We start from the raw sequence: 127649 nt of genomic DNA, 5'->3' as shown, positions 1-127649 counted from the left end.
TATTCCCCCCTTCCCGGTTTTGTGGTTTTTGCCTTTATAAACCCTAACCTTTGGTTATTTGGGGCTGCTCTGTTCAGGTATGATCAGACAGCCCCAGCATGCTGGATAATCAATAAATCTTTAACCCTCTGCTGGTTGCATGAGAGAAAAGTCTCTTGGAGTCGTTCCTCGGGCGGTGGGCTTTTTCTGACTCTAACAGGCTCCAGTTTGAGTCTTGGTTACTCTACTTCCCACTCAGCTCCCTGCCAACGTGCCTTGGAAAGCAGTGGAAGATGACTCAAGTGCTTGGGTCCCTGCACCCACGTAGGAAACCAGGAAGAAGCTACTGGTTCCAGATTTCAGATTGGCCCAACCCTAGCTGTTGCGGCCATCTGGGGAGTGAACCAGTGGATGGGAGATCTATGCCTCTCAGTCTCTGTCTCTCTCTCTCCCCCTCTGTGACTGTGCCTTTCAAATAAATAAAGACAAATTTCTTAAAAAAAAAAAAAAAAAAGCAGGACCAGTGCTGTGGTGTAGCGGGTTAAGCCGCTGTCTATAGCGCCAGCATTCCATATGGGTGCCAGTTTGAACCCCAGCTTCTGATTTGGTTCCCTGTTAGGGCATATGTGAAGCCAGTGGAAGGATGGCTCAACTCCTTGGGCCCCTGCACCCATGTGGGAGATCCTGATGAACCTCCTGGCCCCTGGCTTCAGCCTGTCCCAGCCCTGGTTGTTGCAGCTATTTGGAGAGTGAACCAGCAGATGGAATATCTCTCTCTCCTCTCCCTCCTTCTCCCCCCACCCTGGCTATAGCTCTGAGTTTCAAATAAATATATATTAAAAACAGAAAACAAAACATAAGTGATGGGTGGTATTTGGCCAAGCAGTCAAGATGCTGGTTAGATGCTTATCCCCCATATCCAAGTGCCTCAGTTTGATACCCAATTCTGGCTCCTGATTCCAGCTTCTGGCTGGTTGCAGACAGTGGGAAAGCTCAAGTAACTAGGTTCCTGCCATTCATATGAGTGGCCTGAATTAAGTTTCTAGCTCCTGGCTTCAGCCTCAGACAGCCCCAGCAGTCTCTGGAGAATGAATGGGAAATATTTATCTTTCTGTCTCTCTCGCTCCCCTGATTCCTCCTCTCTCCTTGTCAAATAAATACATAAAAAATTAAAGGTTTACTTATGTATTTGAAAGGCAGAGTTACAGAGATAGAGATAGAGATAGAGGGGCTGGCGCCGTGGCTCAATAGGCTAATCCTCTGCCTTGTGGCGCCGGCACACCAGGTTCTAGTCCCGGTCGGGGCGCTGGCTTCTGTCCCGGTTGCCCCTCTTCCAGGCCAGCTCTCTGCTGTGGCCAGGGAGTGCAGTGGAGGATGGCCCAAGTGCTTGGGCCCTGCACCCCATGGGAGACCAGGAGAAGTACCTGGCTCCTGCCATCGGATCAGCGCGGTGCGTGGCGGCCACTGGAGGGTGAACCAACGGCAAAGGAAGACCTTTTTCTCTGTCTCTCTCTCTCACTGTCCACTCTGCCTGTCAAAAAAACAAACAACAACAACAACAACAACAAAAAAAAAACAAAAAAAAAACAACTGCATAGAGGCCAGTGTTGTGGCCCAGCTCGTTAAGCTGCCGCCTATGATACTGGCATCGATATGAGCACCAATTTGAGTCCCAGATGCTCCACTTCTTATCCAGCTCCCTCTAATGCACCTGGGAAAACAGCAGAAGATGGTCCAAGTTCTTGGGGCCATGCCACCCATGTGGGAGACCTGCAAGGAGTTTCAGGCTCCTGGCTTTAGCCTGGCCCAATCCCAGTTGTTGCAGAAGCACCTGGCTCCTGGATACAGCCTGGCCTAGCCCCAGCCATTGTGGGAATTTGGGGAGTGAAGCAGCAGATGGAAGATCTCTGTCTCTCCATCTCTCCCTAACTCTGCCTTTAAAATAAGTAAATCTTCACAAAAATAAAACCTGCATGTATCTCAAAATTCTTTTGAAACAATAGCAATATCTTTTAATTAAATTTTTCGTGAACATTTTGGGCTACTCTTTTATATAAACTACAAACAATTATATAAAAATAACAACAATGATGACAACATTCAGGAGGTGGTTGGCTCTGGCTTAGAAGGCAGGGGAGTGAGATGGCTAACAATAAAAAAAAAAAGCTAGATGTAAATTACTGTCAAGATCCTGGTTATGAGGCCAGTGCCATGGCGCAGTAGGTTAATCCTCCGCCTGCAGTGCCAGCATCCCGTATGGGCACCGGTTCTAGTTCCAGGTGCTCCTCTTCCAATCCAGCTCTCTGCTGTGGCCTGGAAAAGCAGTAAAGGATGGCCCAGGTCCTTGGGCCCCTGTACCTGCATGGGAGACTGGGAGGAGGCACCAGGTTCCTGGCTTCGGATCGGCGCAGCTCCGGCTGTTGCAGTCATTTGGGGAGGCTCCATTGGAAGGGAGACCTTTCTCTCTGTCTCTCTCTCTCAGTCTGTAATTACCTCTCAAATAAATAAATAAAAAATTTTTCAAAAAAAAGATCCTGGAGCCGGCGCCGTGCTCACTAGGCTGATCCTCCACCTTGCGGCGCCGGCACACCGGGTTCTAGTCCCGGTTGGGGCACCGGATTCTGTCCCGGTTGCCCCTCTTCCAGGCCAGCTCTCTGCTGTGGCCAGGGAGTGCAGTGGAGGATGGCCCAGGTGCTTGGGTCCCTGCACCCCATGGGAGACCAGGAGAAGCACCTGGCTCCTGCCATTGGATCAGCGCGGTGCGCCGGCTGCAGCGGCGGCCATTGGAGGGTGAACCAACGGCAAAGGAAGACCTTTCTCTCTGTCTCTCTCTCTCACTGTCCACTCTGCCTGTCAAAAAAAAAAAAAAAAAAGATCCTGGTTATATTATTGAATGCACATTACATTATTAGGAAGAAACAAACTTGTTTGAAGACAGCCATGTATGGATGAGACATATAAATAAGAAAATATATAATTCTTTATGCATTCCACAAAGGAAATAAATATTACTAAATAAGTAGGTAAAAGTTCAAGTTAAATAAAATGCATAATCTCATAACATGAATTTTTAAAATATTTTAGTGAACAGAATTGTATTTAATACTTCACATTAATCTAAGAAATCTTAAATTCCCAAATCATAATTTTTTAAAGATTGATTTATTTGAAAGGCAGAGTCACACAGCAGCAGAGGCAGAGAGAGAGAGAGAGAGATCTTTCATCAGCGGGTTCACTTCCCAAATGGCCACAATGGCAAGAGCTAGGCTGATCTGAAGCCAGGAACCAGGAGCTTCTTCCAGGTCCCCCATGAGGGGGCAGGACTTGGACCATCTTCTGCTACCTTCCCAGGCACACAAGCAGGGAGCTGGATTGGAAGTGGAGCAGCCAGGACTTGAACCAGTACCCATATGGGATGCTGGCACTGCAAGAGGTGGCCTTATCTGCTATGCCACAGAGCCAGCCCCCTCAAATCATAAATTTTTAAAAATAATAATTTTAAGAATTTAAGCTTTGTAGATATAAAGGAATACAGTTTATCACTGTTGATTCCATATACACTGAACCATGCCATCATAACCCAAACTATATGGACATCTTTTTCCAAGGGAAATTTTATTTTATGTTTTAAGAGATTTTATTTATTTGAAAAGCAGAATTACAGAGAGAGAGTAAGAGACACATAAACAAACATGCAGAGAGAGGGAGGGTGGGAGAGATAAACAGAGAGAGAGAAAGAGAATCTTCTAACCACTGGTTCACTCCCCAAATGGCTGCAATGGCTGGGGCTGGGCCAAACTAAAACCAAGAGCCAGGGCTTCATAGAGGTAGCCCATGTGGGTGCAGGGGCCCAAGAATTTGGACTATCTTCCACTGATTTCCCAGGTGCATTAGCAATAAGCTGAATGTGAAGTGGAGTAGCCAGACATGAACCAGGCTCATATAGATGCCAGTGTTGCAGATGGTGGCTTAACCTGCTTGGGCCACATCACTGGCTCCCCAAGGAAAATTTTAACTGCATATAATGTGGAAAAATAAAATTAAATTGATTATTTATTATGGATTTTTTATAATTTCCACTTACCAAAGCATTACGTTAAATGTTATAAAGTTTGGAATCACCATTGTGGTAGAGCAGGTTGAGCCACAGCTGCGACACCAGCATTCCAAATGAATAGCTGCTTGGAGTCCTGGCTGCTCCACTTCTGATCCAGCTCCCTGCTAATGTACCTGGGAGAGCATCAGAAGATGACCTGAGTATGTTGACTCCTGCCAACCTCATGGGAAGCCTTGATGGAGTTCCAGGCTCCAGGCTTTGACCTGGCCCAGCCCTGGCCACAGTGGCCATTTGAGGAGTGAACCAACAGAGGAAGGATGGAAGCTCTCTTGTCTCCCTCTCTATAGCACTTTCAAATAAATAAATAAACCTTTAAAAATAAAACAATGTGTAAATATTGAGATCAATATCTTTTAGATTTTATAACTATAAAGCCCAAAAGAATTTATCACCTTATAATCAGTACCCTAATAAAATATATTATACTTTCAGACACTATTAGCATATTTTAAGTATCATGAAGTATTATGTTAGAGAGCACTGCTATATCAGTAGGTATGAGAAGGCAAGAAAGATAAGAATCATCAAAGAAATTTCAAGACATATATGTATTAATGGATATCTACTCAATGTCAACTGTACATTCATTTGGGATATTCTGAATTTAAAACAAATAAAAATATAGTCCCATAAGTGGTTAAAATAATTTGAAAAATTTTATGAAGAATCATGTCTTTATTTCCAAATATTAACTATATATTCAAAATATACATATCTTTACTTCCAAGTACAAAGTTATTGAAAAGTGTAAGCCAACATTGCTGGAACATGAGGACAGAAATAGATGTGGTGATACAACTGATAGTATTTTATTTTACTACTTTTTAAGATTTATTTATTTATTTATTTGAAAGGCAGAGTTAGAGAGAGAAGAGACAGAGATCTTCTTTCTGCTGGTTCACTCCCCAGGCCAAAGCCAGGAGCCAGGAGCTTCTTCCATGTCTCCTAACTGCATGCAGGGGCTCAAGCACTTGGGCCATCTGCTGCTGCTTTCCCAGGCACAAAAGCAGGAAGATGGAGTGGAAGTGGAGCAGCTGGGTTTTGAACCAGCAACCATATGGGATGCTGGTGCTGCAAATGGCAGATTTACCCGCTGTGCCACAGCACCAGCCCCGAGCATAAATACTGAGTTAAAGGAAAAGTCCATCCCAAAACATTAACCTAAACCACATTACACTGAAGGGGTTATACACTTTTATTAAGTTTCTACACTACAATGGCAGGTTTGGGTACTCATAACAGAAATAGTATGTCTCACAAAGACTAAAGTATTCACTATCCAACCCTTTGCAGGAAAAATTTGCACAGTGTTGTTCTAGAAGGTTTGGCATTTTTTTCTTGGTCACTCTTAAAATTTCAGTTGTGTAAATATATAGCTAAAGAATAGGAAACACAATATAAAAATATATCTGATTGAGGGCCAGCGCTGTGGCGCAGCAGGTTAATGCCCTAGCCTGAAGGGCTGGCATCCCATATGGGTGCCAGTTCTAGTCCTGGCTGCTCCACTTCTGATCCAGCTCTCTGCTATGGCCTGGGAAAGCAGCAGAAGATGGCCCAAGTCCTCGGGCCCCTGCACCCGCATGGGAGACCAGAAAGAAGCTCCTGGCTCCTGTCTTTGGATCGGCACAGCTCTGGCCGTTGCAGCAAATTGGGGAGTGAGCCATCGGATGGAAGACCTCTCTTTCTGCCTCTCCTCTCCGTGTAACTCTTTCAAATAAATAAATAAATCTTTAAAAATAAATTATACATATATATATCCGATTCTTGGGGTTCGCACTGTGGCACAGTGGGTTAAGCCACTGTCTGTGGCACCGGCATCCCGTATGGGCACCAGTTCAAGTCCTGGTTGCTCTACTTCCAATCCAGTTCCCTACTAATGAGCCTGGGAAAACAGTGGAGGACGGCACAAGTGCTTGGGCCCCTGCACACACTAGAGATCCCAAAGAAAATAAGTTTTTTGTTTTTGTTTATTTTCATCTACTTGAAAGCTGGAAAGAGAAACCTTCCTTCCTCTGATTCACTTCCCAGGTGCTCTGAAGAGCTGGCGCTGGGCCAGGCCAAAATCAGGAGCCCAGAACTTAATTCAGGGATTCAAGTGCTTGAACCATCTCCTGCTGCCTCCAGAATGTGTTAGCAGGAAGCTGGGTTAGAAGAGAGCAACTGGGAGTTGAAATAGCACCACGTAGTGGATGTGAGCACCCAGCTTTACAGGTTGGTTTGTTGTTTATGCTGTTGTTTTTTAAGATTTATTTATTTACTTGAAAGTCAGAGTTAGAGAGAGAGAGAGAAAGTCTTCCATCCGCTGGTTCACTCCCCAACTGGCCACAACAGCTGGAGCTGTGCCAATTCAAAGCCAGGAGCTTCTTCCGGGTCTGCCATGTGGGTGCAGGGGCCCATGGACTTGGGTCATCTTCTACTGCTTTCCCAGGCCATAGCAGAGAGCTGGATCGGAAGTGGAGCTGCGGAGACTGAACCCAAATGGGATGCCAGCACTGAAGGTGGCAGCTTTACCAGCTAAGTCACAGTGCTGGCCCATGGTTTGTTTTTTAATCTTTACACTTAAAAGATTAGACAACTTGGCTGGTGCCGCGGCTCAATAGGTTAATCCTCCGCCTGTGGCGACGGCAGCCCGGCTTCTAGTCCTGGTCGGGACGCCGGATTCTGTCCCGGTTGCTCCTCTTCCAGTCCAGCTCTCTGCTGTGGCCCGGGAAGGCAGTGGAGGATGGCCCAAGTGCTTGGGCCCTGGACCCGCATGGGAGACCAGGAGAAGCACCTGGCTCCTGCCTTCGGATCAACGCAGTGCAGCACACCGGCCGTAGCGGCCACTGGGGGGGAACCAACAGAAAAAGGAAGCCCTTTCTCTCTCTCTCTCTCTCTCTCACTGTCCACTCTACCCGTAAAAAAAAAAAAAAAAAAAAAAAGGTTAGACAACTTGTCTCTGGAGAAATTTGATTGGAAATTGTCTTGTGCTATTTTCCCCCATACTCACTCCCCCAGTCTCCTTGGGTGTCAAGGACTTTGCTCTTTTGAAAGCTTCTCCTGTGAACTTTGTGCACACCCACTGCTCCAGTGTCTACAAAAGTAACCCAACAGGCCATTGGCTATGTGCACAGCTGATTGATCTTTGGCTTCCACAGGGTTTATCTTTTTTTTTTTTTAAACCAAAAAAAAAAAAAAAAATCAGAACAGCCATTTAAAATCAGGAAGTATCTATAACACATTTAAAATGTAAGATGAGCACTTGGCCTCACAGTTAGGGTGAAGTTTTAGATCCCACCTCCCATACTGGAGTGCCTGGGTTCAATTCCCAAATCCAGCTCCAAATTCCAGCTTCCTGCCAACGCAGGCCCTGAGAAGCAGCAGGTGATGGCTCAGTGGTTGGGTCCCTGCCACCCACGTGGGAGACCCAGATTGAGTTCCTGGCTCCTGGCTTTGGCCCAGCCCAGTCCTGGCTATTATGGACATTTGTGAAATGAACCAGCATATAGAAGCTCTCTTGCTGTCTCTCTCAAAAAGGTTTTTATCAAAATACACATTTCTGGATATTCTCAGAGTCAGCAGAATGCAAAATGGAACCTGTATTTCCACATAACATCACAACTAGCTAGAACTGGGCACTGAGCATTCTCTTCAGGTATTGTCCCAATCAGGGTCATTTTCATTATTCTCTTAATAGAAACAGTATGTTAATTTTTAGGGTGCATCCATTAATCTTCATAGCCGACAACTAAGAATAGTTTTCTTGTGTCATACCAATGCATTTCTGACAATATATTGGAATGGTACTAGGTGTCATTTCTACATAATTGAAACAATTCAGGGCTGGTGATGTGGAGTGGTGGGTAAAGCTGCCTCCTGCTGCGCTGGCAACCCATAACAGTGCTGGTACACGTCTTGGCTGTTCCACTTCCAATTCAGCTTTCTGCTATGGCCTGGGAAAACAGCGGAAGATGGCCCAGGTTGTTGGGCCCCCACATCCTTGTGAGAAACCCAGAAAAAGTTCCCGGCTCCGGGCTTCAGATCAGCCCAGCTATGGCCATTGTGGCTACTTGGGGAGTGAACCAGCAGATGGAAAACCTCTCTCTCTCTCTCTCTCCTCTCCCCCACCCCCCGCCTCTGCTTCTCTGTAACTCTGCTTCCAAACAAATAAAGCAATCTTTAAAAGAAAAAATTCCTCACAAGCTTCGTAAAGTTTTCCTTAAAAAGGAATTAAGTTCAGTGCTTTGTCAGTAATAGACAATTGATCCCACAGTTTTTTCCTGTATGGTGTTTTTTTTTTTTTTTTTTAATCAGTACTGGTAACACGGTATTTTCCTAAAAATCCCTCTGTTTTAGGTTTTCAAATGCATCAGGAATTGTATTCAGTAGAACATTTTAAAACTCTAACTATAAGGTATCTTTCTATCCATTTTTCAAACATAATGCTGTTTGCCTTTCCACGATTTCTATTCAGGATAACCAATGTTTTGTCTATATTCTGGATTATTTTTACCGTAGGTATTACAGGATGTTGCAAAAAGGACGCCAATCTGAATGAAATTCTTCCTACATATTATCCTCACTACTTTCCCACCAACATCCAGGATTGTATTTATTTATTTATTTTTTTGACAGGCAGAGTGGACAGTGAGAGAGAGAGACAGAGAGAAAGGGCTTCCTTTGCCGTTGGTTCACCCTCCAATGGTCGCCGCGGCCAGCGCGCTGCGGCCAGTGCACCACGCTGATCCGATGGCAGGAGCCAGGTACTTATCCTGGTCTCCCATGGGGTGCAGGGCCCAAGTACTTGGGCCATCCTCCACTGCACTTCCTAGGATTGTTATTATTATTTTAAAAGAGCATTTATTTTGAAAGTCATTTAGAGAGAGAGAGAGAGAAAGAATCATGTACCCACTGGGTCACTCCCCAGATGGCCACAATGGCCAGGCCAAAACCAGGAGCCCGGAGCTTCATCTGGGTCTCCCACAGGGTTAGCAGGGGCTTGATCACTTGGGCCATCCTGTGGTACTTTTCTTAGGCTGCTAGCAGAGAGCTGGATCGGAAGTGGAGCAGTCAGGACACGAACTGGTGCCCATATGGGATGCCGGTGTCATAGGCAATGCCTTTACCTGCTACATCACAATGCTGGCCCCCTAACATCCAGGATTATTAATTTCATGTTCAATAGGAAATAAGTATTGATAGAAACTTTTCCTAATCCATTACTCTCAAAGAGTTTTTCTTTAAATAAATACTTTGTCTAATAGTGAGTAATCTGCAGAAAGTCATAAAACCTTTCAACAAATAATACTGATGACAATGATGACTGTCACAATGACTAATATTCAGTAATTATGTATTTATTATACGGCAGACACAATTCTAAGCACTGGTCTGTTAACTCATTTAGTCCTGACAAAACATTATGAGGTAGGTATTATAATTATCTCCACTTTATAATAATCATCAAGACATTTATCCATAAAACAAAGAAAAATGATCAGAAAGGCTAAGTAAAAAAATTGATGACTATCGTTTGGAAAGGGAAATAGGTATAAGAATGGCAATCTAAAAGAATGTCTGTCTCTTATAATCTTTACATTTTTAATAAGGAAAATGTATTCACTTTTTTTTTTTTTTTTTTGACAGGCAGAGTGGACAGTGAGAGAGAGAGACAGAGAGAAAGGTCTTCCTTTTCCATTGGTTCACTCTCCAATGGCCGCCGCGGCTGGCGCGCTGCGGCCGGCACACTGCCCTGATCCCAAGGCAGGAGCCAGGTGCTTCTCCTGGTCTCCCATGGGGTGCAGGGCCCAAGCACCTGGGCCATCCTCCACTGCACTCCCTGGCCACAGCAGAGAGCTGGCCTGGAAGAGGGGCAACCAGGACAGAATCCGGTGCCCCGACCGGGACTAGAACCCGGTGTGCCGGCACCGCAAGGTGGAAGATTAGCCTATTGAGCCACAGCGCCGGCCTCATTTATTATTTTTGTAATTCAAGCAGAAGACATGATTCGAAGATGTGCCTAGGGAGAACAACTATCAAGGACATGTAATTACTACTTGACATGTATTATTAAACTGATGAGAACAGATACCCAACTTGATCTTAGCCAACAGGCCGAGAAGCTATTGGCATGTATTACGGCAAAATACTGGAGGAAACTTCAGTGTTCATCAATAGGGATTCGATAAAACTATATCATGGTGGTACAATGAAACAGCTTGAAGATATTAAAAGATCTGTTTACTGAGTGCACAGTTGTTCATATACATATATGAAAACTTTAAATTTATAAAGAGCAAATCTTTAAAAATAAAAAAGGGCATACTTCTTGCAGATATTAAACAAACCATTATGTAAGCAGATGATTTCTATAGTCACATAAACTTTTAGATTAAAATATTAAGCATATAACAATTACAGACAACATATGGAGAAAAAGAAAATTAAAATCACATGATTGGAGCTGGCGCTGGGGGGTAACGGATAAAGCCACCGTCTGCAATGCCTGCATCCCATGTGAGCGCCAGTTCAAGTACCAGCTGCTCCACTTCCAACCCAGCTCTCTGCTATGGCCTGGGAAGGCAGTGGAAGATGGCCCAAGTCCTTGGGCCCTGCACCCATGTGGGAGACCTGGAAGAAACTCCTTACTCCTGGCTCCTGATCGGGGCAGCTCCGGCTGTTATGGCCAATTGGGGAGTGAACCAGCAAATGGGAAGACCTCTCTCCCTCTTTCTGCCTCTCTTCTCTCTATGTAACTTTGATTTTCAAATAAATAAATAAATCTTTAAAAAAAAAACACATATTACATTTCCAGATGAATTCTCTGATGTTTAAGGTTATAAAGATGTTTGAAGTGCTGTCTTTACTAGACTGAAGAACCTGATGTCAAGAGAAACAGGAGTTTTTGGGCTTCAGAAATTTCTTTTATTCATAGGGTGTTTTTCTACATGGTTCTTCTTGGGCTTCATAAGCTGTAGTTAACACATCAAATGTTCCTATTTTTAACAAGATAAATTCTCTGTGAACAGTTTTGAGCCATATTAAAAGCTTTCCACGTTTCATATATTCTGGCTTATCACCAGTACAAATTTTGGTGCTGAATAAGTTGTGAGCCATAGTTAAAGTTCTTTCCACATTCCCTATATTCATAGGATTTCTCACCAGTATGAATTCTATGATGACTAATAAGCTGCGAACTCTGAGAATAGGCTTTCCCACATATCTTACATTCATAGGGCTTCTCACCAGTGTGAATTCTCTGGTGTCTAGTAAGGTCTGAACCAGAACGAAAAGCCTTTTCACATTCCTTACATTCATACGGTTTCTCACCTGTGTGGATTCTTTGATGCTTAATAAGTTGTGAGCTCTGACTAAAGGCATTCCCACACTCCTTGCATTCATAGGGTTTCTCGCCAGTATGAATTCTTTGATGTTGAGTAAAGTTTGAACCACTACTAAAGGCCTTCCCACATTCTTTACATTCGTAAGGCTTCTCACCAGTATGAATTCTCTGATGCCGGGTAAAGTTTGAACCACTACTAAAGGCTTTTCCACATTCCTTACATTCATAGGGTTTCTCACCAGTGTGAATTCTGTGATGTCGTGTAAGGTCAGAGCCACAAATAAAGGTTTTCCCACAATCCTTACATTCAAAGGGTTTCTTGCCAGTATGAATTTTCTGATGATGAGTGAGTCTCGAGGGATGTCTGAAGGCCTTTCCACAGTCCTTACATTCATAGGGCTTCTCAATGCTATGAATTATCTGATGAGCAGTAAGCTGTGAGCCAGGTCTAACGGTTTTCCTGTATTCTTTAGTTTCACAGTATTTCTCTTTACTATTAATGATTTGTTGCAATGTAAAAGATGGATGCTTACTGAAGGCGGACAGGTCTTCCTGAGTGATCAGCAGCTGACTGAAACGTCTCTTCTGAGAGCCATGTAGTTTCCCAAACTGGTCATCACATTCCCAATCGCCTCTGAGCCCAGAACACGGAAGGTCTCGCCTGGTGAGTCTCTGCATTATCTCCCACTGGGCTGACTCGATTTCACACATCTCCTTCTTCAGGAAGAATTTCTTAGTCTCACAGCTTGATTCTAGGACGGGAAGGAAACAGAAAAGCAATCGCACATTTTTTTTCTTAAGAGAAGTGAAGTTTCAATTAAAGTGGGAGAATTAAACTGAATTTTTCAAAAATGGGTGAGAAAAGAGGGAGACAGAGGTGAAGTTACGTGGTATGATGAGGACAGTGATGAGGAAAACAAAGCCACAGTTACTAAACTTTCCTATACATCCCGATTACTCAGGGAAGGCTGCAAAATATACACATGCCTTAGTCTTACCTCCAGTGGTACAGCGTGACTGGAACCTCAGATACACACACACACACAGCCCAGCACCCCACAGCATGAACTTTAAAATACGGGACATGATTTTTACTACTGATCAGGGCTGTTGACAGAAAGATATGTACATGCCTAACAGAAAACTTCTCAGAGGCTGGCATATTATGGACTATGGTCATGTGGTTGCTTTCATAAATTACGTTTTTGTCGCTCCCCCTCTTCATGGAGGAACGACACTAAACCCTGCCTAGGCTTCATATCCGAGTCACGGCACCATTATGTCGCTCCCTGTCTTCGTGGAGGAGCGACACTGAACCCTGCGCTGTTCTTTCGTTTGCTCGGCCCTTCCCGGGTTTGCTGCTGGTTCTTCCCGGGTTGGCTACTATCCCTTCCACCTCCGTGGAAGGGCAGTTCCCCCTGCCACTTTCCTCACTTCCGCAGGGGAGCGGCACACCACTGGCCGGCTCTCTTGGGGGCTGCACAGGTGTTCCTTCAGATAGATGTTCCTGGTGCATGTTGTCTCTCTCCTCCTTTATAGTCCTCTTCCACCAATCCCAACTCTGCTACCCACATGCCGAGTACGCTGCTCTCCTCCAATCAGGAGCAGGATCAGCTCCTGCAGGTCATCACTCAAGCTGGCGAGAGGCAGCTGTGTAGAAGTTGTTACTCCCTTCTCAGCGCCATATTGTGGGAAAGCAGATGCATAGAATAAGTCTTAATTCCAGTAACTTAGTCTAGTCCGAGTTCCCCACAGTTTTAGTGGAACACAGCCACATTTATTATGTAGTGTGTATAGCAGTTTTAAGGTACAATGGCAGAAGTAGGTAGTTATGACAGACTGCATGGACTACAGGCCTAAAATACTATCTGGCCTTGTACAAGAAGCTTGCCAGTCTCTGGTTAGATCTGCATTATCCAATACAGTTACCATTAGCTACATGTGGCTATTTAAATTTAAAATAATTAAAAGTTCAAATTCATTTCCTCAAACTATTCACATTTGCAGTGTTTGACAGCCAAAGCAGAAATCACAAACATAACATACTTCCATCATCAGTTGAAATGTTGTATTTCATAGCACTAGTCTAGATTCCATAAATGGAGGGCCAGGGGCTCTTTAACAAATGATAAAGAAACAGAGGGTGGCAACCCAGGTATGAAATTATCTTAAGAAAAAGTATTGAGCCTGGTGCTGTGGCACAGTAAACTAAACCTCCACCTGTGGTGCCAGCATCCCATATGGGCACCATTTAGTGTCCTAGCTGCTCCTCTTCCGATCCAGCTCTCTGCTATGGCTTGGGAAAGTAACAGATGATGGTCCAGGTCCTTGGATCCCTACACCCTTGTGGGAAACACAGAAAAACTCCTGGCTCCTGTGGCCATTTGTGGAATGAACTGGCAGATAGAAAATCTCTGTCTCCCCCTCTATGTAATTCTTTTTTTTTTTTTTTTAAAGATTTATTTATTTGAAAGTCAGAGTCACAGAGAGAGAAGGAGAGGCAGAGAGAGAGAGAGGAGAGAGGTCTTCCATCCACTGGTTCCACTCCCCAGTTGGTTGCAATAGCTGGAGTTGTGCCAATCCGAAGCCAGGAGCAAGGAGCTTCCTCCGGGTCTTCCCACACAGGTGCAGGGGCCCAAGGACTTCGGCCATCTGCTACTGCTTTCCCAGGCCACAGCAGAGAGCTGGATCGGAAGTGGAGCAGCTGAGACCCGAACTGGCATCCATATGGGATGCTGGCACTGCAGGCGGGGGCTTTACCCACTATGCCACAGCGCCAGCCCCTATAGGACAAGTTTTAACTGCATGGAAAACAAAGAATCATATAAGAAATAAAATGTGACTACAGAGCTCACTAGTAGAAACTATTTACAGGGGCCAGTGTTGTGGTACAGTGTGTTAAGCAGCTACCTACAATGCCAGCAACCCACATGAGTGCTGATTCTAGTCCCAGCTGCTCCAATTCTAATCCAGCTATCTACGAACTCATCTGGGAAAGCACTGGAAAATGGCCCAAGTGCTTGGGCCACTTTATTTATTTGAAAGAGTTGCAGAGAAAGGTAGAGACAGAGAGAGAGGTGTTCCATCCGATGGGTCACTCCCCACATGGCTGCAACGGCCAGAGCTGTGCTAATCCTCCACCTGTGGCGCCGGCACCCCGGGGTTCTAGTCCCAGTTGCGGCGCCGGTTCTGTCCTGGTTGCTCCTCTTCCAGTCACAGCTCTGCTGTGGCCCGTGAAGGCAGTGGAGGATGGCCCAAGTGCTTGGGCCCTGCGCTCACATGGGAGACCAGGAGGAGGTACCTGGCTCCTGGCTTTGGATCGGCGCAGCACAACAGCCGTAGCGGCTATTTGGGGGGTGAACCAACAGAAGGAAGACCTTTCTCTCTGTTTCTCACTAACTCTGCCTGTTAAAAAAAAAAAACAAAAAAACAAAAAAACAAAAAAAACTATCCTAAGCAAAAATGAATACATCAAATCTATATGCATAAAGTTGTCTACCAGAATGATGTTTTTGCAAACAAGCATTGGAAAGAAGTCTAAATATAAAAGTACAAATACTTGAACTGTGCTAAAAGAAAAAAAATTCTAAGGGAAAACACATGTAACTATAATTACATACTCTATCTCATCTTTATGAGTTCCTTCTCTATTTCGCTGTCTGCTGCACACACATTTCCTTGCACACCTTCGTCATTCTGTAGGCCTGTGGACTCTGGGCGCTCAGGGCGCCGTCTTTATCTCATCTGTACTCACTACCAGGAAGCTCCTCAATCAACGCCTACCTAAACTCAGTGCTCTTCACTGTTTGGCTCCCTCTGCTGGAAACCATATACAATGACTTACCATTTATACTTCAGATTTCTACCCAAATGCTACCCTGTCAACCAAAGTTTCTCTTAGAATCTCACAAAAAACAGCCCCCTCTATGCCATTTCTCTATTTTTTTGTTAACACTTACTATTACCTGAAACATTACATAGTTGTTATTTTTTTCTTTTTCCAAGCTCTGGAGGGTAAGTTCTGGGAACAGAGGTTTGGCACATTTTATTCACTATTATAACCTCAGTTTTGAGAGAAGTGCTAAACATATATAATAGGTACTCAATAAGCATACATTGGATGAATGTGCTGTACTGGTTTTCCTCCTTAATACTAAATTTCTCTTTGTCAGCTTTAACATCTCCATGGAGACACAGCCCTCTATTTTTGACACTGTCTAAAGTGGATGACCTACACCCAAACCTCTCCCTGTGACTTCCACATGGATCAACTCCTCCTCTACATCATTGGCATTTATTTTCTGCTAAGTTCTCTATTTTAACTTATGATGCTTCTACTTTGTAGAAGTTAATATTTATAGACATGTTATAGTACTCCTAAGCTATAAATTCTGAAGTTGGATATTCCTTTTTTATTCTCTGCAGCAAATAGCTCATATATGTTAGAAAATCAGGGGCTGGCGCCAGAGCACAGTAGGTTAATCCTCCGCCCGTGGTACCCTTAGGACTAGCATAGTTCCGGCCATTGCAGCCATTTGTGGGGTGAACCAATGGAAGGATGACCTTTCTGTCTCTCCCTCTCACTGTCTGTAACTCTACCTTTGACTTTCAAATAAATAAATAAATAAATCTTTTTTTAAAAAAAGTCTTATGCTTGCACAATAAGCTCGAAGATGAAGTCTCTCCATTGACCAATTAGGTCAGTACCTACCACACCTCACTTACCTGGCCACTGACTTCTTGTTAGCTCTCTGCTAACCAACCAGGGCTCCTTCCCTTGCTCCAAGCAGGAGATCACATTTGGTTTGGAAATGGAATATCCTACTTACAAAAAAAAGTAATGAGATAAATTTAGAATGAGATTCCAGAATTCAAATCTACTCCCTTCATTTATTAAGACAGTCATGTTATTACAGAAGAGTCAAAGAAAAGTACAACTGTCTCATGAAATGTAACAGAAGATCTGAAATTTCTCCCAGAATTCAATGTAGTTTCTCTTTTTATCTCTACTATATTTAGGACATTTCTGTGGAGACAGAATTATAGAAACTCAACTGTTTTTTCAAAGATGGGAGAACACTTCACTTTGGGGTTAGCAGATCTTCCTGAGTAATTCTGGACAGATGTCCTTACCCATCGAAACCAGGTTGCTGTAATTCTCCAGCATCACATTTCTGTATAGAGTTCTCTGATCATCACTCAGGTATTCCCACTCCTCTTGAGAGAATTCTACCGATACATCACTGAACACCACCGACTCCTGGAACAACAAGCAAGCGTGTGACTTGATTAATAAAAAGTGTTTTCATGAAGGTAAGAGAGAAAGAAGATTAAGGTAGAGGAAGTGAAATACAGTGAGCATATGAATGCCTGGGATGGAAGCGGAGGACTGCAAACAGAAAACCACAGCTGGGTCACTGTGCCTCCACGGCATTCTGCTTCTCCAGACAAAACTGCCTATGTAGAGCGAGGTGCTTCCATTAATCAAAGAAGGCTGGGAAAGTACACAATCTAGGCCAGAGGAGTTTCCCAGGTAAATGAAGTTGTACATATGAGGCCCAGCGCAGTACCCTTCTTGCAGTAAATCATCTGTGTATGCGCTTCTCCTCCTCCTTTTCCCAACAGCTAAGAGTAAGATCTCAGGATAAGGCACAAAGACAAGACACTGAAAGCTTCTAAAGAGCAGGTCAGATACAAGGCATCAGGAATCAGAGGCAATGGATTTTGAAAAATGTCTACAAAAGTAGGAAATTGCAAGAAAAATCCTCAGAGAAAAAAATTTGACCTAGAATTCTACAACCAAACTATCAATCTGTTTTGTTTTGTTTCTGAGATTTATTTGTTTATTTGGTTTTATTTATTTGACAGAGTTTGACAGTGAGAAAGAGAGACAGAAAGGTCTTCCTTCCGTTAGTTCACCCCCCAAATGGCCGCTACAGCCAGAGCTACGTCGATTCGAAGCCAGGAGCCAGTTGCTTCTTCCTGGTCTCCCAAGCAGGTGCAGGGGCCCAAGCACTTGGGCCATCCTCCACTGCCTTCCCGGGTCACAGAAGAGTTGGACTGGAAGAGGAGCAACTGGAACTAGAACCCAGTGCCAATAAGGGATGCCGGCACCTCAGGTGGAGGATTAACCAAGTGAACCACAGTGCAGGCCAAGATTTATTTATTAATTTGAAAGTCAGAGTTAAACAGAGAGAGAGCAGAGGCAAAGAGCAAGCGAGAGAAGTCTTCCATCCGCTGGTTCACTCCCCAATTGGCTGCAATGGCCAGAGCTGTGCCAATCCAAAGCCAGGAGCCTGGAGATTCTTCCGGGTCTCCCATGTGGGTGCAGGGGCCCAAGGACTTGGGCCATTTTCCGCTGCTTACCAGGCCATAGCAGAGAGCTGGATCAAAAGTGGAGCAGCTGGGACTCAAATCAGCACCCATATGGTGCTGCAGCCAGTGGCTTTACCCACTACACCACAGCGTAGGCCCCTCAATCTGTTTTAAATGTTGAAAAAAGACATTCCTAGACATACAAAGATTGAACCCACTAGAAGATGAAAACTAGAAGATTGAAAACTAGAAGATGTGCTCTATCAAAATGAGGGAGTAAACCAGAAAAGGGGATGTCAGGAGAACAGGTAATGTATAGAAAGCAATGAAAGAAAAACCAGGGAAAACAATAGGAAAACTCAGAAAAACTGTGCAGCAGGTCTAGAAAGTAAACAGACAAGATATGGGCAAAGAGACAAAGGGAATGAGGAAGGAAGTCTGTATGTTCAAAAGGAACCAATGTGCTCAACTAGATGGATAACTTAGCTATGGGATGTGGCAGTAATATTGGAGATTTTGGATATAAATACACAGGAGACTAAGCAAATGGAGAAAAATGGTGATTAACTTCAGGAAAATAAAAGGCTGCATTAATACATGGCAAATAAAAGACTATATTAGAATAACACCATGAACTGGCTTAGCAGAGCACAATATCCAAAGCTATAATAATGTGAACATTAATAGAGAATGAAATTCACTCGGCAGTACATCAAGAGATAATGAGTAGGGGCTAGCACTGTGGCATAGTAGGGTAAGCCTCTGCCTGTGGTGCTGGCATCCCATATGGGCACCAGTTGAAGGCCCAGCTGCTCCACTTCTGATCCAGCTCCCTGCTGAAGGCCTAAGAAGGCAATGGAAGATGGCCCACATCCTTGGGCTCCTGCATCCACACGGGAAACCAGGAGGAGGCTCCTGGCTCCTGGCTTTGGATTGGCCCAGTTCTGGCCATTGCAGCCAATTGGGAGTGAGCCAGTAGATGGAGGACTTCTCTTTCTGTCTTTCCCTCTCTCTGTCTGTAACTCTGCCTCTCAAACAGATAAATAAATCTTTAAAAGAGCGAGATAATGCGTAAAATGAGTACCAACAATAGTAATTAAATCATATTCAAGATTTGATGACTAGCCTCCTGGGAGTGGGACTGATGATGAGATGACACCAGAATAGTACTGTTTCCCTTGTAAACATGTGTAAAAGGACTTGAAAAAATATTTTAGCTCAGGTAATTGAATTTTCATATAATTGAAGACTGATCCAATCTCAAGTCACACTATTACAACACACTTATTACAACAAATGTTTTTATTTACGTATTTTTTTCATTGAAGACTATCCTATACTACAGATACAAATAACAACTTTTCTTTTTGCATTTAGATATTTAGGTAGGAAGTGATTTTTAAAGACCTCCTCAACATTGGTCCATTCTTATTTATATCCAGCCACTGACAAATTGTAAAGTCCCCTTGTTCCTGAACTACAGGAAGTTGATGGAGAACGATCAGATTGACACAATGGCATTACTGATGTCAATTCTTCATGATGCTTAGGGGGCCATCACAGCTTTGTACCAACCACCAGTCACATCCCAAAATTCAAAAGCTTTTAAATTAGGAAATCCTGCAATATCTTAAGACTCAAATCAAACAAAACCATCACATATATCATCTTAGTAGAAAACCCAGGTCTGTAGAGATAATTGGGTTTTTCCAAATGAAGTACCCTTAATCACTCATTCCTATCCCATGAAATCACTGTCTAAGCAAATTAGATTCACCAACTAAACAAGTGAAATATATTATATATTTCTGTTGTATCAGGATTTCTGGCGAGGTCTCAGATAGCAGGAACGACTTAGTACAATAGTATATGAGCGCTGTTTAAAAGAAAGGGGAACTGCAGAAGGCACTGGGTTGTTTAGGAAAAAATAGGAGTCAAGTTATTAAGCACTCTGGTAGGTAACCAGAGTAAATAATCAATCTATGTCGGATCATTTTATTTATTTATTTATTTTGACATGCAGAGTTAGAGAGAGAGAGAGAGAGAGAGAAAGGTCTTCCTTTTTCCATTGGTTCACCCTCCAAATGGCCGCTACGGCCGGCGTGCTGCGCCAATCCGAAGCCAGGAGCCAGGTGCTTCCTCCTGGTCTCCCACACAGGTGCAGGGCCCAAGCACTTGGGCCATCTTCCACTGCACTCCCGGGCCACAGCAGAGGGCTGGACTGGAAGAGGAGCAACTGGGACAGAATCTGGCGCCCCAACTGGGACTAGAACCCGGAGTGCCAGTGACGCAGACTGAGGATTAGCCTACTGAGCTGCAGCGCCGGCCGTCAGACCATTTTTATACCAAGTAATGCACAATCTCTTTATGGGAAGAAATAAGCGTTCTTAATGGAAACTGCTAAGCAATATATATATTTTGACAGGCAGAGTGGACAGTGAGAGAGACAGAGACAGAGAGAAAGGTCTTCCTTTTGTCGTTGGTTCACCCTCCAATGGCCGCCACAGCTGGCGCGCTGCGGCCAGCGCACCGCGCTGATCTGAAGGCAGGAGCCAGGTGCTTCTCCTGGTCTCCCATGGGGTGCAGGGCCCAAGCACCTGGGCCATCCTCCACTGCACTCCCTGGCCACAGCAGAGAGCTGGCCTGGAAGAGGGGCAACTGGGACAGCATCCGGCGCCCCGACCGGGACTAGAACCCGGTGTGCCGGCGCCGCTAGGTGGAGGATTAGTCTATTGAGCCGCGGCGCCGGCCAATTTTCTTATAAATTTTAATAGGATAAAAGTTTTTCACAGAAACCTGTAATCCAATCACTTGGTTGACTAAGAGTTAACCACAAATTAAGCATATAAAAATGCCAACAAAGACTAACCACTTCTTGTTTCTATAAATATCTCTACCCAGAGAAAAACGTCTAAAGTGTCCTCTTAGCTGCTACCCTTTCCTTTACAATAAGGGGAGAGAACTTTGGCACTGCTTATTAACTGAACTGAAAGGTATTTTATGTTTTTAACACCAAAAAGTAACGTGCTGAGGAAAGAAAATGCTTACATGTCTAAGAGTAAAAATGACTATGTGAGCAAAAGGAAACGGCATCTCACCTGAGCCATGGCTTTGATATTCGTAGAAAAGGACCTCCGCTGGGCTCCTCTTGTGGAAAATGACAGAGCCGGGAGAGACAAAAGACAGATGAGATTCCACTGTCACAGCTCCCAGAATGACTGCTCCCCCTCTGTTCATCTCACATGAACATCTGAGTGGGATCAGTGAGAAGAATGACCAAATCTCTCATCATCTTCAATTGCACAGACACCCAGACTGTGATTACTGCAGGATGGATGTGGGCAATCCGATACGACCTGGAGAATATACACATTTGTACACAAAGAAAAATAACCAAAAATTTTTATTCAAATTATAGTACATTATACATAGTTATACACTGAACATATATTTCCTTAATATATCCTGCAATAAATCCCAGCTAATAAATATTGTGCTATATAATTACCTTGATAGCTACATTGTACCTCATTAAATGGATATATCTATTTATTTTCCTAATCTGAAATCAATGATTCTTTAGATTGTTTTCGCTCTTTACTGCAAAAAATAATTCTATAATAAATATCCGTGTGCATGTATCGTTGTATTCGTATGTGAGTTCTGAATGATTAGTTCCTAAAAATACAGTTGCTCAAAGATTTTATGCATTTTGAGTTTGGATAGACATACAGTTTTCAACTGTACACTCAAGTCCCAAGGGCAGACCAAAAAAAACTATCTTGCCTAGTTTCCTAAGTTTTTAGGATCTTAGCTTAAGATAACTGAAACATCTCTCTGTCTCCCTCTGCATTACTCTGCATTTCAAATAAATAAAATACATCTTATAAAAAATGGGGCCACTCTTGTGGCACAGTGGGGTTAAGCCTCTGTGTAACACTGGCATCCCAAATCAGAGTGTCAGTTCAAGTCCAGGCCGCTCTACTTCCCTCTAGTTCCCTGTTAATGTGCCTGCAAAAGCAGTGGATGGATGTTTGCCACATGGGAGACCTGAAAGGAGTTCTAGTCTCCTGGCTTTGGGCTGGCCCAGCCCTGAATGCTGTGGTCATTTGGAGAATAAAACAACAAATGGAAAATCTTTCCTGTGTCTCCCTCTCTGTCACACTTTCAAATAAATACAATAAATCTTAAAAAAAAAAAAAAGATAATCGAGACACAGAAAAGCTAGCATAATATTATTGAACCCTTAGAAAGATATTAAAATCAGCATAGCATTACCAATAGGAAGGAATTTTAAAAGTACAGATGGGGTCGGCGCTGTGGCACAGTGGGTTAACACCCTGGCCTAAAGCACCGGCATCTCATATGGGCACCGGTTCAAGACCCAGCTGCTCCACTTCCAATCCAGCTCTCTTTTATGGCCTGGGAAAGCAGTAGAAGACGGCCCAAGTCCTTGGACCCCTGCACCCAGAAGAAGCTCCTGGCTCCTGATCGGCGCAGCTCCAGCCATTGCTGCCACACAATGGAATACCTCTCTCTCTGCCTCTCCTCTCTCTGTGTAACTCTTTCAAATAAAAAATAAATCTTTAAAAAAAAAAGTGCTGAAACAATGTGAACATGGACTAAATTCACATCACTGATGCTTCTGACTGTAATAGTAGTAATGAACTTGTAATAATTAAGCATATTCTTTACATCTTCAATTTAAGATTTTTTAAAAAGATTTTTTTTATTTGAAAGGCAGAGTTACAGAGAGAGAGAGACAGACAGAGAGAGAGAGAGAGAGAGAGGTAGAGACAGAAAGAGAGGTCTTCCATCTGTTGGTTCACTCCCCAAATGACTGCAATGGCCAGAACTGGGCCATTCAGAAGTGAGGAGCCAGGACCCTCTTTGGGGTCTCCTATGTGGGTGCAGGGGCCCAAGCACCTGGGCCATCTTCCGCGGCTTTCCCAGACACATTAGCAGGGAGCTGGATTGGAAGTGCAGTAGCCAGGACTTGAACCAGCACACATAAGGAGTGGCACCATCGCAGGCAGTAGCTTTACCTGCTACGCCACAGTGCTGGCCCACAATTTTATATGAAAGGCAGTTAGAGAGAGAGAGAAAGACACACAAAGAGAGAGAGGTCTTCTATTCGCTGGTTCACTCCCCAAATGGCTGCAACAGCCAAAACTGGGCCAGGTGGAAGCCAGGAGCCAGGAGCCAAGAACTTCTTCCAGGTCTCCCATGTGTGTGCAGGAGCCCATGAACTTGGGCCATCTGCTGCTTCTATCCCAGGCATGTTAGCAAGGGAGCTGGCTCAGAAGTGAAGCAGCCAGAAACTGAACTGGTGCCCATGTGGGATGCCAGCGTTGCAGCCAACAGCTTTAACTGCTCCACAACAGGGCTGGGCTCCCATTTCAATAACTTCATTCTATGCTGGTCACATTCTAACCTCTCTGAGGCTGAATTCTTACTTACAGGAGATGACTCATCGCTTTATTAAATTCAGCTTTCTTTAATATAAAAATGCCTTAGCAAAGAGAACTTCCTCAACAATCTAAAAATCCATACACACAAGAATGGCTAAATCAAGAATGATAAATCCATAGATTGCAGTAATATGTAGCTATTTAAAAATACTTTTTGTGTTTTTTTTTTACATAAAATATTTTTAATATGTAAATAGTGTCTATGAAACACCTACTGTTGGGAGACAGCCCACCAGAGGCCTCCCACTCTTACTCATCTTGCTGGACGTGCCATTAATGCGAGGCACAGACTACTATGACTGCTCTTTACTTGGGGCCACTTCCAGGGTTGCTTACGCAGTGGATAACTTTGCAGGATAAGAGAGCATTTCTTCTGAATAAATGGCAGGTTGCTTACTGCTTGCTATAAAAGCAACGGTTTCTCCATGCTCACTATTTGTCAGTGGCTATGCAAGCTTACTGCATGAACAGCGTCCATGTGGGTTCCTTATGTTGTCCCCATGGGAATTAAGAGAAAGAGGAACTGACAAAAACTGATATCGTGCTGCTTACTGTGCAGTGACTAATAAGCCTTTGCTTCTGATCCAGGAATCTTATGGCCTTTTGTTAGCTTTCATAAAACTAACAGGCTAATTTATTAGCTTTTTTTTTAAATTTAATTTAAATTTTTTTAAAATTTTTTGACAGGCAGAGTTAATGAGAGAGAGAGAGAGAGAGAGAGAGAAAGGTCTTTCTTCCGTTGGTTCACCCCCAAAATGGCCACTGTGCCGATCCGAAAGCAGGAGCCAGGTGCTTCCTCCTGGTCTCCCATGGGGTACAGGGCCCAAGCACTTGGGCCATCCTCCACTGCCTTCCTGGGCCACAGCAGAGAGCTAGACTAGAAAAGGCAACTGAGACAAAATCCAGTGCCCCAACCGGGACTAGAATCCGGGGTGCCGGCACCACAGGCGGAGGACTAATCAAGTGAGCCGCAGCATCGGCCAATTTATTAGCTTTTTAAGTAGGGAAAAATCAAATCCTATAGCTAACATGCTTAATGTTGAAATACTGAATGCTTTCTCCTGGAACTCAAGAAAAAATTATATATATTATAATTTCTTTTTAATAATGTACTGGATGATCTAGCTAGCACAACAAAGAAATAAAAGATGTGAAAATTGGAAAGGAAGACATAAAGCTGTCACAATTCACAGATGATAAGACCGTAGACATAGAAAATCCTAAATAATCTACAAATTATTCTACTTAGGAAGTGGATTAAATAACATGGTCTGATACAAGGACAATAGAAAAATATTAATCATGCTTCTAGTAATAAGCAACTGGAAAATAAAAACATAACTTATTTATTTAAGAGTTTCTACAATTGGCCAGCGCCGTGGCTCACTAGGCTAGTCCTCCATCTGTGGCGCCAGTACCCCGGGTTCTACTCCTGGTTGGGGCGCCAGATTCTGTCCCAGTTGCTTCTCTTCCAGTCCAGCTCTCTGCTGTGGCCCAGCAAGGCAGTGGAGGATGGCCCAAGTGCTTGGGCCCTGCACCCCATGGGAGACCAGGAGAAGCACCTGGCTCCTGGCTTCGGATCAGCGCGGTGTGCCAGCCACAGCGGCCATTGGAGGGTGAACCAACAGTAAAGGAAGACCTTTCTCCCTGTCTCTCTCTCTCACTGTCCACTCTGCCTGTCAAAAAGAAAAAAGTTTCCACAATAAATATCACTCAGATGTAACAAAAATGTGCTTTAATAACTTCAACCAGTTGCTGAAATTAAAGAGCTTAACAAATACAAAAATATACCATATTTAACTATTTGAAAGATCCAATATTGATGAAATGTCAATTCTCAAATACAGATTTGCAAATAAAATTCCAGCAAGGATTTTTAGGGAGTAAAAGTTATCAAGTTTATATAGAAGCTGAAAGACCTTACAATAGCCAACAGTCTTTTTTTTTTTTTCCCATAAAATTTATTTATTTATTTGAGGCAGAGTTACAGAGAAAGAGGAGAAACAGAGAGATCTTCCATCTGCTGGTTCACTCCCCAAATGGCCAAACAACCAGGGCTGGGCCAGGTGGAAGCCAGGAACCAGGAACTTCTTCTGGGTCTCCCACGTGGGTGCAGGGGCCCAAGGACTTGGGCCATCCTCCGCTGTTTTCCTAGGCTCATTGGTAAAGAACTGGGTCAGAAGTGGGGCACCTGGGGCTTGAACCGGCGCTCATATGGGATGCTAGTGCTGCAGGTTGCAGCTTCAACCCCCTAAGCCACAATGCCGGCCCCAGCCAACAAGCTGGAAAAAGAAGAAGCTGGAGGACTAATACTTGAAGACAGTGGAATGATGAAAAGACAAATAAAGAAAACAAAAAGGGATATAGAACACAGCCACACATCACATACACATCACTTGACTGATGACAAAATGTCCCTGAAACTCTGATGGCAAGAACCGCCTTTTCAGTAAACAGCACTAGAACAACTTGAGTACGCAACTGGGGAAAAAGCTAACATCTATCCCTACTTCTCACTGCATGCAAAAATTAATTCAAGATGAATCACAGACTTGACGTGAATGCTAGAATTATAAAGCATCTAAAAGAAAACAAGGAAACTATCTTCAAGATTTTAGGGGATACAAAAAAGCACTAATCATAAAAGACAAAGGACTAAAAGCTGAGAGAAAAACAGAAAAAGACATAAAGAAGCCATCTTTTATAAGGTTTGAAAACATTCAAGTACACTCATAATTGGAAAAATAAAAAAACAACATCAACATGCTATTTCCTCACTATTATACTGGTGAAAATTAAAAAGCATGACAACACATGTTGTCCAGGCTCTGGGGAGAAACAGGCACTCATAAATCACAAGGGGGAATGAAATTGGTATAACAATTCTAGGGGAAAATTTGGTAATAACAAAACTATACAGCACTTATCATTAGATCCAATAATCCCGGTTCTATTTTTATTTTAAAAAATATTTATATATTTATTTATTTATCTGAAAGTCAGTTATACAGAGAGAAGGAGAAGCAGAGAGAGAGAGAAGTCTTCCATCCGCTGGTTCACTCCCCAATTGGCTGCAATGGTTGGAGCTGTGCCGATCCGAAGCCAGGAGCCAGGAGCTTCTTCCAGGTCTCCCATGTGGGTGCAGGGGCCCAAAGACTTGGGCCATCCTCCACTGCTTTCCCAGGCCATAGCAGAGAGCTGGATTGGAAGTGGAGCAGCTGGGACTCGAACTGGTGCCCATATGGGATGCCAACACTGCAGGCAACGGTGGCCTTACCTGCCACGCCACAGAGCCAGCCCCCAACAATCCCAGTTCTAGGGATGACCCTCAGATATCCTTCCCAGCAGTATGAAAATATACAAATAAATAAAGTTAACTCAGTGCAACATTGTGTATAGTGCAAAACTATGACCAACCCTAATGCCCACACACAGGAGAATAGTTAAATAAACCATGATAATTCTATGGACTTAAGTATTACACAGCTATTTTTTAAAAAGATGGGGGGCAGCACTGTGGTATAGTAGGCTAAGCCTCTGTCTATGGTGCCAGCATCACATATGGGCGCTGGTTCAAACCTGGGCTCCTCCTCTTTCAATCCAGCTCTCTGTTATGGCCTGAGAAAGCAGTAGAAGATCGCCCAAATGCTTGGGCCATTGTACCCGCGTGGGAGACCTGGAATAAGCTCCTGGCTCCTGGCTTCAGATAGGTCCAGCTCTGGCTGCTGCAGCCATTTGGGGAGTGGACCAGCAGATGAAAGACCTTTCTGTCTCTCCCTTTCTGTGTGTGCAGCTCTACCTCTCAAACAAATAAAGAAAACCTAAAAAAACAAACAAACAAACAAACAAAAAAAACTATGAACATCTCTTAGAACTGTTGTGAAGTGATGTTCAGGATATAAAATTTAAAAATAATACAAAAGAGGGGTCAGCAATGTGGTGTGGCAGATGAAGAGGCCACCTGCAGTGCCAGCATCCCATGTGGGCACCAGTTCGGGACCCAGCAGCTCCACTCCTAATCCAGCTCTCTTCTAATGTGCCTGGGAAAGCACTGATGATGGTCCAAGGAATTGGACCTCTGCACTCACATGGGAGAACTGGAAGAAGCTCATGGCTCCTGGCTTAGGACTGGCCCAGCTCAAGCCCTTGTGGGCACTTGCGGAGTGAACCAGTAGATGGAAACCCTCTCTCTCTCTGCCTCTGTCTCTCCCTCTCTGTAACTCCCCCTTTCAAGTAAATAAATACATTTAAAAAATACAAAAGAAGCAATGTATAAAAGAGCACCAATGCCATCTTTAATATAAAAAGAGGAGGTCATTCAGAGAGTACACACAACTGTTCATTTGTGCAAAGTAAATATGGGAAGGATAATGAGCTTGATTATGTACAAATGTGGGAAGGAACTAGATTAATGTCTTATACTCAAAATACCATGGATGCTACAATCAACCAGGATGCAGGGCAGGAGGGTCCCAAAATGCATCACATGAATGAAAAGGCCTGAAAAACCAGTATTCAAACAACACTGAAGAGAGTGGCCAAGAAAGGAGCTAAATTAAGTCATTCCAGAAAATGTCTTCTGACGTAAGTGTGAGGAAAATGAGTTGCACACTAACACCCTTCTGTAGTTAGTAAATCTGTTTTTTTACACAGGTGTGGGTTAGCAATTCTGAAACTATTTCACATGTATTCTAGGACAGCACAAATTATTGGCACTGAGAAGCAGGTTTCCCACTGCTGAAGAAAGGAGTAAGAAGGAAACATTCCAACCTGCGGGAAGATGATTCTACAGGGTCTGGCATGTTTCAGCATAACTTGCAGGTAGAGGTAACTGCTTCTGATACGCACTGTTCTTCCAAGATCTTATATGGTGAGCAGCCTTGGAAGACAGAGAGTCTCCCTCTGGAGAAATGGCAGGCATGCTCATAGGCAAGTTGCCTATGATCAGGAAGACACAAACAGCATCTTGCAAGTTTAAGTGAACCAGTGCCAAGAAATCCTCTGTACTCGGACTACTGCTAGGAGCAACAAACTGTCCTTTATCTCTGACCCAGAAGTTTAATGTCTTTTGCCAGCATCTACAACAGTATATTAAATCAACTTAACCTGTCTGCTTATACGCAGGATAAAATCTCAGATCTTCACAGAAATGTGGACATTTGGACTGGCATTAAAGTGAAAGCCAATAATTTCACAGAGGACAAATCTGACAAACATCTTAACCAATGATCAAAGTTAATACTAGTAGTAAGACTTACTGATATCATATAACTCCTCATATGTCACATTAAACACAGTATCACTTCTGTAATCTAGCCAAAAATGCATGGTCTAAATTTAACCACCAGGAAGCATCATACAAACCCAACTGAAAGACACTCTACCAAATCACTAACACTCTTCAAGTGTCAAGGTTATAAAAGATAAAAAGGAGCAAAAAACTATCTCAGATGACTGTATCTATTTATCTCATTAGAAAGACTAATGATACAAACAAATAAATCAATGTAGGATCTTTGACCAGATCACAGAATAGAAAAGAACATTAACAAAATCTTTCAGTCAGTTAAAAGTCTATTCATGTCTTGGTTTTCATTAACTGTACTGTGGGAAAATGGATAAAGAGTAAATGAGAATTATTTACTTACTTACTTGAGAGGCAGAAAGAGAGACAGATAGACAAAAAAGATTCCTATCTCCAGTTCACTCCCCAGATAACCAAGTCTGGACTGGCCCAGAGCCAGGAGCTGGGGGTCAGCCCCGGTCTTCCAAGCACGGCAGAAAGCCAACCACTTGTCTAAGCCATCACCTGCTCCCTCCTAAGGTCTGAAAGATGAGCCAAGCTAGAATCAGAAGCTGGAATTGGGAATCAAACCCTGGCACCACGATACAAGACACTGGCATTTTAACCAGTGGCTTAACCTCTAGGACAAACACTTTCACTCTGGGAACTCTTTATACTATGCTCACAATATGAAAATAAAATTTTTTAAATGAAAACAAAGTAATAAAAATAAAATAAAACCGGGAAATTCAGCAACAGGGACCTTAAGAGACACTTCAACAAAAGAGGATAACTGGGGCAGGCACTGCGGCACAGCAAGTTAAGCTGCCACCTGCCTGCAATGTCAGCATCCTGTATGAGCACCAGTTCAAGTCCCGGCTACTCCACTTCCAGTGCAGCTCCCAGCTAACGCACCTGGGAAAGCAGCACCCACGTGTGAGACCAGGATGGAGTTCCAGGTTTCTGGCTTCAGGCTAGCCCAGCCCCGGCTGTTGTGACCATTTGGGGAGTGAACCAACAGATGGATGATTCTCTCTCTCTCTCTCCCCCTCCCTGTAAAATAAATAAATCTTTAATGGCCAACAGACACATGAAAATGTGAACATCACCACACATCAAAGAAATAGAAATTAAAATTACTATCAAAATCCACTACACTGTCACCAGATAATGGAGGGATTGTGGAACAACTGGGATTCTCACATTGCTTGTTGGAGTATAAACAGGAACATCCGTGTAAAAAGTTGGTAGTATCTGTAAAACAATGCCCACCTTATGATCTAACAATTCCATTCTTAGGTATTTGCTCAAGAGAAATGCATTCATGTATTCATCAAAAATATAGCACACAGTTGATAACAGCCACATAATTTGTGTGAGCCACAAATAGGAAACTATCCACATATTCATCAATAGTGTAGTCATGTTTTAAAAAAATATTTATTTATTTTAGTTGAAAGGTGAGTTACATAGAGAGGAAGAGAGAGAGAGAGAGAGAGAGAGAGAGAGAGATTGATTGATTCCATCCTCTGGTTCATTCCCTAAATGGCCAGGGCTGGGCCAGGCCAAAGCTAGGAGTCAGTCTTCTTCCAGGTCTCCCACGTGGGTGCAGGGGCCCTAGCACTTGGGCCATCTTCTGCTGCCTTTCCAAGGTGCATCAGCAGGAAGCTGGATTGGAAGTGGAGCAGCCAGGACTTGAACCAGAGCCCTTATGGGATGCCAGCACCAGAGGCAGCAGTTTAACCCGCTGTGCCACAGTACTGGCCCCAATAGTGTATCATTATATTGCAATATTCCCAAATGTAATGAGAAGTATAATTACACTGAAAAACAAGGATGAACTTCACAAACATAATAAGGAACAAATGAAGCCAGACAGAAAAGAGAACACGTCCTATAATTTCATGTATACATGAACTTCAAAAATAGGTAAAATTAATTATTGATGATAGAATTCTGAATAGTTATGGGAGAGAAATGACTAAGAAAAGGCATTAAGGAACCATTTGGAGTTGTGGCAAAGTTCTTTATACTAATGTAAGGTATTGTGACACAGCTTTGTACTTAAAATTTCCACACTTTCCTATATACGCTGAATCTAAAATTTATTAAAAAAAATTATTGGAGGCATGTTTTGGTAGGAATACGGAGCAACAGGTGCTTCAAAAATTGCTGTGCACATATAAATTGCACACCTACTTTGTCATTTGCTTTGGCACTATTCTGTAAAGTAAAAGCAATCGTGTGAACCAGACACTCCACTGGCGGATGAACTTATGTAAAACAATGTTCATGGCAACACTGTTTATAAAACAAAACACTAGAAATATTGTTAACTCAAATGTCCACTGTTACTGGAAGGGACTAATAAGTGTGGTACACTTCAAAGTGCAGCATTCAACACAGCAAAAGAAATTCAATGAACCGCTATGATATTTAATATGGAGGATTCTCATATTCATAGTTGTAAGAATAAACATAATAAATGGCAAAAAACAGCCTTCACATAAAGTTCTGAAAGTGGACGGGGGAACTACAGCATAATATTTAAAGAGGTATACACAAGTGATTAAAAATGAGACCCCCTTAATCAAACACCCACAGGGGAACATTCAGCGACAGGAAACATACACCCAAAGCAGCCAGGGACTCCAGAGGTCACCTAAGCACAACCACACATTTATCCAGGCAACAGTCACAGTCACACCGCACTGTCACAGAAGAAAAAAAGACCCCACCAACACGACCACACACAGAGAGTACAACCTGACAGTAGTCACCGATATTCCCACCTGTGCTGTGCGGCACACGGTCACACTGTCACACGACCCCACGTCGCTACGGCGACAAACTTCCCACACCAGCACACACAACGCCGCCCGGGGTCCTAAACGCTCACACACGGTTGGGGGGGTAGTTATCGTGAGAAACTCACACCCATCCCAACAACAACCGGTTGGAATCGCACGGTCATTCACCAAATACTACCACACGATCACAACCACACAAGTTCCTTCTCACCTGCGCCGCCGCCGCACAAAGCCGAAGCTCGAGTTCCGGTCCCGCCCTCTCGCCCAGGTCTCACTTCAGGCCTTCCAAGCTCCAGAAGCAGCTAAACCCTCCTCAGCACCAAGAGTTGTTGCTAGCGAAGCCCTAAGGCTCCCGCCAGCGCGCGACTTTGAGACTGAACTCCCGCGAGAGGCACGACCACGCCGAAGAGGCCTCTGGGAGATGTAGTCAAGGACCTGCCAGTGGCCGACAAGATGGCTCTCGAGCGTCGGAAGTCGTAACGGTGTTTAACTGCGGCTCAGCCAAAATGATGGCGCCCCTCAGAGAACGGCGCCCGAGAGGCCTGTGGAGCCTCGGCTCAGACACCAGTCGGGGACATTTCAACGTGTTTTAGACGCGGGTGCTTCGCGAGCCCGCTCTACTATCTCCAGTAACTGGCGACCCCATGAAGAGGGCACGTTTACAAGTGCAGAGACTACGCACCCCTGGGCCTTCTGGGAAATGTAGTTCGGAGTAGAGAACAGCGCTACTGATGAACCAAAGTCTGAATTCTTCTGAGATAAACCAGAGACTTCTAGGCGTGCTAGTGCGCCCAGGGAGTACTCAGGCGCCGACTTCTTGGATCACCGTTTCGGCCTTTGTTCAGGGATGAGTTTGGCTTAGGGCTAAAGATTAGGAGACCCAAAGCTGGTGGGGGGAGGCCGAACGGCTGGAGACCAGGAGCCTGAGGCCTGAGTGGGAAGGATCATTAAACATGCGATGGGGCGAGGAAGGCGCAAAGAGAGGGGCTGGTGTTCTTCTGAGCTGCTGACTTCCATGTGTGTGCTGGGGTTTGCAGGAATCAGGTGAGGAGGGTTCCCCCTGTGTTAGTGGCTTAGGGTGTGTTAGGGGTCAGAGAAAGCACTCAGGACTTTGTGTGTATGTTAGAAATACATAAAACCTGTAGAGGAAAGAAAATTTTTTTAAGATTTTCTTTATTTATTTGAAAGGCAGAGTTACAGAGGGAGACGCAAGAGAGATCTTCCATCCGATGATTCACTTCCCTAACGGCCACAACGACCCGAGCTGGCCCACTGCAAAGCCAGGAGCCAGGAACTTCTGGGTCTCCCACCGGTGCAGGAGCCCACTCCACTGTTTTCCCAGGCACATTAGCAGGGAGCTGGATCAGAAATGGAGCAGCCGGGACTTGAACCCGTGTCCATATGGGATGCTGGTGCTGTAGGCAGATGCTTAACCCTCTATACCACCCCCAGAGGAAACATTTTTAAACACTACTCAAGGACACAAAGACTTAAAAAATGAAAGTAATAACATATTCTAGGCTAGAAAAACACCATAAATATGCCATTTTACATTAATTCTGAATTTAACAGAATCTAGGTGAACATAAGACATTTTTCTAAATTGAAATTATTCTAAATTTCAGATGAAGAACAAAAGCAAGGATGGTAAATCTGAGGGGGGAAGTAATGCAGGGCAGTTGGGGCTAGTTTTACCAGGTAATAAAACATACTGTAAATTTTCCAAAATTAACATAATATGCAACTGTTACCTAACGGCAGTGGAACAGAACAGAGAACCCAGAAATGAAAGCAAATGAAGAATTTTGCTATATAGTGATTGGGACATCTCAAATAAGTTGGGAAAAGGAGGGCTTTTCAATAATGGTAATAGGGATAATTTGTTAACCTGTCTAGGAAAAAGAGAATGGATTATACCTTGTACTGAACACAGGGGCAACTCCAAATGGGTCAAAATTTAAAACTAAAGTATTAAATTATAACTGGGTTAATGACTTCATAACCATGTGATGTTGTAGACCTAAGTTCAAAATCCAGAAACAAACATAAAAGGTTGAGCATTCCTACTAAATGAGGGGGTAGGGATAAGGAATATGGCAAACTATACAAAATATTTTGTTGTTACAAGCAAATGACCAATCTCCCTAATATATAAAAAGCACACAAAAAGGAATGGGCGTTGTGGCATAGCAGGTTAAGCCACTTCTTGGAAGACCTGCATTCCATATCAGAATGGGGGGTTCACATTCCTGGCTATGTTTTTATTTTTGTTTGTTTTTGCTACTCTTGATCTAGTTCTCTGGTAATGTACCTGGGAAGCAGTGGATAATGGCTCAAGTACTTGGGTTCCTACTACCAATGTGGGAGACATAGATGGAGTTCCTGGCTCCTGGCTTCAGCTTGGACCAGCCCTGACTGTTGCCTATGTTTGAGTACATACTTTCTGCACCAAACTAACCATGTTACATTTCTAAGTATAAAGTTCAATAGGGCTGAATATAATCACATTATTGTGCAACTAATCTCCAGAACTTTTACTTGCAAAATTCAGACTCTACACTCATTGAATAACTCATTTCCCTAACTCCTGGCAACCACCATTCGCCTTTCCACTTCAATTAATTGGACTAGACATTTAGTGGAACCATATAGTATTTGTCTTTTTGACTGGTTTAGCTCACTTAGCATAATGTTGCTAAGTTTCATCCATGTTGTAGAATTTGTCATAATTTCCTTCCTTTGTAACACTGAATTATATTGCATACCACATTCGGTTCTATCCATTCAGCTGTCAGTGAACACTTGAGTTGCTTCCCGTGTTGGATATTGTGAATACCACTGCTAAGAAAATGAGCACAAGTGTCTCTTTTTCCTGCTATCCCTCTTCCACTAGGCCTTTTGTTGGGGGAGTTTTGTCCAGGTTTTTGTCTGGGGGCCGAACAAGTTTGGAGACCAGAATGCAGCGTGAAGAGGATGAAAACTTCATTAGGCTGACAAAGGGGAGCTCCCAACAGCGGGAGGGGCTGGAGAAGGGGACCAGCCAGAGGGGGCTTGCAGCCTAGTGGTATTTATGGACTGCTTTCTACAGTTAGCTGGGGCAGCAGCCGAAAGGATTTTTGCTGTCATGGCTGTTATTGCTAGTCAGGGATATATGATTAGATTTGTCAAAAAAAACTTTTTTATCTTGTTTGGCAGGATTTTGTGGTTAGGCTACTTAAAATGGCACATCTGGGCCTCTCCAGATTGTGCCCAATATCCTGTTTTAACATTCTGAACATGCAGGCAAGGGACCTTGAAATGAAGGATTTCTGATCAGGCACAAAGTTTTTAAGATGGAGTCTATTTGGTCTTTCATTTCCAGGGCCTGAGGGCCCCACTCACTTTTGCCAAAATTGCTAGCCTGGAAGGCAGTGTCACACCTTTACAATGTCTTCTTACTTTATCTCCTTGTATTGTTATTATTTTATAAATAAGACACATAGTAGGTAGTAGGCATTGTGGCATATTGGGTTAGATCTGTGATGCTGGTATCCCATATGGGCGCGGGTCTGTGTTCCAGCTGCTCTATTTCCAATCCAGCTCCCTGCTAATGGCCTGGGGAAAGCAGCAGAAGATGGCCCACATGTTTGGACCCCTGCCACCCACATGGGAAACATGGAAGAAGCTTTGGCTTCTGGGGAGTGAACCGGTAGATGGAAGATCTCCCTTTCTGTAACTCTTTGAAATAAATAAACTTTAAAAAAAAGTATATATTCCATCCCCTGGAAAGGGGAGGGGGCTATTTTTTAAAAAAGATACATGGGGCCGGCGCCCCAGCTCACTAGGATAATCCTCTGCCTTCGGCGACGGCACCCTGGGTTCTAGTCCCAGTCAGGGCACTGGATTCTGTCCCGGTTGCCCCTCTTCCAGGCCAGCTCTCTGCTGTGGCCAGGGAGTGCAGTGGAGGATGGCCCAAGTGCTTGGGCCCTGCACCCCATGGGAGACCAGGAGAAGTACCTGGCTCCTGGCTTCGGATCAGCATGGTGTGCCAGCCGCAGCGCACTGGCCGAGCGGCCATTGGAGGGTGAACCAATGGCAAAAGAAAAGACCTTTCTCTGTCTCTCTCACTGTCCACTCTGCCTGTCAAAAAACAAAAACAAAAACAAAAACAAAAAACAAAAAAAACAAAAACAAAAAAGACACATGGTAGGAGAAAAAAAGAACCTAAAGGATATATAATGAACCTGAAGTCTCTTCTGGATCTCCCATGAGAGTGGCAGGGACCCACGTATTTGCACCATCTTCTGGAAGAGTTCTTTCTCAGTAACTGCCTTTCAATTAAATGAATCAAAAAAAAAAAAAAACGATAGAGGGAGATGGGCAAACACACACACACTCTTGCATCCACTGATTCACTGTTCAAATACCTGCAAAAGTTGGGGCGGGGCCCAGCTGAAGCCAGGAGCCAGGTCCCGTGTGGTTAGCACAGGCCCAAGTACTGGTACCATCATCCGCTGCCTCCCAGGTGCAATAGCAGGAAGCTGGGTGGGAAGCAGAGGAGCTGAGACTCCAATCAGGATCTCCAGTATGGAATGTGACCATCCCAAGTGGTGGCTTAACACGCTGCCCCATAACACCTGTCCCTTATACTCATTTTTAAAGAAAGATTAACTTAGATTTTAAAAAGTTTTTTAAAAAAGGGAAATTTGGTGTATTATGAAATGTCAAAATAAGACTAATAATACATGGTTATTAGTATAGTATAGGAACAGGGAAACAGTTAAAATACTGTAAACATTTTAGTACAAATGAAAATGTAATGCATGGCTGTTTCAGCTGAATGACAATCATATGGGTAAACAATTACATGGCAGAGTTGCAGTTAAATAGGAAAGGGATGGTGTCAATAAAGGATTAAGAGTAGGATCTTCAATGGGCATTAAAACACAGGAGGGTGAATGTAAAATATCCTGCATAAAGAACTGGAAGAAGGGGCCAGTGCTGTGGTACAGCGGGTTAAAGCCGCTGCCTGAAGTGATGGCATCCCATATGGGTACCAGTTCGAGTCCCTGCTGCTCCACTTCCGATCCAGCTCTCTGCTACAGCCTGGGAAAGCAGTAGAAGATGACCCAAGTCCTTGGGCCCCTGCACCCGTGGGGGAGACCGAGAAGAAACTCCTGGATTCTGATCGGCGCAGCTCTGCCTGTTGCAGCCACCTGGGGAGTGAGTGAACCAGTGAATGGAAGATCCTCTGACTCTGCCTGTCAACTAAATCTTAAAAAGGGGGGGGGGGAGGGGTTGGTAGGGTTCCACAAAGAAAAGGAGGCAGGCTGATTGCCTGGTAAGTCAGCTGAAGCTATTCATTTGTTTAAAAGCTGCATTATGTCCCTTAAAATTGTGCAAGTATTACATATCTAAACCTTTAAAATAAAAAAAAATTAAATGCAGTCCTTCCCCATTGACCTATTTCAGAAAAGTATTGCCTCTCTACCACACTTTCTTTGAAATTTACCACTGTAAACTTGCCCTTCATCTGTAGCTTGCACCTCGATGGGGAGGAGCTGTAGACCTGCAGGTAGGTACTGATAGCTGAAGCGATTAAGGCATTTTTTCTTGGGGAATGTTAAGTCAGTAGCTCGTTTGTGTGCTTATGTTGTTATCAGTCACTTCTCTTAAACTGTGTGCTATGTGATGGTGGCCTAGAAGACAGAGAAGACTGTTGTAAGATGTTCCAGATGACAATGTTAGTATTTCCCAGTGCTGAGCTGAACCACACTCTCCCCCACGTGGTGCTAGGGACCTGGAGGCTATGCCTCCTTGAGCATTGGCAGGACTGATGAAAAGGCCATGAAGGTGTTTTCTTGCCCTGGTAAAGTTAATAAACCTGGTGCTGGGGTACAGTCTTCTCTATTCTGTTTGTTTGCTTGCCATCCAAACCTGTGATTGTTGTTGGTGGGCATGCAGCCTTGTGTCAGAGCTGTAACAGGCCGCTCAACAACTGATGGGTTATTTTAATAATGCTTAAAACTGGAAACCCAGTTGGAAGAAATTAAAAATGAAGCTTCATTTTTTTTTTTGACAGGCAGAGACAGTGAGAGAGAAAGAGAGAGAGAGAGAGAGAGAGAGAGAGAAAGGTCTTCCTTTCCATTGGTTCACCCCCAAAATGGCCGCCACGGGCGGTGCCCTGCACTGATCCAAAGCCAGGAGCCAGGTGCTTCCTCCTGGTCTCCCATGCAGGTGCAGGGCCCAAGCAGTTGGGCCATCCTCCACTGCCTTCCCGGGCCACAGCAGAGAGCTGGACTGGAAGAAGAGCAACCGGGACAGAATCCGGTGCCCCAACCGGGATTAGAACCTGGGGTGCTGGCGCCACAGGCGGAGGATTAGCCTAGTGAGCCGTGGCACTGGCCAAAAATGAAGCTTCATTTATATGATGTTAAATGTTAGATGGTTTAAATATTTATACACTGAAAAAGCAAATAGTAAACAATTTGCAAGATGAAATCACAAGTGCAATCTAGAGCAAAAATATTTTAAACCAATCCAGAAGCAGAGAAACTTAATACATATTTGTTTGCATAGAATTTAAACTTTTCAATGGAAAATTCATTATGACAAAAACTAGACCAATTCCTAATGTCTAATATATGAAGAGGTCATCAAAATTGGCAAAAAGATAAACAGTTCTAAAGGAATATGGACAAACAATGTAAAAACTCAAAAAGCAAATCCAGAGGCAAGTGGTTTATACTCATTAATGCATAAATTTAAGTATAATTGGATAATACTATCTACTGCAAGGCTAGAGTTAGTACTCTCTTGGAAATGACAACATCCACTAAAAATTTGAAAAAGCAAGTGTCTTTTGACACAGTAATCTCTTCCTTATAATCTATTCCACAGGAACAAAAACAACTGTAACTTTAAGGGCCAATTACATAGATATTTATTGTAGCTTTATTTATGGTAGCAAATGAGCAACAATGAATCAAAAGGTGGTGGCTAAATAAATTTACAATATACAGTATCACAGAACATTATATAGCAATTTCTTATTTTATTCCACTTGACTATCACAACCATTCTTGTTTCTGGGTCCAGGACCCTGGCCAACATAAGGCACCAAAAGATTTTCATTCTAATTTGGTCTCTAGTAGAGCTCCTAATTGGTCTGGTGATTGCTTCATGGGCAGAACAATTAAGAAATATGAAGAAATGCCTAATGAAATCAACATGAGGAAGGTAAGAAAACAGGATAGTTTAGCCTCATATGTTGTTACTTGAGTATATTACCTCACAAAATTATCCCTTGCCTTTTTCACTCTTATCTGAAGAGCAACTTTCAAACATGCTAGTAACAAGCAGTGCAGTGCTATTCATACATTAACATTTCACTACTGAGTTTAAAACAAATTAATACATTTGCAATCAATCTTAAGGCTAAATGCTGTATATTCATCTTTAATCACTATTCAAAAACAGTACTAATAGCTTTCTATATATATTTTTTTAAAGGAATCAAGTAGGCAAAACTTCTCATGAAGAGAACAAAGTTTAGGTCTGAGATCTACCTTTTCAGCACCATTTCCCACAATGAAACAAACAAGGGGGGGGGTAGCAATTGATATCTGGCAGAGTAGAGGAAAATGGTCTGCAGGTTAAAATTGAAGCTAAAATCCAAGAGTTGGCATTTTATTCAGTAGCTTATAGAAAACCTTCTGGGTGACAGTTTCCTCATTTTAAAAATGTCAATTTCTTAATGCCAACACTGGTTATAAAATCAATTATGAATTCTCCAATTCAGCACCAGCAGTATGATCCTTACTTCTGTGATCCACCCAACCTGTTGCAAAATCATGTATTCTGAAGTGACATAATGGTAATAAACAGAAATAACTGCATTTGTCTCTCCAACTTAAAAATATTGTTTCATTTCATATTTTATTGGTAAAGATATGATTTTAGCAATACAGTCATCCCTTGATACCATAGGGAACTGGTTCCACACACTCCATTCTACAATCCATGGATGCTCAAGTCATTTATATAAAATGGCATACTATTTGCCTGTAACCGATGCCATATTCTCTCATATACTTTATCTCTGGAATGCTTGTCAGTACCTAATACATTTGAATGCTATGTAAATAGTTGCTTACTGTTGAGGGAATAAGAACAAGAGAAAAAAGGTCAGTACATGTTCATTTCAGATGCAATTTTTGGCTATTTTTAGCCATGATTGGTTGAATCCAGAGATGCAAAACCTATGGATAAAGGGCTGTTTTCTGTAAAATATTAACATCTGACTGAGACTATGAGTCCATTATGCAGTAGTCCCACATGCCCTGTACCTGTCCATAGCTTTCACACTGATAGGTTTTATGTATGGTCCACCTGGCTCAAAAATATTAAATGGAAAATTACAGAATTCCTTACACTTTTTAAACTGTGTCATTTTGTGTAGCATGATGAAATCACACAGAATCCTGCTTCATCCCCCAGCACAGGGATCATCCCCTTGACCAGCATATCCATGCTGTACTGTACATGCTGCCTGCCCATGTCACTTACCAGTACCATACAACATCAATTCCATAACCTTTATTTTACTTAATAACAGCCCTGAAGCACAACAGTGGTTCCGCTAGCAATTTGGATATGCCAAAGAGCAGATGTAAAGTGCTTCCTTCAAGTGAAAAAATAAAAGCTCTCAACTTAAGAAAAGGAAAAAGCAATCATGCTGAGGTTGCCCCTATCTATGGTAAGTTACTGCTGTTCATCTCTTTCTGTCCTTAGCTTTAATTTGTAAGTAGGTATACAGGAAAACACATAGCATACTTGTTTATATATATAAGGTTCAGTACTACCTGCAGGTTCAGATTACCTACTGGGGGTCTTAAAACCAATCTCCAGTAAATAAGAGGCACTACTGTAATATCTACTTCAGGTACAGCTTCCTCCTACAGCTAGCTACCTTTTAAATTTTCATGTTTACAAAAGAAATAGCAGAAATGATAGAGTGAATGCATACTTTAACCACAACCCAGAAACTAATATTTTGTTACATTAACTTGGAACCTTTCTTCTTAATGAGACATGTATTTAGGGACAAAACAAGTATACTGAAGTATCCTTTAACTGCCATGCTTGGTCCCATTTCCCTTCCATCCCTTCTTTCTGCAGGCAATCACTTTTGGGAACTGAGGGTGTATCCTTCAATTCATTCTTTATAGCTTTACATAAAAGTGCTTATCCATAATCAATGCTTGGTACTAGGCTTGTTTAGTGTTGATTTTACTCAAATTCACATAAGTGTTACTACAACATATTAACCATTTCATGATTCTTCTAATTCTACATTATTTTCCCTATCTTTTGTTGTTAATACAAATATTTGTTGTACCTAAATGATGGAGCATTTGACTGCATGACTCTATTTCACAAAGGACAGACCTTTGTTTCCAAATGTGGGCTACCATATTTCATGCTGCAATAAACAGACTGCAACTTGACTCCCTGTGTACATATGGCAGTTTCTTGGGTAAATATATAGACTTGAATGAAACTGCTAGGTATTCTGGAATCAATTTTACTGCTTCAAGGTTTACAAAACATTCTCTAAAATTCTAATAGGTTCTGCTTCTTTGCATTCTAGCCTTCAATACTTATGGAATTCATTACAAATCAATATCTTACTATAAGATCAAAGAGATCTATTTTTCCATATGAAGTCAATTATCACCCTGAGACTATTTTAATAATTATCCATGATTTCCCCACCACTGGGATACAAATCTATCACTTGAAAATTACCCATAAATCCATGCGTGTTTCTGGATTCAACATTCTGTCTCAATCTCAATTTTCCATGACTACCTCAACATAATTTTGATATTTCTACAAGTTATACATGTAACAAAGCATATAACAAAAATGATAATTTCAAATTCTTCTATTTCTTTGTCTTAATGCATTGGTGGCCTTCCAGAACAGGTTGGAAGGCCTTCCATCCATGACTGAAAACTAACTTCACTGAGAATGCGCCTCCAAGTATAGCATTCATAATGTTTGTTGTGGGAGTTCTGAGTACACAGATTTTCATTATACTGTGATACTTATTAAACATGCTGTTTTTAAGGTTTTGAGTTGCTGCTGAACAATTTCCTATAGTCATTCTTCCTAAATCCACGGCACTCATAGAGCCTTACTGAGTATGAATTCTCTGGTGTCGAATGTGGTGTGACTTCTGGCTGAAAGCTTTCCCACACTCACTACACTGATAAGGCTTTTCACCAGTGTGGATTCTCATATGTAGAGCAAGGGTTGAGAACTGAGAAAAGGCTTTCCCACATTCATTACAACCATAGGGCTTCTCACCCGTATGGCTTCTCATATGTACAGTAAGAGATGAGCTTTGACAGAAGGCTTTCCCACAGATTTTACATTCGTAAGGTTTATCACCTGTGTGAATTCTCACATGTACAATAAGTGATGTGATTCGAGAGAAGGCTTTTCCACATTTATTGCATTCATAGGGTTTCTCTCCTGTATGAATATTGTGATGTTTAATGAGATACTGCTTCTGCCTAAAGATTGTTCCACATTCATTACACTTATAGGGTTTCTCTCCAATATGAATTTTTTCATGCTCAGTGAGATTTGATTTGCCACTGAAGGCTTTCCCACATTCTTTACATGTATAGGGTTTCTCTCCAGTATGACTTCTCTGGTGTCTAATGAGGCTTGATTTCTGAATGAAAGCTTTCCCACACCCTTTACATTCATAAGGTTTCTCTCCAGTATGGATTCTCTGGTGGATAATGAGGTTTTCCTTCTGGCTAAAGGCTTTTCCACACTCATTACATTTGAAGGGTTTCTTTCCACTATGAATGTTCTGATGTTTAATGAGGTATTGCTTCTGGCTGAAGGCTCTTCCACATTGACTACATTCAAATGGTTTCTCTCCAGTATGAATTTTCTCATGCTCAGTGAGATATGATTTGCCATTAAAGGTTTTCCCACATTCCTTACATGCATGAGGTTTGTTTCCTGCATAATTTCTCTGATGCCTAACGAGGTTCGGCACCTGAATAGAAGCCTTCCCATATTCACAAGGTTTCTCTCCGGTATGATGTTTCTGATGAGAAAGTAAGTTTCCCTTCTGGCTGAAGGCTTTTCCACATTTATTACATTTATAGGATTTCTTCCCTGTATGACTTTTCAAATGCACAGTAAGAGATGAAACCCGAGAGAACACTTTACCACATTCAGTACATTCATGCGCTTTCTCTCCAGTATGCATCTTCATATGCTCTGTGAGGTTTTGCTTCAGGCTAAAGGTTTTTCTGCATTCATCACATTCATAAGGTTTTTCTCCAGTATGAATCTGATCATGTTGAAGGAGATCTGATTCAGGCTGAAGGTTTTCCAACATTCCGATCATGTGTAGGGATTTTCTCCGAGGAGAATTCCCTACTATAATGTTAAGATGTGACAAGGATGATACCTTTTCCACATTCACTTAAAGTTTCTAATGTTAACTCTCAGGTATCTAATAATCTTGAATTTATGATATAAGACATTTTTCAGACTGATATCCCAGAGATGAGATCATTATGAAAATGGATGAAATATCACATTCTCTTTATATTCTTAGTGGCTTTCTCAAAGCTTCTCTTAGATTTGAAGATAAATTATGTATAAATGATGTTCCCAACTCTCTTGAACTGAGTCCTATATGCAGAAGGCTTGAAGAATCAATATCTGTGCTCGGAGGAAATGCATTCCTGTTTCCTATGTTTTTACAGTTTTCCTCAGTCTATATTTCACTGAGAAAGATCGGACTTAATTCACAAGTTTTTTATGTTGCATCTTTATCTGTTTACAAACTTCCCAGGCTTCTTCTAAAAGGAAACACAAAAGAATCATCATTGAAAATGAGTAAATATGTAGCTCCTGACATGTAGCAAGCATCCAGTGAAATAATTTATCATTACAATCAACATCACTATAACATCTGGGAATTTTCCCACTATTAATAATAAAACTTCAGAAATGTACTAATATAAAATAGACTCTTTAAATCTAGTCTCTTTGTATAAAAGAAAGCTCAAATACAAATAACACTGATAGGTATATGTAGTTTTAACTACTTTTAAATACAACCATTTAAAAATTTCATAAACCAGTAAAATAAGAAAAAAAAGTAAGAGGCAACAAACTGGATGAAGGAAACATACATAAGATTAAGTGAGCCTATGATGATAAGTAATATGAAATAAAATGGCTAGAGCAATCTAAACAAGGTCCTGAAGCTCCACTAAAATGACAGTAAAAGTGTGAAAGGAGGTATATACTACTAAAAACTGGGCAGAATCGGGAAATCAAGGAAGGCTAGCAAATAAAGGACTACAAGTTAATAATAAAACTGAGTGGCTTAAATAAAAAACCAGCAGAAGAGGGTATCATCCAGAAACAAGGTAATTTGTGACACAGATGTTAACAGAAAAGTTCTATAACCAGAAAGACTGGGCAAGAGTAGAAGGTGTGGCTTATAAAAATGGCTGTGAAAGGATACCTCCAACTTTCCTGACTGGAAGGAAATGGGAAGTTGACCATCAAGACAAAGTACAAATGAGAAGCTCCAAATTAGTGATGACAGACGAAGTAGATGAGAGTGCCACAATGAAAGGAAGGCGATGTGTAGTTTATAGTAGTTTATATTTATATAGCATAAGGACCCAACCCCTTTCTACTGCTGAACTCCAAGAACACTGGTGGTTTCTCAGTGCGAGACAATAGGTTTCTTTACAGAAAAGATGACAAGCCCATGAGAATACCTACAACAATTAACATTAAGTCATATAAAAGAAATAGATTCCAGACTGCTACAGTGAAACCCAGTTTTACAAACCTCCACGATGCACACAGATTCTAACATTTTTTCTAGTACCTGAATGTTAGCCCATTATGCCCCATTATCCTACATATAACACAACTATAAAAGCTTAAATTGAGCAATAAATATATCACTTATGGAAACTTTAAAATAAATATTTGTAAGAGGTTTTTTTTTTTTTTTTAATTTATTTGACAGGTAGAGTTATAGACAAAGAGAGAAACAGAGAAAGGTCTTCCTTCTGTTGGTTCACTCCCCAAATGGCCGCCATGGCCGGCACTGTGCCAATCTGAAGCCAGGAGCCAGGTGCTTCCTCCTGGTCTCCCATGCGGGTGCAGGGGCCCAAGCACATGGGCCATCCTCCACTGCCCTCCGGGGCCACAGCAGAGAACTGGAATAGAAGTGGAGCAACCGGGACTAGAACCCGGCGCCCTTATGGGATGCTGGCGCCGCAGGCAAAGTGAGCCATGGCACTGACCCTAAGAGTTCTTTTGAGAATAGTAACACGTGAACAATTAAAGCATCTGAAAATATTTTTAAATAGTGAAAAAAAAAAAACAAAAAACAAAAAACAAAAAACAAAGTTTAGTGCAAAAGTTACCTCTAGGGGCCAGTGTTGTGGTGTAGTGGGTTATACCACCACCTGTGACACAGGCATTTCATATGGGTGCCAGTTCACTTCCCAGCTGTTCTACTTCTAATCCAACTCCTTGCTAATGTGCTTGGGAAAGCAGTGGAAGATGGCCCATGTGTTTACACCCATACCACCCACATGGGAGACTAGATGAAGCTCCTGGCTGCAGCCTGGCCCAGCCCTGGCCATTGCAGCCATTTGGGGAATGAACCAGTGGATGGAAGATCTCTCTCTCTGTAGCTCTGCCTTTCAAATACAGTAAATCTTTTTTTAAAAAAGTTGCTTTTACTAAATGTTAAACTTAACAAAAGATTATATACATAATTGACATGTAATTTAAGAAATACACACATAAAACTATTTTCTAGACCTAGCTTGTTTATTTTGAGAAATGTACTATATTTAAATGACCAAGACTTGAAAATACCTATATATAAATATGATGCTGGGATAATGTACATTGAATAGTAATGTGCAGTGCAGTATACTATTGCCCGACAAGCTAACATGTTGTTATTTGTAGTAAGGGTGTTTGTTGTTTGTTTTGTTTTAAAGATTTATTTATTTGAAAGACAGAGTGATAGTGGGAAAGACAGAGATCTACCATCCCCTGGTTCACTTCCCAAAAGCCTACAACACCCAGGTCTGGGTCAGGCTGAAGCCAGGAGCCAAGAACTCCATCTGGATCTCTGGTGTGGGTGGCAGGCCCAAGTATTTGGGCCATCTTCTGCTGCCTTGCCAGGTACATTGGCGGGAGCTGGACCAAAAGCTGAGTAGCTAGCACTATGGGGTACTGTCATCATAAACAGCAGCCTAACCTGTGCCACAATGCTGGCCTCAGGAATAAGGTAGTTCTATATGTGCTTGAGGTGAATATAAAAACTATCATTATCATCAGTTTCAGCTTTCACTTATTTGTCTGTCTGCTTTTATTGGGACTGATACACTGGAACCCAACTTCCTCTCTTCTGCAGAGTCCTTTTTTTAGCTCTAACACATTTGTTTTCCATCCATTAGCTGGAAATCTTCAATATTATCCTGATAAAGCCCTCTTAATATTTTTTTTTCTTTGACAGGCAGAGTGGACAGTGAGAGAGAGAGAGACAGAGAGAAAGGTCTTCCTTTGCCGTTGGTTCACCCTCCAATGGCCGCCGCGACCAGCGCGCTGCGGCCGGCGCATCGCGCTGATCCTAAGGCAGGAGCCAGGTGCTTCTCCTGGTCTCCCATGGGGTGCAGGGACCCAAGCACTTGGGCCATCCTCCACTGCCTTCCTGGCCACAGCAGAGAGCTGGCCTGGAAGAGGAGCAACTGGGACAGAATCCGGCGCCCCTACTGGGACGAGAACTTGGTGTGCCGGCGCCGCAAGGCAGAGGATTAGCCTAGTGAGCCGCGGTACCGGCTAAGCCCTCTTAATATTAATAATTTTAACATCCTCATTTTCTTATAAGTCATTGCCAGAAATGACTTTAGTAATATGCTGTTAATTTATAACCTCCATAATTAGAAAAAAATGCCTCAACCCTTCTACATATCATAACCAAACCTCACTCAAAATGACTAGAGTGCTAACACTATTAACATAAAAGAAAAAATGGTAGACTTCATCAAAAGTAAAAACTAATACTCTTCAAAAACAGTTAGGGGGGGCCGGTGCTGTGGCATAGGGGGTAAAGCCACTGCCTCCAGTGCTGGCATCCCATATGGGCACTGGCTCAAGACCCAGCTGCTCCACTTCTGATCTAGCTCTCTGCTATGGCCTGGGAAAGCAGTATAGGATGGCCGAAGTTCATGGCCCCTGCACCCGCATGGGAGACCTGGAAGAAGCTCCTGGCTCCTGGCTTCAGGTCGGCACAGCTCTGGCGTTGTGGCCATCTGGGGAGTGAACCAGCAGATAGAAGACCTCCCTCTCTCTCTCTCTCTCTCTCTCTCTGCCTCTCCCCTCTCTGTGTACATGTGACTTTCAAATAAAAATAAATAAATCTTAAAAAAAAAAAAAAAAAACAAAAAACACAGGCCGGCACTGTGACGTAGTATGCTAAGTCTCCATCTGTGGCACCGGCATTCCACATGGGTACTGTAGGTTTGTGTCCCAGCTGCTCCTCTTCCGATACAGCTGTCTACTTATGGCCTGGGAAAGCAGTGGGAGATGGCAGGAGCTTGGGCTCCTGCACCCACATGGGAGACCTGGAAGAAGCTCCTGGCTCCTGGCTTCTGACCAGCCCAGCTCCAACCATTGCAGCCACTGGTGGAGTGAATCAGCAGATGGAAAACCTTTCTGTCTCTCTCTCTTTCTGTAACTCTATCAAATAAATAAATAAAATCTTTAAAAAAAAATACAGATCACAATGGCAGGTATTTGGCCTCATATTTAAGATGCCATATGAGGCACGCATTTGGCCTAGCAGTTAATACGCTGCTTGGGATGCCCACATCCAATATTAGAGTGCCTAGATTTGAGCCCTGGCTCTGCTCTCAATTTGTTTCCTTTTAATGTGCCCCCTGGAATGCAGCAGGTGATGGCTCAAGTAGTAGTGCCACCAGTGTGGGAAACCCAGACTGGGTCAGTGGTCCAAGCTTGCAGCACTGGCCTGGTCCAGTCCTGGCAGTTGAAGACATATGGGAAGTAAACCATATAGATCACAGATTTCTTTATCTCTTTCTGTGCTCTAAAATTCAAAACAAAACTAAACAAAATCTACGGTCCATATTAATGCTTGCTTAGGTTCAATACCTGCCTCTAGCTCCTGACTCCAGCTTCCTGCTAATGCAGACCCTGGGAGGCGGCAGTGATGGCTCAAGTGAATGGGTTCCTGTCACTCATGTGGGAGACCTAGATTGAGTTCCTGGCTCCTGGTTTCAACCTTAGCCCAGCACCAGCCATCTTAGTCATCTGAAGAGTAAACAAGCTGATAGGGGGAGCTCTCTAATAAAAATAAAAAATAAATTAAAAAAAAAAAAAAAAAAAAAACAGAAAAATTCCACAAGTTAAAACAACAGGCATGGGGCCGGCACTGTGGCACAGGGGGCAAAGCCGCTGCCTGCAGTCCTGGCTGCTCCACTTCCGATCCAGCTCTCTGCTGTGGCCTGGCAAAGCAGAAGATGGCCCAAATCCCTGCACCCATGTGGGAGACCTGGAAGAAACTCCCGGCTCCTGGCTTCGGATCGGCACAGCTCTGGCCGTTGTGGCCAATTGGGAGTGAACCAGCGGATCAAAGACCTCTCTCTCTCTTTGCCTCTCCTTCTTTCTCAAATTCTTTCAAATAAATAAATAAATCTTAAAAAAAAAAAAACAACAGGCATGCACAGATGGAAAAGCTGATAAAAATGCCATATCTACTACAGACATAGAACTCTTAAAATTCAATAATAAAAAAATTAAAAGCCCAATTTTTCTAAAATGGTCAAAAAAATGGATAGGCATTTTTAAAAATAAGATATAAGAATGGCCACTAAGTATATTAAAAGAAATTCACCTAAACAAGTAATTATGAAAATGCATATGGGGCTGGAGCTGTGGTGTAGCGGGTAAAGCCACCGCCTGCAGTGCCAGCATACCATATGGGCACCAGTTCGAGTCTCAGCTGTTCCACTTCCAATCCAGCTCACTGCTATGTCCCAAGCCCTTGGGCCCCTGCACCCATGTGGGAGACCTGGAAGAAACTCCTGGCTCCTGGCTTCGAATTGGAGCAGCTCCAACCATTGTGGCCAGTTGGGAGTGAAGCAGCAGATGGAAGACCTCTCTCTCTCTCTCTCTCTCTCTGCCTCTCCTTCTCTCTTTGTGTAACTCTTTTAGATAAATAAATAAATAAATCTTAAAAATACAATGGTGAAGTTAAAAGGAATGCCCACCCAAGTGTGAAAAAGGTGAGGTAATTACAACTCTCTCATTTCACTGCTGGTGGTAATAACAAATGGTATATATCCACTTCAAAACACAGCTCCATATCTTGACTGGTGTTAGTTGTAATGATTATATACAATCAGCAAAATTAATCAAATAATTTACTTAAAGGAGGTGCTTTTATATTATGCAATTCATACCTCAATAAAGCTGAAAAAAGAAATCCTTCTAAACTATAGCTGTAAAACAATAATGAATTATTTAATGATCCCCTTGTTTCTGCTCAAGACTGTAGACAGAAGGATAAAAAGTCCGTCTTTTCTCTCAGTGAGTTTCAATATATATCTTCAAAATGAAAAATAGAGGTGGTATACACTTAAGATCCGAGTTTCCCCAGTAGCTGTGATATGGAACTAGAGCTCATTGCTTATAGAGACTGACCTATAAGCAACAGAGAGATTTTAATTTTATTTATTTATTTTTAAAAGATTTATTTGTTTATTTGAAAGGCAGAGTTACAGGCAGAGACACAGAGAAAGAGAACAAGAGAGTGAGCGAGAGAGCTTACATCTGCTGGTTTACTCTCCAAATGGCCAGCGTTGGGCCAGGCCTGAGCTGGATGGGAGGTGGAACAGCTGGGACTCGAACCAGCACTCACATGTGATGCCAGCATCGCAGGCATTGGCTTAACCTACTGTGCCATAACACCAGTACATCAAGATATTTTAATAAAAGTGAAGTTTAAGGTTAAATAAGGGAAAGGACCTTGATAGAAGAATAAAAAGCAAAGGTACAATGAATGTCATATATGTGAGAGAAATGGAAGAGGAGTATAATGGATCATTTTTAAAGCTAGAATAATAATCATAATCATTATAGAGAGAAGAGGGATACTAAAAACATATTAAAGTCTCCATTAGCCTTAGTGAGGAGTAAACTGATATTGTCTAACAAATAAGGATAAAACTAGAAAAAGTTATGACTATAAAGGCACCACAGAGAAGCTAAAATAAACCTTCCAAATTTTAAGGAAAGATATATTTAAAACCAAACAACCTAATAACCTAAAAAGATAAAAAAAAAAAAAAAAAAGATGAGGCAAAATTTAAAACAGAATGCATAACATAAATACATTAGAGAACCATTCCCAAACATATCCATGCCAATAAATAAGAACTTAACTATTAGAAAAAAAGGACTATGATAGACTCACACAGAAAATTCTGAACCCCCCCCCAACCTCCTGAATTAAAAGATCCAAGGGTAGTACCCAAGTATCATGTATTTGACATGATTTTGATGCATACCTACATTTATCAACTACTAGTATGGCAAAATCAACTAAACTGTATATATACAAGATATATATCTAAAACTGAGTATCAGATATGCTGAAAATAAACAGAACACACAAGACAAAACAAGAGAATACTCATAAATACATAGAAAAATCCATGAGACAAAAACATGTTAGTAACTGAGAAATCTCTCAAACCAAGAAAGAAAATCCTTAAAGTACAAGAACATATAGGCTGGCACTGTGGCTCACTAGGCTAATCCTCCGCCTGCTATACCATAGTGCTGGCCCCCAGTATGTGATTTAAAGGCTACACACACATACATGCACATACACATATATACACACTAAATAATAAATAGGTGAAAGCTAAAAATAAATAAAAGTTCCACACATTACAGAAATGGGAAACAGAGGGTCCCTTATTTTCTGAATTTAGATTACATAGAGAAATCAGGAGACTGAGTTGACAGAGTTCTGCTACAGGTTCCTTTGAGCAAGTATCTCTTGTGACATCGCTACTGATTGAAGTCAAATTTTTGTACAGCATTTTCCAGTAACAACATTGTTTTCATAAATGTAAAGTTATCGACCTCAAGCAAAATGGAAAAAATATATAGGGTAATATTTTCTGAGAGTATTCATAAATCAGAGCTCTTAAAACTTTTAGAGGCCAGGGCTAGTATTGAGGCGTAATGGGTAAAGCTACCGTCTGCAATACCAGCATCCCATGAGCACCAGTTTGTATCCCAGCCGTTCCACTTCTGAGCCAGCTCCCTGCTAATGGCCTGGAAAAAGCAGCAGAAGAGGGCCCAAATGTTTAGGCTCCTGCCACCTGTGGGGGAGACCTAAACGAAGCTCCTGGCCCCTACATTCAGCCTGGCTAAGTGCTGGCTGTTGCGGCCACCTGGGGAGTGATACAGTGAATGGAAGATGTCTGTCTCTCATTGTCAGTAATTCTGATTTTCAAAATAAAATAAATCTTAGGGAAGAAAAAATCTTTTAGAGGCTTAATACTCTAACCAGGTTATATTACTCTAGGAGAGATTAATCACAACAAGAGTTCTATAATTATACGCTCAATCATTGATTCAGCAAGTATATATTTATGATTTCTTGTGTCTAATGACGAAAACGTGGTTTGCAATTTGTAATGGGGTTTGACAATTCATAGAGTCAAACTTCCTCACAGGGTCTTCTCTCACTCAGATAGAAGAGCTTTAGAACCTGGCTGGACAACGCTATGAACTGCTGAAACAGGTAGCAGAGGGAGAGTGAATGGAGGCAGACAGCAGGAAGAGCAGCTACAAGTGTGACACTCGGGACATAAAACCTTTGAAGTTCCTGTGCGACTTTCAGGCAGAGCCGTCTGCTATGCATCTGAACGTGGGCATCCAGAGGTCAGGACAAGCCTCCAATCCAAACAGAACTGTGCCGCGCATCTGGGTCGGATGAAGCCACAGGGAGTGGGAAGTTGTTGCTCTTGATTACTCAGGGTGGAAACAGATGATCAAGGCCAGAAATGGAGGAGCACCAATAGTTAGGGACAACCAGAAATAAAAATCCCATCTTCTTTATAACTTCTACCAATTGTTTTTTGGATACCGCAAAAACTGTTTCTATATGAATTTTTGTATCCTGGTCCTTCACTTTTTCGATTTATAGAAAAATATGTGAAGAATAAGTGTGGGTGCCAGCATTGTGGTACAGCAGGTTAAGCCAAGGCCTGCACCACCAACATCCCAAATGGGTGCCGGTTTGAGTCCCAGTTGCTCCATTTCCATTCCAGCTCCCTGCTAATGTGCCTGGGAAGCAGTGGAAGAGGATCCAAGTGCTTGGACCCCCTACTCCCCACTTGGAAGACCTGGATGGAGTTCCAGTCCTGGCCATTGTGGCCATTTGGGGAGTGAATCAGTGAACCAAAGATATCTTTCTGCTTCTCTGTCTGTGTAACTCTCCCTTTTAAGTAAAGAAATCTTAAAAAAAAAAAAAAAAGTGTGACAAAATATTTGAAGTGTGTTTCTAAATAGAAGAAAGTTAAAAGCCATTGGGTCTGGGGACAAGCTAGACAGATCAGAAGTCACATCACCAGGCTCAGTGATAACGGGGTCTTTAAATAAATAGGTCTCTTGACTTCTGTGCCCCAAAGCTAGGACAATTTGCTGCCCAACTGTGTGCTGTCTGCTCTAGCGGACAGCACTCGTCAAGCGACTCCTCAGGTGACAGCTTCTCCAAGCAGCCCCACCAGTTTCTCTCAAGCCTTAAGAGAAATCAACGCCTACGATGAGTCTGGGCAGCAAGGTAAGCTTTTCGGAAATCTTTCTTAAAAAAGTCATCTTGATTTCGCTTCCTGCTCTACGCTGGGCCTGCTGTTACATAAGTCCCTTTTAAAATTACGTATCCACTCAATTCCTTAGCTGTTCGCTTATTCTCCAGAACACCGCATCCTTACTATGGTTAGATGAGAACAGTGAGGCTGACAGGTTACGACCGCCTCCCTCACTAACTCGGAACGAGTTTCTCACTATCTCTACAACCCAAACACGCCTGACACCGTCGCTCACCCACCTGCGAACCCCCGTCTCCTCGCGTCCCCTTCCCCCATCCACACGAGCTCTGCACACCATACGTCATAGGGGGCGAATCCTCTACGTCAGCCTCCCCAGCCCAGACGCCGGCGCCGCGAGTCCTCCCCTACAGACTGACTGGCCCGGTTCGGGACCCAGAATCCCAGGTACCACGGAGTCAAATCGACACTCACCAGCAGACAAAGACGACCATGGCGAGCAGGAGAATCCGCGCCTGCGCACTCCGCTGGAGGCCGATCATTCCCAGAGGTCTCCTGGGCGCCGCCAGGCTTGGGCTGGGGAATCAGACCGCATTCAGCCGATCTTGGTCAGTCCCCCACTTTTTTATTGTGGACTACATTTCCCAGAAGGATCAGTGGTTCCAGTCAGGCTTTCGCGCTTTTTTTTTCTTCCTCCTCTGCTAGAGCTTGTGGGAATGTTTCACTGGTGGGCACAGGAGTGCACGTAGGCGAGTCTCCGAACTATGTTAACTCTCTGTGTTTACCTCAGGAACGGGGGTTGGGTGTGCTAAGCTCAGCTCAATCACTGACGTGTCTTTATATAGGAGCCACGGTGGAGATGGATGCTAGGCCAAGATCCCCAGGTGACTTCCAGGAGAGGTTTGGTTACGGGAGGCGGGGTCGAAGGGGCGGGACAATCCCTCTGAGCGGCTCAGGCCAGACACCATCTTGTTCACTGCGGCGGCGGCTGTGAACTACATTTCCCAGAGGGCATCGGGCGCTGCGTGGATAGCGGTTCTGAAGAGAGCTGTCCTGGACCCGGGTCTCTGAATCATTCCGTCAGACAACTATAGACTGACAAGATCCAGTGAAAGTGAAGAGTTCAGAGTCAGGGGCAAGGCTTTAAGAGTTAAATCTCTGGGCAAAACAGGATGAGAAGGTCGGTTGTGAAACTGTGTGATTGTGTGGTTGTATGTCCCAGCGTTGTGTGTATGTGATTGCATACACACAATGTGTGCGGGTGTGGGGAGCGTTAAGCTGCGAGTCCCTGTGGTATGTTGTTAATGTGGGACTGTGTGAGACGCTGCGTGTGCGAGTGTGCTTTGGCTGTTCCTGTGAATGTGGCTGTGTGTCCCTGTGGTCGGTGTGATTGGTCACGCTGTGACTGTTTTTCCTGTATGTGTGCCGGTGTAGGGAGCTTTGTGACTGTGACTATGAATCTGTGTCCCCGTAGGGATTGTGACTGTGTGCAGAACTGTACGGAGAATGGAGGCCGGGGTGCTTGAGAATAAAGTTGTGACTTGGAGGCGGGTGTTTGATGTGTGACTGCAGCACTGTGTGACTGTCTTACCTGTGACTAATACTGTCACATATAGCCACTTTTTTAAAGATTTTATTTATTTATTTGAGAGGTAGAGTTACAGACAGTGAGAGGGAGAGACAGAGAGAAAGGTCTTCCTTCCATTGGTTCACTCCTCAAATGGCCACAACAGCCGGAGCTGTGCCGCTCTGAAGCCAGGAGCCAGGACCTTCTGGGTCTCCCACGTGGGTGCAGGGGCCCAAGGACTTGAGCCATCTTCTACTGCTTTCCCAGGACACAGCAGAAAGCTGGATTGGAAGAGGAGCAGCCAGGACTAGAACTGGCGCCCATATGGGATGCCTACTGTGCCACAGCGCCAGCCCCAGCCACTTTTTTAAGAACCATTTTATTTATTTGAAAGCCAGAGTTACAGAGCGAGGTAGAGCCAGAGAGAGAGAGGTCTTCCATTCCACTGACTCACTCCCCAAATGACCACAACGGCCAGAGCTGCACCAATCTGAAGCCAGGAGCCAGGAGTTTCCTCCGGGTCACCCATACAGGTGCAGGGGCCCAAAGACGTGGGCCATCTTCTACTGCTTTCCCAGGCCATAGCAGAGAGCTGGATTGGAAGTGAAGCAGCTGGGACTCCAACCAGTGCCCATATGGGATGCCGGGGCTGCAGGCTAGGGCCTTAACCAACTGCGCCACAGCACCGGCCCCCCATATAGCCACTTCTAGAGGCACAAGATATTTCAGCCCCTAGAGAGTAAAGGGGACACTTTAAAAATTTAACCATGTATTTGTGGGTGCAGTGTGATAATCTGATGCACATATTCAGCGTGTGGCGATCAAAAGGGGCACCCTTCTATGACACATCGAGAGGGCAGCCCCAGGATCCTCTGATAGCCCTCCTGTGGCAGGGGAGGGGCAAGCAGAGTAAGCACTCATCTGTCCTTCAAGAGACTTGGCGTGGTGCCTCCGGTCAAGCAGCCGCGGGGGTGGCCGCACACCGTAATAGGCTGGTAGGAGTCCCAGCTACTCCTCTTGGGCATCTAGGAAGCAAGGCATGAAATGGTAGATGTAGGCTCATGTACTAGAGCCCTGCCACGCAGGTGGGAGACCCAAATGGACTTCCTGGCTTCTGACCTCGGCCTGGCCCAGCCCTGCTGTTGTGGCTTTTTGGAGAGTAAACCAACGTTGTAATGTAATCACTGTCCCTCTGCCCTCACCTGCCCACCTCCTAAATAAATATTTTGAGAGAGGGAGACTGAGAAGTCCTGAGAGAAAGACGAAGTAATTGCTGTGACATCTAAAAGCCAGGTGTAAGGTGCCGTGTTTTCTTTGCTCCTGAAATGGTTTATTTTTTTCATGACATCATTTTTTTTCTTGGCAAATATCTAACAAAGACCTATCAAGTAACCTAGAATGTACTCTTTCTCTTTGGAAATATGTTCCTTGTACTCCCTCAATTTCTTTTATTAATATGGCAAATGGTTCCATTCATTTGGGGTGAATATTATTATGATTTTGTATACACAAAATTTTGTATGCACATATATGGATTTTGTATGCACATATATGGATACACATATATGTCTATATATACATATACTTAGACATACTATGTGTATACATGTGTATCTGAGAATATCTTAAATATAAGATACTGTTTTTCCACATGTGAAGCTAACCCAAAGCTCATATTTCTCTCCTTTCCTGCTATAAAAATCCAATTTCCTTTGAAGGAGCACTGTGTCTACCTCAAAAAAAAAAAAAAAAGACAAAAAGCTCTGTATGTCCTAAGTTCCCCTATAGACATAAGCAAAAGTTGTTAGACTGGGCTTCTCTGACAGTTCGTTGAAGGTGTGGACATGGAGCATGACACAGACTTAGTGGGCATTTGTTCTTTTGACTCCTTTTCCCACTCCTGTGTGAAGTGGGGATATGGTGCTACACAAAGAACAGCTTTTCTTGAAAAAAAAATTAAATATTTGAAAGTCAGAGTTAGAGAGATTCTTCCAGCTACTGTTTTACACCCCAGATAGCCACAATGGCTGGGTCTGGGCCAGACTGAAGCTAGGAGCTAGGAGCTAGGAGCTAGGAGCTAGGAGCCAGGAGCTTCTTCCAGGTCTCCCATGTGGGTGCAATTGGGCCATCCTCCACTGCTTTCCCAGGCTGTTACAAGAGCTGGATCAGAAGTAGAGCAGCCAGGAAACTGGAATTCTGGCATTGCAGGCAGCAGCTTAACCCGTTATGCTACAAGGCTCGCCCCAGTATTACTTCTTTAAATGTTCTGTAGAATTTAGCAGTATAGCCATCACTGCTGCACAGTACATACTACATCACTTTGCCATCCTGGAAATGTTTTTTGTTTTTTTTTTTTGACGTAAGATTTTTTTAAAAGATTTACTTTATTTATTTGAAAGACAGAGTTACAGAGTGAGGTAGAGCCAGAGAGACAGTGAGAGAGAGAGGGAGTGTCTTCCATCCGCTGGTTCACTCCCCAAATGACCACAATGGCTAGAGCTGAGATGATTGGAAGCCAGGAGCCAGGAGCTTCTTCCGGGTCTCCCACACGGGTGCAGGGCCCCAGGACTTGGACCATTTTATACCGCTTTCCCAGGCCATAGCAGAGAGCAGGATCGGAAGTGGAGCAGCTGGGACTTGAACCAGCACCCATATGGGATGCCGGCACTCAGGCCAGGGCGTTGACCTGCTGCGCCATAGCGCTGGCCCCACTGATGTAAGATTTATCACTGCCTCAATCTCATTACTCATTTTTGTGTTTTTTACATTTTGTTTATTCTTGATTGATTCTTGGTGGGTTATATGTGCCCAGGAAGTTATCAGTTCTTCCAAGTTATCCAATTTATTGGCATATAATCATTCACAGAACTTTCTTACAATCTTTTGTATATCTGGGGTACCAGTTTTTTGTTTTTTGTTTTTTTTTTTTTTTTTAAGGGAAAAGGTGTATTGTTGAGTGGGGGACACCTGACAGGCTGCCTCATCGTGCACAGAGAGAACAGCAGCCTGTACTGGGAGACTAGGTCTTAGGAAATCTCCTTTCACTATTCCGAACTCTCAAAGAAGTGGTAGAGATCCCAAAATGTTGGGGTTAAACTTGCTGTTTTAACAGGTTGTCAAGGTAGGAGACAACCAAGAGGAGGATCAGACAGAACACTGGATGAAGAAGTTCCCATGGTGACTGCACGTAGAGTCGGACTGGCAGATCCCGGCCATCTGACTAGAGGATATGGGAACAGAGGGCAGGGGTCATCACCCAAGCGCCCACTGGAGCCCAGGGCTTACCCCCTAGGAGGGAAACAGGAGGTTGAGTCATCCCCCATGCCCACTGTTGCCCGGACATAGTGTCCATAGAGGTTGTGGTGCCCAGTACCAGGACTTGACGAGAGAGTAGAACCACAACCCGTAGTAGTAATCGCCATGAGAATTTCCCTTTCCACGTCTTACCTCAGAATTTGGAGGGCCGGTGTGTGGATGAAGATGACAGAGCGTTCGGTGGTGAAGGAAGAGGTCCGGGGGTGAGTTTTGTGATTGGCAGAAATCCAGGATCCCAACAGAGCTCAGGTAGAGCAATGTCGATGGGAGAGCCTGGATCTGAGTAAGGAAAGGCCACCACAGAACACACCAAACACCTGAGTAAGGGAAAAGGTTTATTGCCCGTGCACAGACAGAACAGCCTGGGGTACCATTTTTAATGTCTCCTTTTTCATCTATTATTTTATTTTTTTAAATCATTTTCTTAGTCTGGCTAAAAGTTTTTCAAGCTTGTATGTTCAAAACCTGTTTATTACTATTTTGGATTTTTTTTTTATTTGACAGGCAGAGTGGACAGTGAGAGAGAGAGAGAGAAAAGTCTTCCTTTGCCGTTGGTTCACCCTCCAATGGCCGCTGCGACTGGCGCACCGCGCTGATCCGATGGCAGGAGCCAGGTGCTTATCCTGGTCTCCCATGGGGTGAAGGGCCCAAGCACTTGGGCCATCCTCCACTGCCCTCCCTGGCCACAGCAGAGAGCTGGCCTGGAAGAGGGGCAACTGGGACAGAATCCGGCGCCCCGACCAGGACTAGAACCTGGTGTGCCGGCGCCGCAAGGCGGAGGATTAGCCTAGTGAGCCGCGGCGCCGGCCTAATATTTTGGATTTTTAAAAAAATTTTTTAGGTTTTTTTCTGGGGACTCTAGTCTTCTTTCATTTTACTAATTTTGGGGTTAATCTTGTGTTTCTGGTTCGTTGAGATGCAACATTAGGTTATTTGAGATTTTTTTTTTTTTAAATTTTACAGATAGAGTTAGTGAGGGAGAGAGACAGAGAAAAAGGTCTTCCTTCTGTTGGTTCACCCCCCAAATGGCCGCTACGGCCAGCACGCTGCACTGATCCGAAGCCAGGAGCCAGGTGCTTCCTCCTGTTCTCCCATGTGGGTGCAGGTGCCCAAGCACTTGGGCCATCCTCCACTGCCCTCCACCACAGCAAGGAGCTGGACTGGAAGAGGAGCAACCGGGACTAGAACCCGGTGCACATATGGGATGCTGGCACTGCAGGCGGAAGATTAACCAAGTGAGCCACAGCGCCAGAAGTAGATTGTTAATACTATAAACTTCCCTTAGAACATTTAATTTCCATACATTTGTAGTTTCCAAAGTGCCTCCTTTTGTTCACTTCTAGTTTTATTCTATTGTTGTAAAAAAACTGATAGTTGATATGGTTTCAATTTTTTTGATTTTGCTAAAATGTGTTTTGTAACCTATCATATCTCAAACAATCTGTCCTGTGGAATGTTTCATATACAGATGAGGACAATATGAATTCTGCAGCCATTGGTTGGACTGTTCTCCAAATATGTTAGGCCCATTTGGCTCCAGTAGTTGAAATCCAATGTTTCATCATTGATTTCCTGCTTAATCATCTGTTCATTGCTAAAATGGGGGGTATTTATATAAGTCCTCCTACTGTATTTGTCTTTCTCTCTTCAATCAGTTATTTTTTTAAAAAGATTTTATTTATTTATTTTAAAGTCAGAGTTACACAGAGAGAGGAGAGGCAGAGAGAGTCTTCTGTCCGATGATTCACTCCCTAGATGGCCGCAAGCGCCGATCCGAAGCCAGGAGCCAGGAGCTTCTTCCAGATCTCCCACATGAGTGCAGGGGCCCAAGGACTTGAGCCATTCTCTACTGCTTTCCCAGGCCATAGCAGAGAGCTGGATTGGAATAGGAGCGCCCATATGGGATGCCAGCACTTCAGGCCAGGGCGTTAACCCACTGCGCCACCGTGCCGGCCCAAATCAGTTATTTTTAAAGTGTGCTTAGATTTGGTGAATATATATTTACAATTGCTGTATATTGTAATATTGGCCCTTTTATCATTATGTAAATGACCTCATTTATCTCTTGATACCTTTGATTTGATATCTCTAAGTATAGCTACTTCTGCCTTGCTTTTAAAACCATTTAAGTTGGTTTTTTTTACATTTTATTTGAAGGGCAGAAAGAGAGACAGACAGAGACAGAGACAGAGATCTTCCATCCAGTGGTTCACTCTCCCAAATGCCCATGATAGCCAAGGGCTGGACCAGTCCAAAGCCAAGAGTCCAGAACTCAATCTGGGTCTCCTGCATGGGTGGCAGGGCCTCAAGTCCTTGAGCTGTCAGTGCTGTCTCTAGCATGTGCATTCGCAGGAGGCTGTATCAGAAGCAGAGTAACCCAGCCTTGAACTGTGCACTGTGATATGACATTCAGGTGCCACAAATGGTAAATTAACTGATGCACCAAATGACTGCCCCTGCTGCTTTTTTTTAGTTCCTATTCCCATGTACATGAAATATCTTATGGAATATCTTTTTCCATATATCTTTTTTTATAAATCCACTTAGCCACTCTGTCTTAATTGGAGCAAGACTGTACAATAAGATGCTACAGTAATAATTTCCCTAAGAAAACATCAATTTTAAAAACTATTCACACATGATAATACTGGATCTTGGCCAGTGCTGCAGTTCAATAGGCTAATCCTCCACCTACAGCGCCGGCACACCGTGTTCTAGTCCCTGCTGGGGCACCACATTCTGTCCCGATAGCTCCTCTTCCTGTCCAGCCCTCTGCTGTGGCCCGGAAAGGCAGTGGAGGATGGCCCAAGTCCTGGGGCCCTGCACCTACATGGGAGACCAGGAGAAGCACCTGGCTTCTGGCTTCGGATCAGCGCAGCATGCCGGCCGCAGCAGCCATTGGGGGGTGAACCAAGGGAAAAAGGAAGACCTTTCTCTCTGTTTCTCTTTCTCTCACTGTCTACTCTGCCTGTCCAAAAAAAAAAAAAAAAATTAAATAATTAAAAAATACTGGATCCTTATAATTGCTATGTCGCCTCTCCCCAGTGTACTGTGAGACAACATATGCTACTTCTCCCAGAATCATGGTTTTTACACTGGAGAATGTAAGCCAGTGGTGGATACTTGACTTCTACATCAACCTGACTTCCTCCACAGGAGACTGACTCCTGCCTCACCCCAAACAGAACTGAATTACCTGCATGAGACTAGGAACACAGAGAGGGGATGAGGGTAGCAGAAGCCAATGTGTAGAGCCTGAGTGGCTGTCCACCTGTGCCAGAGAGGACTCCATAATGCAGACTATTGAAGAGTGTTACATGGCAGGAAGCAAGGTCCACAGATTGTCCAGTCTTGAGTGCCTGAACAGGGCTCCCACACTACCTGTAACCTCCACAAATTTCCCACCAACCCATCCAAATAAGAGCTTACATGAGCCAAGGAGTCAGTGTAAGACTCATGTGTAATGTGGCTTTACAGTGTGTGTGATTCCAGAAATGGAGAGACTGAAGCAATTAAAAAAACAATGCTATAATACTTGGAGCTGAAAAGTACAGTATGCAAAATGAATAATACAACAGAGGGCATCAACAGCAGAACCATCCAAGAAGAATAATCAGTGAAGTAAAAAATGTGGTTTTTTTTAAAGATTTATTTATTTATTTGAAAGTCAGTTACACAGAAAAGAGGCAGAGAAAGAGAGAGAGCGAGGTCTTGCATCTGCTCATTCACTCCCCAATTGGCTGCAACAGCTGGAGCTGTGTTGATTCAAAGCCAGGATCCAGGAGCTTCTTCCAGTTCTCCCACATGGATGCAGGGGCCCAAGGACTTGGGCCATCTTCTACTGCTTTCCTAGGCCATAGCAGAGAGCTGGATCGGAAGTGGAGCAGCCGGGACTCGAACCCGTGTCCATATGGGATGCCAGCACTTCAGGCCAGGGCATTAACCCACTCGCCACAGCACCAGCCCCAAAAACAAGTTTCTTGAAAATAGAGAATACAGAAAAAGAAAAAAAAAGGAATGAAAAGTTATGGGATGTATGGAACATCATCAAATGTCATTGGTGTCAAAGAAGGATTTGAGAATAAAAAAATGCTATACAATTTATTTCAAGAAAGAAGAAAAAACTTTTCAGACCTGGAGAAAGTAGAATCTATATAGAAGAAAGTTGAAGCTCACCAATCAGATTCAATCCAAATAATACTTCCAGTAGATATTATAATCAAACTCTCAAAAATCAAGGGCATTAAGAGGATCCTAAACAGCAAGAGAAGAGAGTTTTAACACAATGGGTAGTTCATTTCTCAAAGTTGGATGTTGAATGACATATTCAAACTGCATAAGAAGGAGAAAAACTGCTAAGAATATTGTTTAAGGGTGTGGGATAGCGGGTAAAGCCATCACCTGCCAGCATCTCATATGGGCACTAGTTTGAGTCCTGGCTGCTCCACTTCTGATCCAGCTCTCTAGTGTGGCCTGGAAAATCAGTAGATGGCCTAAGTACTTGGGCCCCTGCACCCATGTGGGAGACCCAGAAGAACCTGGCTTCTGGCATTGGATCGTCCCAGCTCTGGCCATTGCAATCATTTGGGGAGCGAACCAGCAGATGGAAGACCTCTCTTTCTCTCTGCCTGTGCCTCTTCGTAACTCTGCCTTTCAAGTAAAATAAATAAATATTAAAAAAAAAATACTGTCCCCAACAAAGCTTTCCTTCAAAAATGATGGGGCAGACAATCCAACCTGCCTTACAAGAAAGCTAAAGGAATTTTTAAACAGAAAAGAAAGGGATGTTAATGTGTAATTCAAAAAAAAAAAAAAAATCTGGGGGCCAGCGCTGTGGCGTAGCAGGTAAAGCTGCTGCCTGCAGCGTCAGCATCCCATTGGGCGCTAGTTTGAGTCCTGGCTGCTCCACTTCCGATCCATCTCTCCTCTAAGGCCTGGGAAAGCAGTAGAAGATGGCCCAAGTCCTTGCACCTGCATGGGAGACCTGGAAGAAGCACCTGGCTCCTGGCGTTGGATTGGTGCAGCTCCGGCCGTTGCAGTCAGTTAGGGAGTGAACCAGCAGATGGAAGACCTCTCTCTCTCTCTCTCTCTCAGCCTCTTCTCCTCTCTCTGTGTAGCTCTGACTTTCAAGTAAATAAATAAATCTAAAAAAAAGAAAAAAAGTGCACGGAAGGAATGGAGTGAGAGTATTTTTTGTTCTGTGATTAATATTATCAATTAAACATAATCTCTTCTAACTATAAGATGTTCCTTGTAAATATAATTGTAACCACAAAGCAAAAGCTCTTAACATATACACTAAAAATTTTAAAAAGTAATCAAAATACACTGATAAAGAATATCATCTGAAGGAACAAAAGATCAGCAAAGCTACTATAAAAGAAGTAAAATATGGCTGATCCAAATTCTTACCTATCAATAATTACCTTGAATGTTTATTAAGTTTTTCAGAATCATCTTTAAACATCCCCATTACTAATATTTACCTCACAACTCTTCGAGCCTCTCTGCCCATGATCAGTTCTAAATCCTTAACTTCCATATTTTTAGCAATTTTCCTGGTACAACCCTATTCCATGGTACCAAATTCTATCTTCTGGTTAGGATGCTGTAAAACTCAGATTGTGTGGCTTAAATAACACTGTTTTTTTTTTTTCAGAGTTCTGGTGGCTGTGAAGTCTCTCATCAAAGTACAGGTAGATCCAATTCCTGTTGAGGGCCCCCTTCCCAGAAGATGTCTGGCTCCTTGTCTCCTCACATGGCCTTTCCGTAGTAGGTGAACAAGAAAGAGAATTGTTTTTCTTCCTCCTCCAAGATCAGCATTTCTATCAGATTAGCACCAAATCCTTGTATCATCATTTAAAAAAAAATTTTATTTGGGCCAGCACTGCAGTATAGAAGGTTAAGCCTACGCCTGCAGTGCCAGCATCCCACATGGGTACTGGTTTGAGTCCCAACTGCTCCGCTTCTGATCCAACTCCCTGTTAATGTGCCCAGGAAAGCAGCAAAGGATGGATCAAGTACTTGGCCCCTGCATCCACATGGGAGGCCAGGAAGAAGTTCCTGGCTCCTGACTTCAGCCAGGCCCAGCCCCGTCCATTGTGGTAATTTGGGGAACTGAACTGTGGATGGAAGATCTCTCTCTCTGCCTCTGGCTCTCCTTGTAACTCTGGGTTTCAAATAAATAAATAAATCTTTAAAAAAGATCTCATAGGCACTCAGAATAACAAAGTAGAGTGGGATCCAAGAGTAAAACAGGAGTGGCTCTGTGGTGCACCGGGTTAGGCAGCCACCCACAACGTCGGCATCCCATTATCAGAGTGCCAGTTAGAGGCCTAGCTGCTCTGCTTCCCATCCAGCTCCATGCTAATGCGCCTGGGAAACCAGTGTAAGATGACCCAAGTACTTGGGCCTCTGCTTCCGCCTGGACATTGCAGCCATTTGGGGAGTGAACCAGAGGTTGGGAGATCTCTTACTCTGTATCTCCCCCTTTCTCTGTCACTCTGCCTTTCAAATAAATAAAATAAATCTTTTTAAAAAGATTAATTCTGTAGTGGTGTTCACATAATAGCTCAGTAAACAATGTGCTACTCTATTTCAAAGATATAAAGTAGGAAATATCCTAATAAAAAGGAACAACAGAAACTCATTCTCTTCCTGAATAGGAAATGAAGTAGCCACCAATTACATATCTCTAAGCTACTTTAATAAGAAACATGGAAAACATAGCTCAGTATATAAAATGAGAAAATGGCTTACCATTGGTAACCATATAAAACTTCAAGAGCATATAAATTCTGGGAGATACATCAATTTCAAATTTAAAATATAATAAATGATGGTGATATAGATTTACTTAAATTTAATAGTTAAATTCTCTTACAAAAATCCAAAAACCAGTGGTTCATGATCTTATTGACTACAAAACCAGGTCAGCTGCCTTAACAGATATGATTATGGATGATTACTAAAGTTAAGGAAGGTAGACTGATTGTTGAATTGCCCCAACCCCGTGAGGAAATTATGAAAAGGAATCAAAATCAAAAATGTTATATGCAAAACCAATAGAAATGTGATAATGTATCATTGTAAACCCTCTAATTATAAGTCCAGTAACCAGTTTATAATCACTGAAATATTTATAGATGTCTATCCTTTGAAAGGTTTTTTTTTTTTTTTTTTTTTTGGACAGGCAGAATGGACAGTGAGAGAGAGAGACAGAAAGAGAAAGGTCTTCCTTTGCCGTTGGTTCACCCTCCAATGGCCGCCGCTGCAGCCGGCGCACCGCGCTGATCCGATGGCAGGAGCCAGGATCCAGGTGCTTTTCCTGGTCTCCCATGGGGTGCAGGGCCCAAGCACCTGGGCCATCCTCCACTGCACTCCCTGGCCATAGCAGAGAGCTGGCCTGGAAGAGAGGCAACCGGGACAGAATCCGGTGCCCCGACCGGGACTAGAACCCGGTGTGCCGGCGCCGCAAGGTGGAGGATTAGCCTATTGAGCCACGGCGCCAGCGAAAGGTTTTTAAGAGAATGATAATTTTATGGGCTGACGCTGTGGCGTAGCGGGTAAAGTTGCCACCTGCACTGCCAGCATCCCATATGGGCGCCTGTTTGAGTCTCATCTGCTCCACTTCAGATCCAGCTCTCTGCTATGGCCTGGGAAAGCAGTGGAAGATGACCCAAGCCCTTGGTGGGAGACTCGGAAGAAGCTCCTGGCTCCTGGCTTCAGATCGGCGCAGCTCCGGCTGTTGTGGCCATCTGGGGAGTAAACCAGCAGTTGGAAGACCTCTCTCTTTCTCTGCCTCTCCTTCTCTCTCTGTGTCACTCTGACTTTCAAATACATAAATCTAAAAAAAAAAAAGATTGCTAACTTTTAAGACACTGATTAGGTTAATAATTGGCATCAAACAGACAAAAGCATTTCTTCCATTTGAATCCTGGTTGGTACTGACTGGAGAAGAAATGCCTCCTTAAAAGTAATTTTCTGTGTGTGTATGACATATATTTAGAGAAATATACTGTGTGAACACAAAATAACAATAAAAGTCAACCAAGACGGCGCCGCGGCTCACTAAGCTAATCCTCCACCTTGCGGCGCTGGCACACCGGGTTCTGTCCCAGGTTCTGCCCCTTGGGGCGCCAGATTCTGTCCCAGTTGCTCCTCTTCCAGGCCAGCTCTCTGCTGTGGCCAGGGAGTGCAGTGGAGGATGGCTCAAGTGCTTGGGCCCTGCACCCCATGGGAGACCAGGATAAGTACCTGGCTCCTGCCTTCAGATCAGCGCAGTGCGCTGGCCACAGCGCGCCAGCCGTGGCGGCCATTGGAGGGTGAACCAACAGCAAAGGAAGACCTTTCTCTCTGTCTCTCTTTCTCACTGTCCACTCTGCCTGTCAAACAAATAAAAAAAAAGTCAACCATCTGATGAAATAAAGGGAGATTATATATCTAAAAATAAAAATAACAAAACAAGAAAATTACATTAAAAATGCAGGGCTACATTTTGTCTAAATGGGATCTTCAGTTCTGGAGGAAGATAAGTACATTACACCTAACAAGCAAAGAATTATAAAGCACAGAAAAGTATTTGAATGTTACAAACAAAACCATGAAAAGGCAAAAGAGCACAAATACCAAAAGTCAGTGTGAAAAAAAAGCCCAGAGGCCAGTGCTGTGGTGCAGCGGGTTAAGGCCCCAGCCTGCAGCACCAGCATCCCATATGGGCACTGGTTCAAGTTCCGGCTGCTCCTCTTCCAACCCAGCTCTGCTATGGCCTAGGAAAGCAGTAGAAGACGGCTCAAGGCCTTGGGCCCCTGCACCCACATAGGAGACCTGTAGGAAGGTGGCTCCTGGCTTCAGATCAGCTCAGCTCTGGCCGTTGTGGTCATCTGGGGAATGAACCAGCAGAATGGAAGAACTCTCTATCTGGCTCTACTTCTCTTTGTAACTCCTCTGTCTTTCAAAATAAATAAAATAATTCTTTAAAAAACGTTTAAAAAGAAAAAAAGCTCAGATAATAAACTCACATGGAAACTCACTCAAAACATTAGGTAAATATGTATGAGTATTCCACACATTTAGAAATGGACTAACAGAGACCATCGTATATCAGTAGACATTAACAATGTTAATTGATATAAAAAGGTGAAATATCTGGTAATATTGAACAAAGCTGTAAAATATACATCCTCTATGATTGGACAATTCTATTTCTAAATACAGAGGGGCCATGGAGCCTAGAAACATCATTTTTTTAAAATTTTTTTAAAGATTTATTTGAAAAACAGAGTTAAAGAAAGAGGTAGGTCTTCCATCCGCTGGTTCACTCCCCAGATGGCCGCCACAGCCAGAGCTGCACCAATCTGAAGCCAGGAACCAGGAGCTTCTTCCAGGTCTCCCATGTAGGTGCAGAGGCCCAAGGCTTATCCACACTAATGGCATTCCCACATTCCTGACACCTATAGGATTTTTCACCAGTATGAATTTTCTGAGGTTTTGTAAAGGATGCACTATGTTGAGAAGCCTTTCCACATCCTTGCATTCATATGGTTTCTCTCCAGTATGAATTCTCTGATGTTGAATAAGTGTCCAAGTCTCAAGAATGTCCCACATTCCTTACATTGGTAAAGTTGTGGATTCTCTGATGTCGAGTAAGTGCACTACTTACTCCAAAAGCTTTCTTGCATTCTTTACACTTATAGGGTTTCTCACCAGTATGGATTCTCTGATGTCTAGTCAGGGATGAACTGTTTCTAAAGACCTTTCCATACACCTTGCATTCACAGGGATTTTTTTTTTTTTGACAGGCAGAGTGGACAGTGAGAGAGAGACAGAGAGAAACGTGTTCCTTTTCCATTGGTTCACCCCCCAATGGCCGCTGCGGCCAGTGCACTGCGCTGATCCAAAGCCAGGAGCCAGGTGCTTCTCCTGGTCTCCCATGGGGTGCAGGACCCAAGCACCTGGGCCATCCTCCACTGCACTCCTGGGCCACAGCAGAGAGCTGGGCTGGAAGAGGAGCAACTGGGACAGAATCCGGTGCCCTGACTGGGACTAGAACCCGGGGTGCCAGCGCCACAGGCGGAGGATTAGCCTAGTGAGCTGCAGTGCCGGCCATTCATAGGGATTTTTACCAGTATGAATTCTCTGATGTCCGGCAAGTTCTCTACAAAGGTTTCTCCCCAGTACGAATTCTCTGATCTTCAATGAGCTGTGAACTAATTCTAAAAACTTTATCACAATGTAAGCATTTGTATGGTTTCTCACCAGTATGGGTTCTCTGGTGTTCAGTAAGTTGTGAATGAAATCTAAAGTCTTTGCCACATTCCATACACTTGTAAGGTTTGTCATCAGTATGGATTTTCTGATGTTAAGTAAGTTTTCCATTCAATCTAAAGGATTTCCCACAGAGTACATTCATAAGGTTTCTCACCATCATGAATTTTTTGAAGTGGAGTAACTTCTGCAACTCTTCCAAAGGTTCTTTTGTATTCCTTACATTTATAGAACTTCTCATTACTATGGAATTTCTGGTATACAGGAAGGTCTTCATTAAAAGTAAATGTATTCTTGTATTCCATGTATTTATAGGCCTGACACCAGTATGAATATTCAGTTGTACTATATGTAACTTATCTTATCTATCCCAAAGGTTTTCCAACATTCATTACATTTATACTTTCTCTCACCAGTATGTATTCTCTGATATTCATCAAAGTTTGAGTCAGAATTAAAGAATTTTTCACATTCCATATATTCAAAGGACTTCTCACTGTCATGCCTTCTCTGAGTTATCTAAGAAATCTGTGATTTTTGTACTTGGGCACTTTTCTACAGATGACTTTCATTGGATTGAAACATTCTACTTCAGGTCTTTGTGCTTCAATCCTGATTTTGCTCCGTGAGTTATTTCTGAAAATGGACCTTTTGAGACCAGAAAATTTGCTGCCTTCTGTTATTTCCAACTGAGAACCATTGTTTTCAAGAATGTCCTTTCCTATAGATAAACTCTTTGTCTCATAACTGCACTCCAAATCTGAAAGAAATGGAAAAAATCACTTTTCTTTTCATGTGTCATAAAAAGAAAATGATTATAGAAAGCAGATGAAACAACTGAAAATAATTCACAGTGTCAATGAATGGTTAAAATGGTGTTATGAAATTTGGAGAGAGACAAAAGCTCAGAGAATGCTATCATGTATTATAAAATTGTGAGCTTTGTGATAAAGGGAGCAGATTTAGTCGGCATATTTAAAATTGCAGCGTTGATCAGCACCTTGGGAGCTTTTTGGTAAGTACAATGTTCAGGAACCAATTCAGAGAACAGGAATCAAAATCTACAGCTGTAGCACTGATCATTAGTGTCATGTAGAGATACTGCTAATGTAGATTAAAATTTAACCATGTCTATATCAACAACTTTGTGGTGGTTTTTGTTTTCCTACAGTAAAAGCCAAACACTTTCCCATGGACAACAAGGAACCGTTTTTAAGACCTCATTTAATCTATTTTCTTCTTTCTTCTAATCTTTTTTCACCTTCTAGATAAAAGCACATTTCTAATGACTCAGAGCTAAGCACAGAATGTTTCATCTTTCACAAACAGGCTGTTTGGGGACTGGTATGGTAGTGTAGCAGGTTCAGCTGCAGCCTGCTATGCCGGCATCCCTCGTGACCACCAGTTTGAGTCCCCACTGCTTCACTTCTGGTACAACTCCCTGCTAATGCATTTGGGAAAGCAGCAAAGATAGCCCAAGTGCTTGGGCCCCTGCCACCCATATAGGAACTCAGATGAACTTACTGGCTCCCTGGCTTCAGCCTGGCCGAGCCTCACCTGTTGCAGCCATTTGAGGAGTTATTAAGCAGATGTATCTCCCTCCCTCTGTATCTCCCTCCCTCTCTGTAACCCCCACCTTTCAAATTAATTAATTTTTTAAAAAAACAAAGGCTGTTTGTATGCCAGTTCCTTTTCACTGTTCAGGTCTAAGTTAACTATCCTCAGGATATATTAACTGATCTGCATTTGTTTTTCTGTCTCTATTCCAATATTGGTTCCTTATTTTCATATCCATTTTTTAAGTTGTATGTTCAGTTCCAAAAGGATGGGGCAACATCCTTTAGCTGTAGCTTAGCTGGTAAAGCTGCCAGCTGTCGCTGGTGCCGCAGCTCAAAAGACTAATCCTCCGCCTTGTAGCGCCGGCACACTGGGTTCTAGTCCCGGACGGGACGCCGGATTCTGTCCTGGTTGCCCCTCTTCCAGGCCAGCTCTCTGCTGTGGCCAGGGAGTGCAGTGGAGGATGGCCCAAGTGCTTGGGCCCTGCACCCCATGGGAGACCAGGATAAGTACCTGGCTCCTGCCATCGGATCAGCGCAGTGCACCAGCTGCAGCGTGCCGGCCATGGCGGCCATTGGAGGGTGAACCAAAGGCAAAGGAAGACCTTTGTCTCTGTCTCTCTCTCACTGTCCACTCTGCCTGTCAAAAAAAAAAAAAAAAAAAAGCTGCCAGCTGTGATGCTGGCATCCCATATCAGTGCTGGTTTACATCCTGGCTGCTCCTATCTAGCTCCCTGCTAACAGCCTGCAAAAAGCAGTGGAAGACAGCCCAAGTGCTTGGGCCCTGCCACCCATGTGGGTGATCTATATGAAGCTCTTGGCTCTTGGCTTTGTCTTGGTCCAACCCTGGCCATTGTGGCCATCTGGGTAGTGAATCAGCAGATGGAAGATCTCTGTGTCTCTCTACCTCTCTAACTCTTTCCAAATAAATAAATGAACCTTTAAAAAAAATTCTAGTAGCTCGTGCTGTGGCATAGCTGGTAAAGCTGCCCCTGTAGTACCGGCATCCCATGTGAGCGTCAGTTCAAGTATAGGCTGCACCACTTCTGATCCAGCTCTCTGCTGTGGCCCAAGGACTTGGGCCATTTTCTACTGCTTCCCTAGGACACAGCAGAGAGCTGGATTGGAAGTGGAGCAGCCAGGATTTGAACTGGTGCCCATAAGGGATGCTGACACTACAGGCAGTGGCTTTACCTGCTACACCATAGTGCTAGCCCCCTGCTCCACTTCTAATCCAGCTCCCACCATGCAATGTGCCTGGGAGAATACTAGATGATGGCCCAAGTGCTTGGGCCCCTGTCACCCTTGTGGGAGACCAGGATGAAATTCCAGGTTCCTGGCTTGTGACCATTTTGGAAGTGAATCTTCAGATGGAAGGTCTTTTTCTCATTCTATCTTTTCCTCTCTTTTTGTCACCCAGGCTTTCAAATAAATATTTTTTAAAAAATAAAGAAGGTAGAGTAGGTAGACAAAAGGTTAAGGTAATCGTTCCAAAGTAATTTGGCAATGCTGTCTGGAGGTTGGTAATATATAGGCTGAAGAAAATTTAAAGTGATAAACATTGCATGATAAATGGTAAGAACAATTGCCTGTGACTGAATTATGTAATGTATAACAAGGGTGAAATAATGCAAGCATTATTCTTTGATGAAAACACTAAACTATGGGGCCAGTGCCATGGCATAGTGGGTAAAGCCGCCACCTGCAGTGCCAGCATCCCATATGGGCATTGGTAAAAGTACCAGCTGCTTTACTCTTGATCCAGCTCTCTGCTATAGCCTGGGAAAGCAGTGGAAGATGGCCCAAGTCCTTGGGCCCCTGCACCCACATGGGAGACCCAGAGGAAGCTCCTGGCTCTTGGCTTCTGTCACTCCCCCTCTTCGTGGAGGAACGACACTAAACCCTGCCTAGGCTTCATATCCGAGTCACGGCACCATTATGTCGCTCCCCCTCTTCGTGGAGGAACGACACTAAGCCCTGCCTAGGCTTCATATCCGAGTCACGGCACCATTATGTCGCTCCCCCTCTTCGTGGAGGAATGACACTAAGCCCTGCCTAGGCTTCATATCCGAGTCACGGCACCATTATGTCGCTCCCCCTCTTCGTGGAGGAACGACACAGGACCCTGCGCTGTTCTTTCGTCTGCTCGGCCCTCCCCGGGTTTGCTGCTGGTTCTTCCCGGGTTGGCTACTGTCCCTTCCACCTCCGTGGAAGGGCGGTTCCCCCTGCCACCTTCCCCACTTCCGCAGGGGAGCGGCACACCGCCGGCCGGCTCTCTCGGGGGCTGCACAGGTGTTCCCCTTAGGTGTTCCCCTTAGATGTTCCTGGTGCATGCCGTCTCTCTCCTCCTTTATAATCCTCCTCTGCCAATCCCAACTTGGCTGCCCACACGCCGAGTACGCTGCTCTCCTCCAATCAGGAGCAAGTCCTACAGTTTATTGGCTGAACTGGAGGCAGCTGTGTAGAAGCTGTTTTCTCCTCTCCCAGCGCCATATTGTGGGAGAGCAGATGCATAGAATAAGTCTTAATTCCAGTAACTTAGTCTAGTCCTAGTTGCTCCCAGTTGCTCCCCACAGCTTCAGATCGGCATAGCTCAGGCCATTGCAGCCATTTGGGGAGTGAACCAGTGGATGGAAGATCTCTCTGTCTCTACCTCTCTCTTTAACTCTGTCTTTCAAAAAAATAAAATAAATCTTAAAAAACTAAATGAACAATAATACACACACATATATATATATTCCAACTGAAGAAAATGAATCAAAATAAAGTGTCCTAAAGAAAGGTGATAGGGCTGGCGCCGAGGCTCACTAGGCTAATCCTCCGCCTTGCGGTGCCAGCACACTGGGTTCTAGTCCCGGTCGGGGTGCCGGATTCTGTCCTGGTTGCCCCTCTTCCAGGCCAGCTCTCTGCTGTGGCCAGGGAGTGCAGTGGAGGATGGCCCGAGTCCTTGGGCCCTGCACCCCATGGGAGACCAGGAGAAGTACCTGGCTCCTGCCATCGGATCAGCGTGGTACACCAGCCACAGCGCGCCGGCCGTGGCGGCCATTGGAGGGTGAACCAACGGCAAAGGAAGACCTTTCTCTCTGTCTCTGTCACTGTCCACTCTGCCTGTCAAAAAAAAAAAAGAAAGAAAGGTGATAGGGGACCAGTGCCGCAGCTCACTAGGCTAATCCTCTGCCTGCAGCGCCAACATCCTGAGTTCTAGTCCCAGTTGGGGCGCCGGATTCTGTCCCGGTTGCTCCTCTTCCAGTCCAGCTCTCTGCTGTAGCCTGGAAAGGCAGTGGAGGATGGCCCAAGTGCTTGGGTCCCTGCACCCGCATGGGAGACCAGGAGGAAGCACCTGGCTCCTGGCTTTGGATCGGCTCAGCACACAGGCTGCAGCGCACCAGCCATAGCGGCCACTTGGGGTTGAAACAACAGAAAAAGGAAGACCTTTCTCTCTGTCTCTCTGTCTCTCTCTCACTGTCTAACTCTGATTGTCAAAAGAAAGAAAGAAAAAGAAAGGTGATAGGAGCCCCCAAAGCCATAAAATGTAAAGACTAATTTTCTAGACAGATAAAATTTCCAAAATTTGCATGAATTATGTAATGCATGAAATTCACTGAACACAATGTCTGTCTCAGTTCCAAATATTTGCCTGAATCAAAAAATAACCATGTGCAGGTTGTAATCATAAAGCAGATAATGAACCAGAGATCCTAGAATAAATGTCTGGTTCCTAATCAGGAACAGGGAAGTATAAGATAAGTCCTGGTGGCCGGCGTTGCGGCTCACTAGGCTAATCCTCCACCTGCGGCGCCAGCACATCGGGTTCTAGTCCTGGTTGGGGCGCCGGATTCTGTCCCGGTTGCCCCTCTTCCAGGCCAGCTCTCTGCTGTGGCCAGGGAGTGCAGTAGAGGATGGCCCAAGTGCTTGGGCCCTGCACCCCATGGGAGACCAGGATAAGCACCTGGCTCCTGGCTTCGGATCAGCGCGCTGTGCCGGCCACAGCATGCCAGCCGCGGTGGCTTCTGGAGGGTGAACCAACGGCAAAGAAAGACCTTTCTTTCTGTCTCTCTCTCACTGTCCACTCAGCCTGTTAAAAAAAAAAAAAAAAAGATAAGCCCTGGTTCATTGTGCTGGAAAGTTTAGAAGTTTTATATTGTTAGTGAGTCATGTCCAATGGATACAGAAATCACTTGAAGGAGCTAAGGCTATAAAGAATCAAGAAAAGAGGAAAAAATGTTTGTACACTAAAACAAGATAAACAAAATAAAATAGAAGCCCAGAAAGAAACATTTGCAACTGATTCAGGTGTTATGGTGTTAGGTATTAAGTCTAGGGTAGGGAGAGTATGGCGTGAGACTTGGAAAATTTTGTATCAGAAAGCAAGGATTAATTCAAAAATCAACTCACGAAGTCCAAGGCACAGAACTCACCATGGGGTGATTATATCCCTATGTTTATGTAATTGGACATCAAAAAAACAAAGATTGTGGTGTGCTAAAGTATTCTGAACTGATGAAAATCAATACATCCAGATGAGACATAAATAAGAGAAAGTTGTAAAATTTTAAACGGTGTACCCATTTCTTGTGGCTAATTAGATGCCATAATATAAAGGACACAGTCTTGCTGCCTTTCCCATTAGAATTACATTTCAAGTTTACCAAAGAGCATGAGGGCAAATCACAAGTATACAAATCACAGCAAATTCAGAAACATACTGAGGGAAGTGAAGATTTCTAACTGTGACAAAAAATTAGGTGAATCGTTGATATGGAACTATATCATAGAATGTCTAATTAAGATTACAAAGGTCCCTTTCTGACCATATTATCTGTAATAGCTCTTCCACCATCATATGTTGTCCCTTTATTCATATATGTGTGTGTGTGTGTGTGTGTGTGTTCATTCTGTTTACTTGTTTGTTCTACTTCTCAACTACTAGTATGTCAACTCCATGAGAGCAGGACAAGTACAGGTCTCAATCACCATTATACTGATGGCGCTAGTAGCAGAAATATACTGATGGAGCTAGCGCAATGTCTGTCTCAGTGTGGACACTGACCAAAGACTGAATGTATGAATGACAGTATTTTCTATGAGTGTCAATAGAGGCAAATTGTAAGTCTAAATATGAACAGGAAAATAATTGATTACATTGAAGAAGATCTTAATTTGCTTTCACAAGTTCCAGACTTGTTTTTACCACAGTCCTTTGGAGGGAGTTTTCTAACATCACAAGAGCTCACCTCCACCCAGACCAACTGGGCTTTTTGTTCTGGGGAAGGCATTTCCTGCACTCATCCAGACCTGCTCACTTTTTATCACATCCACCTGACCCACAGGCTAATGCCTGCAAATTCATTTGGTCTGGCCCTGCCAAGGCACTTATAGGCAGGATTTGAAATTTAGTAAATCTATAGCAGGCTAATTTTTAAGTTAATAATTTTATATAGCCCACAAATAAAATATATTATGAATATCCTTTGCAAAAAAAAGGTTCCCCACCCCTGCTCTAGAGCATCTTAACTTCCTCCGATAAGGTGATGACAACTGGCCAGAAATGGGACACTCTACTTATAACAAAGAAATACAACAATGTATTAAAATTATAACCAATTCTAAAAATATACTTTTGAGAATCAGTTAAAAGTGTTAATAAATGAAGTCAAAGTGAGTTTTAGAAAATGAAGTCAAAATGATATTGACAAGTATTTCAGAGAAGAGAAATACTGCGTGGATTAGAAGAACATTCATTTTAGAGTAATCACAGAATTACAAAGCACAAGAAATTGTGGACAAGTAAAGAAATGTCTTGGGGCTGGCTCTGTGGTGTAGTAGGTAAAGCCGCCGCCTGCAGTGCGGGCATCCCATTGGGCACCAGTTAAAGTCCCAGCTGCTCCACTTCCGATCCTGGCCTGGGAAAGCAGTGGGGGAGGGCTCAAGTCCTTGGGGCCCTGCACCTGTGTGGGAGACCTGGCGGAGGCTCCCGTATCCTGGCTTTGGATCGGTGCAGCTGCAGCCATTGCAGTCATCTGAGGAGTGACCTATTGGAAGGAAGATCTCTTTCTCTCTTTCTCTCCCCCCCCCATTGTTTTTCAAATAAATAAGTACATCTTTAAAAGAAAGAAAGAAAGAAAGAAAGAAAAAGAAAGAAAGAAAGAAAGAAAGAAAGAAAGAAAGAAAGAAAGAAAGAAAGAAAGAAAGATCTTACGTTATTTAAACCTATGCCAATTCTTTGGTTTTATAGCCAGCATAGTCTAACAGTTAAGAATGCTGTCTTTGGTGCCTCAATGGATAGAAAAACCCACCTTTGACACAGCTCTGATCATTGTGGCCAACTGGGGAGTGAACTAGTAGATAGAAGACCTCTCTCTGTCTCTACCTCTCTCTGTAATTCCTTCAAAAAATAAAATAAATCTTTAAAAGAAAAAGAAAAAGGAAGAAAATGGGATTCAAACAAACTTTTAAAATTTCTCAAAGCCTCAAGTTCATCACTGCTATATGCCATTCCACATTATACTTAAGAATTATTTCTAAGGACAAATTATTTGGTAAATGCCTTTTAGTGGCTACAGAGTAGTCTACTTGTTGAATATATGTCAGCCACATTTATGCTTAGATCTTTAGGTTACACAATGTCTTCTCTCTTTTTTTTTTTTTTTGACAGGCAGAGTGGACAGTGAGAGAGAGAGACAGAGAGAAAGGTCTTCCTTTGCCGTTGGTTCACCCTCCAATGGCTGCTGCGGCCAGCGCGCTGTGGCCGGCGCACCGCGCTGATCCGATGGCAGAAGCCAGGTACTTCTCCTGGTCTCCCATGGGGTGCAGGGCCCAAGCACCTGGGCCATCCTCCACTGCACTCCCGGGCCACAGCAGAGAGCTGGCCTAGAAGAGGGGCAAGGGGGACAGAATCCGGCGCCCCGACCAGGACTAGAACCCGGTGTGCCGGCGCCGCAAGGCGGAGGATTAGCCTAGTGAGCCGCAGCCCCAGCCCCAATGTCTTCTCTAATTCTATACATCTATACTCATCATTTTCTACAAGTTGAAGCCAGTCTACCCAGAAACTCAAATCAGGGAGAAGCTGGCTCCAAGATTTTGGCAGCAGCAGCAAACAGGCCACAGAGCACAGAATTCTATATCCCACCCCAAAGGAACTGACTTCACTTGCAACAGTGTGTGGAAGTTTAAGTGTAAGGGCAATTGCAAAAAGAGTGGAAGTTTTGCTGAAAAGAAATTGAGAAAAGACTGAAGATTAATTGTAGATGCATGCTATGACATCTGGCTGCTTTGCCAGAGAGAAATGGAGAGACACCAGACAAATCAGCAAAGGCTGATCACAGAAGTATCACTTCAGCGAAGCACCAACTTGATTGCATTAGTTGGTGAAACAGTATATACCCCAACTGTTGAAAACAATACTGCTGTCAGTCACATCAGGGGTGTGGTCAGGGAAAAGAGACAGTCAAAAACAGTCAAAAGCACTGTTATCTGAGGGTGACTGTAGTAACAGCCTAGGAGGCTATTTACCCTGTAAGGAGTAACAAGAGAGGTTTTATACTGTGGCACAGGTAAACTTCACTACAATAATCTAGCCACTCACTACACAAGTACACAAACAAATAATTACTGGCTCCAAGACAAGGAGGATGGTGATGAAAGTATCAGAATTCCAATAACTGTCTAAAGTATGTTCATTTTTCACACACACAAAAACAAAGTGAAAGGCAAAGATACAGGAAAAGGAAGAAATATAAACTTCCTGTGAAAACAACCATTGTAGACAAAGACTTCAAAAGGAAATCATTGTTAAAGAAGTAAATAAAGGTCAGATCATAATGGCACATCAAATAAAGAATATCTATAAAGACAACTGAAAATAAACAGCTAGAAATTCTGTATCAAAATTGAAACTTCACTATAGGAACCTAATAGTAGATATGAACTGGCAGAGGAAATAGAAAATTTGATTGATAAACTGAAGAACAGGAAAAACAATGAAGAGAAATAGAGCCTAAAGAATGCAAAACACCATTAAGCACACCAACATACACATTTCATTCTGTTTTTTAAGACTTATTTATTTATTTGAAAGGCGGAGTTAGAGAGAGGCAGAGGCAGAGAGAGGTCTTCCATCCACTGGTTCTCTCCCCAAATGGCTGCAACAGCCGGAGCTGGGCTGATCTGAAGCCAGGAGCCAGGAGCTTCTTCCAGGTCTCCCACATGGGTGTGGGGCCCAAGCACTTGGGCCATCTTCTACTGCTTTCCCAGGCCATTGCAGAGAGCGGGCTTGGAAGTGGAACAGCTGGGACTCGAACTGGCACTCATATGGGATGCTGGCACTGCAGGCAGCAGCTTTATCCACTATGCCACAGCACCAGCCCCACACCAGCATACATGAGAAAGGACTACTAGAAGGGACAAAGAAGAATTAAGAGTTTTCAAAAAGGGGCCTGCATTGTGGTACAGCAGGTTAAGCTGCCACTTATGATGCCAGCATTCCTATCTCATATCCCATATCCCATATCCCATACTGCAGTGTTGGTTCGAGTCCTGATTACTCTACTTCCAATCTGGCTCCCTGCTAATTCACCTTGGAAGGCATTGGAAGATGGTCAAAGTACTTGGGCCCTGCCAACCATATAGGCCAGGATGGAGCTCCTGACTTCTGGCTTTGGACTGGTCCAAACCTGGCTGTTGCAGGCATTTGGAGAATGAACCCAGCAGATCAGCAGATGGAAGATATATTTTTCTGTCTGTCTCTCTATATATATAGCTCTGCCTTGCAAATAAATAAATAAATCTTTTAAAAATTTGCCTACTATACAGAGTATATGTCCCTTGTTCCATTAGTTTTTAAAATTCTCTATTTCTTATGGTGAAATTTGAAATTCCTTATAATGTTACCTAACCATTTCAGAGGCCAGTCCTGACACTGTAGTTCTCCACTGACAGTGTTTGTCAGAGATTCTCAGAAAGGAAAGGAGGGCACGTCTTCTTGCCTTCTACACAAAGCTGCATATCATAAAACTAGTTCAGAGAATCTGATCGAATTAGGTGACAACTTCAGCATAATAATAGATGACTCAGGGGCCTGCGCTGTGGTGCGGCGGTTAAAGCACCAGCCTGAAGTGCCGGCATTCCATATGGGCGCTGGTTCGAGTCCGGCTGCTCCTCTTCGGATCCAGCTCTCTGATATGGCCTGGGAAAGCAGTAGAAGATGGTCCATGCAAGTCCTTGGGCCCCTGCACCTGCATGAGAGACCTGAAAGAAGCTCCTGGCCTCAGATCAGCTCAGCTCTGGCTGTTGCAGCCATTTGGGGAGTTAACCAGCAGATGGAAGACTCTCTCTCTCTGGCTCTACCTCTCTCTGTGTACCTCTGTCTTTCAAATAAATAAAATAATTCCAATAAAAAAAAGAAACATCAAAATCAATAGGATAATTTAGGAATGTCTAAAAGAAAAAAAATATTTATTAAAAAAATAATAGAAGGCTCAATCTGGTTTTGCTACCCAACACAGAGCCCTTTATACATATTTACAGCGTTATCATTTTATTCTACTTCTGTTTTATAAACCTGTCCTTTCAAGTATAATTTGTATAATGGCATTTTGTATGATACTTGGATTTCATAGTCCTGGGTGCTCCTCTTCCGATCCAGCTCTCTGCTCTGGCCTTGGAAAGCAATAGAAGATGGTCCAGGTCCTTGAGCCCCTGCACCCACGTGGGAGACCTGGAAGAAGCTCCTGGCTAAGGATCAGCGCAGCTTCGCCCGTTGTGGCCAATTGGGGAGTGCACCAGCGGATGATGGACCTCTCTCTCTCTCTCTCTCTGCCTCTCTTTCTCTCTGTGTGTAACTCTTTCAAAGTAAATAAATAAATCATTAAAAAAAAAAAAACTCCAAAGCTGGGGCAGGCATTGATATAGTGGATTAAGCCGCATTTAACAGAACAAAAATAAACACAAACTGACCCTGAATTGGCCATCAAGCGGCAATTCTCCCTTCCACTTCAGTAGCCATCTCTTGCAGAACTACAAGGCCAAGGAGAAGGGACCAGTGAGATCCCGAACCGGCTAGCTAAGACGACCCTGGCCATCCACCACCACACAAGCCCCATCTCACAGTCGAAATACCAGATGGGGGAGGGAAAAGACAACACTGCCGACTCTTCCCCATATCAGAGAAAAATATTATGAATGCTTTCAGTTCATAGCAGTTTCGAGGGGGCACAGCTCAGGAAACTGGTGTAAATGGGTTCCAAAGAGGCGTCTCCCAGGAAAATCTCCTACATCTGTGCATGTGTGATTTTCTGCTTGGAACGTTCATTCCAGGGCTGAAATTCATGATCTCCTTTTTTTTTTTTTTTTTTTTTGACAGGCAGAGTGGACAGTGAGAGACAGAGAGAAAGGTCTTCCTTCCGTTGGTTCACTACCCAAATGGCTATTACGGCCGGTGCGCTGTGCTGATTCGAAGCCAGGAGCCAGGTGCTTCTCCTGTTCTCCCACGCGGGTGCAGGGCCCAAGCACTTGGGCCATCCTCCACTGCACTCCCTGGCCACAGCAGAGAGCTGGCCTGGAAGAGGAGCAACCAGGACTAGAACCCGGGGTGCCAGCGCCGCAGGCGGAGGATTAACCTAGTGAGCCGTGGCGCCGACCATGATCTCCCTTCTAACGACCACTTCTCTCCAAGCAGCTATAACATCTAAGGACAGATCAAAGAAAATCCAGGGAGCCACTTTCCACGAAACCAGGAGACCTACATTTGAGTTGAGGATGGGCTCGCACTCCAGCCACACTCCGTGTTAAGCAGTGGGCTGGGCACTGGGGACAGACCACGCACCAGTGCGGGGCGCTTCTGGTTAACACAGGCATTGGAGTCTTTACGGGCACAGATACGCTCACACGGGGGACATGAAGTTTCCCGTATACTCGAAGATATACGTGTAATGGAGATTATATACCACAGAATCGGAGAAATGACCCAAAACACAACCACTCCCACGGGCTCACTGAAAAAACCCACACTTCGCCTCCTTCAGTTACGCTCGTTCACGCACCGGTGTCACACACCAAGCCCTGGGAGCCTGACTAGACACCTGTCAGGGAGCGCACGCTCAGCCCTTCTCTCCAAACACTCCACGACGACGCCGTCACAAACAACAGCACCAGCGGCCATCGGCGCCGTCAGGTCACGCGTACGTGGGCCTGGCCTGAGGCTCCCGGCTCCACATGGTCCATCCGCGTCTCCTCAACGCCGGATCTTCGCGCATCCTGACCTGGGTCACCTCAACTCACCAGGCACAGCCCGAAATTTCCTCAACAGGAAAGTGGAACCGAAGGTCGTTCTGTCAATGCCCTGAGGCTGTGGGAAATGTAGTCCAACCACGAACGTCTAAGGCTTGTGGGAAATGTAGTCCAACCACGAGTGTCCTGAGGCTTGTGGGAAATGTAGTCCAACCACGAACGTACTCACACGTTCAAGTGTTGCCCACGGGTGACGGAGTCTGCGCGAAGCCCCGCGATCCTGGAGTTGCAGGGCCCGCAGATCGCTTCCTCTTCTTGGAGGATTGAAGCTGGTAGCTCTCCCTGACGAGGAAGAGCTGGGCGACGGTCCTCTGGGACCACCGAGGCCCGAGAAGTAACCGGAAACGAGGGCATTCGAGGTTACCGGAACCCGGGGCCAGAGCTGGCGGAGGAAGGAACAGGAAGCCTGGTTTGCCCCCAACCGTACCCCAGGAGCGAACTGGAATCCTAGCCGGGGAAGGCTGAAGAAGGCAAGGAAGTTGCAACATCTGCAACTCCTACTTCGTATGACAACAAAATCACTGCCCCACTGAGACACAGGGGTCTAGGCGGTTGTATCCTAGAGATTTTGTTAGGCTGTTTTTGTGAGCTTACTGTGCATTTTATATGTATGTATAATAAACCTTTCTAAAGACAGATTTTTAGGGAAGGTGTAGAGTCAAAATCAAAATGGAGTGAGTGTGGCTAAAAGCTAATTGCAGACCTTTTGCTTCTGTACATATTAGCTTTGCTCGCTAACGGCTAAGGGTGTATCTTGTGAAACTATGTGGGCCCAAATTCCCAGGAACTAAGTTGACATTAATGTGTCCTTCGCTGCTATCTTACAACCATATCTTGGATCTGTTATTGGGTTTGTTGTTATCTTACAACCTATTTTGGTTTTTGTTTTGTTTTGTTTTTAATTGTTCATATGAGGGGTCCAGTTCGAAATTGTGAGCCCTAGTGGACAGAATACTATAAAAAGCTGTGTAACCTGCTGTTGGGGGCCGCACTCTGGTAAGGAGTGTCGGTCCCGATCAGTCGCCTTGCCTCTCATTTTCAATAAAATTCATGTGTGACTGTCACTGGTTTTTTAATATCCTGTTTCAGCTGTTGAGTGGATGCAACAAAGGAATCATTTGAGAACTAACCAAAGCACTCAGGGTGAAATCCTTATCCATTCATCCATTGTGGTACGCAAAATGTGTGAATGTTTTCTTACATGGCAGAAGGGAGATTATCCTGAATAGGAAAAAAATGTGTGCCCTTAAAACTAGTTTAAGAAATACAGTACTACAAATATGAGACTTACTTTGTTTTGTTTTTCAAATTTCAGAGAGACCAAAAGAGGATTTCCGTACACTGGTTCACTCTCCAGATGCCCACAATGGCCTGGCCTGGCCTGAGCTGAGCCGGAGTTGGAAGCCAGCAACACATTCCACATCTCTAACATGGATGGCAGGGGCCCAACTGAGCAATAACTCTTCCTCCTGAAGTTCAGCGCGGTGAATTCTTTAATTTCCCACAAGACATTTTCTGGCTACATTCTCTGTTTACATATTTTCTTTTTGCTTTTTTGATTTCTACTTTAATTCTATTATGATGCAAGAAAAGTTATATAATTTCAATTCTTTTGAATTTAAGCCATATTTTATGATCAAGGATAAGGTCTGTTTTATTAAATGTTGTATATAAGCTTGAACAGAATGTATTCTGCTGTTTGATAGTGTTCTGGACATGCCCATTAAATTCCATTGGTTGAGGAATTGTATTATGATTTGAGTTTCCCTACCAAAAGTAATCCTGAAACTTAACCCCTGTTGTGAGGTATTAAGAAAGTATTGTATTTGGAGATGGTACCTTAGGAAAGTGATAAAGGCTAAAGGAAGCCATAGGGTAGGTCCCAGTCCAGTGGGACTGTGCTGTTCAGTAACAGGAGAGGGGCCGGCATTGTGGTGCAGTGAGTTAAGCTTCTGCCTGAGGTGCCAGCATCACATAATTGAGTGACAGTTCGAGTCCTTAATGCTGCAATTCCAGTCTACTTCCCTGCTAATGCTCCTGGGAAAAGAGTTGATGATGGCTCAAATACTAGGACCCCTGCCACCTGTGTGGGAGACCTAGAGGGAGTTCTGGGCTCCTGGCTTTCAGTGTGGCTCAATCCTGGTCATTTTGGCCATTTGGGAGGAGTGAACCAATGAAGATCTCTTTCTCTTCCTTTCAAAAGAATAAATCTTAAAAAAAAAATCAAAACACCTTTCTTTTGCATTTTGGTATGCCAGAGATTTACTAAATGAAAGTCAGTCCATAGGGGTGGCACTGTAGCTAAGCCTCTGCCTGCACTGCCAGCATCTCATATGGTGACGGTTCATGTCCCTGCTGCTCTTCTTCCAATCTGGCTCTCTACTTATGGCCTAGGAAAGCAGTAGAAGATGGCCCAAGTGCTTGGGCCCCTGCACCCACATGGGAGACCTGGAAGAAGCTCTTTGCTCTTAGCTTCAGATCTGCCCAGCTTCAGCCTTTATGGCCATTTGGGGAGTTAACCAGAGGATGGAAGACCCTTCTGTCTCTCCCTTTCTGTAATTCTCTCAAATGAAAAAAAAAAAAAGTGTATAAACCATTTGTGACAGTATATACCACAGATTTGTGTGAAGGGATTGACAGTTTTACTATGGTTTTACGTTGGAACCATATATTGGTAATGAAACACAACACTGCAGCACTGTAGTGTTGCAGGTAAAGCCACCACCTGCAGTGCCAGCATCCCATGTGGGCGCTGGTTCAAGTCCCGGCTGCTCTTCTTCCGATCCAGCTCTCTGCTATGGCCTGGGAAAGCAGTGGAGGATGGCCCTTGCACCCATGTGGGAGACCAAGAAGAAACTCCTAGCTCCTGGGTTCAGATCAGCTCAGCTCTGGCCATTGCAGCCATTTGGGGAGTAAACCAGTGGATGAAAGACCTCTCTCTCTCTCTCTCTGTCTCTCTGGGACTCTGCCTTTCAAGTAAATAAATCTTTAAAAAACATAAACACAAGATACTGAATATATATAATTTCATCAAATATATTTTATTGTAATGTAACATCAATAAACCGTTTGCTGTGTATATTCACCTGTGTCCAGATTCATGTCTACTTTGCATATACACTGTAGAGAAATTCTTACATTAAAAAGGGTGATAAGCATTTTATCCTTTTATAGTAGTGAACAAATTTAACAAATAAATATTGAGTAGAAATATATAAACAATTAGAAGAATTTCCATTTTCACATTTATTACATTAGGAGGATTATTTTCTATAATTTAAGTTTAAGTAATTGGTAGTGGAAACCTCTATATTGATGAAATCAAATGAATAATGTAAGAAAGAACGAACAGCTATCAGTATGCATGAGAAGAAGGCAAGTTTCATATTCAGTTTTTCTCATATCAATAGTCAACAAAGGGGGAACAAGTCATTAATACATTAATTAAATATATCAAAATTCTCTGATATTGAAAAAGAAGAGTATCATAAAAAACCTTAATATAGATCTTACACAGTCATGCACTGCTTAATTACAGGGATACTTTCTGAGAAATTCGTCAATGGGTGATGGTCTCAAGGGTGATGTGTTTGAAGTGAGTCTTTGCTGATATGCAGAATGATGAAGTTGCACTTAAAAAATTCAAGCTGGTTACTGAGTTATGTTCAGGACAAAAATGGCCTGACTTTCATGGCATGGATCCCACCTGTGACAAGATATGTTCCATGGTCAAAATGTAGCAGACCACCATGGAAGCTCATGCTGATGTGAAGACTACTAATAGTTATTTGCTTTGTCTATGCTGTGCTGGTTTTACTAACAAATGCAACAATCAGATATGGAAGACTTCTTAAGCTCAGCTCCAACAGGCCCACCAGATCCAGAAGATAGTGGAAATCATGATACTAGAGGTACAAATGACTTGAAAGTGGTCAATATATTTATTCCAGACAGCACTGGAAAAAACATAAAAAAGGCTTGGCCATCTAATTATCCTCTCCCTGATGTCTTTGTCAGAAAAGTAAAAATGCTGAAGCTCGGGTTTGTGTTGGGAAAACTCATGAGCTTTATGGAAAAGCCACTGGGGATGGGACAGGTGCTAAAGTAGAACAAACTGATGGATATGAACCACAAAAAGAACACTTAAACTAAGACAGCTATGAGGTCACCAGGAAATGCAATCTTACAGCACCACCAGTTTATATGCAGTCTATCATTGACCAAATGTTCTTATGTGATGCATGACTACTTGTATGTTTTCTCAACATACAAATCCTCCGGTGATTACAACTGATAATATGCATAAAGTCTAACTATTATCCTATTGTCAATATATTTCAGTGTTTCTTACTGAGAAACCTTTTTTGATATACTCAAAAAATATCAGGCCGGCGCCGCGGCTCACTAGGCTAATCCTCCGCCTAGCGGCGCCGGCACACCGGGTTCTAGTCCCGGTTGGGGTGCCGGATTCTGTCCCGGTTGCCCCTCTTCCAGGCCAGCTCTCTGCTGTGGCCAGGGAGTGCAGTGGAGGATGGCCCAGGTGCTTGGGCCCTGCACCCTATGGGAGACCAGGAAAAACACCTGGCTCCTGGCTCCTGCCATCGGATCAGCGCGGTGCGCCGGCCGCAGCGCACCGGCCGCGGCGGCCATTGGAGGGTGAACCAACGGCAAAGGAAGACCTTTCTCTCTGTCTCTCTCTCTCACTGTCCACTCTGCCTGTCAAAAAAAAAAAAAAAAAAAAATCTTCAGGGCTGGCGCAGTGGTGTAGTGGGTAAAGTCACCATCTACAGTGCTGGCATCCCATGTGAGTTCAAGTTCTGGCTGCTCCACTCCTAATCCAGCTCCCTGCTAATGTGCCTGGGAAAGCAGACAGCCCAAGTGCCTGGGCCTGGGCACCCAGATATGAGACCCAGATGAAGCTCCTAGCTCCTGGCTTTGGCCTGACACAGTCCTAGCCATTGCAGCCATTTGGGGAGTGAACCGATAGATGAAAGATCTCCCTCTCTCTCTGCCTCTGCCTCTCTCTAACTCTGCCTTTCAGATAAATATTTTTTTAAAGTATCTCCTATAAGCAAAAGGCTTCTCTAAAGACCCTCTTATACCTCTCACATTCATTTTGCAACAGTGAATTCTTTAATGATCTTTATAAAGTCTTTACAAGACCAGTTACTTACATTAATAGCTTTTCTAACCAACTGTGTATATACTTTTGATGTTTTAAAAAGCAGTCATCATGCTAATACTCTTGTAATAATCAATGGCCTAACCCTTAGAGCGTGATGGTGCTCTTTTACAGATTGATGCATATTTTTAAGTCTATTTTTTAAAAATATTATTTATTTGAAAGAGAAAGAGAGTGATATGTTCCATTTACTGGTTTACTCTCTAGATATCTGCAATAGCCAAAGCCAGGAGCCGGGAGCTTCAGCTGGGTCTCCCATGTGGTAGGCAGTGGCCCAAACACTTGAGCCATCCTCTGCTGCTTTTCTTAGGACATCAGCAGAGAGCTGGATCAGAAGTGGAGTGGGGGGGCCGGCGCCGTGGCTCACTTGGTTAATCCTCCACCTGCGGTGCCAGCATCCCATATGGGCGCTGGGTTCTAGTCCCGCTACTCCTCTTCCAGTCCAGCTCTCTCTGCTGTGGCCCCGGGAAGGCAGTGGAGGATGGCCCAAGTGCTTGGGCCCTGCACCCGCATGGGAGACCAGGAGGAAGCACCTGGCTCTTGGCTTCGGATCGGCGCAGTGCTGACCATAGCAGCCATTTGGGGAGTGAACCAACGGAAGGAAGACCTTTCTCTCTGTCTCTCCCTCTCACTGTCTATAACTCTGTCAAAAAAAAAAAAAAAAAGTGGAGTGGGTAGGACACAAATCTGTGTCATTTGGGGATGCTGGAATCACAGGTGGGAGCTTTACCCACCAGGCCACAGCACTGGCCCCACACTATTTTTTAAAATCAAGATACAATTCATGTACCATAAAGTTCGCTCATTTATTTTTTGAAAAGATTTATTTCTTTATTTGAAAGGCAGAACTACAGAGAGGCAGAGGCAGAGAGAGAGAGAGAGAGAGAGAGAGAGTCTCCCATCTGCTGGTTCATGCCCCAGATGGCTGCAATGGCACACTCTCAGCCTCTAAGACTGACGATCCTGCTCAGGTTTATTTTCTAATAAATGTGTCCCAGCTGCTGAGTCGCCTCTCCCGGTCTGATTCTTTGACCACCACATTTCTTTTCTAACATAAGGGCGTTCAGTCCAAAGCCTGCCAGTGCCAAACCCAAATTCTCACACACCCACCTGTTTAAATTATAATGCATATGAACATGTCTTTTGGCCATTAGAGCCTACCTTCTTTGCAAACCCTATGAAACTGCACCCAGCATCTGCTAACATACATAAGACATCTTGTACTACAAAAACAAGCTCAGCCACTCCTGCTCTTCAGAGCTCCGTGACCCAGGGACTCTCCCTAGTAACAACACCCGGACGCGTAAGTCCCCTTTCTGATTTCTCTTCTCCTCGTAGACACGTTGTCCTATTCCCTGTCTGAGTGGTGGCCTCACATGCTGCCTTTGTAGGGAGGGACACTTGCAGTCCTAATGCCAGCCAGTGCCACGCTGCTGCTGTGCTACCATCTCTTGGGTCCTGTCTTCCTGATCCACCCTAGATCACTGCACCTGTACTTCCTGACTACTGCACTTCTTGCTTAGGAAACCCCAACAATTGCAAACTCTGTTTCTGGTGATGCCGCATGTGTCCTCTGGGAAGGTACTACTTGTGGATGTACTTTATTACAGCACTGTCTCAGCCCCAGAAGGCATCCAGATAAGCTTTCCATTCTAGACAGAGTTTTTCTGTGCCTAAACTGATGCCTCAAGACAGATAATAAAAGAGCAGTACAGAAACCTAAGGAGGAAGCCAACTAGCTTTTATTTTTTATAAGATTTATTTATTTATTTGGAAGATAGAAACAGAGAGAGAAGGAGGGGGGGAGAGAGAGAGAGAGAGAGAGAGAGAGAGAGAGAGAGAGAGATCTTCTACCTTGTGATTCACTCCCCAAATGGCCACAATGGCCAAGGCAGGGCCAGGTCAAAGCCAGGAGCTAAGAACATTCTCTGGGTCTCTCACATGGTTGCAGGGGCCCAAGCACTTGGGCCATCTTTCGCTGCTCTCCCAAGCACATTACCTGGATCAGAAGTAGAGCAGGAAGGACTTGAATTGGCACCTATATGGGATGCTGGCACTGCAGGAGATGGCTTTACCTGCTATGTTATAGCATTGGCCCCCCAATTGGCTTTCTTTTTTTTTTTTTTTTTTTTTTTTGACAGGCAGAGTGGACAGTGAGAGAGAGAGACAGAGAGAAAGGTCTTCCTTTTGCCATTGGTTCACCATCCAATGGCCGCCACGCACCATGCTGATCCGATGGCAGGAGCCAGGTACTTATCCTGGTCTCCCATGGGGTGCAGGGCCCAAGCACTTGGGCCATCCTCCACTGCACTCCCTGGCACAGCAGAGAGCTGGCCTGGAAGAGGGGCAACCGGGACAGAATCCGGCGCCCCGACTGGGACTAGAACCCGGTGTGCCGGTGCCGCAAGGTGGAGGATTAGCCTAGTGAGCCGCGGCGCCAGGCCCAATTGGCTTTCTAAGATAGAAAGTGGCTTTAGTTTCAACAGGCCAAATCAAAGAGCCTAGAAGGACATAACCAAGTATAGTAATGCAGGTTGGTCTCACTCTGCTGCAGGGGTTCTATTAATAATAATTTTGCTATAAAGATGTCTTGTGCAGGGCCAAGGGAAATAACCGAGCAGAAAAGGGTTAACACTGGAGCACTGATACTGCTATCCTTAGAAAGGAATGTTTATAGAACAGGCATTTAGCCTAGCAGTTAAGACACCTGCGTCTCACACTGGAGAACCTGGGTTCAATTCCAGGCTCTGGTTGTTGATTCCAGCCACCAGCCAATGCAGAGCCTGGGAGGAAGCAGTGATGGCACAAGTAATTATATTCCTGCCACCCACATGGGAGACCTGGATTGCAATTCTGGCTCCTGGATCCAGCCCTAGCAGCATCTGGGGAGTGAACCAGCAAATGGGAACATGTTCTCTCTCAAAGAACTAAAAAATAGTTTTTAAAAATGTTATAAAAGAAAGGCCTGCGGGGGCCGGTGCAGTGGTATAGCAGGTAAAGCCCTCGCCTGCAGTGGTGGCATTCCATATGGACACTGGTTCTAGTCCAGTCTGCTCCACTTCCAATCCAGCTCTCTGTTATGGCCTGGGAAAGCAATGGAAATCCAAGCCCTTGGGCCCCTGCACCCACATGGGAGACCCAGAAGAAGTTCCTGGCTTCAGATTGGCTCAGCTCTGGCTGTTGTGGCCAATTGGGGAGTGAACCAGAGGATGGAAGATTGATCTCTCTCTCTCTCTCTGCCTCTCCTTCTCTTTCTGTGTAACTCTGACTTTCAAATAAAAACATAAATCTTTAAAAAAAAAAAAAAAACCTAGAGAAATCAGGAACACTTTCCAAAATTGTATGAAGTCACCATTACCCTGCTATCAGAAGCAGAAACAGTGTAAGAAAAGACACTACTGAACAAAAACCCTCACGAATATAAACAAAATCCTCAATAACAAACTAGCAAATTAATCCAGGGATTTGTAAAATGAATTAATACACCACAAATAGGGGCCGGCACTGTAACACAGCAGGTAAAAGCCACTGCCTGACCAGGTTTATTCCCCAAATATAAGACTGTAAATATATCAAGCAATCAGTATAATCATTCATATTAATAAATGAGAGAAGAAAACAAATTGGTACAGAAAAACAAAAAATTCAATACCTACTCACTATAAAAACTCAATAAAGTCTGGGCAATCCCTTCAGTTACGCTTTACATGGTATCTGTTTCACATAAATTACTACCATGACTGGGATGTAGGAAAATTAGAGTTCTGACACCTCATTCGTATTTCTTTTAAATCTTAATCAAGTCAATCACTGTCTGTAAAACTCCTAATACTGTCTTACAAGAGGATTGAAAGAATTAAATGGGGGTGGTTCTGTGGTACAGTAGATTAATCCTAAACCACAAACTAATCTAGTCCTGGCTGCTCCTCTTCCGATCCACCTCTCTGCTATGGCCTGGGAAAGTAGTGGAAAATGGACCAAGTGCTTGGGCCCCTGCACCTGCATGGGAGACCTGGAAGAAGCTCCTGGCTCCTGGCTCCTGGCTTCAGATCAGCCCAGCTCCAGCCATTGTAGCCATTTGAGGAGTGAACCAGCGGGTAGAAGACCTTTCTCTCTGTCTCTCCCTCTCACTTTCTGTAACTCTACCTCTGAAATAAATAAATACAATATTTTATTTTTTATTTTTATTTTTTGACAGGCAGAGTGGACAGTGAGAGAGAGAGACAGAGAGAAAGGTCTTCCTTTTGCCGTTGGTTTACCCTCCAATGGCCGATGCGGCCGGCGCACTGCGGCCAGCGCACTGCGCTGATCTGATGGCAGGAGCCAGGTACTTCTCCTGGTCTCCCATGGGGTGCAGGGCCCAAGCACTTGGGACATCCTCCACTGCACTCCCTGGCCACAGCAGAGCTGGCCTGGAAGAGGGGCAACCGGGACAGAATCCGGCGCCCCGACCGGGACTAGAACCCAGTGTGCCGGCGCCACTAGGTGGAGGATTAGCCTAGTGAGCCGCGGCGCCGGCCTAAATACAATATTTTTTTTTAAATTATATTAATAAAAATTTTAAATGCATTTGGGAAAATTCATTTAAATAGAAATAAAATGCAATTTTCTAACCCTATACAAAAAACCTACAGTAGGCCGGTGCCTAAATACAATATTTTTAAAAAGAATTATATTAATAAAAATTTTAAATGCATTTGGGAAAATTCATTAAAATAGAAATAAAATGCAATTTTCTAACCCTATACAAAAAACCTACAGTAGGCCGGCGCCGCGGCTCAATAGGCTAATCTTCCACCTAGCGGCGCTGGCACACCAGGTTCTAGTCCCAGTCGCGGCGCCGGATTCTGTCCCGGTTGCCCCTCTTCCAGGCCAGCTCTCTGCTGTGGCCAGGGAGTGCAGTGGAGGATGGCCCAAGAGCTTGGGCCCTGCACCCCATGGGAGACCAGGAGAAGTACCTGGCTCCTGCCATCGGATCAGCGCGGTGTGCCGGCCGCGGCAGCCATTGGAAGGTGAACCAACGGCAAAAGGAAGACCTTTCTCTCTGTCTCTATCTCTCACTGTCCACTCTGTCCAAAAAAAAAAAAAAAAAAAAAAAAAACCTACAGTAATAGTGAAAGACAAAAACGTCTGCTCTCATAAATCCTATTCAATATGTGGTTTTAGAAATTCTGGCAAGGATGGCACTGTGGCATAGTGGGTAAAGCTGCCACCCCACAGTGCCAGCATCCCATATGGGTGCCAGTTAGTCCCGGCTGCTCCACTTCCAATCCAGCTCTCTGCTATGGCCTGGGATAGAAGTAGAAGATGGCCCAAGTCCTTGGGCCCCTGCACCCACATGGGAGACCCAGAAGAAGCTCCTGGCTCCTGGCTTCAGATTGGCACAGCTCCAGCCGTTGCAGCCAATTGGGGAGTGAATCATCGGATGCAAGATCTCTCTCTCTCTCTCTGTAACTCTCTCTCTCTTTTTTTTTTTAAATTTCTTTATTTGACAGAGTTACAGACAGTGAGAGAGAGAGAAAGGTCTTCCTTCCGTTGGTTCATCCCCCAAATGGCTGCCATGGCTGGCGCACTGTGCCAATCCGAAGCCAGGAGCCAGATGCCTCCTCCTGGTCTCCCATGTGGGTGCAAGGCCCAAGCACTTGGGCCATCCTCCACTGCCCTCCCAGGCCACAGCAGAGAGCTGGACTGGAAGAGGAAGGACTGGGACTAGAACCCAGCGCCCATATGGGATGCCAGTGCCACAGGCGGAGGATTAGCCAAGTGAGCCATGCCGCCGGGCCCGTAACTCTGACTTTCAAATAAATAAATAAATCTTAAAAACAAAAAAAAGTGAAAATGTAAGAAGTCTCAACAACTATAACAAGTCTCCCCATTCAAGGCCTCTGCCACATTCCCAGCCAGACCCTTCCCCCTCCTGTTTGCCCAGCAACTTGTCTGGTCACCCAATCACCTGCCCCGTCTTGGGCCATGTCCAAAAAGACTGTGTCTCTCAATGTACTCAGCCAGTGAGGAGTGACCTGCACACTCAAAAATAAAAGGGTGCTTGGTTTCTTTCTCTGTGTGCCTACCGACGGACACCTGCCTTACAAAGCCGTAAATAAAGCCTTTCTTCTCACTACCTTCACATGTTGGAGTCCATCCTCTGGTGGGTAGGTGGTCTCAGTTGGGCGTATTTCCCACATGAACATGGACTCAAAGTTTTTTTAAAAAAATGTCCCATGTTGCTGTGGATTCGTTCTGAGAGGAGGAGCACGGTGGGAGCAAGAGGCGCGGAGTCACCACACAGAGCCCAGGAGCCAAGTGAAAGTGGGCCAGAGGGGAGCAGCCTGCAGACTGCTCTATTTCAGTTGCTACAGCAGCTTATATAGCCGAGGCAGCCAATCCGGTCAAGGGGCGGTTTATGCCCTAACCAATCACACCCTGTTGCCAGGCAGGCTCTGTTGCCAGGTGGGTTCCGGAGCCATTCCTAACAAACTGACACTCGCTTGCCAGCGGCCATCTTGGCATGGCCTTCTCATTCCACCACAGTCCCATCTGGATAATAATTTGAAATTGTAAAGCCATTAGATTAACAGAAAGGGATCTTGTTGATAAGAAGTTATATATGCACAGAAGCTGATCTAAAATCACACAGATTTCAAGGAACATAGAACTGCACTATGAAGGGAGCAGAATATTTTCATCCTAACATAATAATAATCTTGCCATCTTGAAGAGAGATCAATCAAATACTCTATGTATTCTGATATAGTAAAATTCACCATCTATGATATGGTCTTTTTTTTTTTTTTTAAGACTTATTTATTTGAAAGAGTTAGAGAGAGAAGGAGAGGCAGACAGAGAAAGAGGTCTTCCATCACTGGTTCACTCCCCAATTGGCTGTGAAGAGCCAAAGTGACTCCATTTTAAAACAAAAAAAGCAGCCTCCGTTTCCCATAGCAGACCCGAGTCCTTGTGAAAGCAGGCATTCAGGCATTCTGGAGATATCAAAGCTTACCAGGGACAGCTAGCTCCATAGACAAAAGATAGCTAAACAAAGTAACTCCCTGTACCCAAAACTCCCTGTACCCAAAGCTCCCGTGCTGTAAGCCCCCTGTAACTCAACTCCCTGTACCCAGAGCTTCCGTGTTGTAAGCCCCCGCTAATGTAACTCTTTTTTCCTGCTGATGTAGCCCTTTTTTTCCTTAAAAACTCTCCCAAAGACTGGGGGCCCACTCCTGCCTCCGCTGCGCCAGTTGGTTGGATGGGGTCCCTGTCGCGGCTTGTACTCCGAATAAACCTTGCTTTTTGCAGTTCGGTGTGATCGACTCTCTGGGGGTCTCTGCAGGGATCTAAGGATCTTGGCACAACAGCTGCAAAGGCTGGAGTTACACCAATCCAAAGCCAGGAGCCAGGAGCTTCTTCCAGGTCTTCCCACGTGGGTACAGGAGCCCAAGGACTTGGGCCATCTTTCACTGCTTTCCCAGGCCCTAGCAGAGCGGGATCAGAAGTGGAACAGCTGGGACTTGAACCAGCACCCATATGGGATGCTGGCCCTGCAGGCACTGGCTTTACCTGCTACACCACAGTGCCAGCCGCTATGATACGGTCTTAAAATAAATCACCACTTAGGCTCTATCAAGCCTTTACTTACACATAGACAAAAGCTCAATTTCACCTTTAACTATACTGTTGTTCTTCAAAAGGGAAATATATACAAAAAATTTAAAATTTCCCCAAAGGAAATTAAACTATTCATCAGATGATACATGAAAAGATAGAGCTGTTTTCACAGGAAAACCATTTGTCTTACATTGCTTAAAAACAAAAAAATTGGGCCTGGCATTGTGGCTCAGTAGGTTAAAGCCCTGGCCTGCAGCGCCAGCACCCCATATGGGAACTGGTTTAGGTCCTGGCTGCTCCACTTCCAATCCAGCTCCCTGCTAACATGCTTAGGAAAGCAGTGAAGGATGGTCCAAATCCTTGGGCCCCTGCAACCACGTGGGAGACCCTAAAGAGGCTTCTGGCTCCTGGCTTTGCCCTGACTCAGTCCCGGCTGTTGTGGCCATTTGGGGAGTGAACCAGCAGATGGAAGAATCTCTGTCTCTCCTCTCTCTGTGTAACTCTGCCTTTCAAATAAATAGATAGTTTTAAAAATAAGAGAAATAGTAAAATAAATAAGAAATTATAAGTTCGGGAGCCAGCACTGTGGCGTAGTGGGTTAAACCGCTGCCTGCAGTGTCGGCATCCCATATGGGTGCCGGTTCAAGTCCCAGCTGCTCCACTTCTGATCCAGCTCTCTGCTATGGCCTGGGAAAGCAGTAGAAGATGGCTCAAGTCCTTGGGCCCCTGCACCCACGTGGGAGACTCTGAAGAAGCTCCTGGCTCCTGATCGGCACAGCTCCAGCCATTGCAGTCAACTGGGGAGTGAACCAGCAGATGGAAGACCTCTCTCTCTGTTTGCTTTTCCTCTCCCTGTGTAATTCTGACTTTCAAATAAATGAAATGATAAGTTTGGAGTTTCCCAGGATTACTCTCAGGATGGGGAATTCAGCAGAACTTACAGAACTGCTAAAAGCTATTATAGGAGCCAATGCTGTGGCGCAGTGGGTTAAAGCCCTGGCCTATAGCGCCGGCATCCCATAAGGGCACAGGTTGAATCCCAGCTTCTCCACTTCTAATCCTGCTCCATGCTAACACACCTGGAAAAGCAGCACAGGATGGGCCTAGTCCTTGGACCCTTACGTCCACATGGGAGACCCAGAAGAACCTCCTGGCTCCTGGCTTCAGATCAGTTCAGTTACAGCCATTGTGGCCATTTGAGGAGTGAACCAGTAGATAAAAGACCTCTCTCTCTTTCTCTCTCTCTCTCTCTTTCAAATAAATAAATCTTTAAAAAAAAAAAAAAAGAAAGAAAGAAAAGAAAAGCTAGTATAATCACAGCCATGGTTTATTACAGCAAAAGAATACAGATCCAAGTAAGTCAAGGAGGTGCTGAAGTCGGCATATTGGTCAAGATGCTGCTTGGGACCTCCACATCTCATAACCGAGTGCCTGAGTTTGAGTCTTGGCTGTGCTCTGGATTCTAGCTTCCTGCTAATGTGCATCCTGGGAGGCAGTACACAGGCTCAAGTAGCTGGGTATCTGCCACCCACATGGGAGGCCGGGTGAGTTTCTAACTCCTGACTTCGGCCTGGCTTAGTCCTGGTTCTTGTAGGCATTTGGGAAGGGAACCAGTTGATGGGAGGTCTCTGTCTGTCTCTGCCTTTCAAATAAAAAATAAATAAATAAAAATTTAAAAGATACATTAAAAATAAGCCAATAAAAAAGACACAAAAGGCATAGTCCAGGAAAGATTCAAGAGCAAAGCTTCCAGCTGTCCTCTCTCAGTAGAGTAATGGACAGTGCTAACTTTGCCTGGTAACAATGTGTGACAAGTATGCATGGAGTATTTCCAACCAGGCAAGCTTACCTGGACCTGGGCGTCCAGAATTCCTACCTGGCGCTCAGTCACACAACCATGGTTGATTACTCACATGGGTGACTTTAGCTTCCAGCCCCTCCAGACAGCAGCTAATATCCCTAGACCCAAGTCCTCACCAAAAAAATAACATTGTTAGACTGTTCAGTATTTATGTAAGGTAAACAAAGGCACTTATCAAACAGGACATTCTAAAAGCTTAAAGATCACCTCCCAGGAGCCAATGGCAAAGGCCAGATCTCTCGTTGGGTATGGTTAATTTTTTTTTAATTAATTAGCATGTCTTTTTGACAGGCAGAGTTAGACAGTGAGAGAGAGAGACAGAGAGATGGGTATGGTTAATTTTTACTACATGGGAATAAATACTGAATTATAATAAGCAAAATAATAACATATATGAGTATCAGAAAAACTCAGAAATTAGGTGAATAAATTAGGATTAAATTGGAAATAAAGGTCTGTCAGAAGTGAGGACAAATAAACAGTAGAGAAGAACAACCAAAAAACAAATTCTATCTCAAAAGAAATGAAATTTGAAAAAAAAAATCACATGTATATAAATCATATGTTAATCATATGTATATAAAGTTAATCATATGTATATAAAGCCAATTGAAAAAAGATCCCAGGCCGGTGCCACGGCTCATTAGGCTAATCCTCTGCCTGCGGCGCCGGCACACCAGGTTCTAGTCCCAGTTGCTCCTCTTCCAGTCTAGGTCTCTGCTGTGGCCCGGGAAGATAGTGGAGGATGGCCCAAGTGCTTGGGCCCTGCACCTGCATGGGAGACCAGGAGGAAGCACCTGGCTCTAGGCTTCGGATCAGCGCGGTGGGCCGACCACAGCGCTACGGCCGCAGCGGCCATTTGGGGGGTGAACCAACGGAAAAGGAAGACCTTTCTCTCTGTCTCTCTCTCTGTCTACTCTGCCTGTCCAAAAAAGAAAAAAAAGTGATCATATAAATAACATCAAGTGCCTGGTAATAATAATAGAATTAAAAAGGAGGGAATGTCCAACATGGGAAGCAGTCCACACAGCAGACTCCTAGAATGACATTCGCTGTAAATAACACTCTGACCTCAGAATCAACCCTTAAGGCTTCCTGGTCTGGCTGAAAGGCCTGTGAGGGCATTTCAGGTACAGAAAGCCAAGACTCTATGGCAAAAAATATCCTACATGAAGGATCTCTGTGAGACCTCAGTGGAAAGAAAGGGCCATCAAAGAAGGATGTGCTTTTCTCTGAAGGGAGGAGAGAACATCCACTTTGCTAATGGCAGTGTCCAAACACCGGATTCTGTGGTCACAAAAGGCTTCCATAGCCTTGGCAGCCTATGGCAAGAGCTTCAGGTGATCACTGACATCATAAATAATAATGTTAATTATTAAAGGAAAAACGGAAGTCACTGTGCACTTACTCCACATGTAGGACCTCTGTCCTTAATGAGTTATACTATGAGAATTACCTGCAAAACTTGTTCTCAAACTGTACTCTATATGTTGCGTCTGTGTGTGGGTGCAAACTGTTGAAATCTGCACTTAACAGAGTTGGTCCTCTGTACATAAACTAAAAATGAACCATAATAAAGAAGAGGATGGGAGAAGGAGCAGGAAGTGGGACAGGAATCAGGGTGGGAGGGTGGGTATGGGGGAAAGAACCACTACATTCCTAAATTTGTACCTATGAAAAATGCATTCACTAAATAAAAGCTTTAAAAAATGAATCCAAAATAAAGTAACTTTCAGATCAAAGAAAACTAATAGAACTCATCACCAGTAACTCTGTACAATAAGAAATACTAAAAGTAGGTTCTTTAGGTTTAAACAAAATGCTACCCATGGGGAAATGAGACTTAGAAAAAAAGGAAAAGCAACAGAAATGTTAACTCTCTGGATAAATACAATAACTCTTTTAATTCTCTCAATTTCTTTAAACTACATATTACTGTTCAAAGCAAAAATTGTGACTTCTGTTTATGACTTACATTGTATGTAGATATAAAATATATAGCTAGTGGCTATATTAATTTCAGACAAACTAGACCGGTGATAATGAGGTATATTTCATAATGACAGAATATTAACATAAAGGAAGACATATATGTGTATATACCTAAAAATATGGCTTCAAACAACACTATACTTACATGATCCTAAGAGTGACAGCCTCCTTGTCATTCCCCCTCTTCGCGGAGGAACGACACAGGACCCTGCGCTGTTCTTTTGTCTGCTCGGCCCTTCCCGGGTTTGCTGCTGGTTCTTCCCGGGTTGGCTACCGACCCTTCCACCTCCGTGGAAGGGGGGTTCCCCCTGCCACGTTCCCCACTTCCGCGGGGGAGCGGCACACCGCCGGCCGGCTCTCTCTCGGGGGCTGCTCAGGTGTTCCTTCAGATAGATGTTCCTGGTACATGTTGTCTCTCTCCTCCTTTATAGTCCTCTTCCACCAATCCCAACTCTGCTACCCACATGCCGAGTACGCTGCTCTCCTCCAATCAGGAGCAGCTCCTGCAGCTTATTGGTTGAACTGGAGGCAGCTGTGTAGAAGCTGTTTACTCCTCTCCCAGCGCCATATTGTGGGAGAGCAGATGCACAGAATAAGTCTTAATTCGAGTAACTTAGTCTAGTCTGAGTTGCTCCCCACACCTCCTTAACTTTGCACTCTGGATGTCTCACTGTAGTCCTGGCCCTGATTTTAACATCTGTGTCTCAAGAGTTGATCAAAAAGAAAAAAGACACAGACACATACACAAAAACAGTGAAGATATAAATGGTATAAATTATCAAACAAATTGGCACATTTGTATAGTACTTCACCTAACAACTGTTAAATACATGTGCTCTTTAAGTGTACATGGTATATTCACTAAGGAAGATTCATATATTGTGCCATAAAAATACATGTCAATGAATTTCAAAGACTCAATCATGCAAAATGTATTCTCTGATCAAATGAGATAAAATTAGAAATCCGTAACAATGAAATAGCTAGAAAACTTATAAATTTTTGGAAATAAAACAATACACTTATACATAATCTGTGAGTTAAAAAAGATACTAAAATGAAAATAAAATACTTTGGACTGATAAAACAAATGCAACATATGAAAAGCTGTGGACTGCGGTGGGCATTTAGACCAGTGGTTAAGATGCCTGCTAAGATGCCCACATCCCATATTGGAGTTGCTGGCTTTGACTTCCAGTTCACACTCCTGACTTCAGCTTCCTGCTGATGCTGATGGTGTCAGTGATGGCAGAAGGACCTTACACACATGTGGGAGTCCTGAATTGTGTTCTGGTTCCTGGCTTCAGCCTGGTCCACTCCTGGCTGTTGCAAGCATATGGAGAGTGAACCAGCAGATGGGAGCATTCCCTTCTCCCTCTCCTCTATCTCCCTACCTCTCCAATAAATAAATAATTTTTAAAAATCACTAGGGGGGGCTAGTGCTGTGGCATAATGGCTATGCCTCCTCTGTGGCACCGGCATCCCATATGGGCACCAGTTCACCAGTTCAAGTCCCGGCTGCTCCTCTTCCGATCCCACTCTCTACTATGGCCTGAGAAAGCAGTGGAAGATGGCCCAAATCCTTGGGCCCCTACACCCACATGGGAGACACTGAAGAAACTCCTGGCTTCTGGCTTCAGATCAGCCCAGCTCAGGCTGTTGCAGCCATTTGAGAAGTGAACTAGTGGATGGAAGACCCTTCTCTCTGTCTCTCCCTCTCTATGTAATTCTATGAAAGGAAATTTTCATATGTCCTTACCATTTTTTTGTAGAGTCAACATGAGCTTGTCAGGCCTGCTCTTTCTTATAAAACTAACATATTATACCGCACTGCCTGCAAATGCAATTAGTCTTCACTAACAACATTACCCAGGACAATTTTGCAGAGAGGACAACAGCTACCAAGGGGGGTGGGGGGGTGGGGGGGGGGTGGAAAACCTTGTCCCGCTCATAAACAAAGCTCAGAGAATCCAATCCAATTTCCTAATAAACTGAAAATATTAACAAAACACCAATCTGGTTCTCTAACCCACACTTAATACATATTTGAAACTACTAACACCTACTTTTGTTTCAGCAATTATAACCCTTTCCTTGGTAGCATGACTAGCGTCTTCCAAGACATCCGGTCTTGAGAAATTAATGCTGGCTTGTAAAAGTTATTAAAATCTGCAAAATAAAAAGATTAATATAGAATTCTTAAATTTTTTTCTTTTGAGAGGTAGAGACAGAGAGTTGCAATCCATTGGTTCATTATTCATAGATGCCTACAACAGCTGGGACAGGGATGACCCAAAGCCATGAGTTAGGAACTCAGTCCAGGTCTCCCATATGGGTGGCAGGAACCCCATTACTTGAGCCATCACCACAGCCTCCCAGGGTCTACATTAGTAGGATGTCAAGGTCAGGTGCCACAGCCAGCTACTGTTTTGTTTTTGTTTTTGTTTTTTAAATTTGAGAGAGAGAGTTACAGACAGTGAGAGGGAGAAACACAGAGAAAGGTCTTCCTTCTGCTGTTCACTCCCCAGATGGCTGCAATGGCTGGAGCTACACCAATCTGAAGCTTGGAGCCAGGCACTCCTTCTCAGTCTCCCACACAGGTGCAGGGGCCCAAGGACTTGGGCCATCTTCCACTGCTTTCCCAGGCCACAGCAGAGAGCTGGACTGGAAGTGGAGCAGCCAGGACTAGAACTGGTGCCCATATGGGATGCCAGCACCACAGGCGGAGGATTAACCTACTGCACCATGGCACAGGCCCCACAGCCAGCTATTGAATCTACGTACTCCAATGTAGAATGCAGGCATCTTAGAGTTTTAACTGCTAGGCTAAATGCCCACCTCTAAAATACAATTCTGAGTAGCTTCTTACCTCTTTGCTTGGTAATTATGCATAAATTATATGTGTATAATTCCAAAAGACATACATACTCAGAAACTCTGGGGGCTGGCATTGTGGCATAGTGGGTTAAGCTGCCACCTGCAGTGCTGGCATCCCATATGGGCCCTGGTTTAAGTCCCAGCTGCTCCACTTCTGATCCAGCTCTCTGCTATGGCCTGGGAAAGTAGTGGAAGATGGCTCATATTTTTGGGCCCCTACACTCACGTGGGAGACATGAAAGAAGTTCTACGCTCCTGGCTTCACATCAGCCTAGCTCCAGCCATTGAGGCTATTTGGGGAGTGAATCAAAGGATGGAAGACCTCTCTCTCTCTGCCTTTGCCTCTCTGTAACTCTGACTTTCAAATAAATAAATATTTAAGAAAAAATAAGCACAGGCAGAAAACTTTGGAATAACATACACCAAAATATTAATATTTCTGGGTGCTCAAAGTATAATTATGTTTCTATTTGCTATATCAGCTTAAGTTACTATTTTCCAACAGTGCTTCATTAATTCTATTATCAGGAATTCATAATAAAACCAATATACATTTAAAGCATTTTTCTAAAGAGTTGAGACAGAAAGCTATCTTCTACTTTATGACAAACTCTGTGAGCAAACAGGGTGACAAAGTGACAGGCTGGGGAAAAAACATATTGCCTGAAATAATAAGTCTACCAAGTCATATGAATTGTTTTACCACATTTCATCAATATAATGGAATATATTCAACATTAGGGTTTTCCTTCAAATGCTAATCATGTAATTGAGATAAGTGGCATGTACAGATTGAATAACAGTGTTTTCAAAACAGAGGCTTAATAAACATGGCTTTAACACTGCCTTTCTTCACTGAGTGACCAACTAATATATCAGATGGCATATAATTTCTGAAAAGCTGCTAAACTGCTAATCAATGTCTCTCATAGTTAAACTGATTTATAATTTAATATTCTGGAGTACTTTTGTTCATAAATATGAATGCTGCATAATGTTATATCTTATATTTTTATATTAGTATCTTACTAACTTTTATTATCCATGTAGAATTACTTGTATATACAGTGATTAATTTAATATTCACAGACTATAGGAAATTGCTTATGGACAAACTGACACTGAAACTCATTTCTAAATTCAAGTTATCACCAGGTCAGTGGTTCAAAATATTTTCAGGTCATGTAACATCTTAGGTACTCATAAAATTATAGACATTGCCTCAGGAAAAGATACACATTAACAAAATAAATATGCAATAATTTGGCACATAATTCCAAGGCAATTAACTTATTTAGGTAAAAGATTTCTATTCTACATCTTCTGAGTATATGGCTCATTTTCATACTTGTAAGTGCTCATCAGGGGCCGGCACTGTGGTGTGCCGTGTAGAGCCGCTGCTTGCAGTGCCAGCATCCCATGTGGGCGATATTTTGAGTCCTGGCTGCTCCTCTTCACATCCAGCTCTCTGCTGTGGCCTGGGAGGGCAGTGGAAGATGGCCCAAGTCCTTGGGCCCCTGCACCGATGTGGGAGATCCAGAGGAGGCTCCTGGCTCTTGGCTTTGGATCCACCCAGCTCTGGCCACTGTGACCAATTGGGAGTGGGCCAGCAGATGGAAGACCTCTCTCTCTCTCTCTGCCTCTCTGTAACTCTGCCTTTCAGGCAGATAAATATATCTGTCTTCCGTCTGCTGGCTCACTCTCCATATGGCTGCAACGGCTGGAGCTGGGCCAATCTGAGGCCAGGAGCCAGGATCCTCCTCTGGGTCTCCAATGCAGGTGCAGGGGCCCAAAGACTTGGGTCATCTTCTACTGCTTTCCCAGGCGATAGCAGAGAGCTGGATCTGAAGTGGAGCAGCTGGGACTTGAACTGATGCCTATATGGGATGCCGGCACTGCAGGTGGTAGCTTTACCCACTATGCAGTGGCGCTGGCCCCTAACTCTTTTTTTTAAAGATTTATCTTTTTTATTTGAAAGGCAGAGTTAGAGAGAGAGAGAGAGACCGACCGAAGTCTTCCATCTGCTGTTTCACATCCCCAAGTGACCACAACGGACAGGGATTGGCCAGGCCAAAGTGAAGAGCCGGGTGCAGATGCCCAAGCACTTAGGCCATCCTCTGCTGCTTTCTCAGGCACATTAGCAGAGACCTGGATTGGAAGTGGAACAACCGGGACTCAAACCAGTGCCCCTATGGGATGCTGGTATTGCAAGCTTAACCCTCTATAGTGCTGGCCCCTTAAAATTAACTTTTAATCCTCATAAAAGCTTTGAAATTGGTACTACTATTCATACTTTATAAGTAATAAACTATAGAACAAAAAGATATTGGATTATATTGCCCAAACTCACCCAAAGTAGGTACAAAACCTAGATTTTAATTCCGATCTTCTACATTAGGGGTTGACAAACTTTTCTTTAAAGGATCGGATGGGGCTAGCATTGTGGAATAGCAGGGTTAAGCTGTTGCCTGGGATGCCGACATCCCATCTGAGCACCAGTTCAAGTCCCTGCTGCTCTACTTCTGATCCAGCTCCCTGTTAATGTGCCTGGGAAAGCAGCGTAGGATGGCCCAAGTACTTGGGCCCCTGCCATACACATGGGAGGTCAGTTTGAAACGTCAGGCTTTGGCCTAGACCAGTCTCAGCCATTGTGGCCATTTGGGGAGTGAACCAGTAGATGAAAGACCATTCTGTGTCTCTCTCTGTAACACTGCCTTTTAAAATAAACTAATAAATCTTTGGAAAAAAATACATTCATATATTTAGACAGAAGACCAAGAAAATAAAGGATCAGATACCAAAATCCTAGGTGAAATGGAGCAAAAAGCAAAATCAAAGATATTATATAAGAGTTTATATAATAAGATAAATTTCTCCAATTTCTTATTGAGAAATTCAAAACTATGAAACTGAAATTCGAATTTTACATAATGAAATATTTTTCCATTGAATTTGTTGTCAACTATTGAAAATGTTGGCCAGCGCCGCGGCTCACTAGGCTAATCCTCTGCCTGCGGCGCCGGCACCCCGGGGTTCTAGTCCCGGTCGGGGCGCCGGATTCTGTCCCGGTCGCTCCTCTTCCAGTCCAGCTCTTTGCTGTGGCCCAGGAGTGCAGTGGAGGATGGCCCAAGTCCTTGGGCCCTGCACCCCATGGGAGACCAGGAGAAGCACCCGGCTCCTGCTTTCGGATCAGCGCAGTGCACCGGCCGCAGCGGCCATTGGGGGGTGAACCAACGGCAAAGGAAGACCTTTCTCTCTGTCTCTCTCTCTCACTGTCCACTTTGCCTGTCCAAAAAAAAAAAAAAAAAAAAAAAAAAAGAAAGAAAAAAAAGAAAGAAAGAAAGAAAGAAAGAAAATGTCAAAAGCAGTTTTCACAGGCTACACAAGAATACACTACAAAGTGGATTCCGTCTGCAAAGCCATTGTTTGCTGACCCCAGGCCTAGCCCAGCAACTATTGTACTATATGTACTATCTCACACTGTCCACACAATCACGTGATTTGAAAAGAAAAATGGTGCTGCTAAACCTCACACAAGAACTGGCTGGCATCACATACATCTCCTAATGGATTCCTTTGCGGGGGTGGGGGGGAACTCTTGCCCTTCTTGACAGTTCGGTCTATACTACTCCCAATAATATCCTTCCTTATTCCTAAAGGCCTCCAAAAAAGAAAGTTACTTATTTGCTAAAACAAGTCAAACCATCTCCTACCTTGCTGTTGTTCCACTACTACCTCTGAAGATGTAAATTATTTAATGTATAATTCTATATAAGCATGTCTCTTCCTTAACAAGTCACGCTGTAAAAAGTAAAAGCAGCCTACTTTTTTTTTGTTGCACAAATGAGCCCAGGGGAACTGAAAAATGGCCAAGTGGTTATATGAAAATTAATTCCAAGAAAGGCATTTGATGAGGTGCCAGGAGAGAAGGTGCTCTGCCCTCATGGTACAAGAGCAGGCTAGAGACCTGGTAAATGGGTAAGACAAATTTGGCAAGGCATTTCAGATGAAGTTATTCTACATCCTGAAAAACAAAAATGCACTGCCTGAAACAGAACACTCAAAGTGACCTGTAGCTTGGATTTAAGATGTGCAACTGCAATGCTTCCTCATCTCAGGGCCCTTCTCTTAGAACACGACAAAACGGGGAAAGAAAAGGGAATCGCTACCAGGCCCTTCCTAGAAGCCAGGCAGCTGAGTAAGAACCCAGCAAGCCCCCATCGCCCACATCAAATACACCCAGATGGAAGTATGAAAAAAAAAAAAAAAAACGGAATACTGACTCTTCCTGTTATCATAAAGAAAAAGTGAGAGTCACTTATGCCTGGGACAGGAATTGGATTTCAGTCCACAGTTTCCTGTAGAGAGAGCTATGAAAATGCTGTGAATCTGCCCCCACAGAGTTCTTAAGAGGGGTCTTTTGGTGCAGGAATTTTGAGGCCACAACAACCTTCTTCCCAGGACCCTGATTAGCAACAATTTCAGGTCAAAAATCTTCATATCAAACACAAGGCTGCGCTTTTTCAGTTGGATACTGAATTCTAGGTCTCAAACACCCAACTTGCCCTTGGACAGCCATTTGACTGCCTTCCGTGCAGTGTGGCTAGAAGGTTAAAAGAGGCATTAAAAGAAATCCCAGTGCAACCAGTTCCAAGCAACCATGGCACATGACAATGCTGGCCTGGGGTAGACTATGTATGAGGCATTAACGCCTGGGCCATAGATACAGCAGGTACCGCTGAATGCAACAAGAGGCCAGGCTTCAGGACAGGAGGCCTCAGATTCTTCCACAGTCCCAGATGGAGCCACACGGGGAATCCTGTCCACATGCCCCTCGGGACAGAACTACAGAAACCAAACTGCATTAAAAAAAAGAAAAAAGAAAAAAAAAGAAGAAAACTGGGTTAAAAAACACCAACCAACCACACTAGGCCATTTCTGATCACCCTCCAGCCGCTCAGGACAGCGCTGTCACTCATCACAGCACATCTCCTGGTCACCGCTCACCGCGGTCCTAAAAGCGGCCCCGCCCCCGCCGTCCCCAGGAGCCGTTAGAACCAGCCAGGGCTCCCCGTCACCGGCGCCCCCACAGCCACAGTCACATCGCACGCCCGACCACAACCACAGTCACCTTCCTCAGTAGGTGGCTCCAGGCCAGGAGCTCCGGCCTCCCCATGCCCCATCCACGGCCCAGGAATTCGGGGCCACCGGCCGGGAGCCGCTGCTTGCACCCGGACCCAGGTCGTCTCAGCGCAACACCGAAAACGAGGATCGCAAAGCCAGCGGGAAATGACCCAGAGTTTGAAGTTCCTCAGCCGGCAGCTGCCTGAGAGAAACGAAATCCAAGCCAGACCAGCGCCGACGTTGATACAGCGCAGGGAAGAGGCGACCGAGGACCGCGCCGCTCCTCACCGGCCGCCCCGGAGACTCTTGGGAACGCAGGCCCACTCGCTAGTGCGCAGGCGCAGACGACTAATCCCGGCCGGGGGTGAACCTGGTGGGTTTTAGGGTCTCTGAGGAGGCCGAGAAGGAACTGGGTAGCCCCGACCGGGGAGAGCGGATTAAGTTAGCGGAACCGGATGGGAAGGCCGGAGAAGAAATCCCGAGACTGAGGCGGGCCTGGTGGTTCTGTGGAGGGAACCGGGACCGCGCGTGCAGCCGCTCACCGAGCAGTACGCGCAGGGCCTCGGGCGTGGTCCGTGGGCGTGACCGTGAGGATGACCGCGAGGGTGACCTGCAGCGAGCTCGGCGAAGGGGCCTTTTGCCAGTTTTGACCCCGAGGAAGCGCCGTCGCGGGGAGCGGGGTCGCGGGCGCTGCAGGGTGTGTGTCCCCTGTGCCTAACCTGCTGCGTTTGGGGTGCGTGCCTCTGGCTGTTGCAGCCGATTGTGTTTTGAGTCGCGTTCCTGCGTGAGGGTTCTTCTGCGTTTGTCTATTTTTAGATTAGGTGTGAGCCGTACTGGAGACTGCTTGGGAAATTGTAAGTTGGAAGTGATTTGTGAATGTGATGTGACTTTGCCTGGGATTGTGCAATGTGCTAACGTAGTGAATGATATGTGACTCTATGGGTTGGTGGTTTGCTAAAGAATGTGTGATTTAATATTCACATGCATATGATTGCAACCTCCGTTCTTCCTGATGGTTTTGTCACCATGATAATGTAAATGTTTGAATGATTTAGGAACTATGTATGACCACGTCTAGTTGGTTATATAAGATTTGATCTTTTGAATAGTAGTCTTTAAACCTGCCTCCAAAACTGTAATTAACTAGCAGTTTTGCAAGTAAAATAGAGCTGTAAATATTGGAAAGGAAAAGCCAAGATTTTTCGTAATTTCCAGGTGGTAAGATTGGCTACCTGGAAACACCTTGTTAACTAAAACCAGTATGTTGAAATGACTAGGGTTCCATGGGAAGCATGCAGGAAAAAACAGTTCTTACCCCTAACTCCTGTTACCCCTAACTTTCCCATGGGTGAGATTCCCTGCTTCCGGATAAAATCAATGGCAAAGTGAGTAGCTTCTTCAAGCATGCTAAAATAATAATAAGTATTTGGTACACTTTTAATCATAAGGCCAATCTCATTTTGGTTTTAAATAGTTCTTTTGCTAACTAAAATACTCACTGAAGCAGTCAATACTTAACTCTACATTTAGCAAAATATCCTCTCTGCTTGGAATCCTACAGACTGTAAAGAATACCCAATCAGTTTTCTTTTCTATTTCCATACATGTATTACTGAAAACTATTGTTCAATACTTAATCTTTTAAATAAACCATTAGTATGTTTATAATAATAAATAATATTTAATTTTAGTAACCCTGCTTCTTAATTAGCATGACAGGTGAATAAAGATACAAAGTACAAAAATAGGAAGTCCAAATATCCTCAAGTATATAAGGATATGTAATATATGATAAAGATGGCATTTCCTGTCAAATGAGGAAATGTAGATTATACAGTATGTGTTATTGATAAACATACAAAGAAAATCTTCACAAGGCTAAAATACTTTCATAATCATATGAGATTTAAATTATTTGCAACTTAAAATAGATAAACAATTAATTTCCTAAGTTTACAAACAAAAGATAATGTCAAGTAATTAGGAAATAAGACCCATGAGAAAAACAGACCTGCTGTAAGGAGATGCTCTTATTGAAAAGAAACAGGAAACATCTCTACAGTTATTAGAAGTTTGTTCTTACTCAAAATAAGAAATGTGTATATTAAGACTACAATAGAGACCTAATAGACAAAGATTAAAAAGTTGTCAGTTGTATTCATTAGGGCATGGGAAAGCCTTCACGTGACAGTGTAAACTGTCAGAAGGTCCACAGACAACAATTTGGAAATATAGAATAAATCTGTGCTCTGTGGGAGATGGAAGGTAGAACCGCAGAGGAGAAAACACAATGTTCCCTCTCTCCAGACCACAGCAGGTTCCCCAGAATCCATTCAACTTCACCAAGAGATGTTGTTCCTGGTGTTGGGGAGGGAGCAGGTTTGTCCATTTTCCCATTAAAAGGTATGCAGAGTGGGCAAGTGCTGAAACAGGGAACATTAAGGAAGATTAGACAGAGTTATTCTGGGGGGTCTCGGTCAAGTATGGTGTCACATAGCTTCCTACATTTCTCCTCCTTTGCCTTTTTAGGACCCTTCCTGCTCAAGAAGATCTCTGAAGAGAAGAGCCTTCTCTTACCAGTCTCAAAGCCATGTCTCAGGTGAGATGGTGTTTCCTCTCTTTTTGTCCTTTCTTTCAGGTAGATGAGCATTTGCTTTCCTGGCCTTAAGTTTCCTCCACGGTGGGATTTGCTACCATGAAACTGATCTCCAGTGAGGGCCCAGAGCAGGGTTAGATGAGCAAATGGTGTGGGGCACAATATTTGATGAGTATTCTTAGGGCTATGCCTTCCTAAATTTTGTACCCTCGGTGCCTCACTCTATTCCCAGCCCTGTTCCCAATTTCTCCATTCCAGTCAGATAAACTTAAGCCTTTCTGAAGTGTACCTTCTAGTCGTAGCCAGTATTTACATATAGACGGAGTGTGTCGTTCATCCTCTTTCTCAGTCTTCCCATAAAATTGCTCCTGGAACAAAACTGTGACATCTTGATTTAAATGGGAATATGATGTTTGAATGAATCTACCTTGCTTAGGCACACATTTGGGATTCAATCTGACTAGTCAAAGAGCAGTCATGGAAATATCCTGATTATCTCCACTAACCTCTATTTTATAACAATACAACAGGAGGTAGAATTAATAGATCATATTTGTTTGTGGGAAGATGTCCTGTTTTGTGAGATTTTCAAGATAAAGGTTTGATTGTAAACCTGTAACAGAAAACTGAGATTTTGTGTTTCTCTTCTAATTTTCCTATTTTATCCATGCCTACTAGCAATTCCTATAAATCACAGCTTGCCAGTAAAGACTTTTCCAGTATTCTAATACTATTATAGATTTGTTCTTTTTAGTTTCTTTTAATATTTTATATCCAAGTGCAGGCTATACCAATCTTGAAATATTCTAGCTTGTATCAAAGGTGGTACTTTATCCTGTTTTCATATCTTTCTTAAAACTATTGTTTTTTTCTGAATGCTAATTCAGTATCTTATAGGATCCTCTTCTCCATGCACAGTCATGTTTGCTCTGAAGGCTACATTTATCTGATTCTAGTGACTCTGAGATATTTCTCTCCATTCTAGACTTCTGTCCAGAGTGTCAGAAGCATATATTAAACCTCTGATAACTATCTCTGTCTGTGTGTCCTATAGACACCTCATATTAAACCCCATTTCCAGGGTTTACCTCACTACCAACTTTGGTCCAACCTATTCTTTTCTTCTGTTTCCCATTTCCATTTTGTGTTCCAGCACCCGCGCACTTGCCTATGTAAGTAACCCAAGGGCCAGGGTAGCTATTTGGCCTAACAGTTAAGATGCTCATGTGTCATATTGGAGCATATGAATTTGAGTCCCAGCTCCACTCCTGCTGCTAGTTGCTTGGTAATGCAGACCCTGGGAGGCAGCAGGTGATGGCTAGAGTGCAGTGCAATATTGGTATACAACCACCCATGTGGGAGATCTGGTTTGAGTTCTCTGGCCCAAATCCTGCTGTTGCAGGCATTTAGAAAGTGAACCAACAGATGGGAGCTCTATCCAGCCCTCTCTCTGCACCTCTCAAATAAATAAAAATTTTAGAAAATAGTAACTCCCGAGAGCCATGCCTCTTTTCCCACTCTACAACCAGTATATGCCCAATTCTGTTGCATTCCATCAAATAGAAATTAGTTGTCTTGTTAGTCCACTAATACCACCTTAATCTAGGAGGCACCTCCAGCAGTGGTTACATAGTTGTCTTTCCCATGGAACAAACCTTAAGCTTTCCCCAGTTTTCAAGAGTGCTGCATCTAAAGTACAAATTTTATCACATGTGTGTTGACTTAACATTTTTTCGTGTTCTTTCTGCTCCTTAAAGCAGCAGACCCAAAGTAGGGCAGGTAACACAGTAGAATGTATAAGACAGTGCATTGGAAGAAAAGAAAGTAATAACAGTTTATATTCAAAAGCAAGAAATACTTCACTGTGGATTTCCATGAATGCTTATTGATGACTTATAAATAAATAAAAATGCATTGAGAATGTGCTTAGTATATTTTAAGACCACTATTCTGTAGGGGAAAAAAAATCCAGTATTATTCCATGGTATGCACACTCTTTACTTTTCCTTCTTAGAGCCCAAAGACTATTTCCTAACATACTGTACCTTTTGCTATTTCTTGATATACTAACTGGTTTTTTTCTCCCCATGAATTTTTAAAAGCTGATGCCCTGTATTCCTACAAAACAAATTAATTGTGAGTACAAAACTTTTATGTCCTCAATGAAGCCTCAGAGTACAAAATAAAATTTGTCTTTGCTTTGTGATGCTTCTCATTTACACATTTCTGCAATACTCTATATATTCAGTGCATGTATTTACATGTATGCCTCTCTCTTAGCCTGTGACTGCTCATAAGCAGGGTTTAATTAACTTTGGTCTACCAGGCAACCAGTCACATTCAAGACAAATAGTGTGATCTTCATATATATTTTCAATATGAGATAATAAGTAAATACTGATGAATGTATTTTCAGAATTTTCTACAAAACACAAACTAAGAAAACCAATCTGACTACTGAATATTGTCAGAACTAGGTGTCCATTATCTAGTTCTCACCCATTTCCGATCACTTTAGGATGAACTAGAGTATGCCCTTACAGGGATCGGTATCATTCAAGGATGTGACTGTGGACTTCACCCAGGAGGAGTGGCAACAACTGGACCCTACTCAGAAGGCCCTCTACAGGGATGTGATGTTGGAAAATTATTGTCATTTCATCTCTGTGGGTAAGAAATACTCCTTGAATCTTTCTGTGGCATGCCTCTCCTTTCAAGGGTTCCTGAAGTACATAGAACTTTGAACTTCAGGGATTTAGAGTTGATGAATTCCTTTTTGTTAGCAGAAAATGTGATTATATTTTCACTTGCCTAGTGCAAGGTGTTAACTTTGATAAGGTGTTAATGTTTGCCTCATCTGCTACCTTAAAGCAATGTGTTTCTTTTTCTTTTTTAAAAAGCTTTATTTATTTTAAAGGCAGAGTTACAAAGAGAATGAGAGACAGAGAGCAAGACAGAGATCTTCCATCTGCTGGGTCAATCCTCAAATGGCCACAACGGCCAGAGTTGGCCCAGGCCAAAGCCAGGAGCTTCTTCTGGGTTTCCCACATGGGTAGCAGGGGCCCAAGCACTTGGGCCATCTTCTGCTGCTTTCCCAGGAGTATTAGCAGGGAGATGGATGGAAAATGGAGCAGCCAGGACTTGAACTGTGCCCAATATGGAATGTAGGCGTCACAGGCAGTGGCTTAACTTGTTACACCCCAATGCTGGCCTAAGCAATGTGTTTCTTTATTTCAATAGTTTTGAAGCTCAAACAGCACAGACCAAGTGTAATTTTTGTTATCAGGGTTTTACATGACCGAGCCCTATATGATCAGCAAGTTGGGACAAGAAGAGCTGTGGACAGAGAAAATTTTTCCAAGCCAGAGCCACCTAGGTGAGTCTGTACAGATAAAAGTCCAGTGAATCTTAAATCTCAGGTAATTTACTTTTTTGAATGTTTTTAGGGATCAATTTTTAAAAATTGTTGTAAAATATACATAATACAAAATTTACCATCTTAAACATTTTTAAAAATATAGTTCAGTGTCATTAAACAGTTCACACTGTTGTTCCGCAACCACCATCACCATCGTCCATCTCTGGAACTTTTCATTTGCAAAACTGAAACTTTGTACCCGTTGAACAGTAACTTCCCATTACCCACACACCTGAGTCCCTGGCAGTCATCATTCTACTTTCTGCCTCTGTGATTTTGACTACTATCAATAAATATTCCTGTAAGTTGAATTATATATATTTGTCCTTTTGGGGACTGTTTTATTTCACTTAACATAATGTACTCAAGGTTCATCTATGTTGAAACATGTATCAGAATTTCCTTCCTTTTTAAGGCTAATTTACAACCACAACCCATTGGTATGTATGTATTTATATACATAAAAGTATCATATTATTTCATATATATATATGTTATGCTTTGCTTATCTGTTCATCCATTGATGGACTTGGGTTGCTCCCATCTTTGGGTTACTATGAATAATGCTGCTATGAGCATGAATGTACAATATCAGTTTGAGCTCCTGCTTTCAGTTCTTTTGGATACACGCCCAGAAGCAGAACTGCTGGAGCATATGGTAACTATATGCTTCATTTTTGAGGACTCACCATAGTGTTTTTCATAGCAGCTGTACCATTTTCCCCTGATAGTGCTCAAGGATTCTAATTTCTGCACATTTTCACCAATACTTGTTATCTTCTATAGTTGATTAATTAGTAGCCATCCTATTGGGGATATATTGTTCAAGTCCTGAGATCTATACCTCTAATTGGTTGTCTTTCATACCTGTGACATCTAAATTGGAGCTTTGCATATCATTTCCCATGTAAACCTTGCCTGTATCTGCCTTGTGCTTACAAAGATGTCAGCTGGTATTACCTTGCCAAGAATCCATTGCACATTTTGTACATATCACCTACAGAGATCTTAAGTGTAAGAGTTCTTAAGAGTGGAACAGAAGTATAAACGCATGTATCCTACATACCACGTGTGCTTCCACTAACCCATTAAGTTCCGTTATACCTCCTCCAAGTCGGTCTCTCCCACTATGATAATCATTTTTGATTTTTACCAGCATAAATTAATTTATTCTTTTCTAGACCTTCTTCGTGTCTGCTTTCTTTCACTGTGCTTACTGTCTGATTTATACCTGTACTTGCATCCATAAGTAGTTATTTGAATTGTGGAATGGTATTCAGTTGCATGAATTCACCATTTCTTTTTGCCTCTCCTGCTGATAGACATTTGAGATGTTTCTAGTTTGGGGCTGTTATGAATAAAGTACTGTAAAAACTCATAAAAATCGTCTTGGGGACATAATATATTTCTTTCTCCTCCATAAACACCTGGCAGTGATATTGCTGACTCATAAGGCCGGTATACATTTAACTTGTTTAGAAATTGCCAGTTTTTGGCTGGCGCCACGGCTCACTAGGCTAATCCTCCACCTTGCGGCGCCAGCACACCGGGTTCTAGTCCCAGTCGGGGCGCCAGATTCTGTCCCGGTTGCCCCTCTTCCAGGCCAGCTCTCTGCTGTGGCCAGGGAGTGCAGTGGAGGATGGCCCAAGTCCTTGGGCCCTGCACCCCATGGGAGACCAGGAGAAGTACTTGGCTCCTGCCATCGGATCAGCGTGGTGCGCCGGCCGCAGCGGCCATTGGATGGTGAACCAACGCAAAGGAAGACCTTTCTCTCTGTCTCTCTCTCTCACTGTCCATTCTGCCTGTCAAAAAAAAAATTGCCAGTTTTTAAAAGTTATTTTACCATTTTAGGTTTTCACTAGCAGTATATAAGAATTTTGATTGCCCCACATTCTCTTTTCCATTTAACGTTACTAATATTTTCATTTTGGCTATTCTGGTAGTATATCTTTACAATTTTATGTAGATTTCTCTTAAAGTTAATGATGTTAATGTTTTTTATCTCAAAGTTGTCTATTCAACTATTTTGTCTATCTTTTACTGGGTATTATATATTTTTCTTGCAGTAGTAGGAAATTAATATATTCTGAATAGAAATATTTTGTTCTGTATAAATATATATTTCAAATATTTCCCCTAGCCTGTGACTTATCTATTCATTTTAATGTTGTCTTTTAATGAGGCAGAAGTTTTTAACTTTGATGAAGTACATTTTTTATAATTTTTGTCTTTTATAATTAGTTTTTGACTTCTCAAACAAATCTGTCTGTTCTAGGTTGTGATGATAGATCCCTGTATTTTCTTCTTAACAGTGTTATATATATTTTGCTGTCATTATTAGTTCTGTGGTTTATCTCATGTTAAGTTTTGTTTATGACGTGAGGAAGCGTTTGAGGGCTTATTTTCTTCCACATGGATATCAATTTGTTTCATCAAAGTTTGTTGAATTGCCTTTTTTTTTTTTTTAATTTGACAGGTAGAGTTAGACAGTGAGAGAGAAACAGAGAGAAAGGTCTTCCTTCCGTTGGTTTATTCCCCAAATGGCCGCTACGGCCGTGACTGCGCCGATCCAAAGCCAGGAGCCAGGTGCTTCCTCCTGGTCTCCCATGCGGGTGCAGGGCCCAAGCACTTGGGCCATCCTCCACTGCCCTCCCGGGCTACAGCAGAGAGCTGGACTGGAAGAGGAGCAACCGGGACTAGAACCCAGCACCCATGTGGGATGCCAGTGCCTCAGGCAGAGGATTAACCAAGTGAGCCAGGGTGCCAGCCCAAATTGAATTGCTTTGATGATCATATAAAAAATTGTTCATATTTGTGTTAATCTATTTTTGGATCTCTGTTCTTTCCTTTCATGCATTTTAAGTCATACTGCCAATACCATCTGGTCTCTGAATTTTGTAATCTGGTAATAAGTTCAGAAATCAAAGTAAGTCTTCTGAACTTATTCTTTTTAAAAATTGATTTGGCTATTCTAGGTTGTTTTATTTTCAACCACATTTTAGAAGCAATTTCTTGAATTTTTTGAATGAATGTTCTGGGATATTTATTGGCAAAAAAACAGTCTTAGCAACTTTGAGTCGTTTGGTCCATGACCATGCTATAGCTTTTCATTTCAATCCACTTCTCTTATTCTTGTGAGCAGTGTTTTCTTATTATTATTATAGAGGTTTTATACATTGTTCACTAAGTTTACCTCTAAGCTTTTAATATTTTTGATGCTATGATACATACTGGTATTTTTAGAATTTTTTTCCAGTTTGTTTGTATATACTAACTTTGATAATCATACTTCTGATTAACTAGGTTTTATTGTTCTTTAGGTATATTCCTTTAGATTTTCTACATATAAAACATGTCCTTTGGGGGAAAAATTTCACTTTTAAATTTCAAAACTTTAGTACTTTTCTTTTTTCTTAGCCTGGTATTCTAGGTAGGGCCTACTGTAATATTGTTGAATAGAAGTGGTGAGAGTGAACGTTCTTAGTTGTTCTCTAAATTTGGAAGAAAAAAAATTTAAATTTTGTCCTTAAGTCTAATACTAACTGTAGATTTTTCATCCATGCTTTTTTTCAGATTCTGGATATTCTCTTCTTTACATAATTTTCTGACAGTTTTAATTGTGAGTGGATATTGATTTTAACAAATACTTTTTTCTGCATTTATTGAGGTTATCCTGTTAGTCCTCTTTTTCAATCTGTAATTATGCTTATATTACATTGAATATTTGAATTTTAAATCCCTAAACTCCTAGAATGAACCTCACTTGGACAAAACACATTGTCTTTCTTAATGATTGTTGAAGTAGGTTTTCTAGTAAGCTTTTATGCATGATTTTACAAGGGGTATTGATCTGTAGTTTCTGTTAATGTCCTTTAAAAGTTTCTGTGTTAGAGTTATGTTAGCCATGTCAAACAAACTGGGGAGGGGATGCTTCCTCTTCATCTATTTTCTTATAATAGTTATATAAGATTATTATTATTGCTTCCTTAAATATTTGATAAAAATCATCCTTAAGCCATCTGGGCCTGCACTTTATTAATAAATCAGGATGTCTGCTTCCAGTGGGAAGTAATGAACTCTGGAATTATACCTCCATGAGAAACAATTAGAAGACTGAGCAAAATTATTTTTACATATTCAACAACAGGAATCACAGGCCTGGATTCCTGACAGAAGAGAAACAGATGAGATGAGCCCTACATTATTCCAAGATTTTATCTGAAGCCAACTTCCAGGTGATAATGCAGAGAGAAACATCTAAAAAGAACTTTGTCATTTATTTTAAATTCCCTGCTTATGGGCTGGCATTACTCATTGGGTTAAACTGCCACCTGCTACCTGTGACACCAGCATCTTATATGAGTGTCAGTTTGTGTTCCAGCTGCTCCATTTCTGATCCAGCTTACTGCTAATATGCCCAAGAAAGCAGCAGAAGATGGCCAAGTACTGGACTCCTGGGTCCCAGATAGTTTCAGGTTCCTGACTTTGGCCTCTACCATTGTGGCCATTTGGGGAGTAATTGTGGCCATTTGGGGAGTAATTCAGCAGACAGAAGTTCTATGTCTCTCCCTCTCTCTGTAACTCTGCCTTTCAAATAAATAAATATTTTAAAAAAAAAGATGTCACTTGGGGTGCTCACATCCCATTTCAGAATGCCTAGGTTTGAACCCCAACTCTGCTTCCAATTCCAGCTTCCTACTACTGTGCATCCCGAGAGGCAGAAGTGATGGTTCAAGTAGTTGGGTCACTGCCACCACATAGGAGACCTGGATTGAATTCCTCTGTCCTGACTGGCCTCACCTGGCCCTCACTGTTGTAGGCATCTAGGGAATGAACCAGCGGATGAGAAATCTGTATGTGTGTGTGTGTGTATGTGTGTCTTCTTAAATGACCACAGACATGATAATAGTTAACATAAAGCATAGGAAATATTCTAACACATAGTCATTATTTCTTAGGCAGATTACTTGAAAAATATTTTTAATATTTTTAATAATCCAAGAAATGGCCATTTTGACCAAATTATAGTTTTACAATGGTACTTACTGATATTCAACCTCATTTTCAAACCTCATAATAAATCCATTAAGTATTAGTCAGCTAGGCCACATAGGATAATAAGCTAAGCTATTTTCTTTTTTTTTTTTTAAAGAATTATTTTATTTTATTTGAAAGATAGAGATACAGAGAGAGGTAGAGCCAGAGAGAGAGAGGTCTTCCATTCCACTGGTTCACTCCCCAAATGACCGAAACAGCCAGAACTGAGCTGATCTGAAGCCAGGAGCCAGAAGCCTCTTCCAGGTCTCCCACATGGGTGCAGGGACCCAAGGACTTGGGCCATCTCCACTGCTTTCTCAGGCCACAGCAGAGAGCTGGATCAGAAGAGGAGCAGCTGGGACGAGAACCGGCGCCCATATGGGATGCTGGCTCCACAGGCTGGGGCTTTAACCCAATGCACCACAGCACTGGCCCCTAAGCTAAGCTATTTTCTTCTCTCTCTCTGTCTCTCCTTCACTTTCTCTCTTCCCCTGCGGAACGTTTATGGTGTTTTGTTTCCATCCAGGCACTACTGTAAAATAAAATCACTCTCTGTTTACTTAGCAAAAATTCATCCTTTATACTTTGTGTATTTTTCCATAACAAAAACACATACCATTTTCCTTGCATACTTTACAGGGATTATTTTCCTTTTCACCCTTATTTCTAATAGTTTTAATTAATATAATGATTCTAATTTTTGACCATTAGTCGCCTTTAACAGGGGAGGCTCGAGAAGTGGGTCGTTGTGAATAACCTGTAACATAGCAGCATTCTGTAGACCAGCACATGTCATGAATGTATCATCTCATACCTTTAATGTTTCCTCATAGTACACATTTTCTATATTTAGCAGAACCAAAGTTATATGTTTAGCCTTTTTTATTTTTATAAGAAGCCAAAAGTATATAAACTTAGACTTGTGTTCAACGGTTAAGGTTTCAATAGTTTCTCTTATGGAGAAATTATAGATGAATATTGCCTAACTTAGCATGACTCTAAGGTTTCAGGTTACCAAGAAGATTTGGAAACTAATTTATTTGAGAGGTGGAATTACAGAGAGAGAGGGGGAGAGACAGAGAGAGAGGTCTTCCATCCACTGGTTCACTCCCCAAATGGCTGCAACGGCCAGAGCTGAGAAGATCCAGAACTAGGAGCCAGGAGCTTCCTCCGGGTCTCCCATTTGGCTGCAGGGACCCGAGGACGTGGACTGTCTTCTACTGCTTTCCTAGGCCATAGCAGAGAGCTGGATCGGAAGTGGAACAGCCGGGACGAGAACTGGCGCTCATATGGGATGCCAGTACTGCAAGCAGAAGCTTGACCCACTTCGCCACAGCGCCAGCCTCCCTGGAAACTATTTTTTAGGCAGATAATTATGAAATAATTATTGTTGAAAAGTTCATTCATAAAACTTTTTCTCCACTTATATCAACTTAACACATGTAGTCTTAATTGTGCTTGGATTACTCATGAAAATTTCATATGATATTACATAAATCTAGTCATCATCTCAAGTTATTAACTGATTTTATAACAGATGTGTGTTAGGCAAGTAAAAGATAACAAAATGAATATATGGAGCTTTTTGTTGTACTGCTATTCTTGACATATATGAAATAATGGCTCAATTCATTTTTACTACATGTTTACTTGTACATTTGTCCTTAGGTTGAGTTTATAATTTTTATAATCTTTTTTTAAAAAAGATTTATTTATTTGAAAGGCAGAGAAAGAGAGAAGGAGAGAGCTTATTCTGCTGGCTCACTCCCCACATGGTAGGGGCTGGGCCAGGCCGAAGCCAGGAGCCTGGAACTCCATCGAGGTCTCCCACTTGGGTGCCGGGGCCCACATATTTGGGCCATCTTCTGCTGCTTTCCCAGGCACATTAGCGCAGACTTGGACTGAAAACAGAGCCGCTAGGACTCAAATCTGCCCTCTGATATGGGATGTTGGCATCACAGTGGTGGCTTAATCTGTGGCTGTTTAACCCTCTATGCCATAACATTGGCCCCAATTTTTATAATCTTAAACAACCAATAAATATAATGTTAGACTATTTGATTAGGAAAGCCAAGACATTTGGGTTAATTACTGTATTGGGATTTTAGGAATATTTATATAAACACTCATTTATTTCTAATATCATTTGAATATAATTATAGAATTATTTTATAAATCTGGTAATATGTATAAGTAAGAAAATAACATATATACATAAAATACATACATAGACAGAAACAAGGTCTTATACCTTCTAAAAAACTATGTTTATTTATTTGAAAGGCAGAGCAACAGAAATCCATGTGCTGGTTCACATTCCAGATGGCTGCAACAGTTATGGTTAGGCCAGGCCAAAGCCAGGAGCTAGGAACTCCATCTGGGTCTTCCATGTGGGTGATGGGGGCCCGAGTACTCAGGCCATCATCTGCTGCCTTCTCAGGCGCATAAGTAGGAAACTGGGTTGGAAGCAGAGCAATCAGGACTGAAACTGGCACTGCAATATGGAATGCCAGTGTCACAAGCCATAGCTTAACCTGCTGTGCCAAACACTAGCCCCCATATGACTTTTACTCTAAAATTTTAGCCAAGAATCAGTAAAACTTAATAATATACTATCATCTTTGCTTCACTTTATAATAGAATTTTTTATCTGAATTGTATTTCTGATGGGTGGAACAAGTGAAGGTTACCTGTTTGATATGAAAGCCAATGCTTTTTATTGCTGTGAAGGAGGTTTTTAAGATTTTCATTTGCCTTATTATATGGTCTTATGGAATCTGAATTAAATTTTAGGTGATTGAGGAGATGTCTAGTAACTGTCTAGATGTCTCCAGAACCCATCTGTGGGTGAAATATTCCCTTTCCTGGTAGCCCTTTTTTCCTTCTCAGCCAGTTAGTTTTGGGATCCCTTGAGTTCTTTGGACATAAATTCCAAGTGACTGGAGGGGCTGGAGTAGGAAGAGGAGGGTCTGGTAGGGTGAGGTCGATGGGGGGAATGGAGGAAGGAGGAGTTGGACACAGGATGTTTCGAAGGATTCCAGGGAACATGGAGGGTGGTGAGACGAGGAGGGAGGGGCAGGAACAACGGCAAGGGAGAGGCCTTAGAGGAGCAAGTTGGTGAAATCATAAGTTCCCCAAATAAGGGCACTGAAATCCCACAGTATGCTTAATAAAGGCAAGCCCACAAAAAAGAAAGGTGACAGAATGGTAGAGCCTGTATCTGCTGGGAGCATATATCATCAACTGCAAGTTCCCATGGGAGAAACAAGATCAAACAGAGCAGAGGCCTCACAGAGTCAAGAATTTCCTAGCCCAGGGTGTCAGGAAGTCAAATTTGCTCAAATGAAAGAGACAGGAAGACAGACTTCAAAGCAGATACCTTTCAGAGAAGCCTGGGTCTCTAATCCAGATGCTGTTTGCCTGGGACTCTAACCCAACCTCTTACAGAGACATCTAGGGCTCTAGTCTAGCTTTTTTTTTTTTTTTTTTTTTTTTTTTTTTTTTTTTTTGACAGGCAGAGTGGACAGTGAGAGAGAGAGACAGAGAGAAAGGTCTTCCCTTGCCGTTGTTTTACCCTCCAATGGCCACCGCGGCTGGCGCGCTGCGGCCGGCGCACCGCGCTGATCCGATGGCAGGAGCCAGGAGCCAGGTGCTTTTCCTGGTCTCCCATGGGGTGCAGCGCCCAAGCACCTGGGCCATCCTCCACTGCACTCCCTGGCCACAGCAGAGAGCTGGCCTGGAAGAGGGGCAACCGGGACAGAATCCGGCGCCCCAACCGGGACTAGAACCCGGTGTGCCGGCGCCGCAAGGCGGAGGATTAGCCTAGTGAGCCGCGGCGCCGGCCTAGCTTTTCTTTGTTTGGCCCTCTAAGCCAATCTGTAGAGTATACTCAGGCTGTTCGTATCAAACTCTTCCCTTACCAGCTTCAGTGTGTTTGTCCAGAGAAATAGCCAGAACTCTGACTCACCAATGGATCCCTGATCAGTCAGGAATGAAGACAGAGGCTTCAAAGGTATACACTGGGGGTTCTCAGTGAGGGCTCTCAGAGTCTAATGATCAGTCTGTTCCTTCACAAGTCAATGGCACATTCTTTGAAGTGACAGTCTCACTTTGTTCATTTTCAAGCAAATGGCCACCAGATACTATGTATGAATAATACTCAGTGTTTTTCTGCTATTAAGAGCATCCTTAGATGAAACTTGTTTTTCTGATTATGTGGCAGTTAGAAATGCACTGATAGATTGGTGCCAGATCTTTGATTTATGGTAATATGCCAGGATTTTACCTAGTACACTAATCCTATTCCTATTGTAAATTTCCTATATATTATGATGTTTTGACATCTTTTTCTTGGCGGGGGTGGGGGTAGGGAGAAGGTCTTGCTGCCTGAGAAGAGGTACCTCAGAGCTGGCAATTTGTTAACAGTGAACAATGTATCAATGAGCCCACCTTTATTATACAAACCAACCAATCCCAAGTTCATACCCCCTTCTTTCCCCAGCTCTCACACACCAAACCAATGTCTTCTCTGCCCTAAACCACCTGGAACGAGATACCAGACCACTAGAGAGCACTCCTGTGCCTGTAGCATGCTGCCACTCTTCAGACTGGCCAGTCCCAAGCTCTGCCCTGCCTTGCCTTTCCCCTAAAAACTCCAACAAAGGTTCTTTAGGCTTTCCCCTTTTTCCTGACTAAAATCCGTGCTTCCTTAAGTGGCCTTGTATAGCATGGCACGCACCCTCTTCCTGAGAAAGGTAAATAATAAAAATTCCTTTTTTAAAAAAATTTTTATTTGACAGGTAGAGTTATAGACAGTGAGAGAGAAACAGAGAGAGGTCTTCCTTCCGTTGGTTCACTCCCCTAATGGCCGCTACGGCCGGCGCGTTACACTGATCCAAAGCCAGGAGCCGGGTGCTTCCTCCTGGTCTCCCAACAAAAATTCTTGTAACAGCACTGGCTGCTTTGTGTTGTCACCCAATCATCTCCGTAAATTAAAGCCCCATGGCTACAACTGAGACACCCACCATTGGTTTTGCCCCACTGGCACAAATATAAACCATACAAAAATGACATGAAGTGTTGTTATTAATAAAAATAGTTTTGACCTTGCACATACCCCCTACCTTGTCCAATATAAGGGCCTTGAGTATTTATAACTAACACCTTTGGAACTGATGATTTAAATCTTTCTTGTTTTTCTTCACTTTCTTTAGAATTTCAGTCCTTTATCTTCCTTCTATTATTATATTCTATTTAAACAATCTTCAAAAAAGTTCATGTAAAATGTGTATTATGAAAAAACTATGTGGATTTCAAAATTTTTATGCCAAAATGAATTTATATTTTAGTGTATGTGCTGCTGAAGTGAGCACATGAATTTATATTTTAATTCTATTTTTCCACAAGCTTTTAGAAGCGCACTCCTAAGCATTCCTGAATTTATCCCCAAATCAAAAGGAAATCATGGTCTAATTTTTTTTATCTTAGTTTTTCTTTTCTTTTCTTTGTTTATGGTGATACACCTTCTACCTGTTTCCTGTACCCAGTTTCACCTTTCATTCTCACCATGAGGCCAACAGTCCGATTTCCCAGTCCCGTTGCCTTGGGACAAAGTGATATTTCAGAATCGCTGTCTTTCCGGGAAGCTCTGTGCTGCATGCCATAGTGCTTCGCATCACCCCTGACATCCCCCCACCTCGATTCGCCTCCTGGGTCCCTCAGTGCCTTTTCACATCTTGGTTGCTTTTCTTCCTTTTATCTGCGTTTCCTGCTAATGTATTTGTTGAATAAATGAATCTTATTTCACTGGACTCTCATTGATGCCTTTCTGATGAGTCTTTAAAGGATCCTTTTTCATTCTCAGCTCTTATGTATAAAAGTCCTACAAGCTGTAAAAATCTGATCCATTCTCAAGGTGCAGTGTCCCTGTTTTATGTGAATGGCTTTTGAATAAACACTTCAACCCATTTATTTCACTTCAATGTGCCTAAAAAAAAAAGTGACTATCAGTCATCTTATTCTGTTGAATCAGGAATAACAGTCAATAAATAAAACCTTTTTTTAATTAAAAAAAAATTTTTTTTGACGGGCAGAGTGGACAGTGAGAGAGAGACAGAGAGAAAAGGCTTCCTTTTGCTGTTGGTTCACCCTCCAGTGGCCACCGCTGCTGGTGCACCACGCTGATCCGATGGCAGGAGCCAGGTGCTTCTCCTGGTCTCCCATGGGGTGCAGGGCCCAAGCACTTGGGCCATCCTCCACTGCACTCCCTGGCCACAGCAGAGAGCTGGCCTGGAAGAGGGGCAACCGGGACAAATCCGGCGCCCTGACCAGGACCGCAAGGCGGAGGATTAGCCTAGTGAGCCGCGGCGCCGGCCAATAAAACCATTGTTAAAAGGGTAGGCATTGGACATAGCAGTTAAGGCGCTGCATGCATGGGATGCTCACATCCCAGATCTGAGTGCCTGGGTTTGAGCCCCAACCATTTATTCCCAATGCCAGCTTCCTGCAAATGTGCGTTCTCGGAGGCAGCAGGTGATTGATCTAGAAGTAGATCAGTCACTCTACCACCCACCTGAGAGACCCAGATTGAGGTCCCAGCTCCTAATTGGCTTAGCTAACCCTGGCTGTTCCAGGCATTAGTGAAGTAAGCCAATAGATAGTCATTTTCTCTGTCTCTTCCTCTCCCCTACCCTTTCAAATAAATTAAAAAAAATTTTTTTAAATAGTCATTTTCTTTACTGTTAGTTGTTTCTTTATTCTTTTTTCCCCATAATCTTATTTATTTATCCTCATTTGTTTACATATTATTTTTCCCCCTAATCAGTCCTGGTTGTATGAAATTGATTCCATGATCTCTCCTGTACTTTCTTAATGATCTTGTCACAGTTTGTGTTACATGTAATCTAATTCTGAAACACCCCTCATGTTTTCATTTGCCACTGACATCTTTCAAAATGAGAGCCATGTTATTTCAGATGTGGACTGGTATAATTACTGCTCGAATTTGCCAAGATTATCTTCAGTTCTTTCAGTTTATACTCTCAATATGCTAAAATGGTACCACATATTATATGAAATTTAAGCCCCTCCTTTTAAAAAACAACTTATTTGAAAGAGCAGAAGGGGGGTGGGTAGAAAGAGAGAGAGAGTATCTTCCATCCACTGGTTTACTCTCCAAATGGCTGCAACTGCTGGGACTAGGTCAGGCTGAAGCCAGGAGCCCAGAACTCCATCTGGGTCTCCCCCATGAGTCTGGGGTCCAAGCATGAGGGCCATCATCTGCTGCTTTCCCAGGTGCATTAGCAGGGAACTGAATTGGAAGCAGAGCAGCCAGGATTCAATATGGGATGGATTTGTTTGGATTTCACTTTAATGTGCCTAAAAAAAATGTGACTATCAGTCATCTTATCCTGTTGAATCAGGAATAACAGTCAATAAATAAAACCGTTTTTAAAAGGGTAGGCATTGGACATAGCAGTTAAGGCACTGCATGCATGGGATGCTCACATCCCAAATCTGAGTGCCTGGGTTTGAGCCCCAGCTATTTATATATATATTCATATATATATTCCATATAGGTTTTATTCCTCTCCACTGGACCTTTCATTATATGACAGATTAGATGCTACACATACAAAAATTTGCTTATGCGTATTTTTCTTCATTTTAACAATGTACATTGTAGCAGTATTTATGTTTTATATGTCTATCATGAGGTAATTTATTCTGGACTTTCTGTAGAAAGAAAGCAAGATAGGTTGTTCCACCGTGGGTTGTCTGTGTATACATCAGATTTATAGCCTTTATGTGAAGACTTACAGTGTTGTTAATTTTATTTTTTCTAGGTGAAGATGGGAAAGCTGAAGATGCTTTAGTGAAATTCAAAGAATACCAAGACAGACTTTCTAGATCGGTGATATTCATCAACCACAAAAAACTAGTTAAGGAGAAAAGTAATATTTGTGGGAAAACACTTACTGTAGGCAAGAACCATATTATTTCAAAAACACTTTGTGAATATAAACCTGATAGAAAGGTTTTTAAAAATACTTCAGAATTAGTCATTAGAAATATAAACCCCATAAGAGATAAAGTTGGTGAGAGTAATGGATGGGAGAAATCACTCCTCAATACTAAACACGAGAAAATTAATCCTGCTCCTGCGGTGAATCTCCACAGACAGACAGAAAGGGATCTCAGGGGTAAACAAGCGCTTACTCAACAGAAGGTTCAAACCTCAGAGCCACAGCTCAAACATAATGAATGTGAAAAATCCTTCCTTATGAAAGAAGTGTTATTTACACATCCTAGAGTTCACAAAGGAGAAAGACCCTTTGAATGCAATAAAGATGGCATGGCCTTCCTAGAAAAGCCAAATCTTGGCATCCATCCACATCCTCTTACGGAAAAGAAGCCCTCCGCATACAACAAATACGGGAAACTCCTCTGCAGAAAATCTGTTTTTATTATGCATCAGAGATCTCAGACGGAAGAGAAACCCTTTCAGTGTCCTTACTGTGGGAATAGCTTTAGAAGGAAGTCGTACCTCATTGAACACCAGCGAATTCACACAGGGGAGAAACCTTATGTTTGCAATCAGTGCGGAAAGGCCTTCCGTCAGAAGACAGCCCTCACTCTTCATGAAAAAACACACATAGAGGGGAAACCCTACATTTGTATCGATTGTGGGAAGTCCTTCCGACAGAAGGCAACCCTCACTAGACATCACAAAACACACACAGGGGAGAAAGCCTATGAATGTACTCAGTGTGGAAGTGCCTTTAGAAAGAAGTCATACCTCATTGATCATCAGAGAACTCACACAGGGGAGAAACCATACCAGTGCAATGAGTGTGGGAAGGCATTTATCCAGAAGACAACTCTCACTGTCCATCAAAGAACTCACACAGGAGAGAAGCCCTATATTTGTAATGTATGTGGGAAATCCTTCTGCCAAAAGACAACACTCACTCTCCATCAGAGAATTCACACAGGGGAAAAACCTTATATTTGTAATGAATGTGGGAAGTCCTTCCGCCAGAAGGCAATTCTCACTGTTCATCACAGAATCCATACAGGAGAGAAATCCAATGGATGTCCACAGTGTGGGAAAGCCTTTAGTAGGAAATCAAACCTCATTCGCCATCAGAAAACTCACACAGGAGAGAAACCATATGAATGTAAAGAATGTGGGAAGTTCTTCAGCTGTAAGTCAAACCTCATTGTCCATCAGAAAACACACAAAGTAGACACCTTGGGAATTCAGTAAGTGATGTGACTTTTTTTTATAAAAACGTTTTAAGTCATAGCTAACACATGTTGCTTGCAAGTGTAATAATATTCAACAGTTTAAGGTACTAAATACTGCAGAACTCACCTACTGTTTGCTACCCAATAAACACACACACACATGATGTTACTAGATAAATAAAAGGACAAAGCACATTGAAAAATAAAAGCCAACAACTTTTATTAGATTCAGCAAACTAAACTCTCCAGGGTCAAATTGCTATAAACCTTTAAAGTTGCTTATTTCCCATTTTAATACACACTTTCTGTGAACCTGTAATAAACAGTTGGCCAACTGGCAGTTGTCCGTGGACTACACTGTGAATAGAAGTGCTTTAAAAGGATATGTGAAGTGTATTTCTTATTGCAAATATGGAAAAAACTTAGTTGTTACCTCCTCAAAGTTAACCACAGTTCTAACATTAAAATTAGCTTTTGTATATGATAAAACTTTATATGAATTGATTATATATCATGTATTCACATATGACTTATTTCATTTATCATTATGTGTAATAATAAGTGTGTGTGGTAAAGGTTCATTTTATTTTTATTCTGTATAGAATTATATGAGTGTGTCACAATTTATACATTCTACTTGTGATGAACTTTTACATTGTTTACAGTTGAGGGTCATGATAAATACTGCTTCCGAGAACATATTTGTCTTTTGGTGTGCATGTGTGTTCTTCTCTCGTGTTTATAGTTAAGGAGTGGGATTGCTGGGTCTGAAGGCAGATTATGTTCATCAGCTTTGGTTTATGCTGGCAAACAACTCAGAGCTTTCACCAGCATGAGATAATTTACTTTGAAGGGGAACAACTATGAATATTATCAATATTGTGGTGGTTCAAACCAGAGAATTAATGCTGTATGGAAGCTCTGTCAATGTTATTGTGAAAACTGGAGTTATGGAGATAATGCATATAGAAAGGGCTTCTAGCTACAGCCCAAATCTTAGTATATAATCACACAAATATAATAAATATCAGGTTGTCTTTTGCCACAGTTAATGCCTTACTTGAAATCAGAAAGTTGTACAAAGAGACAGACATTTGGCCTAGTGGTTAAGAAACCCATGTCCCATATTGGTGTCTTTGGATTCAATACCCAGCTCAGCACCTGACTCCCAAATTCCTGCTAATGAGACTCTGGGAGGCAGAATGATGGCTCAAGTAGCTGGGCTCCTGCCACTCCTGGGAATCCTGGGTGGAGTTCCCATCTCTTTAGTCTGAGCCAGTCACAGCCATTGCAGGCATTTGAGGAATAGACCACTAGATTTCTCTCTTCTCTCCCCCTCTTAAGTAACTTAATGAAACTTTTTTTAAAGACCTGTATAACAGAAACAAACAGTAAATTAAAATTCATACCAGAGAAAGAGAAGAATCCAGCATTCCCTTTCTCAACATCAGAGAATTCCAACTGCAGAAAAATCCCATGAGAATATTGAAGGTGGAGCTGGGTGGAAGGCAGCAGCTTTTACCCATGACCTGTACCTCAGTGGTCATACAGAAATGCTGAAAGCTTGTAGCCAGAGCCGGCACTGTGGCGTAGTAGGTTAAGCCTCTGCTTGCAGTGCTGGAATCCCATATGGGTGCCAGTTCGAGTCCGGGCTGCTCTACTTCCAGTCCAGCTTCCTGCTAATGGCCTAGGAGAGAAGCCGCTTGGGCCCTTGCACCCTCGTGGGAGACCCAGAAGAAGCTCCTGGCTCTTGGCTTTGGATCAGCTCAGCTCTAGCCATTGAGGCCATTTGGGGAGTGAATCAGCGGATGTAAGACCTCTCTCTCTCTCTCTCTCTCTGTCTCTCCCTGTCTGTAACTCTTCTCTCAAATAAATAAATACATTTTAAAATAAAATTTTTAAAAATCTTATAGCCATCATCAAATCTTACACAACAGGGAAGTCACTTTGGATGGAAATGTTTCCAATGAAATGATGGTAAGAATGACTTTAACTATATCTCCCTCCTTATGGAACATCAGAAAGAACCCCTAAGAAAGGAAGCTTATGAAGAAAACAAATGAGGCTTGGGACTTCTAACTGTAGAAAACTAGCCTCTGTGAAAGAAGTCCAACCATATACACACTATAATGCTAGAGAGTATTTGTGTAGCCGCCCTGATCAACACCTCCAGCTAAGTTTCCAGCCGTTCACCACCATCAGCGGCCAGCCACGTGAGTGAGCCCTCCTGGACATAGGTCATGTACTCCAGATGACTGGAACCCCTGCTGACAAATAGCTAGAACCACAGAAGACACCCCAAGGGGAAACTGCCCAGCTGAGGCCTTCCTAAACTCCTGACCCACACTTTTACACTTTTTATTAAACTTGTTTGATTAAAACAAAGGTAAAAGTGATTTTTATATATAACATAATATGTGTGTGTGTATATATATGATAAAAGTATAAATATTTGTATTCCAGGGTCATTAAGAAAAGGTTATTTGGG

At 43.3% G+C, this 127649-nt stretch overlaps 4 protein-coding genes, 2 long non-coding RNA genes and 1 pseudogene across 37 annotated transcripts; 2 read left to right on the top strand and 5 right to left on the bottom strand.

The window, feature by feature from the left end:
- Positions 1-10085: 10085 nt before the first annotated feature.
- Positions 10086-10201, bottom strand: LOC127491408 (U2 spliceosomal RNA; annotated as a pseudogene).
- Positions 10202-10976: 775 nt separating this feature from the next.
- On the bottom strand, positions 10977-31973 carry ZNF566 (zinc finger protein 566). Of its 6 annotated transcripts, none has more exons than XM_051847116.3 (6): positions 31509-31681; positions 29403-29540; positions 20831-21088; positions 16551-16677; positions 16143-16241; positions 10977-12169 (listed from the first exon to the last, which is right to left on the bottom strand). In XM_051847116.3, exons 3-6 carry the CDS (start codon positions 20837-20839, stop codon positions 11151-11153), a joined length of 1254 nt encoding a protein of 417 aa, XP_051703076.1. In that variant the 5' UTR covers positions 20840-21088; positions 29403-29540; positions 31509-31681; the 3' UTR covers positions 10977-11150. The 6 variants fall into 6 exon arrangements, with proteins under 6 accessions (XP_051703076.1, XP_069918456.1, XP_051703077.1 ...); XM_070062355.2 differs by having other exon boundaries at positions 16143-16238; positions 31509-31657; XM_051847117.3 differs by lacking the exon at positions 29403-29540 and having other exon boundaries at positions 16143-16238; positions 31509-31973.
- Positions 31974-38195: 6222 nt separating this feature from the next.
- Positions 38196-52844, bottom strand: ZNF260 (zinc finger protein 260). Of its 5 annotated transcripts, none has more exons than XM_089319296.1 (3): positions 52705-52828; positions 51277-51433; positions 38196-43176 (listed from the first exon to the last, which is right to left on the bottom strand). In XM_089319296.1, exon 3 carries the CDS (start codon positions 42714-42716, stop codon positions 41478-41480), a length of 1239 nt encoding a protein of 412 aa, XP_089175422.1. In that variant the 5' UTR covers positions 42717-43176; positions 51277-51433; positions 52705-52828; the 3' UTR covers positions 38196-41477. The 5 variants fall into 5 exon arrangements, with proteins under 5 accessions (XP_089175422.1, XP_089175423.1, XP_089175424.1 ...); XM_089319297.1 differs by having other exon boundaries at positions 51277-51425; positions 52705-52751; XM_089319298.1 differs by having other exon boundaries at positions 51277-51385; positions 52705-52751.
- On the top strand, positions 52712-81284 carry LOC138846476 (uncharacterized). 2 transcript variants are annotated; one of them, XR_011383989.2, is made up of 3 exons: positions 52712-52838; positions 62772-62808; positions 79295-81284. It is a non-coding gene; the product is annotated as an uncharacterized LOC138846476 (long non-coding RNA). The 2 variants fall into 2 exon arrangements; XR_016224787.1 differs by lacking the exon at positions 52712-52838 and adding an exon at positions 53202-53410.
- LOC149120808 (uncharacterized) lies at positions 60747-80305 on the bottom strand. 2 transcript variants are annotated; one of them, XR_016224788.1, is made up of 2 exons: positions 80212-80299; positions 60747-61091 (listed from the first exon to the last, which is right to left on the bottom strand). It is a non-coding gene; the product is annotated as an uncharacterized LOC149120808 (long non-coding RNA). The 2 variants fall into 2 exon arrangements; XR_016224789.1 differs by lacking the exon at positions 60747-61091 and adding an exon at positions 76977-77327 and having other exon boundaries at positions 80212-80305.
- ZNF529 (zinc finger protein 529) lies at positions 66295-68145 on the bottom strand (the record flags this gene model as incomplete). Its single annotated transcript, XM_008257171.5, is given in 10 exon segments — positions 66295-66640; positions 66643-66696; positions 66699-66734; positions 66737-66888; positions 67224-67274; positions 67276-67512; positions 67514-67691; positions 67694-67730; positions 67733-67899; positions 67902-68145. Coding segments are annotated over 10 exon segments (1368 nt in total), but the record flags the coding sequence as incomplete, so codon positions are not given.
- A 23475-nt stretch (positions 81285-104759) lies between the features above and the next one.
- LOC100357785 (uncharacterized) lies at positions 104760-125862 on the top strand. 21 transcript variants are annotated; one of them, XM_089319282.1, is made up of 6 exons: positions 105102-105234; positions 107391-107460; positions 109976-110127; positions 110744-110833; positions 114449-114494; positions 123757-125862. In XM_089319282.1, the coding sequence occupies exons 2-6, from the start codon at positions 107452-107454 to the stop codon at positions 123784-123786; spliced, it is 327 nt and encodes a 108-aa protein (XP_089175408.1). In that variant the 5' UTR covers positions 105102-105234; positions 107391-107451; the 3' UTR covers positions 123787-125862. The 21 variants fall into 21 exon arrangements, with proteins under 21 accessions (XP_069918435.1, XP_089175408.1, XP_089175402.1 ...); XM_089319276.1 differs by lacking the exon at positions 114449-114494 and adding an exon at positions 109560-109593 and having other exon boundaries at positions 105130-105234; XM_070062338.2 differs by lacking the exon at positions 114449-114494 and adding an exon at positions 109560-109593 and having other exon boundaries at positions 105131-105234; positions 110001-110127.
- Positions 125863-127649: the final 1787 nt, after the last annotated feature.

The sequence above is a fragment of the Oryctolagus cuniculus genome, chromosome 18 (genome assembly GCF_051225735.1).
Source record: "Oryctolagus cuniculus isolate XC-2025 breed Fujian yellow rabbit chromosome 18, ASM5122573v1, whole genome shotgun sequence".
Lineage (NCBI taxonomy): Eukaryota > Metazoa > Chordata > Mammalia > Lagomorpha > Leporidae > Oryctolagus > Oryctolagus cuniculus.
The sequence above is the reverse complement of the archived record's forward strand: the minus strand, read 5'-3'. Positions and strand labels throughout refer to the sequence as shown.

Coding starts and splice junctions, on each gene's coding strand:
- ZNF566 (XM_017342422.4), bottom strand. Junction 16,242..16,550: donor CAGCAACCTGGTTTCGATGG/GTAAGGACATCT, acceptor TTTTTTTGTAAG/TAGGATATTCCATTTCCAAA. Junction 12,170..16,142: donor AACAAGAAGTCAGTGGCCAG/GTAAGTGAGGTG, acceptor TTCCCGTCCTAG/AATCAAGCTGTGAGACTAAG.
- LOC100357785 (XM_070062330.2), top strand. CDS start 109,989: ATGCCCTTACAGGGATCGGTATCATTCAAGGATGTGACTGTGGACTTC. Junction 110,128..110,743: donor TTGTCATTTCATCTCTGTGG/GTAAGAAATACT, acceptor TTTTGTTATCAG/GGTTTTACATGACCGAGCCC. Junction 110,834..123,756: donor TCCAAGCCAGAGCCACCTAG/GTGAGTCTGTAC, acceptor TATTTTTTCTAG/GTGAAGATGGGAAAGCTGAA.
- ZNF260 (XM_070062362.2), bottom strand. CDS start 42,716: ATGATCGGAATGTTGGAAAACCTTCAGCCTGAATCAGATCTCCTTCAA.